Genomic DNA, 142,699 nt, shown 5'->3' with positions numbered 1-142,699 from the left:
CAAAATTATTTGGAGAAGAAGTTAAGACAGAGGTTGGAAGAGAGATTAATTGAAGACATCCTTTTCTTTCCTTGGAGAAGGAAAAAGGTTTCAATGTTAAGCAAGTGTGCTTTATCTTATACTTATCTTTTAATGGCAACTAATTTTTAAAGTTGTCACTACATACCTCTTTCCTTTCCTTATTGCTCTTCTTTATAACATTCTCTCTAGAAAACTCTCTCTCTCTTTCTTTCTCTCTCTCTCTCTAAAATCCTTCCCTGTTTTCATAGGTGTATTTTTCTAGTCACAAAATTCTGGTGAAAAGGTTCAAAACAGGACTTATGTGGCAGAAGCAGCCCAGCAAATCTTCTTACAGAGAATCAATCAAAGCTCTTGAAGCTGATATTCAGCATGCCAATAATCTGTAAGCTTTTCAATCTTCTGTTTTTATAAGTTGAGTTTCTAATACATGAACATAATGGGATATTTCATATTTGTAAGCATATCTCTAATTTGTAAATTATATATATATATTTTTTGAAGTTCTTCTCACTTTCTGTTTTTTTCATTTATATTTTTGGGTGTTGTATACCATGCAAATGGTAAACTTCAAAATTGGTGTATGCAAGTATATATATCATGGAAATGGTAAAGTTAATTTGTTGAGGGGCTTGTTTATTGTATAATTTTATAATATTTTTTAGGTGACAATTTATATTCTTTTTGCATTTGTGTAGCATCCCCCTTTTTCTGGGGTTTATCAAATTCTGTTTTTGATTTGATTCTTAGAGTGTTTCATACTGATTTATGAATTAAATTTGTATTTTTAAATTTCCAGGGCAGCTTCTCTTCCAAGGGACTACTGTGGAGATAGTGTTCAGATGAGACTATCTTACAGTCCTTTGGCACCCTTTTTCATATATTTGATAGAATTGATGGATTATAGTTGTACAGATGCCCTCCCTAATTTTTTGGGACTGCATCAAATTTTAGTATACAAGGTGCGCCTGCCTAATACCCTATGTTGTTGTACATGTTCTTCGTTACTATATCTATCTCATTTTATTTGGGTCAAATGGGGCAAATAGAATAAGACGGAGAGAGTAATTTCCTTTTTCTTATTACTTCCTTGACAACAAACTTACATTTTGGAAATAAATGCTTTTGATTAGGTTTATGTTGATGGAATGCCAACAATGTCTTCCCAAGAAAAGAAGGCGTCTTTAAGGGAATTCTATGGTATAATAAAATGAGTCTTTTGATGGTTTTTTTTTTCTTACTGTATATGTTCACATTTGAAGCATAATTTGAAGAATTTTAGGAAATGTTTGCTTGCAGCTGTGATATACCCGTCACTTAGGCTGCTAGAAGGTAATCTGATTGAATTGGAAGAAGGTAGCAAAAAATCTAGGAGCTCGGATAATATGAGCCGAAAGAGATTGGATGACAAGTGGAAACTTCCTGATATTGATTCGGAGAGGGATGATGAATGCGGGATTTGTATGGAACCTGGCACTAAGATGGTGCTGCCCACTTGCGGTCATTCCTTGTGCATCAGTTGCTTTCATGATTGGTATGCTTGTATCCCTCTTTTACTGCTTAAGTCTCGGAATTCTTTGGCATTGTTTTCAATGGAAGGTTATTCAGTTGGGGGAAGTGAAGAGGGTATAGCAAATGAGGGTTTTCAATTCTTTGTTTTGGTTGATTAACAGGTAGGACAGGAATAGGTTCATGTCATGGTTGATCATATTAATATCTTACATTTGAGAGGATGTGCTTTCCGGATAAGGGGGTAAGTAACATGGATCACATGACATTGATATTGGCAATTGAAACCTTAATTTAGGATCCGAAATATATTACTCCGTAACAATTTGGTGATCATCCCTTTCCGAGCCAGTTAGAAAAGAATTAAGGGAAGGAGAATAGGCAAGGCAATGTATGCTTCTGAAAATTCTCCTTCAGAATGAATTTCCTTGGATGGTAGGATGTGAATAGTCCTAGGCATCCTTACCCTCTTCTGTTTCATCATTTGTTTCCCTTATTTGCATCCTATTTTCTCACTGAATTGAAGCCAAAATGGGATTCTGTTATTTACAAGGGTATATTTCTTTTTAATTTACTGTGTATTGACAGGAGTTCAAGATCAAGGTCCTGCCCATTTTGCCGGGGAAGCCTAAAGAGGGTAACCTCTAAAGATTTGTGGGTTCTCACAAACAACCATGAGGTTGTTGACTCGATCACCATTGCAAGAGAAAACCTGACCCGTTTCTACTTGTACATTGATAGCCTTCCACTTGCAACACCTGATACCCATTTCTTTGTGTATGATTACATGATATGAGCTAGAGAAAGAGGAACATAACCTAAGAAAGTACTTTGTTTTAAAGAAGCCAACCACTGATTGTATATAGTGTCTGGTATTATGTTCACCTTGCGAATCTGCGATGGTGGATTAACAACTGTAAACGTTGTCATCGGATGTTCTTGACCTGCTAGATATTCTACTGCTGTTTGTGTTCAGACATCAGAGGAAGCTTTAGATGTTCAGGTTGTGGAAGATTGCCTGCTGCAAAAAATAAGAACGCTTCCTGGTCGAGGCATCTGTAACCTAGTGTAGAAGTAAGTAAAAGTATGCTTGACATCCAACTCTGGCCTTTTAGAATCTGAGAAGGAATTGTCAAGTTACTCTATTATGTATCTTCTGGGTTTCCCCCCTCAATAATTTGATGAATTTGTGCAGGGGTTACCCTCATATCTTTTTATGATTAATACAACAGTAATATTCCGTTCCATCCAGTATTGACCTTCAGATCGCCCCAACTTCTCATAAATTCTAATAATATGACGCGATTTTACTAATATTGGTCATGGTAGTAGGTTATTGTCACCAAGGACACCAACCATAATTTTTTTTGACAAACACACTAACCATAATGTGTGATTATGTGTGTGAAACATAGAGCTAATTAATGATAAAGATCAGTGACAAATTTATGTGGTCCTTAATTAAAAAGTGTGAAGGACATACACAAGTAGAGGAGAACAATCTAGTAAGAATTTGAAGAAATCAGTACAAAATTCAAGGTTCTCCTATTGTGAGGATACTCAAGTGTTGAATCCAAAGCATTTTAATTCACAAAAAGATTCATAAATTGTACGTACAATAATAGCTACTTTTGTTATAATTGATCAGGAGCATGAATTTGGACCGATTTCTATTATAGACCGATTGGGTAATTAACATAAGACTACTTAATTGTTACTCTGTGGTTTTAGTTAGTTAATGACTAATTGACTACACTTTAACTATTTTCTCTCAGAAAAAGATGCCAAACGTAATCAACAAATAACAATGAAGGGGGGATTATTGTTCTTAAGGATATTTGGTATGTTCAATCAAGTCGGTTACAACAATCGATTTGCATAGCGAGTTAATGACCAACTTTTGTGCTTATCAATCGCTTAATATGTGAAAATGTAGCAACTATTAAAAACATGTTTGTTTAATCATCGTGTTAATACTGGTTAATGAAAAGCTGGTTTTAAATAATTTAAAATATATTTTTTATGATTTGACCATATAATAAGGTCAAAGTCAAAAGTCAACAAAGTCAAAAGTCATTTATCAAATAAGACCTTAGGGTCAAAATTTGTAAAGTTTGACTTTTTAAAGCTAAAATGAGATGTGATTCAAGAGATGAACCATTAACCCTTATTACAGTGAAAGGATAAGGAAGAAGTAAACCAACTTGTCATAACTCATAACTTAATCTTACCTTCTTCTAATGACAGAAGATTTTGAGCAAGATATTTTTCACGTCTCTTTAGTATTAATTAATATTATAATTATCTTCCTTTGTAATATTATAATTTATAAAGCTTTGTGAATTTATTCTGGCCAAAAATTATAAATGAAGCTTTACTCTATTTTATTGTAAGTTTTTATTCTAAGCTAAGGTTGAATACGTAACTTTATACCCTTTTAAACCAAAATCATGAACAGTAATATCTCAGCAACCAAATCAACCTATTATCTTTGTTGATTTTGACTGTTAACTGCCCCTAGATTCCAAATTTCACTTGTGATTTTTAAGTTGTAGTTGGTGTACTTATTTTGGACCATCAAAGTGTTTTCACTTTCTACTTAACAGTTCCTTTCAAGATTCTTGTTAATTACCAATAATAATCATATTGCTTAAGCAAAAACAAATTTCGTTAATGACATATTAGTTCTATGGGAAGACGACATGACATTGAAAGATATCTTCGTGAAAACTAAAATGAAATCTCTTTCCAAAAAAAAAAAAAAAAAAACAATTAACTGTTTTAATTTTACAATAAATTATTATAAGACCGTCTTATAAGTTTTCTATAACTCCAATTTTATCCCTTAAATATATACGGAGTACCAAACATATATTGGGGACAATTGGTTGATTGGTTCTGTTGTTCTGCTTTGGTTATATGGGCCTTTTGCTTTGATGAATGGGCTAGCCCATCTAGATCCAGAGTTTAAGTTTGGACCTACAAATTATATTTGTTACATGAAATCTTGATTGGGCCTGGGTTTTCCAAATGAATGTCATTGACCATTTGGATAAAGGATAACTTATCTGAAGAGTGAGGACTGATGCCAAGAAAAGTCAAAATTAAATGGGATTTTCTTCTCAAGCCTCACATAATCATACCAATTAAATAGCAAATTTGAATGAGACCGTCTTATACTAATTTATAATATAACATAAAAAGTTACATATTATTTGTTTGCAACCTTACATTACATTTAACTTGTTTGACATTTAATTGTTAGTTAATAACTCACTTGACTTATTAACTGAAAATCCATTATATATATTAATAGGGTTAATTGTTTAAGTTTTACCAAGTACTTATGTAGAGGTCGTATCTAATTTAAGTTAGATGTTCTTTGCTCAATAGAATACTCTACTTCTCATACTTCATAATTAAGTTCACACTATTACCTTTTTAATATGTCCTAAAATACATATTCCTTTCCATTTTAAGTAAAAGTTAACTACTATTAAAATATTATATCTTCATTTTCTCCTTCTAATCACATCAACCATTGATTTCTTTCCCTCATCCAATCACTTCAACTCTTCTCTATTTTAACTCCACTTGCAATTTGTAATAACATTATTCAACAACTAATTTTAAAGGTCTTTGCAAAGTCAACTAAGTCCATAACTTTAGATTGGAGGGAGTATATAAATTACTTGGACATCCTTAAAAGATGCACAATATAAGTATCATGTTGCAATAATTGTATTGTTGGTATCATGCATGTCTAAGTAATACATATTTCCAGCATCTTCTATTAAGCTAATTAACAAATTGTAAATACTAGCTAGTTGTCTAAGTAATATAGGTTGTTAAAGAATTAAAATTGCACAAATATATATAGGTATGTAGGGAATACAACACCTGAGGCATCAAATTTGTGAGCATAAACCATCAAGGTAAATGGGTGAAAATTCTTTTGCTTTTCATTAAATTAAGCAAAAGAATTTTCCACCTTCTAGGAAGTTGGATGGAGCTCATCCTCATTTTGTTTGACACCAATTAGTCCCTTTTTTTTTCCTTCCTTTTATTATTAAAAAAAAAAATTAAGTTTTTTCTTTTAAAGTGTACAATAAATAGATATTATAATATATAGTTTTTGGATTAATAAAGAAACATTTTTAGTGGGCATTTGTCCTTTTAGAGCCAATTGAGTTTCTTTTGAAAACTCTCTTTCTCTCTAAAACACTCCCTACCCCACTCTCTAAAGAGTACTATAAAAAACAACAACCAAAAAAAAAAAAAAAAAAAATCAACTTTTTTATATTATATATTCTCAAAAGTTGAAGCTAAGCTTGATTAAAAAAAAAGTAATTTTTTTAAGTATATATTATATTTCATGCATTTGAGTTAAAGAGGAGTTATTAATTGACACTTGTCCAATCAAAAAGTTGATTAACAAAGTTTTGGATCCACTAATGATGCTTTTTTATGTGTACTTGACCTCAATTACAATCACATCAAACAAAAATGTAATGTTTGTGAACATGAGTGCAATATTATGTGGAGTAATTAAGAATTACTAGTTAATTCTTGTTGGTCAATAAGGAAAAGATAAGTCCCATAATTAAGTGCAAAGAGATCTTTTCTAAAGGAAAATTGTCATTTTTAATACTATTTAATGTTATAGTTGTCACTAATCTAAGGCAATACTACATTCATGTCAATTAATTAAAAATTTAATTTAACTAATTAGTAGAACATATGCGGCCCTTCTTAGTGACAAAGATTTTAAATACGCATATATTCTTTGAAGTAATAACATCCAATAATCACTCTCAACTAAAACAAAATTCTTGTAATTAGGGAATCAACACTTATAAAATTATCACTTAATTAGAGAGTTACTAATTTTATCATTACTCGTAGATCATTCTTGATGTCATCATCAGCCGTCTTTCCCATTTAGGTGTGTTAGCATTAAAGCCTAAGGATTTAACTAATAATTACTTAACAAGAACTTAATTAGTGGTGCTTATATTAATAATAGTAGAAAACACTCAATCATAGAGTGATGATGGTGATGATAATTAAATTATGTACCATTGAAACCCTTATATAAATCAAACCTAAAAAAAATTAACAAGAATTTTTTTTCCCCTTACAATTTATTGGTTATTAGGGTTTAGGAATTAGGAATCACCTTTTTATCTCCACTTACATTTTTTTCATATAAATTAATGATTGGAAAGGCTTGAAATTCACACTCTATTACATTATATAATTATCAAAATCAAATTAAATAAATATTGACAGCATTGCGTTGTCAGGTCACTACTCCTACCTGAAAGGGATGCTTTAATTTGTCCTAATTCTATGTTGATAGGATGTGTCACTTGCACTTGCTTTTATTTTTTCTAAGGGTTCATTTTTATCTCATCATATTATTCATGTACTAAGTGAACGTACACTTGTTGCCTCATGAATTCATGATCATTTACCAAAAACTAGAAAAAAAAAAAGAGAGAGGATATTTTGCATGGAGTGGAATGAAACCCTAGTTAGGCCCCCTGTAGGGAATATTTCAAGTGTTAATCCCCTAGCTTGAACCCCACTGTGATCATACACTAAAGTACGGTGGCGTCTAAAAGGGAAGAAGATAGAGCAAAAGAGTCGCCAACAAGTTTTTTTAAGAACTTGTAAACCGTTCACGAGGTGAAGGTTACACCCCTTAACGATCCAAGAGATCGTCAACTCCATAAGGTCTTGAACCAAATAAGGGTTCGGGGATGAAGGTACAAATCCAACCTAAAAGAGATTGAACCTGCCCTAATAATAGGTCTCTACTTTATTCTAATCGTATTCATGTGCGCTTTCTGACTAACATGCAATCAATAGGATGAACGTACCCTAAACCTATTTATCTATGTTGGTTGAATTTTAATGCACAAATAAAACTATTATTGGCGATCACTTGAATTATAATCAAATTAACCCTAACAAGATTATTAATTATCTTATTAAGCGTGATTACAAGTACAAATTCCCTTTAAACATGCATAAAAGGCGTGATCAAGAAATAAAAATAAATATCAAGCAACATAATAATCAAAACAACAATAATTATAAAAATAATCATCATAACAATAATCATCATAATAACAATAATTATAATAATCATAATAATATAATCATCATAAATTATAACAATTATAGTCATGCTTAAAATAATCATATCAACGTTAAAACATATTAATAGCAAGATCCTAGGCATGATACTAACAAGATTAATAACAAACCCTAGCATGTCACTAAACAATAAAAATCAAAGCTTTAACCCTAACATGATACTAACAATAATAAATATTAGGAAGAACATAAGAGGCATCATAACAGTCATATTTGATATTAAAATTACCCTAGACATGATACTAGAAAAATCAAAACACCCTAAGCATGATTTCTACAACATAACATCAATTAAAACCATTAAAGTACTTACTTTGATGCCTCGTACCTCTTTCTAATAACAAAATACACACGTTAGTAACTTCAAGGAAAATAATAAATCAAACAACTAAATTAAATAATGAAAAAAGAGATTTGGGACCAAACCCTCAGAAATTAAACCTTTCACGTCTAGGGCGAAGGCAACTTCGAATATGGCTAGGTGTATCTAGATCTAATGAATGCGGAATTTTGTATTTGAGAGAAGCTAGTTTAGAAAAGAGAGAGAGAGAGAGAGAGTAATCAAGAGAATCTTGATGAGAGTTGGTGAATGAAAACGGAGTTTTTACGACGTTATTTATAAAGAAAATCAGCCAAAAAGATAAAATATCAAAACAGAGTTCTGGCGCACCTAAAATTGAATTAGCGCCAACGCTGGCTATTGGCACCAGGCGCCAATGCTAGCGCCAGGCGCTACAGCTGGCGTTTGGCGCTGATTCAGAAAATCACGCGTTTTCTTAAATCAGATAGAAATTGCCGTACAAGAGGATAAAATCGTATTTCCCTCAAAAATGCTCTTTGATTTTAATTAAAACTCTGAAAAGTCAACAAAAGTCAATTTATCAATGCTAATTGAATTAGGAATGAAAAGAACCTTCTAGAAGAATCTAGAAGACTAAAACCATTCCTAATTGCATTAGGAATGATAAATCTATATTAGACCCTCCTCTAGATCATTGGGCCGCATATAAGGCTGAAACCAGGCCCAGTTCAGTAATTTGGCCATAACTTCCTCAATATTCATCGGAATTGGGCTTATAATATATCGTTAGAAAGCTCTTGTCAAGCCCCATCCAACTACACCACTATTGGACCCATATCATGGACCCACCAAACTGGATTGGTTGTTTTCTTAAAATAAGTTTTCAAAAACAGAGAGAAGAGAAAAGAAATTAAAACTTTCCACAACACTAAACTTTCCACACTTTCACTTCATTCGATTATGATTCGACGCGAAAGGTACTCATCACTGGGTTTGGTTTTGGGGAGACACAAATGGGTGTCTACACCCCCCAATGTAATATGAAGTATTATTGGTCAATTGATCAGATTGGTAAATAAAAAAGAGTTAATCATATACGACAATTTGGTAAAAAAACTTAATCCGATGATATTTTGGAAAAAAAAAGTTAACCATATATGACAATTTGGTAAAAATAATAAACATAGACGACATTAGACTTGAAAAAGGGGTTTGTTAGTTTAAAACGGGTTTTGGTCAAAACATATCGGGTCCTAATCGGGTTCGGGTTGTAACTGGTTCAGGTCATAATCGGTTCGAGTTGACTCAGTCAGTTTGACAACTGGTTTTGCGAATTTCAAACGGGTTCCGTTAACATATATCTTCTAGTATATTCTCAACATTCTTTAATTAGTTCTTTAAATTTTTTTCCCCGACGACCTCTTCAAAAACCTTAATACTTTTGTTTTTAGTGTTTTAAAATTTATTTTTTTCATTTATAATTTTGAATTAATATGTCATCCCTTTTTTATTTTGCTAAATCACGATACCAAATTTATTTCCAACCTTTTCTGAAAAAAAATCATTAATAAGGGGTAGGAAATTAAGTGAAAATTTAACATCTAAACTTTTTTTTTTCCTTCAAATTGTTATTTCCTTAAAAAGGGTTGTAAACTAGGTGGGAATGTTTTTTAAAAAAAACAACCACAAAAAAACGAACTAAATTAAGCATTCACGAGTAGTTTGTCAGATTTTTTTTGCATTTTTAGGTTAAATGTCGTGTGAGATTCTTATTATTTTTTATATTTTTACCAATTTCTCACTTGAGATTGGCCTAACTAGGTTAGCTCATGTGCCATGCACGATAATTTTTAAAAACCATATATTATCAAACTATCATTATAATTAGTTTTTTATAAACAAATATAATCTAAAAATACATGTAGTTGACAAATTATGATCAAAATAAAGGATTACGAAAGATATGTTAGACCTAAAATGATGTAGAAATTTAATAAAATTATGTTTAGAATGTTTTTTAAAGCTATACAAATATTTGTGCTAAATATATATATGTCAAATCTTTTATATTTTAAGTAACCATATTGTATATAAGAATAATGAATTATTTTTGTATAAGATGTGCTTTATTATAATATAATTTTATTTGGAAAAAATACAAAAACTAAGGACACACCAGGAGATGACACATTTCATTGCTGGTGTGTGTTTTAGTATATAGTTATTGATTGATTGTTTGATTGTCGCTAGAGTTATACTTCATATGTTTTACCAAATTATATATCGCTGAGGGTCTTTTTTATTTACTATTCTTGTCAATTGACCAGTATTATTCATGTTTTGATTGTCATAATTAATATTTGTGTTTAAATTAGAAAAACTAGTCCTTATATCAAATGAAAAGAACATATAGACCTGTAATTAATTGGTAAAACAATTACTTCATTCATTTTTTAATACTTACAACAATCCCCTAAAATGAAAATGTTACGATACCTACAACACACTATAATTTGGAATGTTTCTTTTAGTGAATGTTGTACTATTATCCTTATTTAAAGTTAATGGCCCACTTTATTATACTATTAACAATCTTTCAACTCTATCTTAAGTGTTTTAAATTATATAAAACCCTCTTTTTTAAAATAATACCGGGAAAAAGCTTATTAAGCGTGTGTTGTAAGTATTATAAATGGAGGAAGTAAATTTTATTCTAGTGCTCAATCATTTGAGTTGTTTAGAGCTTATCAAATGCAAATCAACATGTGGAAAAAATTGCATAGGCTCTTTCTAATAAGCTATTTATTTACTTAAGAATGGCATTAAAAAAAAATTATCCCAGAAAATAAATAAAAAGTAAAGCATAAAAATTAAAGGATAAATTTATACAGTACATGCATGTGTTGGAGGAATGGAGGCCAGGGTATGTTACAATGTTTACCAATAAATAAGAATTACTACTTGGAGAGTAGGTAAAATAATATTATTTTTTTCTAATCCATTGAGTTTATAAAGCAGAAAGCTCATGCATGGCACTAATCACAGATCTAGTAATACATATAACTTTAAATGGAGGTAATTTATTATATACATTATTTCACTTATATTAGCTTAAATTAGTACTATATTATTACCTTTAAAAAAAAAAAAATAATACAAATCTAATTTTGTTAAAATAGGACAAACTCTCAAAACTAATGCTCAAAAGTATTGGACCTAAACCAGTGATTTTGCTGTTAAAAAGATGCTTTTTGATTATACAAAGTAATTTATATGAATAATTGGGCATCTTAAACATAATTAACTTTCATAAAAAATTTCTTAATTAACTATATTAATTACTATTTGGAATAATAATGGATTAACTTTATAGATGTGTAGGGGTTTCTCCCAAAAAAGTGTTGCTATAAAAAGCACAAGTCAAAACATAGGTACGGATGATAATTAGCCAAATCATAGATCTATTTGTAATTAGAGTACTATTAATTATATTAATTCCTAGTCTAAGGCATGCACATAACATTATTATTGTAGAGAATTGTATTGTGGCGCACCAACATTATCTTTAGCTACCTTAATTATTGATATATTATATTTGCTTTGAAAAAAAAAAAAAAAATTGATTCATTAAGTACATACTTTATTATTATGTTGTACTAACTAGCTTACCTAAGGGGAGTTACTATACTGTATATAGCATGTAACAGTTGATCAGTCACCAGTCATGAATGAAACTTTAGCACTGCAGGTGCCTAGTTAACTAGTGAGCATATAATTAAAGAAGAGGGGTGATAAATGATCGAAGTTTGATACACACATCTTTAGAAAGTGGACAAAGATTTTTTTAGTAGTCATTAAATACATTTTCTAAAATGATACAAATGCATGAAAAGTTTACGCATAGATTATTGTTATTAATGTTTGATTATTTAAACAAAAAAAAAAGTCCCTTTTAATTTTTTTTAAAAAAACCAAAATCCCTTTTAAATTAATTAATATGAACTAAAATGTCATTAGAAATGATTATTTCATTTGTCGATTAATGTCCAGAATAATTCTTGTATATAGGAAGAGAAACAAAACTGATGACTGATTTAACCATATTTCAGTCTTAAATGGACCCAAACCGTACTGAACTCAAATTGAATGGAAATTTCGAGCCCAAACATAGTTATAGTGGTCTAGTTGAAATTAACCAACTAGCTCGACCCTAATATAAACCCCTATTTGTTTTTAACTAAGAGATCAGTATGAATCGTGATCAACAAACCCCAAACTGTATTGAAAACATATCGAATGGAACAAATATCATTCCCAAACATATAGTTATAGTGGTCTAGTTGAAATTAACTAGCCCGACCCTAATCTAAACCCCTATTCGGTTTTAACTAAGAGATCAATATGAATTACGAACAACACAACCCAAATAAAATGTGTGAAGAATAATGACGTGGTAATCCCGAACCATCTAATTGGAGCATTTTTGCGGGGCGGGACCGTTATGTAGCAACCTAGGACAGGACTAGAGGGAACAGCTTATATTAGAGTTTATAGTAATAGCCGGCGCCAAATATTCGTTATATTCTGCGTTTCATCTCAAAAAAGCTTCCTTCATTTCTCCCCCCAAAAGATTAAAACTTCCAGATTGAAAGAGATTGATAGCTCTTTCTGTTAAAGCTTTTTCTTTGGAATTTGATATTAAATATACCTTCCAACATAAATTCCCATCTTATATATATCCCACTTTCTGTTGCTTCTTCTCTGAATTTTTTTGAATTTGCTGAATTTCCCCAACTAACTTATTGAGAGACTCTACAACTGTTTTTTTACACCATTTTTTAGTTACAGTTCTATTAGAAAATGGGTATGGAACACGGGTTTTCAACACCGAGAACTGAAACATTTCCTGCTGGATTGAGGGTGCTGGTTGTTGATGATGATCCTACTTGGTTGAAAATTCTGGAAAAGATGCTCAAGAAATGTTGCTATGAAGGTATAATATGATATTTGATTTTGATTGATCAATTCCCAGATTTTGCAGTCTAATTGTTTGATGAAAAGCTTGAATGAGTGTTTTTTGAGCATGTGCCCAGATGATTAATCTGTTTCTTTGTGGGTTATTTTGATGATTTTGGTGTTTTGATGCTTTGAATTGAAAAGGGTTCTTTCAGATTTTATTATGCTTATGTAATTTGTTATGATCATGGGTTTACTTTATGATTCAATTAAGTGAGTTAGTTTTAGCAAAAAGGGTGTTCTGAGATATGATCATGTTGGGCTTTTGTTGATTTTAAGGAGTTTTGATGATTTATGCTACAAAGGCTTTCTAAACTTTGATTACTATATGCCATTTTCGGATCATGATTCTTACATATTACGATTCGAAAACGATGGAATTAGTGCCAGGAGGGTCCAATATGCATAAGAACTTTGGATGATCCTTTTTGTTGTTAGTTCATTAAGTGTGGTGCTGTGGTACCTCAGTTGAATCTTATCTTATCTGTGTGAGGAACTAATTTCAAGGAAATTTGAGAAGGAGAAATTGGAATTATGTTTATCTGAAAGTTAAGTTCTGGAGTTATGTTGACAGAACTAATGATATATGGTGGTTGCATAATCAAGAATATTGTGACTTAGAAACACTAGATTTGCTAGCCGATTACCTTGATGTGAGGCTGTCAAATACTCAAATTGATCACCAAATTGAATCATACTATATTCTTATCATGTTGGTTATGTTGTTTCATGTGATGTGTGGAATTGAACCTAAACTCCTGAATGAGTTTCAGCCAAGATAATCCTGTTCTAGAATTAGATTCTCAATCAATTTGTTAGAATTTTGTGAAAGGTATCTGCTTTACTACTAAAGAATAGTGGAGCTTTCCAGGTTGAAAGAGATGGTGGTTCATATCTAGTGACTAGTTCTATCTGCTCCTAGTTTTAGAAGACAATTTCTCTAGGAAGAGTTGCTTTTTGGTCCACGAAGAATCGCCTTTTTTCTCAGCAACAATGACTAACTAGATTGAGTTATGTTTTTTTTTTTTTTAAAAAAAAAAAAAAATCCAATGTATTCACTGCTAGTTTTTGTACTTCGTTTTCAATCAATCAATCAATCAATCAAAGCCTTAATCCCAAAAGTGGGGTCGGCTAACATGAACCAAATTTGATTATTCCGTGTAGTCATCAACATAAATCTTTCTCCTCCATCCCTTACGATCCAAAACTTCATCCTCACGTAAATCCATGCACTTCATATCCTTCCTCACTCCTTCCAACCAAGTCATCTTTGGTCTCCCTCTTCCTCGTTTAATCCCTCCATGGTCCCACTCTTCCACTCTTCGCACCGGTGCACCCTCGGGTCTCCGTCTTACATGTCCAAACCAACGCAGACGATTTTCCCTTAGTTTATCTACAATGCCCGCCACACCTACTTTCTTGCGAATAACCTCATTTCTGATTCTATCTCTTAAAGTGTTTCCACACATCCACCTTAACATGCGCATTTCCGTAACCTCCATCTTTTTAATATGCTCTTTCTTAGAAGCCCAACATTCTGTACCATAGAGCAACACTGGTCGTATGGCAGTCCTGTAGAATTTTCCCTTCAACTTTAAGGGAATGCTGCGGTCGCATAACACTCCCGTGGCCGCTCTCCATTTAAGCCACCCTGACTTAATCCTGTGGGTCACGTCTTGATCAATGTCACCATTCTTCTGGATGATCGACCCTAGGTACTTAAAACATTCACTCATGGTCAAATCCTTTCCATCCAAACTCACCACTTCATTGCGTGTCCCCCTCTGAGTGCCAAAACGACATACCAAATATTCAGTCTTACTCCGACTTAGCTTAAACCCTCTAGATTCCAACCTTTGCCTCCATTGCTCCAACTTGACATTAACCCCATCCTTAGTCTCATCCACCAAAACGATATCATCTGCGAACAGCATACACCATGGAACCTCATCTTGAATTGGTCTAGTTAATTCATCTAGAACCGTTGCAAAAAGAAAAGGGCTTAATGCAGACCCTTGATGCAATCCGATTGTAATAGGGAAATCTTTTGTCAACCCTCCGCATGTCCTCACATTTGTTGACACATCCCGATACATATCCTTAACTAGGTCTACATACCTTCGTGGGATACCTTTCTTCAACATTGCCCACCAAAGTATCTCTCTTGGCACCTTGTCATATGCCTTCTCTAAATCAATAAAGACCATATGAAGATCTTTCTTCTTTACCCTATAAAACTCCATCATTTGTCTTATCAAATGGATTGCCTCCATAGTAGATCTCCCAGGCATAAAACCAAATTGGTTATCTGAAATGCTTGTGCATGCCCTCAACCTTTGTTCAATCACCCTTTCCCACAACTTCATAGTATGGCTCATAAGCTTAATTCCTCGATAGTTAGAACAATCTTGAGCGTCTCCTTTGTTTTTATAAACCGGGACCAAGGTGCTCTTCCTCCAATCTTGTGGGATCCTTGTAGCCGTCCATATCTTGTTGAAAAGGTTTGTTAACCAATCAATACCAATCTTACCCAAACACCTCCACACCTCTATCGGTACCCCATCAGGGCCAACCGCCTTCTTAGGTTTCATCTTCCTCAGTGCAATCTCCACCTCTACTCTCCTAATCCTTCGCACATACTCCATGTTGATTTCTTCATCACTCATAGAGGTATCTCCTATCACAACTCCATTACTTCCATTAAATAATTCATCGAAGTACCCCTTCCACCTGTCCTTGATGCCCTCCTCTTGCACTAGGACCATTTGGTTCTTATCTTTGACACACTTCACCATGCCAATATCCTTCCTTGCCTCTTGTCTTCTCTTTGCCATCTTATAAATGATCCTTTCTCCCTCCTTGGAATCAAGCTTTTCATAAACCTCCTGATATGCCTTTTCTTTTGCTTGGCGAACAGCTGCCTTTGCCTTGCTCTTAGCCTCCTTATACGCTGCAAAGGTTTCATCACTCCTACATTTTCCTAAGGCTTGATAGCATTCCCTTTTTTGCTTAATTACTGCTTTCACCTCTTCATTCCACCACGAAGTATCTCTCTGTACCGAAGTTCTTCCCCTTACTTCCCCTAAGACCTCTTTGGCCACTCTTAGGAAACAGTTCTTCATTCGTAACCAAGTCATGTCCGGATCCACCTCTCCATCCCAATCCGCTTCTTCAATTACCTTTTCTGTAAAAACCTTAGCTTTTGCATCCCTTAGGGTCCACCATCTTATCCTTGGTTCTTCTTGTCTAACTTTTTTCTTCGCCTTCTCTTTCAGACGAATAGTCATTACCAATAGCCGGTGTTGGGTGACCACACTCTCCCCTGGGATAACCTTACAGTTTATGCAACTTTGTCTATCTATGCTCCTTGTGAGCAGGAAGTCTATTTGAGTTGCATTTGCTCCATTCCGAAAAGTTATCAAGTGTGAATCCCTCTTCTTAAACCAAGTATTAGCCAAAATTAAATCATATGATTGGGCAAAATCCATAATAGCTTCACCACCGGCGTCCCTCTGCCCATACCCAAAGCCTCCATGGACACTCTCATAGCCATCTCGGCTCGCCCCAACGTGCCCATTTAGATCCCCTCCAATATATAACTTCTCTGAGTGGTGGACACCCTGCACCACCTCGTCTAGGTCCTCCCAAAATTGTCGTTTCTCTTCTGCAGCTAAACCCACTTGGGGAGCATAAGCACTGATAACATTCACAATCTCCTTGCCACATAGCAACTTCAGCCTTATCAACCTATCGTTCTTCCGATAGACCTCGATCACCTCTTTTGCCAACCTCTCATCGAGAACCACACCAACTCCGTTCCTAGCTCCACCATTCCTTGTTCTGTGGCTCGTTTCTTGCCCAACATACCATACCTTATACCCCAAAACCAAGCCTCGAGCTCCTTCTCCTGTCCATCTTGTCTCTTGGAGGCACATGATGTTCACGCGTCGTCTTTTCATTACTTCTACCAATTCTGCTGATTTTCCCGTAAGAGACCCCACATTCCAAGAACCAATCCGCAAACTAAATTCTTTTCTCCCACGCTCCCTCCTGATCCCAACTCCAAGCCCTTGATTATTTGACACCACAATTGGGCAATATGGCGCGTCGCTTCTGGGCGACGACCTAGCAACCCTTACATACTTATCACTGCACCCGGGTCTGGGAAGTGCAGCGCGTCGCTCAGTAGGGAACGCCCCAATGGCACGCCCTTGCTCATTTGACACCACACTCGGGCAATGTGGCGCGTCGCTTCTGGGCGACGACCTAGCAACCCTTGCATACTTATCACTACACCCGGGTCTAGGAAGTGCAGCGCGTCGCTGAGTAGGGAACGCCCCCACGAAAATATCTGTTTGGCTCATGTCATGGGATGTGACGAAGTTTTATACTGGCTGTCACTGGCCTACCGTAACCCTCCTCCTTTATCCAGGCTTGGGACTGGCAGCGGGAAACCCACTGGCGGAGTTTTTTTGTACTTCGTTTTATTTTTCCAAAATAGTTCTTTAGGCTGAGTTGTATATATGGATTATTTGATTCATCTTCTTTACTTAGCATATTGATATTCAAAATGTATAGTGATATAAAGACTTCATGTTATTCATTCAATTAAAGAAATCTCTTTGTTAAAGAAATCTATATGTTATATATGACTCCATATTTCGTGCAACTGAACTCTTTTAACATTCCTTTTATATCATGGATGTTCAGTAACTACTTGTGGGCTAGCTCGTGAGGCTTTGAAATTGCTCCGTGATAGAAAGGATGGATTTGACATCGTCATCAGTGATGTCAACATGCCTGACATGGATGGCTTCAGACTTCTCGAGCATGTTGGACTTGAGATGGACCTGCCAGTTATAAGTCAGTTAACCTTCATTGATTTCAAGTTTTGTCTTAAATTTTATCATGTTTTTGTATTTTTGAAAATCAAGAATCGCATTACTCTCTTTCCATTTTAAAATTTGTTGACCTTGGAATTTTTTTTACATCCTGACAAGTTACATAATATTTACCTCATGCAGTGATGTCTGTGGATGGGGAAACCAGCAGAGTCATGAAAGGGGTTCAGCATGGTGCATGTGATTATCTCCTCAAACCAATTAGAATGAAGGAGCTTAAGAACATATGGCAGCATGTTGTGAGGAAGAGAATGCATGACGTGAGAGACATTGAGTGCTTTGAAGATAGAAGCGGAACAGACCATTCTTATGATGGACTCTATGGAGGTGAACAAAATTTTTTAAAGAAAAGAAAGGATGTAGACATTGAAAAAGATTCAAGTGATCCTTCTACCACAAAGAAAGCTAGAGTTGTTTGGACTGTGGATCTCCACCAAAAATTTGTGAAAGCTGTAAATCAGTTAGGCATTGACAGTGATAGTGAGTAAACTTTTTCGCTCAAAATCTTAAACTGATTGTCTATGATGGCACCATATGTACAGTTCTTGCAGTATCTTTTTTGTGCTTCTAGTCATTGATGCTTTGCTATTGTTGCTCATTGTTTACATTAATTAGCATCAATGTTATTTGAGAGTAAAATACTTGCCAGTATTATGTTAATTATGGATTCTTGAAACTGCTGTCTGTTGTCTAACCCTGAAATTGTTTATTTTGCAGAAATAGGTCCGAAAAAGATATTGGACCTCATGAGTGTTCCTTGGCTAACAAGGGAGAATGTTGCTAGCCATTTGCAGGTCAGTAAATTTCTGAATTATTGTTTTGCTTATATCTGCTAAAGTCCATTTATCATTTTCATATACAGCTAACATCAAATTTACCCCATTGCCTCTGAACTTGAAGAGGCTCCCGCCCTTGTTGTAAAGTGTTGTTGATGTGCTACAGCATTAAGCCGTTGGTAGTAAAGAGACTATATCTCTTATTGATCCATAATCCAATACACAGTAATATCTGCTATTACTCCATAAATAAATAAAAAAGATTGTTTGAAGAACGATTTTAATTGTAAAAAAGATGGATAATAGGTCAGTGAGATATGTGATATCAGTTACAGATTCAGCTTTTAGAATCTACAACATAAACTCTTCCAAAATAATATTGTTCTATCCCATATTTTTCGCTTGTAATTCCTTTTTAAAATTTCTCAGTACATTTGCTTACTTTCAAGCTTGATACCATCAGATCTATCATAGAAAAAACAGGGGGAAGAAAAGAGATTCAAATTTTATTTTGAAGAGCCATTAAGGTCTAGAGTAAAAACGTACTCTTTTATTTTGACTAGTTTTCTTAATAGACTTATTTTGTCATGAACACTTTGGGAAAGAGTAAGTATGTAAAAAGACTCAGCATCATGAAAGTATTTTTTAACACAAATACTTCGCACAAGAATAATATATATGTGCCTTTTAACATTATTTTAACAGAAGTATTTAAAAGTTTTACAAGAAAGTGAACATAACACGTATCTGCAAACAGGAAGAGCATTTCCTAAAATTTTGCATCTTAGTTTTGGTTAGCTGCCAAACTTATCTGAACGATTGTTTCTGGTAACTATTCTCTTCTCTAGTATGGTATCTAAATGCTGTAGAATAACTTTCTTTTGGAAACTGTCTTAATTATGCAGAAATATCGGCTTTATCTAAGCAGGCTGCGTAAAGAAGAAAAAATGGAAAACTCTTTTGGTGGAATGAAGAATCCAGATCATTCCGCCAAAGAATCCAGTGGAAGTTTTATTAGTATCCAGAACTCCAATTTTGGGAAACATGACACTACTAGCAAGCATGTATATCAGGGAAATCAGTTGCCCGTTCAGACTGTTGATTCTAAACCTCCTGACAATGATCCAGAAAGCAGCAAATTGTTGCCACTAACAGAACATATAATACCTTTCAGTTCTGAAGATTGTGATTCTCACCCTAGGAACTCACAGTTAGGCCTCAATCATACTTATGAGTCTTTGGATATGAGTGTAAAGCAAGCATCATTTGATTCTCCTGTTTCTGGTCAGTACCCTTGGAGCGGAGAAGTACCAGATCACCTGCAGTTTGAACCTGAGTTAAAGGCACATCCAAATCTGGAGAGTTGTACTTTCAACCAGCCGACTGTGCCTATTTTGCACCAGCATATCAGTCCTGAAATCCTTGAGCCTGCTCCACACATTAGTCCTGGTACTTCAATTAGCAAAAGCAACAACATAGGCCTCGCTGATATCAAACCCTTGAATGCTAACGAGTGTGGCAATGATACAGGGAAACTATCCCCTATGGAAAGCCCACTTGGGTCATATTCTGTGCCAAATTCTGATGCTCTTGGATGTGTTTTTGACATGAAAGGTCAGAACTTTAGTCAGGGAGTCAGTTTCAAGGAACAGCCTGTATTTGAAAGACCGCTTCAGTCATTTCCTATACAACCCGCGAGTCATCTAGTAGATGCACAAGGTTTAGATCCCTGCTTTGATGTGACATTGGAAATGAAGAAGCAGATTTCTTGTCAGAATCGTAGCATAATTGATCCAAGTAGTGTAATCAGTTCTGAATCTGAGCTGAGAAACCAAGTGTTCGGGAGTGAATTGGCTTCTGGACTCCTAAGTGAGGACATGATGTTTCGGTGGCTTCAATATGGTGATGTAACCTCAAAAGATTTTGGGTTGGATTACATAGGATTCACAGGGTGCAATTTTCCAGATTTTGACTCTGAAACTCCTTTACCACCTTACATGCCGAAGTTGGATCATGAGTATCTTCTTGATTGGGCATAATATCATCTTGATCACATCTGTTCTCGATCAGATCTAGATGAATGAGCTTGTAAAGGAGACCTTCCATGAAATACTTGTTCGGTACCACCAGAAACTGGATTATAACTATAATCATCCTAGTATAGACTCTTGAGCCATGTATAACACTGAGTGTCAACAATTTAGAATAATATCAACTTTTTTTTTTGAAACTTTTGTGTGCATTTCATACCGAGAACAAAAGGTTTCTTCCCTATTCCTATGGCGCAATTGATTACTTCATAACCCAACTTGTAGCATGGTTTATAGCAATTGAATTCTGCGTTTCTCCGAATCTCCGATCATACACTGGTGAGGGCAGGAGATAGTTGCTCATTCAACTGACTAGCTGAGTACATCTGGTGAGGGCTGTATCATGTTTCATAGGGGTTAATGATTTAGGTAACCTTGAGCTGAATTTACACTAACTGAAATTCAAGGAATGACGGAATGTACATCAACATTACATATAGAGAGATTATTCCTGCCATGGCCGTGGAAAGAGAGGGACAAAATTTCCATTGAATCAAAAGAATTAACATGAAAAAGGTCGTACAACAGATAAACTTCTTTTATTTTATAGGAGCTTAGTTAGTTAGTCGGTTATGCTGAGTCAATGGGTTTGTTATAAAGTTGTTACAGTTTTTTTATAAAGGGCGAACGAACAGGGGACCGGTGGAGGCCCGGCCCCCCGGTCCAGGTTTGCAGCCCATGTTTTTTTATTTTTTATTTTTTTGGTGTTTAGAGAGCCAGGGCGGGGGTGAGTATCGATCCCTAGATATTTTTAAACCGGCAGAGATTATTGTATTAGAGATAATGATAGTGTCGGGAAAAGGCCTAAAACCCCGAACCAAGGTTGGAGCCGGGTGATGAGCCTTGGTGGTGTGACGCGAACCTATGCAGCAGTGTGGATTAATAACCCGGCTGTGGAAAAATCCGGCACGCCAGCTTGATCAACTTCTATACCAATGTGAGGATCCCCTACACGGAACACCAGTTGGAGAGGGTAAAACTAGTGACTAAGAATTGCACCGAATGCGCGATTTGCTTGGAGAAATTCAACATTATATCCAAACATACTACGTTTAGGTTGTGGGTCAATGTGGTCACAGATTTCATGAGGTTTGCATGGATTCTTGGTATAACAAGCAGGGCAACCGCACTTGTCCTACTTATCCTAAGTATATAATTAAATAATCATGAAATTAGTCTACATTCTCTAAATTATTCAACAGTTTTTGCCCAAATACAAGAGATGATAACTACCTCAAATGATCATGGGGTTTAATCTTTAATATCATATGTTCAATAAGAAATGAAATTAGTCTACCAGTACTATGTAGCAGGTTCTTGGACTCTTGGTACCTTTTCTTTACTTTGATTAAATCTTTGTACTTTTTCTAATTGTAAATTTTTTGCACCTATTTGTAACTGTAAAATCTTTGCACTTTGAATTATGTTTGAATATAAGTCAGAATGCGATATGTTATGGTGCTTGGAACATGTTCGGATGTTCCTACCTAGTGTTGTTAAATTAGTCCAAAATTACACTATACACTACGCATCAGCTCACACACCTGAGTACATCTAGATCGTGTTTCACAGGGATTTGTGATTTAGGTAAACCTGTGTTAATTTTACTATATCTGAGTGAAATTCAATGAATAACAAAATGTAATGTCAACATTACATTTAAAGTCATATCTACCATTGGCGTGGTAAGAGTGGGACAAAATTTCCATTAAATCAAAAGAACAACATGAAATAACTCGTACGAGAGATAAACTCTCATAAACAGCTGAATAGGCTGTAAATTACTTGCTTTTATTTTCAGCACAAAGTGGTACAACTTTAGAGACTGACAGACAATGATTCATTGATTCTATAACTTCAGTCTTCCTTCTATACACAAGCACCGTGATCTTAAAAAAATGGACTGCAAAACTTGTACACTCACAAGAGAATGAATACAATACACAGCATAAGGTGGATTGGTGGAATGTGGAAAGCTAACAGTAGTTTCCATTTGGGAGATCTTACTGTCAAAGGATGTTAGGAGAGGCATTTTCATGTCTCTTCTTCTTGGTCGGCATGACTGGAATTGGCTTGTTTCCTGAAGCAGGTTTAGAACCAGCGTTACTTCGAGGAGGCTGAGAGCTTCTTCCTCCCACCAGGTTGGTTGAAGTTTTACTTTCACACTTTGGTGGCAGTGGTCGTGCAACAGAAATCTGCAAGTGAAAGCAAAAATAAGCACGAGACTAGAGAGAAATGGGACAAGCAGGATTGGATCCCATCAAAGTTATAAAAGAATTGAATAACATGCAAGGATGGCTATGTTTCCCTGCAAGATTATCTGGTGAAAGTTGAAAGGAGATAGGAGAACAATGGTAATAAACAACCCTTTATCATGTAAATTACTAGTAATAAACAAAAATCGAACATAAAAGGTGCAAGATGCAAGTAACAGTATACAAGATGGAAGACCTTTGTTTTATCACTTAAAATTTCTCTTCTGTCTGCTGCAGCACTGGATAAATTCACACTCTGTGATGTTTTCCTGAAATCAGCTTTTGATTTTACCTGCATGCAGGTTTACAAATGTCAATTATGAGTATATGTACTGGAAAGAAGGCAAGTTTATCAAGCTGACTACATGAGAAGATATGAAGAAACTAAGTAAAACCAGTGATATTCATTCAGCAATTGCGCAATCAATGGATTATTTGAGTGATTTAGTTATCAGTTTTTGTCATAAGACAGATTGTGAGCCACAGAGGTGTTGGTGATAGCACAGGTGTCCAGAATTTTACAAATACTCCTTTTCCTAGATTAGGTCCTTGGCTCCTTCCCACAGTTATTAGAAAGTTCTTTCTTTTATGTTTGAGTTTCAGAAAATTATGATATCATAAGCACCTTAGCTTTATCAAGCATCTTCTGATTTTCTGCTTCCTTCTCCAACCTTTCAAAAAACTGGCAGATATAAAACAAAAGATTAGGAGAAGTTAATTCACAGTAAAATCAAGGAATCATAAAAATCTGGGGCTTACCTCTCTACGTTTTACTGCTCTTTCTTCAGTCCTAAAACTGAAAGGAGAGAATGTGATTGGAGATTGTGCTGCAGACTTCTTAGTACTGTCAAGTGACATGTGCTCGTCAGTCAAAGTTTCAATGAGAAATAATGTTAGCTGTACTATTTTTTTTCCTCGTCAAGGAAGATGACAGAAATGAAGTCACACTTAGCTTTGCACAACATATGCTGGAGAAACTTATCAGATCTGGAATAGGGAATCAAAACAGGGCAAACAAATCCCAAGAAATACATCGAAAGTAAACACAAGAATAGCTCCCGCAGACTGAGAGATCAGTATCTTGTATAATTCAATTATCTAATTGTTACAAACCACATCACTTAAGACTTTATATTTTATATCGTGGTTTTACTAATTACATTTCCACAGACATACATATACTGCATGATATGAGATCCAACTACATTAACTTGCTCCTTATTCCTAACTGCATATATAATACATGAGTTTAACGTATGGTATAGATAATTAAGCTGAGGAAACTATTGCAAAGTTGAGTCACATGATAACATTCAGTTAGAAGTTAACTGTTGGCTTTATGAACAAAAGTCTCATGGACAAGACCTTCAACTTTTTATAAGGCTGGATGAGTTATTGTTATTCTTACCTGACAGAGGGCGACTGCAATTTCTGGTCCAGTGATCTATTCCTCGCAAATGACTTCTCAAGAGCTATTCTGCTTCTGTAGACAGACATGAAAGCTTAAGTTTCATAAAGTTGAGCACATCACAATAAGAAACACTTCAATGGAATAATTGAATAAAGCATACCTCCTATTTTCTGTTTGCGGAGTTCCGGATGGATGCCGTGAAACACTGTTGACAGATGCCTACAATACGAAACGTATCTCATTACTTCTTAGAATAATGTTCAGAACAACACTAAAACCGTTTAGCTTTTAAACAGTTAGCACATCAATAAACTATTTGTTCAAAGTCTGCAACAAGTGTTTAGTGGTTTCTTTCTAATACTAAGAAAATATTGGTCTAAGTGTGAAATTAGAAGATTATATCTATAAACATACTTGGTCTTTGTTTAAATCATGAAATGAAATTTCACCTTATCATTAGAGAGAGAAACGACAACAATAATCTCTAATTACCACTCACTTCATTCGATTCTATCAAGTGCAATATGCACCACTAAATCCATTTCTTCAAATCAATTTCAATTCCCTCCATCTAGGTTCTTCTATTGCAATAATAGAATTTTTTTATTTTTTTTATTTAGTTATGCAATTACATAGCAGATAATAAATTCCATTGAGAGGATCAAACGGGTTGCAAATATTGTGAAGAAATCCACTATTGATGGAGACAGCATTCATCAATTAATATCAACAAGCTCACAACAGAGATGAAAAATACATACCCTACTAGTACTTGGAGCTGGTGTGTGGACAAAGCTTTGTCTTATCATCTTGGCCAGAGGAGTGAAGGCCTTTTCTATTCCAGTTTTGTGGGAAACTGAAGAAGATTTATTCATTAGTTTAACATCAGAATTAACATTGATTGACATTTGAACCAATTTTGAAGTTGATTTTTTCATCTCAATAGACTCCTTTGCCAACTTAGGAGTGCTAAGCGTGCCACTACAATCCTTTTTAGGCCGAACTGGAGTTGCAAGTCTAGCAAGAGAGGATGATAACTTGGACACATTGCTTTTTTTTGAACTTTTCAATGATGAATCTGTTGGTTTCTGCTTGCTTCTTAAGTCCAACTTGTCCGTCTTTGCTTCCTTCTGGAGCATCAATAGTAACTAGTATTAAACACAGAAAATAAAATATATACATAAACCACTGATAAGAAAAGAGAGGTATAAGTGATGCTATACCTCTATAGTCACAGTCACCTCCCTTTCTGGGGTGATCAGAATGGTATCACTTTCCAATGCATCTGTAGACAAGTCAATCTTGATCTCAACAGAGTTCTCGGTGATGCTAGCATTTACTTCTGCATCCTCACATTGGTCTACTTGAACCTCAGGACACTCCTTGTAATCAATGTTTGAACTTGGTTCCACAATTATGTCTTCCTCATTTTGTAGTTCTTTGGTTTTGGACGAGTCACAGGAACTGACAATGACACTCAGAGGCTCCACATTGGGGGTATCATTCCTTGGAAATTCATCAGCGGTTGAATAACTATTAAGAAGGGCTGTTTCTGGATTCAGTGCAGGGGAGCTCAAGCTCCTTCGAAGTTCATTAACAGTTGAATGACTGCTGGGAACTGTCATATCTAGATTCAATGCAGGTGAGCTCGAGCTCGAGAAAATTTCTGATTCAACAAAACTAGAATCATCACTTGCTTGCTCTAGGGCTGCCTGTTTCTTTGCACCAATCCTCCCATAATGGGCCTCAAAATAAGCTTTCATCTTGGCAACAGATCCAGGTTTGGAAGACTTTTCTGCTTCTTCTAGATAACGATTGTGAGAAAAAGTTGACCATTTCTCCCAAGCCAAGGACTCTGACATATATCTCCCAAAAGATATAGAGTCTCCAAGTGCACGAACCGGATCTCCCTATTAGATAAAATGTTCTGATCAATATTCCAGCTGAACTCCTCACATTCAATACTAATATTTAACATTTGACAGTAAGATGCTCAGAGATGTATAGAAATCATATTACTCAACAAATTTCATTTATCAAGTCCTACAGAATTAAATTGAACTGTCCAGATATAATACTTACCATACTGCTTGTCGAAACCATCACAGTTAAAGCTTATAATGAGAAACCTCAACTTCAATCTTGTCCAAACAAAGCAACATTGGTGCAATATGAATATGAACCAGCAAATAGACAAACTCAAAGACAGTCAGATGAGCTACAAGTTGCATACCCAAGTAACTATAGAAACTGTCCTCAACAAGCGCGAATTTTGAAAAACCTCTCCTTTGATTTACACAGAATAATTGATCAAACAATACTAACTAACAACAACAGCAATAACAATACCAAAGCCTTAATCCCAAAAGTATGGGGTCGGCTACATGAACCAAGAATTTATCTCCCGGGATCATCCACAAAGATTGTTATCCTCCATTCACTTCGATCTAATGCTATATGCTCTTGCAAACCCATCTTCGTACACTTAAATCACCTTAAATTCTCTTATTGCATACCCAACTAATTTTGTACCATACTATAAATTTGGATCATTTAGTGTATGTACATACTTCATACTAAAGCATACGCAACACGGATCTCCTTCAGAATTCAAGCATTATATTATACTTCTAAGCTAATTAAATACTATTACAACAAATTACTACCCACTTTCAACCAATTGAAAACATAATAATTTTAGCTTCTAAGTACAAATTCAAGCAATTACATTGAAAATACAATAATAAATTGAAACACCCATATAAATATATAATGCAGCAAGTGAATATTGAAAGCCAAAATTAGAAATTATGCAACAACAACAAATTTGAGCATAAATACAAAACCCCAGTTCATAAATGGGCAAAATTAAGCAGAAAAACAAAACCCAGTTAAGAATTCAAGAAAAAATTATAAGAATCAGCTGAAATATAATTAAAATTAAAAATGTAGATTATCTGGGATAGAAATGAACAAACAAACCTCTGAAAAATCATGGGAAGTTTCAGAAGGATTAGAAAATGAACGTCTTAAACAAGCTGATTCCGCCATTGATTTTGCTCTGTGTTTTAGAGAGAGAAAATTGGAGAGTGGGTGAAGAAAACGGTTTAAAATGTTAAATTTTCTGGGAAATAAAATAAAATTCAGGGGATGTAAAATTGTGTATAGTTTTAAATTTGAATTTGCTGAAGGAGCAGGGTAGAGCCCAGATGAGCAACTTTTTTTTGGGAAAAAGTGCCCTTTTTAGTATTTTTGGTTGCTTATTGATTTTTCAATTTATAGTAGGAGCTCTTTTTCTTTTGATTTTTTTAATTGATCTATTTCTTTAAATAAATCAACAACTTTTATCAATTACGGGTACATAAATGTTAGATTTATTTACGAAAATATTTTGTTGAATAATTTACATAAATACCATTAGATAAACGATTATTATTTAACATGAAGATAAACCGAGTCTCCCTCAAAACGAGTGTTGTTAGGGTTTGATTCCATTTATTCATCTCATTTTTATGATATAATCTTATTTAATTTATAGCAGGAAAAAAAAATGAGTTTTAACTTTTACTAGTGAGTAACCTGGGCGTTGCCCCGAGTTGCTATTTTTATAATCGTGCAATTGGGGCTTTTTTTTTTTTTTTTTTTTAATGATTTTGAAATATGAAATCGATATTATTCAATGTGTTTTTATTTTTTAATAATTAAATCACGTGGTTTACATTTATGTACATTGTTTTCATATTTATAATACGCTTGATAATGGGCTAAGATGGTTAATTGGCCAACTTTGTTATAAGTGGTTGTGATGTGGCGTAATGTCAAAGGATCTACGTGGCACATAGACGTTTTTATAGTGCCTTTTAATATATTAGTATAGATTTTGTTAGGAAAAATAGAAGATTTATCTTGTTTGATATTTTATTTACAAGATTATAGAATTATACATTCGTGATTTTAGAAAAAAAAAAAAATATATATATATATATATATCTAATTGCGATTCTATTCGATTATAATACTTTGTATTTCGTAATGAAATTAAGATGGATTCTCTCACATATTAATGAGAAAATAAAGAAATAAAATGGTGGGATATTGGTTTATTTAAATTGAAAATTCAAGAATATTCTCAATGGTATCCTATACTTGTTGTTTTCTAAGAAAATTTTGGATAAAAGTTTATGAACTTTGGCCATTGGACCATTGGTAATTGGTCATAATAAAAAAAAATTGATATACATGGGGCCTGTTCACATTTACTTAATTTCAGTTCAGTTCAGTTCAGCTCTAATCAGTTCAATTCATTTCAGTTCAGCTCCAATCAGTTCAGTTCAATTCAGTTCAGTTCAGCTCTTAATTTTCCTCTCATAAAATATTCATTTCAGCTCAATTCAGCTCCAATTAATTCAGTTCAGTTCAGTAAATATGAACAGGTCCATAGTTTGGTATGATACCATTACTATTTTGTCAAATTAATAAATAAATAAATAAATAATGATACTATTACTAAAAAGTGTAATACATCTTCTGTAATTAAAGGTCAATTGTTGAGCACTAAATACATAGCTCAAAATGTGTGCATGTTAACTTGACGAATTATGAGTTAAGAGCAAGTTTAAGACTTGGATGTGACATCATTTTTGGTGGTCCCCATTGAAAATGATGTCATCAAAATCTTGTTAAGACTCACTAAGACTTACACAAATTTATCACTTTAGCCCTAAGACTTAAATAATTGACATATTATATGTAAAAAAGTGTAAGAAAAAAAAAGGATAATAAAAATAAAAGTGAGGTGGAAGTAGTGGGTCCCAATCTCAAGTCTTAAGTTGAGTCTTGAAATTTCAAGACTCAATTTGAAACTTGCTTGAGATTTTTGAAGAAAAATGGGAAAAGTCTTAAGCAAAAGTCTTAAGACTTAAAATGATGATGTCACTAAACTTGCTCTAAGTTAGTTGTTTGATTTTTTGTAACTTGTAAAAATAATTTAATTCATATTATCAAAGATGCACCTCAACTTGTTAGCTGTGATTTTTGGATGAATATAGTGCTAATTAACTGATGTGTTTATTGTTGTTGATCAGTACTAATTTTGCTATCAATTTCCTCGATACAGGTGTCATTAGAGATAATATCGTATATCTTTAAATTTGAAAAGTATTTTGCATTATTGAGAAAATCTACAATTAAAATAATAACTGGATGGAGTAAATCATAAAAAGATAAATGTGATTGATACCGAGTGTATAGATAAGCAAATTATAAGTTCCACTTAGAGTAACTATTATACACCCGGGTATATCTATCTTTTGGTATTTTTTCACATTTAACTAGTCATATACTCTTACCAATTGGTTGTTGGTGTAGTGGTGATTGAGACTACACTTGGTAGGGAGGACTCGTGTTCGATCCCCCGCAACAACAATCGGGAGGGGACTGGAACCTAACCACCCAGAACTGATCCCCGAATCCGGATTAGCCCAAAGGGTGAACCGTTTGGAACACCAAAAAAAAAAAATAAAAAAAAAATAAAAAAAAAATAAAACTACTCATATACTCGATCTACACATTAATATATGACTTTTTTTTTTAATGCAATTATAAGCAAACAAGAAAAAAAATAATAAAAAAATAATTATAACTTTTTGGTCATTTAGACAACCTTTTTCCTAATGCATAATTCTATTTTGTTTAAGGTGAATTATCCAGGCGCCAAATTCAGTCTATAACAGTTCTTTCCAACGGCTAATACATTTTTTAATTGATAGTCAAGTTTTTGGACCTTTCTGATGTTGAGGTCACCTCAATCCAAAAAAGACCGTTGTTGCTATTTAATTTCATATTAAAAAAAAATGTAATCATAGTGTATATTTTACATGACTTGGCCAAGCGATTTTGAGTTAGATTTGGTGATTTCTTTACGTTTAATTAATGTTTAAATCTTTAATAATAGAGAAATTATGTACGGCTAATATCCAACAAATTCATGCTTACATCTTAAATGATCCTTATAAATTATTGACGTTTTATGATTCATAGCCAATTCAACATGTCCCTTTGAACTTATTAGAGGAAGATTATATCCAAATTATTCTAATTACAAATAAATTTCAGTCAGAACTTCCTTATTACTTTACCTTTTTATTTTATTTTTTTTTATTATTTTTTTTTTTTTATTTTTTATAAATGCAACTCCTTCATTTTCCTCAGTTTTGATTTTTTTAAAAAAAAAAAAATCCAAAATTGTTCTGAATTCAAGTATTGAAATTTTTTTTTTAGTTTTCAAACCTCGTATGATACAACTACTAAAAAATAAAAAGTACATCATCTAATTCATTAGAGGACACAACAATTGGCCGATTGCATATTTGCATCCATCTACTTCAATTCTTAACTACTGATTTTGCAAGTTACAAACACGTAATCCATCATTGACTCTAATAGCCATAAATGGTTCCAAACAATTTTTTTGTAGTCTTAAAAATGTATCCTCTATTATTTCTCCGGTTTTAACATCGAACCCCAAAGTTTACAAATATACAATCCTATTATGGCTATATTATACTTAACATTCAATTTAGAGAATTAACCCTCCCTTCTAAAAGTAGTAGTGAATACATTACTAGTGCTAATTTGATACAAAAACTGCTACTAGTACATAGAATTACTTGCACCACTTGCTTAACAGTTAACACTAGCATAGACAAGCAGGGAGGATCATATCATGTTAACCCAACATTATTCCACATTGATGCTTAGCACCTTGCTACTAATACTAGCTTTCGGAATGGTTATATACAACACACCATCTCTAACTTCAGCTTTGATCTTCTCAAAATCGATATTCTCAGGCAACACAATCCGGCTGCTATACTTACCAAAGCTCTTAGCAGGCCAATCTCCTTCATTTTCCACTGCACCATTCTCTTGACCATCCTTACTTTTCGACACCTTTTCGGCCTTGATAACTAGCATTTTCTCCTCCACCCAAAGCTTGACATCTTCTTTAGTCATTCCTGGCATGTCAAACCTCAGCTTATATGCACCCTCAGTTTCTTTAATCTCCCATGGTGTTCGCCCACGCACGTACTCGCCTCCGTTGTTGGGCAGTGGCGATTGCCAACTGCTGTTGTATGCAACCGGCTCTTCCATCACCCTGTCCATTGTATCCAACATTTGTTGCACTGTTCTTGCAGATGGAAACCTGTCCCATAACCCTGAAATTGGTAACTCATTCACTGTAAGATTGCATCATACATAAAGTTCTAGCTCAAAATTATTTCATTAGTTTGGGCACATAGAATAAAAAATCATTAGTCTAGCACATTTTATGGGGATGAAATTGAAATCTAGAAACTTTGGCATGACACCATCCAACATACAAGCATATGGCTAACCACCCACATATATGCATACTCAATCCGTCTCAAATTAATTGTCACATTAAACCGAACTTTCAAGACCTTAATTTAATTTAAAATAGTGCACTACCCCTAAACCCCTTCACCTATAAGTGATGGACTAATGGTCGTGTTAAGAAATTCAACCGTGCTATGCAACAATATTTTCCGGACATCTAGATTAGTATGAAATAGTGAAATACTTTGTAAGTGAACATAAATTTTAAACAAAGAAATTGCTAAAAGGAAATTAATCCTAAAATTTTCATCAATTTCAATTACAACACAAAAGCATAAACAATGTACCTACAAATTAATTTTTACAGTGAGCTACTCTGTTTTATAGTGTTCTCATCAAACAAATATATTTATAATTAACTAAAGTTTACTTCAATTTAATTCAATAGTTTGATATGATCTCTCTAACACTTAATTCTAAACTTTATATGACAAACCCAAGAAAAGTATGATCAAATAAATTTAAAAAAAAAATGACCAATCTATAAATTTAATAAAAAACAAGAACAGAAAAAAATAACCAAGGATTTAATGAAATTACCAATAGGAGCAGCAGAAGGTTCTCTCCTCCTCAATCCAGATTTCTGCAAATATTCAGGATTTTCCCTTCGATCAGCTTTCATGGCTTTAATTCCTCCATTAAAGCTGGATTTTTTTTGCTGAAATTTTTTTGGGTAAAAATAAGAATGCCCACAAAAAGTGTTAGATGATTTTGTAAAGGGGATTGTGTTGCTAAATTGGGAAAGTGATTGAGCCATGTTTGATTGATGAATTAAAAGTTGATTTGGGAAATTGGATAATGTTAGATTTTGCTGATATAATAATGTTACAGTACTTTTGAATTTATGAGATGCTATATATAGAAGTTGTTTTAGTGGGGTTTCTAGTGGACATTTCTGGAAGCAAAGATTTTTCTGGGTTTTGGATTTTTGGAATTGTTGTAAAAATCATGTGCATATCAAGCTTCTAGACTTCTCATGAATGTTTACAGTATTTTCTTCTCACTGGACCAAGAGTTATAGTAATTCGTGTAAGTATTTTCCCCACAATAACAATTGAAAGGGGCCTAGAATCTAACCATCCAAAATTGATCATCGAAATCGAATTCGGATTAGCTCAAAGAATAAATCGGGTGGAACACACACACAAAAAAAAAAAAAAAAAAAAAAAAGAAAAAAAGTTGTCTTGCTCGTGAAGTTTATAGGATACTGTCTTGTTCATGTGGCTCAATTTTTAAAAAGTGAGTTATTTGATTGAGCACAGTACTTTGTGTAAAATCATTGTTCCCAGTTGTTTTGACGATTAAGCGAAAATCTTTTAATTATTGACCAAACGACTATACAATGTTCTTGACTTTTATGTAATTTGAAGATGTTGCCCTTATATGTTAAATTTATAGTGCAATGCAAGTATGCAACCGTGATACAAGTATACAAGATGCGTTAATATATTGATGCATATAATTTATTTATTTTATTTTTTACTGGTAGTTTTTAATGATGGTGGTAATTTTATCAAACTCCTCTCAAAGCTGAGGAATCAGAGTTTATCATTGAAGTGGCCAAAACTTTCTGGGTTCATATTTTTATTTTTTAAAAGGAACATTAAAGTATGACAGTCATTCTCTAAAGATTAAGCAATTATTGTAAAACCTATCTAATCCATATTCATAATCACAATTCTTTGTCCAACTAGTAGAAAAATGAAATATAAACAGAGCAATCTCAGCATGCTTCATCAATAACAGAAAGAATAAACCAAGTCTGCATGTACATAAAAGGAAATTTTTGTAGTATGAAAAATTCTGTAATTTTCTACAAGATTAGTACAATGAGATCATTTGCCTGTTGATGCAATTACAAGGACAAAGCGTCGAAAACCAAAAACCGTATAATGCTGCTCTCCTTTATCATACATGGAGGACATTGTGCCTCCTCATATCATGGTGTTACACCTTTACATGGGACTCATAGCATCGATTTCAACCTTTCGACCAAACAACATGGAAAAATGCACATGAACATAATACGATGTCCCTCAACTTCCCAAACAAATTACACTCACTTGGATTTTTCTGCTGAAGCTTCCTCTGCCCCTTCTTCAGAGGTTGTGTTTAATGTTGTCAGCTTACCAAAGGATTCCTTCGCATCTCCAAAGAAGTCTTTAACCTTATCAACCACCGTCTTGAGCTGATCTTGAGTCGGCAGCTGAACAGAAAAGTGAAATTCCATCAGCAGCAGTAACAGATCAAAAATGAATGAGCTACTGGACATCAGCATCAATGTTCTCAGACCTATTTATCTTCTATTATTTGTTGTTCAAAATATGGAAGTACAGAGTAAATAATAACAAAGCAATAAGTTACCTCAATAACATTTTTAGGAGTAAGAGCCGTTTTTATATCACAATTTTCCTGCATTTATAAACAATGATCAGAAATTTAACTCTAACGCACTGATGTAAAAAGGTTTAGAAAGTTGCATCAACCAATATAAGGAAAAAGGAAGATTTGAGTAGGAAATATCAAGCTAGCTAAGTGATGGCTGCAGAAACATTACAACAAGCTTGTAGCCATATCTGAATTCAGTTGCGTTCCTCAAAATACGGAATTGCTTCTGTGCAATCTTTATTAACTCCTTCTCATCCTGAACAAGCACATATAACAAGTATTAGGGAGGCATATCTGAATAAATGCGCCTCAGATGTATAAAGAGTGAGTGTTGCAATCCTGCTGACTATAAGGAAAATCTAATTTGAAAGAATGTAGATACTAAAAGATACAGAACAAGTTTCAGCTTCCAATTTTATAGGCAAAACCGCAATACTAGGATAACACGATAACAACTAGAAAAGCAAGAAGGAAAAGAGAAGCAGGTTCTTCACCGATCAATAAAAACCTAAATAGATACAGAGTAAGGAGTAACAAATAAAAAAATACGAGAGCATAATCTCTGAATAAACACAAGATACAACAAAGAGTATGAAGAGCAAATTTAGATGGAACCGCACAATATGAGTTCGTTTAGCCCTTTCAAGTGGAACATTTCAGTTTGGCAGTATGTTTAATATCTTCTAATCTTTATATGACAGATAACTTACTTCCTGACTAACTTTTAAGAATCTGATTATATCTTTGCCAGCTTAGAATAACTGAACATCATTAGCTTTACTTCAGGTCTGTAGTAATAAAGATTCAATGTGGCAATAAAAAAGGAATATAGAGTAAATTAATACGAAGATTAAGCCACAACCCAGTCGTCCACTGCTCTTTTCAATAATCTTTAAGTGCCTCAGTGACCAGCAACTTGAGACTTGCAATTTTTAACATCTAAACTTACTACATCATGCTTTTAGGTACTATTTGCTATGAAGAACCAATTATTCTTTATAAATGTATATTTAGACCAGCGGACTGCTTACAACCTCTATGGAATTTTTCACTTAGGGTTCATGTATAGGTAGTGTAAATTTGGACCTGCTCAGACTTTGCCTCGACATGAATCACATGAGAAGGATGTTATTATTGTTTGTTCTTGCAAAGTTCACACATCCAAGGCAAATTGTACAGGAATAGTGCTAATTTCAAGATCAAAGACAATGATCAGAGAACTTACTCGATAAACCACTGCTGCAAGATTTCTAGCAATTGTATCCTTGTAAATGTATTTCCCGAGGATATTATCTTTTGCAGCAACCATAATCTTTGCAGTTGTACCACCAGTAACTAGATTAAGAGGGTACCATAGGTATACCTGCCCAATATATGATGCCTATTATTTGATGAAAAGGTAACCAAAATGAACAAGTACAATATACTAGGTAAAAGACACTAATGGGCAAACAATGATAACAATTACCACAACTCTAAACAACCTAAAATAAACATTTGAAATAAACAACCTAAAATGCCCTCCGCGACAACACTTGATTGTTACTTCAACTCTTCATTTTACCTCTAGTACCAATGTCAAATGCAAGTAACTTCAATTTAGGCCAAAATCCGGCAAAATAGTCATAAAATAGCCGTGTCCTACACTTGAATTATGAGTAACATAGACCCTTGATCACTAGGTAAGAAGTCAATACATAGACACTACTTAAAACTCTACACATTAATTTTAACAAAACTGAAAACTCGCAACGATTCCATCAAGCCTGTCCAATAAGTCTAATAAAATCATCATCTCTACTTCAACCACAAAGTATCATGGCTACCAAAATTTCAAAATATCCAATCAACCACTTGGGATTTGTGAACTTTGATGGTTAAAGAAAATTTCAAGTACCCACTTACAAAAGAATATAAGTCTATATCTTCAGCACAAAATAATCAAATATGCAACAATTAGATCCTACACTCAATAGCATGATATGACATCATGCCCAATCAATAACATACTGCTCAAAATAAAAGGAAATTTCAAGTACCCACCTAACAAAAACAGTGAAAGTCGACATCTTTAACACACAAAACTCAAATTCGCAACGCCAAGATCATAAACTCGAGAGCATGATATGACATACATACAGTTGGAAACAAAAGAACATATAAAGTAAAATTTAAAACAGAGATGAGAGAAAGAGCAGACATTGGCCATACGAATGAAGATGACAAAACGAGGATTGCCATCATCTTCAATCTTGGGCAAAGGAGGAGGAGGTTGGCGTTGAAGAAGGCGAGAACTCATTCCCTTTTTACCCTTGGCTTCAACCACAAATTGCAGATTTCGCCCTTTCTGTAAATTTGGGTTTTTTGTTCTTGTAGAAATGAAAGAGTGCCTGATAATTGATGAAGATTCATCAAATGTTCTTGAGCTTGACTTCATTGGTAGTCTAATTAGAGGGTTTAAAGACATACCCACCTCCATTTTTAAGCAAAATTCTCTCTTTTTCCTTAGAAATTGGTCTTCTTCTGTGCTAAAACTCTACTGTGTTGGTTTTGCTGTTGTAATTTTGGAGGTTGAAAGTTTGACAAATCAGCCAACTTTTGCTTATCCATAGACCATAGCTTTACATTTAGTTAAAGGGGAATTTTCATTTCTTTCCAAATTTTTGTAACATATCCATTAAACACGTGGCATGATAATTGTAGCCCACAAACAATATTAATATATTTTTTTAAAAAAATATTAATTAGTCTATAAACTTTGAACCACTATCAACTCAATTTCATAGGTTCTATCCAATAACTCTACTTATGTAGGAGTTGTGATTTAAGATCACTACAAAAAGTACTCTCTTCGTCCCTTAATACAAAACCTCATATCCTTTGTGAGTAAACCAAAATACAATGGTCTTGTTTGGTAGTAAGCTTATTGGGGGTATATTAGCTTATTTGACTAACTTTAGCTGATTGACTAGTCAAACAAGCTAATATAAGTGTTTGGTAGAAAACTTATTGAAAGAGTTTATTCCACTAAATAAGCTCTTTTTGAAAAAGCTCATTTTAGGAGCTTTTTCAATTAGCTTATTCATTGATTATTGTGAAATGACACTTATAACCTCATTTAATTTAAAATCATATCTAAACTACCTACCCCACAATTAGCTTATTGGTCATTTTACATACTCAATCACCTTTAAGCTATCAGCTATTTACCAAACACTTTTATATAACCAGTTAATACAATAAGTTAGTCAAATCAGTTAATAAAATCAGCTAGTCAAAATCAGCTAACTCAATCAGCTTCAGCTTTCAGCTTTCTCCCAAACAGGGCCAATGACTCTTTTTATTTAAAGGTTGTATTTTTTGACATTATTACCCTCTTTTGATGAGTTGTCATTTTTTTTTCTTTAGTTTTTTGTACTTTTAACATCAATTTCCAACACTTTCTCTCCCTACCACTTTAATTATTTTTAACTACTTTTTCTTTCTCTCTATCTCTCTCTAACCACACATGCACTTATCTACTTTTAATCATTACTTTTCAACAATTTACAACTTTCTTAATTCCCACACAAAAACCAAAAGAGGCATTGTATTAAGGGGCGGAGGGAATAGTTCAAAACATTACACTTGCAAAAAAAAACGGAGAGAGTATATAAATAAACTAGTCAATCAATCAATATCATCAATATCAATTCAATAGATATATTAAAACTCAATGGCAAGGAATGTAATCTTGCCATGTGTCACCAATCTCGCCACGTGTTGCCATGTCACCTATTATTAACAATTATACATCAATGTTTTTTCCATAAAAACTAGCCTTCTGGGCCGTGCAATGCACGGCTTGTTCATAGAAATTGCATTGAGAGATGAGTGAGGAAATACCAATAAATAATTATAAGTGTAATATGTAACTAAAACCATAATTAAAGAAATAAAAATTTTGAGACTTTAATTTGAAATGCGACTTAATAGAAGGAAGATAGAGGGACTAAAATCAAAGAGAGAAAATAAAACAGGTTAAATTTAAGAGGGGAGATGAAGATGAAGTGTTTAATGAAAGAGTTAAGAAAAATTGTATGATTAAAAACAAAAAATGTAAGACGACATATGACACATTGAGTTGAAGAAGAAGATAGGGAAGTGTAATAGAATGATGACATATGTCTTTTTTGGTTTGCTTTTTAAAATACTAAGTATAGATTTATAATTTACTAGCATTAATATTTGAACCCATAACATCATATTCATTAAAATTAAACTTTAACTAACCACCGCTCCAATGACATCTTATGATGATAAAATAGTATTAAAAAGAGTTATTCATGTTCATAAATTCTAAAATTTTAATTGTGAACTGATATGTGTATATTTTTTGCAAAATTAATTTCATTTCTTTGATTAGTTACTCAACCATAATTCATATAGGCTATAGTTCATTAAAAAATATAACCCAAAATTGCAAAATAATTTTAAATAATTTTTCGTTTTAACCACAAAATATGTTTATTAGAAGGAATTTATTATGATAGTTGAATAATTAAAAAAATCTCTTTAACAAATAAAACAAACTGATACAATATAGTATTTAGGTTGCTGCACATTAAATTATGAATTTTGATGTTCAATTTTATTTAAAATATTTAACAAATGATATTATTTTTATAAAGCCACCAATTTATATTTCACTTGCTTTATTTTGTTATAATAATTTACATACAAACAATGATTTGGGGCATCGTCCGGACCAAAAACTAGTTAAGTTACTAATGGACAGCGTTAGATAACTAGTCATACAATTCCAATCATATCTACAAATAAGCTATTAGGTCTACAATAACCTCGCTCAGTCTGGTCATCAAACAATTAGCCCCATTTATAGAAGGAAAATTTTGCTTTTTCCTTTTGTTTATCAATTCAAACACTTTAGGTCTCAAGCTTGAGTGAAGATGAGCTTAATAAAATTCATGGTACAATGTCTTAATCATTTTTACTCTATACTGTATGTGATACGATTATTCTAATGTGCAAAACAGTATTGTCAAACACCACGGAGTACTACGTATTCCCTCCTTTTTAAAATATTTGTTCCACTTTCCTTTTTCGACCGTTTTTAAATACTTGCTCCATTTCCTTTTTTGGAAAGTTTTTACAATATTTAATTCATTTCTCACACTTAGTGGACCCAACATAATACTCTATCTCCTCCTATTCTTCCACTACTTTTGTTTTTTTACAATTATTTATTTTCTCAACTATCCCACTACTTCCATATTTTATTACTTGCTCCAATTTCTCCTAAAACTCCGCGCATAGAGAAATGGAGCAAGTATTTAAAAATGGAGGGAGTATTTTATAACAAAATACATACCAAAAAAAAAAAAATCACCATTGACTCCCAAATCAATTGACCAATTGTCTTCTCAAAACTTATTTTTCAGAGTTCCACCTTGTTAAACCATGGCAGTTGCACCACCACATCTCCGCCACCTTCTCCGCCGTCTCTCCTCTTCTCACCCATCAATCTCCCTCTCTTCTTTCTCTCTCCTCATTAAACCTGTCTCTTCCACCTCCAAATCCCCACTATTTTCCCCTTTTAACCTCATCACCCGCCAATTCACTTCCTCCGAACCCGAACCCGAACCCGCCCAAAACAACCCATTTAGCAACAAACCCACCATTCCCGAATCTAAAGATCCCATGAACTTACAGCAAGTTTTCCAGAAAATGAGAACAGAGGGGTTAATCAGTAATGCAGTCAAGATGTTCGACGAAATGTCTAACAATGGTTTAACCCATGAAACGTTGGAAATGTTTAAGGAGATTAAAGAGAAAGGGAAATTGCCTGATGTGGTGGCCCACACTGCTGTTATTGAGGCTTATGCTAATGCTGGACAATGCAAGGAAGCTGAAAAGGTGTTTTTGAGGATGTTGTCATCTGGGGTTCTTCCTAATGTTTATACTTATATTGTGTTGATCAAGGCGCTTGCCGCGGGCGGGATGCTTGATGAGGCTAAGGAGTATGTGTTGGAGATGTTGGTGAAGGGGATGAGGCCGAATGCCGGGGTTTGTGTGGCGGTTTTCGAGGCGTTTGTGAGGGAGGGGAAGGAGTTGGAGGGAAAAGAGTTTTTCAAAGAGATGAAAGGGTTGGGTTTTGTAGGGGATGAGAAGGGTGTTAGGGAGTTTCTTAAGGGCAAGAAAGGATATCTTGTTAAGAATGTGATCAATATTCTTTGTGCTAAATGATTTTTAAGTTTTTTTAATCAAGTTTTTGTCACATATTATAGGGTAAATCTTTGTTTCCTATATTATGTATGGAATTTGTAATTGCTTATCATGCATTTGCCAATCAAGATGACCGGCAATTACTCCCTCCGTTCTTTCATAGCTCAAATAAGAATTCTAAAAGCTTATTGAAGCTAGAGCTAGGACGAAAACACTCATAATTCTTATCAAGCTTAGCTCAAACCAACTAAAACTTGCTCTGACTCGAATCACTTACTACCCTATTTAAAATCAATAACTTCACCATTTATACAAACCCAAATTCTCAATTTTGCATATTGTCGTAAATGCTTGGATTCAAGGATGCAAACTTGAGAAGTTCCTCATCACTTTGAAATACATACATAACTTCTTCATCCAAGGTCACCCATGCTTCAATCCCCTCTCCGTCTTTGCTATCCATCATAATAACACTATTCTTGTAAGGATACTCGGCAGTGCTAACCCATATAGGGCTTCCCCACCCGAAATCCACTTCGTATATAGGGTACCTGCACCAGCTGCTAAATTTGTAAGCATTGTCCAGGCTATGCTCAGCGTCGTTTACTAACTTGCCCTCTATCAAAAGCCACCCTTTCCCTTCAACATTTTTAGCAACGTCGCATAATTTCATAAACGATTCCCTCATTTGGGTTGCCAATGTTTCTAGACTTATGTCATCATTGTCTATGATCATAACCGGAAAGTACCAAACTATGTTACCAATAGTATTTCTTGGCAATGATGGAACCATTCTAGGTCGCATGTTTACCGTTTGAGCTAGCATAAATGTCTTTACCAAGCCAAGAGATCGAATTTTATTTGCTTGAATTATGGATTTATACATGAGTGATGTTACAACCTCAACACGAGTTGGGTTTTCTAGGATTTTCGAGTTGGACACTATGTTAGCTTTGAGCTCTGATATCTTTGTTGAATGGAAAACATATCTCCTTGTGACGACATTGGCTATCGTAAATTCAATCTCTGTTACGACAATTTGATCACTAGGAGGGAATAATATCGATAATGATGTGTTGAACAAAGGGCAAATTGATGGAAGGCCACTATTTCCTGTTACAGTAACAACACGTGATAATGTTATCCTCTCACATCGATCCTCTATAACATTATGGTATTGTTACTAATTAAAATATCGACTCACCAGTTTTTCGAGCATACGTAGCCCAATCGTTGAGGAAGGTAACTATGGTACAAGCATCTGCAATTTTGCTTGAAATGCAAATGCCAATGGACAAACCTCCACAGTCAAAGTAGCAAACTTGGACAGCCAAAACCCTTGAATTTTTCGAGCTCTTCCACTGCAAATCATCAGGGAAGAGCATGCTTAAGGCCTCGAGTTTTGGCAATGTAAGGATATCAACAAGGTTGTTCTTAGCCCGGGCCTCTAAGAAAAGAGCTCCCATATCATCACAGTCGATATGTACACCGTCTTTGATCATCTTTCCTGCAAATGGGTAGTAATGAGTTAATGTCTCCGAAAGTGAGCTCTTTAGTTGTGAAGATAGGCTAACACGATCGTGAGGTGTCGAAGGGGCACGGTAGAACAAGAGGACGGGAACATAGATGCTAGGTGAGAGTTGGTCTAGGCTTGAGAGATTGTGTAATTTAATGTGACATGGGGTTGGTTTAGAAGGTTTAATAGCTTCTATGGAATTGATCTCTACTTCCATTTTCGCGAACTTTGATCCTTCTACTCTTATAATTTTGAGGAATTTAACGTTAGATTTTGTGATTTCAAGATCATTGAGCGTTTGGATATGACTAGTGGCTATATGCTTACATGAGCTTTTTGCTAACTAGCAAAAATGATGCAAAAAAGTTGTCAGAATTTTGGGAAAATGGGGTTTGAATTGATCACAAGCTTTTGTTTTTCTACGGTTATGCAGCTGAAATTTCTGGTTGCATATATGTAGCGTGAATCATCTAAGCAAAAGATTGAGAAAAAAGAAGTAACGAAGCTATGAATAATCTTGTATGAGTAATGTGTAATTTGATTGTGTATGGGTAATGAGTTACTTGGTTTGTCTTTGTTAGTTTGGGGTTTTTAGATTGGGTGCAAACTTGATTTCACTTCAAATTATGTCTTGCAATTTGAGTTAATTTTAAGTTTGAGTCGTGTAATTCAGACAGGTATTGCTAATCGGATATGAGTCAGTTTTGTCATGTCTAGTAATAATTTAAGTAAAATATAAAAATCATAACATGAATCGGGACCACGGATTACCAATTTGGCATAATGACTATAGCTCGTGAAAATCAACCACTTGGTACAGTAAGAAAGATAAAAACTTTCTTTTGCATGCTAGAATTAGCAATAAAAAGAATAAGCAAGCAATAGCTTAGAAAACTTGAATTACAACACTACAATGCATTAAATTTAGTGCTATACTTCACCATGTTAGTAATGTCTGGTTGTGGCTTGGATCATCAAATATCAATCTTCTTTCTACTTGTTTCAACAACTGAGATTCTTCATCCATTACTAAGACACTTGGATTCGGCGAGGCAAACGCAAGGAGTTCTAAATTGCGTTCAAATAAGGCCATATCATCGTCTTTCAAGGTCACCCAAGCTTCAATTCCACCACCTTCTTTGGTCTCACTTAAGGCAAAAGTATTCTTGTAACCTAAACTAACCAAGCTTAGCCATGTTGGCTTCCCCCACCCAAAATCGGCATCATATAACCCATCTCCACATGTACTAAGACACTTGAAGAAATCAACATCTTCCCTTCTTAGTAGGCTTCCTGCCTCTTTGAATAGCTCACGGATCACTACATATGCATCTTTCCCCTGCAGCTTCTTCGCGTAGTTGTTAATTGCCTCTGTTTTCCCCTGCCTTTGCTTTGCCACCAAATCTCTCAAGTGTGTTATGTGGTCACCATTATTTTCTTCCATCTTTGCTACGTAGTAGCCAACAAGATTGCCTATACTAGTGTCTGGCAAGGGTGGTGAGGTCCTTCGACGTATGTTCATGGATTGGGACATCACTGATAATGTCTGAGACCCCGAGTTTGCTCTTGATGCCTTTCATAAGATGAGAAAAACTTGGTTACATTCATGCTAGAAGAGTATGTACAACAGATTTTGGCATGCATGTGTATACATATAATTTCCATGTCTATATTATTAGTTTCTAAACATACCATTTTGGGTTGAGGAATTCGATTTTTTGTTATAACTTGATCTAAGTGGCTTCGTTATACATCTTTTACATTTGTAGTAAGACAAACACTACATAACGATAAGGTCTGGGCACAATGATTAAGAACTATAACTATATCTTTTACATTAGGCTCTATATTCGGATACTCCAACATTTTTCTATGTATCTTTACAAATGAAATGAACGAAAAACATATCTTACCTTTGTTGCACATTTCCAAAGAAGGGACGAGACAGCCTCAACTCGAGTAGGCTTAGGCACACCCTCACTCGCAGCCCTAGCCTTGAGCTTCGCAATCTTTGATCCATCAAACACAAACCTCTTTGTAGAAGTTCTATCCGTGTCTAGCTTAAGTGCATGTTGCGTGATTGAGGAGTCTAATGGAGGGAACAAAGAAGAAGCACCATACTCCGGAATCACCTCATTGCCTGACCTAGAGGCCATAGAAGACCATCCACGCATGAACGCGGAAACTGTCCCACCATCTGTGATCTTATGTGACCAACATATGCCTAGCGCCATTCCTCCACACTCAAACGTATTAGTTTGTACATGAACCAAATTATTAGTCCCCGTTTTCTTAGACTCAATATCAACGGGGAGGAAGTGTTTGAGAGCACTCGCATCAGGTTGTTTTAAGAAGTCTCCTAACCGGGTGTTTACCTTAGCCTCCAAAAACTCAACACCGGCATCATTACAATCAATTGAGACATGATCTTTAATCCTTCCAGCAAAGGGGTAGAAACGGTTGAGGAAAGGGGAGAGTGTTTGTTTTAGGTGTTTCACTGGCTCATTTTTAAGGTTTCGAGTATTTTGCATAGGGTAGAAGAACACCATAGGGGCGTACAACGAAGGAGCAAGCTGATCCAAGAGGGAAAGTTTGAAGTTTCTAAGATGAGGAGGGGTAGTAGAGGATGGTTTAACGTATTGTTTAGCTGTTCTTGCAACCCTCATCATTGTGGCCATTGTTATACTCTTTGTCGTAAACTCGTTGCTAGTATTAATGGTTGTTATTTGCAACATACAATTCATGCTTAAGCCTCTTTATATAGAGCATGATTTATGTTTACTGCTAAGAAATTTGACATCCAAGAGAAAAAGAAATTTATTTGTAATAAAGAATGAAAAAACCAAATGAATTTTCTATATTTGGTCCAGACAAAGATTTGGTGTATATTGGATTCACCAGATTTGGTTCACACAATAAATTCCTTAGATTTACTGAGACATAAATTGGTGTATATTCTTTAGATGCATAAATTGGCAAAGCATACTTTAGCCATCCGGGATTAAATGTCACGTTGTTATGATGTGAGATAGTAATGTGAAAACTAAATTTAAACGGAGACAGTGGCTAATAATAATAAAGCAAGCATAAAAGATGATATTCTGAAAGCCGAGTGCATGATTTTGCATGATGAAAATCAATAAGGCTTTGTGTGAATTAAATCAATAATAAGTATTGTTAAAGAGATTCATGATTACAATTAAATGAATGATAGTAGATTTGCATTGCTGTATAAAAGATCGTGAAAATGATAACCCTTGGTAAATATTTTTAGAAGCTATGAAAATCTGATATAAGTGAATAAAGAGTCAACATTTGAATCAGATATCAATTGAATTAAAATAATTTGTCTTCAACAAAGTCAAAACAGGTACTATTTAATGGTTTTTTTTTTTTTTTATTTATTTTTTTTTTATTTTTTTTTTTTATATATCAGCTTTACAGATTTGCATGTTTGAACGAATCATAACATTATTACCACCCTTCTGTTTTTCCAAAGGGTAGTTCGTAACTTAACCCAAAAGACGGTAGACCTCAAATGGCTCAGCGATGGGCTCGAAGATCTGAGCTTTTGCAGGCTCGATCATGTCATCAGCGTATAGTGGTTCAAGCATGCACTTAGTCAGTTTCAAAGGTGCTAAACAAAGGCCAGATTTGAATCCTGCCCGGTTTACAGAAAAATTAGCCAAGGCCACAAGCAACCAAATACCTAACAGCGCACCAGGAGACTAGTCATCTTACGCATTTGCTCGTATCTTCCCGATGTCCAACAAGATTACCTAAGCTTTCATTTAGACTTCTTGGCAACCATAAGTTGATCTTCTTTCGATAATTCTAAGGCCAAGAAATAAGTATAACTAACTATGATAACAAGACCTCAAGACTCTTAAGCCTTAACCTTGAACATTAAGCTTAGCTCTTAGCCAATTGTTGTTCATTAAAGTGGCCAAAACCAAAACTAGGTTCTTGGAACATACACTGCTTTAATCATTTGACTTGCTGATAAGAGGAATAATAGGTCCATCTCAAAGATAAGCAACAATTATCAAATTGGGTGTGTTTTGGACGAAAAAAGAAAAAAAAAATCTTGGCACTGGATTATGGTATTACCATTTCTGAGATCAGGACCATGACATCCACAGTTCCATTGACATCAGCTCCTATTGACAACTGAGTCCTCTGCTAAATAAGACTGTTAACAGTGATCTAAAATTCCCTAAATGAGAACCTTTCTTCGAGAAGAGAGAAAAAAAAAATGGTTCACTAAATGAGAAAGCAGTGAATGGTCCTTAATTTAAAGAAAGGATACTTGAGCCATGCAAACCAGGTAACTAGGTGGTTTTGGGAAATATGAAAAAATTACTATACTTATTCAGCTAATGAGCATTACCCACCTTAAAACATTGAAAACGACCTCCACTGCTCTAATAAGTAATTGTCTGGTTGGTAAATGATAATTAACCAAATGACTGGTTTCAATCCACCAACAACCCTAAATCATATCATAATAAAAAAAGTCCTGACCACAAAACAGTACTTATCCATAATAAGTCATGCATCTCAAAAGATTCCAAAATTTACATACCAACAAACTCACAATCCCTGTCTAAGTGGTCACTAACACATTAAGACTAGAAATCCAGTGAAAGGATAAATTTCGAAAAGGATGCATAAATCCAAATAACAACAATCTCTTCAAAGCCAAGACTTGCTAACTTAGCTGATAAGGTTTTTGAGAATGTAGTATCGACCTAACACAAGGCGATACAGCTTACAGCAGGTCATTTGGTAGCACAAGGCATAAGTAACAATTCAATACATCATTACCCTGAAGGAGAGGATATCAATGCCTGAAAAATGAGTCAAAGGTTAAAGTGAACAAAATATTCTACGAAAGTCAATTTAAAGTTCTACAACCAACAAAAATAATTTGCAAGTTCTAAGACTCACATATATAGATAAAAATCAAACCAAATGACATTCTAAAAATAGTCAAGAAGATACACATATGTATACTGCATACTAGCTAGGTAGGTGGAGAAACCCTCAACTAGCACAAAATAATAAAAGATATTACAACCCCCCAACAAAGAAAAGTACCTGGAATCTATAGCTCCTCTGTGTATAACATAGTACCTGGAATCTATAGCTCCTCTGTGTATAACATGGTAACAACCAGTAAATCACCATCAGAAAAATCCGTAGCTTGATTTGTCTCCTCAACACTTCTGGTCCAGACAGCTGCTAACTCATATTGCATCTTTCAGCCCAGCATATGGGGTGATCTGTCCCCAAGATCCTCACACCAGAAATTAAAAGGAGGGGACTGGCATTAATCAGCGTTTTTCAACAGGGACTTACCATATAAACCAAAACCTCCAAATCATCAATGATTGAACTACAAGCCAGCATGTCCTAAATGCTAGCTTGCGACTGTTTGAGCAGCTGTACTTTGAGGAGCTAAGGGCATTTCACTAGTTTTAGATTGGGTTAAAATTATCTCTTCTAAGCGCCTCCATATGGCTTCTTGTTTTTCTTTTCGCTCTTTCTCTTTAGCTTCATCTTCCTCAAACTTTCGCATACACTCCTCGAAAAGCTCTGGATCTACGTCAGAGAAAATCTTCCGCACATTCTGGGTCAAGCTCTGAACAGCCTGGTTCCAGTGGGTTCGACAATTTTTCTCCAGAGCAGGAAAGATAATGGGAAGAATAGTTTTACGATTTTGCTTAATCAGGTTTTCTACATGATCATTACTCCATAGGTACAAAGCCCGCTCTGCCACCTACCATAACAACAAACACATATTTATTCAAAGGATAGATCTAAAGAAGCAAATCTAAAACATGCAGCTAAGTCTTGAAGATTCAATCAAAGGCAGTGTGAACTATCAGATAAACTTTAACTATGATCTCATTTCAGTAAATAACCAAATAATAACTAACAGAAGTCACATCTGACAAGATAAGTGGTAGAGTTGTCAATATTGGCAAAATCACCAAGCGGCAAGCGCAACCTTATACAGATATAACTTTGTTCTTAACCAGTTGGGGCTAGTACCAGTCGCCAAACTACTACAAATTATGATCATGACAATGACATATGGAATCTATTATTTTGTCTCCGGCTTCAGCCATAACCCTATGCATTTTTATGACATTTCATGAGATATTTGAAACTATATCTACTCTCTAGCCAAAGTTTGTGGCTATGCCAATATGATGCCTTAAGTTGTCAACCCTTCACATTAAACAATTTACCATGAGACTCACATAGAAGATTTGACTAAAGCTCCTCAAAATATATATTTTCTCCACCAATAACAAACAGCAAGCACTTCTTGATCATACTATTCAATGGCAGGTGACTGCAGCTTTAAAATACCATACCCCACAGATATCAGGATGATCACATATAGCTACTCTGATCAAATAGCTTTGCATTCCTAGGCATCGTACAATCACAAAAGTCATCTTTAGGAAATTCGTCTAGAAGGCAAAAAAAAAAAAAAAAAAAGAGAGATGCTAGTGAGTGGAAATTAGCCAGCTGGGCCCTAAAGGATTTTTTTATGGAAAAGGGCAAAAGAAATTAAGATTTTGGAAACATGACATAAATACCAAAAATGCTACTGTTGGATACTTAGATCAATGTGCCACAAAAACCTCGTTGAAACTGAAGCACAACACCCATAGGACAATAAAGGCCAAAGGTACGCAAAAAATTTGATGGCATACTTGCCTCTAAACAAAGAAAAAACCAAGCTCCAAATCTCTAATCCCAAAATCGTGTTATCATCACCTATCATTGTTATCAGTATATTCCCCTTTCAATATATATACTTTTAAAATCATCCCAAACTTCCTTCCGCTTTCCATTCAAATTAGAGGGAGTGGGAGATCAAATGCAAAACAATTCAACCTTCAGAATTTACAGGCTAAAAAATACTTAAGAGTTGACAGGGAAGAAATTAGCCGACCCCACTTTTGGGATTAAGGCTTTGATTGATTGATTGATTGATTGAGTTGACAGGGAAGAAATGTGCACACCACTTGTTGAATAATAAACACCCGGAGGTCTAAAGGCAAATGAATGGATTGACAAGAAGATAAATACTGGAAATAGCAATAACCTGAAAGTGGGAGCTGCTCAAGCAACGAGCAATGCGCCGAAATAATGGCACCATGCAACGCTGGAATTCAGGCAATTGGGTTGCCTCCAAAACCTCCTCCAGCTCACTGAGGAACATAACTTCCTTTGTACTGTTGGTAATTGGCCAGTACTTCAATAAACCCCTAATTACAGCATCTGCAAGCTTACTGTCCTTCTCCACAAACTGAGTGATGCAATAAGATAACTGTTGGTGGTATGTTGACAAGCATTTTGGTTTGTGGAGGGGAATCAGGACGCGGACAAGGAACAACTTGTGCTCCTCCTTTAAAGGTAAAGCAAACCCATTAATGATGCTGCCCAAAACTTCCAAAAGCTCCGCAATCCCATTAAACTTCTCAGTTTCAAAGATAAAACGATAAAAAATGTTGTTTATTGATTTCCTAATGAATGGGCGATGCACCATAAACTTGCCATAGATGCGATGAAGAATTGTTTTCAAATACTCCCTCTCTCTCGGGTCTTCAGAATCGAAATTATCTAACAACTTAAGAATAAAACCGTGATCAATATACCTCTTGGCCAGCTTTGTATCAGTCTCAGGTGATGCTATAAACCTTAAAAAGAGCTCGTAAACAATCTGCAAATGAGGCCATGCAGGATCCATTGAAGGCTCCTCCTCTTCCAAATCATAAGCCTCTAAAGCCTTATTCTCACGAGGCTGAGTAGCGGGTGACCTAAATAAATTTGCAGACACCATCTTAATGAGCTCTTGCATCGCATTTTCTGTAAACTTACCATTGGCGGAGCTTACATATTCCACAAGCTCCAGCAATGTATGTCTCTTAATCTCCTTTTCTTTCAGGTTCTTTGTGGGGTCAGTGAAATCAAAAATATGACAACACAAGTGAACCTTCCTTATGAACAAATTCTGCTTCTCAGAGCTCGGAACATCTCTAAAACTAGGCAATGCCTCAAACGGGTTGGCAGTGTAGCTTTCATTAGCAATTAAATCATCTACCTGCGCGGTTTTATTCCCATTACCCACACCCGAATTTGAAGATGGATGGAAACCTTGGTGAGACACATCCTTTCCATTTCCTGGTCTATGGCCAGCTGCATCACCAGTCCTAGCACCAGCTAAAGCACCCGAAGAGAGAGGATCGCGGGCATCAGCAGACTTAGATGGCTTCTTAGGAAGCCTACCCAATATTTGCTTTATCATATCTTAGCAGATAATGTAAAGATAAGAATATTATTCCACTTCAACCTAAGGGATACCCAAACAGAACCTTCTCCAAGGCACAGAATCAAAGATCATCAGCCAAAATCGAATCAAAAACCTTAAACAGTTCAATCAAATAAGAAAACCCCAATTCCAAAAACTCTCATCTGTACTAAATTCAAATAGCTGCCCCTTGCACTGATGAGCTAGAACACAAGCCCTCCTACAGAGAACTTTTTGATCAAAAGTTCATCAATTTTTCAATATTAGATTCCTCAAAAAATAAAAACAACCCAACAAAATTTAGCATTATAATAACTTGGATCAGAAAATTAGATTCTAAATTGGAAGATATAAACACTGCACAAAAAGCCCAGATCAATAATTATCAAATTTTAATTATTAATGTTCACATGATAACAATATAAATTGACAACCTTTTGACTTCTAAATTAAAACCCAGAAATTTAATTAAATTCCCTTTCCAATAAAGATGGAAAATAATCAAATTCATCACCAAACAAAACCCAAAATTAAAAATAAAAAATAAAAAGGAGGCCCAAAAGTTGACATTTCACCCATAAAATAAAAATATGTAAATGCGCAATAAAAATTTGAAAAAATTACCTCTTTGTGAGTCGAATGAAGGCGTCAGTTCAACTGGTGGAGAAGTAACTGACAAGATCTGGGTATGATCTGAAACATCAAAGAAAACATTTTTCTGTCAGAATTTTTATGAAAAAGTAAATGGGAAAAGAATTTCTAAAAAAAAAGTTGAATTTTAGACAGAAGAATAAATAAATTTTCTTTAAAAAAACAGGAGAAAATTTATAGGTGACAAAGAAAAAAAAAACAAAAAGGGGAAATTTGAAGAAGCTTACTGAAGCAAGACAAGAAGTAAGGTGATCTAGAAGAATTGAGGAGTTGAAATTCAAATTGGGGTTTTTATTTCTGATTCTGAAAGAAAAGAGGAGAGAGAAAGACAGAAAATGATGAGCAGAACAGCCCCCAGATATGGACTCACTTGTGGATTATACATTACTCTAATCCAATCCAAACTTCCAAACCCCTTTTTTACTTTTTTTTTTTTCCTTTTTTTTTTTTTTTTTTGAAAGAATTTTTTTTCCTTGTTTGAGAGAATGTAATTACAAATATGAAATATATATAAAATAATTAATTAGGTAAGTAATAAGTATGTGTAAAAAGTTTGTTTCCAAAAAAAAAAAATGTGTAAAAAGTTACTCCATATTCCATTTTTTTAGCGCATACAACTATACAAGTAATTTGTATTCCCTCCGTTTTTTTATTATTATGCAAATATACTTTCTCCGTTTTTTTATACAATTTGTAACTGTTTGACTTTTACACCATTTGTGTGTTTTACTTTGACGAGTTTTGATGATTTATACTCCATAGTTAAGTAAAAATATAGTCACGTGGAATCTTATTAGATTCATCTCGATTCTATACAATTTTAATATAAAATGTTTATAACTTTTACATATTGGTAATCTATACTGTATACTAAAGTAATCACCAGAGTTATCCCTTAAGTACACATGTCACATTCACAACAAAAATTTTCCCGCCGAAATATTTTTTAGCTTTTTTTTTAAATTTCTTTTTTTCCCTTAAAAAATAACATGATAAAAAAATTTAATGAAAAAAACTTACAATAATTTATAAAATATTTTAAATAATGTATCTAACATGAGAATTTTAAGGATAGACATGATATGAATTCAAATTCAAAAATAAAAAATGTTACATATAAGCCATTTCATTTAAACTAACTCCATTTTAATTGAATTTTATTAATTTATTTATTTATTTTTATTTTCAAGTCTTATTATTATAAATCCGTGCATTTGCACGGGGATAAAACTAGTTAAATATATTTACGATTAAAAACACGCATCAATATGCATGATAAAAGAAGTGTTGTAACTAAAAAAACAGTTGGTAAATTAACACTTTATCAAACATGCACATTCAAAAGATGTTGAATTACTTTTAAAACTAGTATGTACTTTCATGGTATCAACTATTTATACATTTTTTTTGTTTAATAATATATAAGTATAATTAATTATATATATTGGTTTTTAAAAAAAATCAATTACACATGGAGTATATTAATAGTCAAATTGGTGCAATGGCAAATTTAAGAGGATGAGAAGTATTATTTGTATTGCCGTAAATAAGTACTCCGTACTCCATAAATTTTGATGTTATTTTTAATACTCATAGTAATATAGTAAAACTTATAAAGGGTATATTTGAAATTTCACAAAAACAAGTTACATATTGTAAAGTTTTTTGAAATTATTTTTTTTTTTTTTTTGGTGAAGAGTTTTCATTGAAATTATATGAAGGATATTTTCATGTTTAATAAAAATTAAGTTATATTTTCAAAAAAATAAAAATAAAAAAATAAAAATAAAAAATAAAAATAAAAAATAAAAATAAAAATTAAGTTACATATTGTGGAGTTTTCATTGAAATTATATGAAGGATATTTTCATGTTTATTTTTTTTTTTTTTTTTTGACAACGATATTTTCATGTTTATAGGAGTGGGTGATTATATATATATTTTTTTAAAAAGAATTACACAAAAAAAATTACATCCTTATATGTGTTTCTTTTTGCCATTCTCATAAAGAAAAAGTAACTATTTAGAAACTTGTTTGATTTATCGCCATACGCAATTTCACATTATTAATTTTTTAAATCAAGAAAGTATAAATTTATCAATTTAACTTTAAGACATGTTTTTTTTTATGCAAAGAATTACTCCAAATAAGTAGGGGCAGTATTTTTTAAAACAAAAAAGCAAGGGCCAAGGGAAAAAATATTCTGCTCATATAGAAATATATGAGGGGCTAAAATTAGTGTGTACCTTTCAAAACATTTCCCAAAATTCTTTTTTGACATATTAGACTTTAGATAGTGTTGATTCTATGGTGATTAGTTCACCCTAAATTTGGTACTCGCATTTTTTTTTTTTTTCCACCTTATCCAATTGAACCTTTGATAACACACTTACCTTCTCAGAAAATGATACATGATATGGAATACATCCAAAAAAGTTTGTCAATTTTGCATAAATAGAGAATGTTGGCCTTTATCTATAGAATATATGTATGGTATTCTCTTGTTGGTGTATGTATCATACAAATACGCAATAAAACTTAGTTCATGATTCTTTTAAAATCTCAAAATTATGGATAAGTGTCAAATCGCAATTATAGTTAAACATAAAATTATATATAAGTCAAAAGGATCTAGTCTATCAATTTGCTTGATAAACCAAACATTTAAAATAAAATGAATTAATAATGTTGAATTTAAAAGTTTAATTAGTTTTATAAACAACAATCCAACTTTAAATGAATGAATCTAGCTCGTTAATAAATACTCAGTATAAACAAACCCACATTCATGAACAAAATTAAAACAAGTAATTCATGAACAAAAGTAAACATGAACAAATATGAATGATTAGATCCTTGATTCATATTCTGACTCATTAATTAAACGAGCGTAAATACTTGTTCAAACTCAACTCATTTATCATATTCAAATAAACAACATTAACAAATGAGTTTTAAGCGAAATTTCAAAAAGATATGTTTACAGATAGTCTCAATTGATTTACACCCCTAAAACTGTCAATCCGTCGTATTCAAGACATGTAAAATACATCCAATCATCTAAAACTCTAAAAGGTGTTTGCAAAGCCAGCCTTTTTCATGAGAATTATGGGTCCATGACAATTATAGGGCTACCCTTTGAGCCTACTATAATGGTCATTAGTATGTCTGAGAAAAAGTGGTGCACCAAGTCCCCTCAACAACTATGCAGCACTCCCACCTTAATTAGTAAAGCAATTTGACAGTAATAAACAACTTAAGGAATGTTTGGTTAATTTGAATTTATCAGACAAACCAACTTTAAAAGCAGCCATTAATTATATAATAAAGCCAAACCAGGAATATCACAACTGTACAAAGTTTCCAACTGCTGCAAATTGCAGAAAATCCTAATCTTATGCCAATTCTCCTTACTCTCTTCAATTAATATATCTACCCATACTTTTAAGCCCTAAGTAAATCTAAACTAAAGAGTTTTAGAAATTTAAACATAAGCTACAAATATTGGCTAACGCGTTTTCTTTGCTTTTTTTTTTTTTTTGGACATTCGGCCAAAAATACATGGAGGATAGTAACGAATTGAATCAATGACCATACACGAAACTCCATCACCAGAACCCTGTCAGTTAATGATATTGGCATCAAAAAAAAGATCGATCTTTGGATCAAAGACCGGAAGTGGTACGGGCTGGTAAAATGAGGGGGACGAGGACAGGTTCACTACTTTTTGCTTTTTCAGCAGCTATTTCTTCTAACCTTTTCCACGTTGCTTCGCGTTTTGCTCTCATTTCCTCTTCCTGTGATTCATCTTCCTGAAACTTGAGTGAACATTCCTCAAAAAGCTCAGGATCAAGGTCGGAGAAAATCTTACGCACATTGAGAGTTAAGCTGTGAACAGCCTGGTTCCAATGATTTCTTGCATTCTTTTCCAGTGCAGGGAAGACAATAGGTAGAATAACCTTGCAGTTTTGTTTGATCAAGTTTTCAATGTGGTCATTGTTCCAGAGGAACAATGCCCTCTCTGCAACCTGAAAAAAAGTTCAGAAGAGTTATTTTGACTACTACATGTTTTAAAAAAAAACCAACTGCTCAATGTGTTTCCTTTTAATCCATCCATATTAATGAGGTATAAATAATGTTTATAATTGCAATGAATCTACTTCATATTGCCCAGATACCCCCAATTTTATTATGAAAACTAGTACAAAGTCTCCATAACTTTTCCAACTTTATTTTTGATCCTGATATGAATCAGTGATTATCCACTTTTAAGATCAGTGGATCCTAATTTCAGAATATACACACAAGTGACACAACCATACCTCAAGCGAGTTAAAGCCTTAGAACTAGTAGAAAGGCTGTTTTCCAAAAACTGCAGAGAAAAAATTTACATACTTTGCATAAAACTTGTACAAACCAATCCTCAAGAACTTAAAAACACTTTCCGCTGTAGGCAAATCACAACATGAACCATGGTGCAGCACTGGTAGCTTCAACTTTTCAATAGATAGTGGCCTTGAGAGTTGTGCTACTAATTATGCATCAGAAGTTCAGAACAAGAATGTACCCTGGAATGGGGTATTATTACTCATTTAATATGTAAGACACGTCAAAAGATCAAAGTACCCAAGATATCAGAGTAAGACATGTCCAATCGCCCTCCTACAAAAGAAAAGTACTAAGCAAAAGGATCGATCCTCTTCAATTAGCACAGTGAACCCATATTATTGTTTGATACCACCCCCAACAAGTAAAAAAATATAGAAAGAGATATGCCAATAACTAACTTATTCTTCACTGCTTCACAAGAAGTACCCTTCTCCCTCCTGGAAATAAACCCTTCTCCCTTTTGGAGAAAAACAAGAAAAACAAAAACAAACAAAACAAAACAAAAAACAAAACAAAAAACAATGACACTTAACTGACTTCTACTCTACAGATTATCACTTCATCCTCAGCAACCATATTTGCATCAGTATTTTTATAATTCCATGCTCACCATTAACCAAAGTCGATAACCATATAGAGATCTCATTAATAACAAGTATCTGATACTCCATCCAATCCCAAATGTTCTTACCATTTTAAATGTGTACGTTTCACAATGCATTACTATGACCATAAAAGGCATAAATATCTATACTTTCATACACGTATTAGTTAAAAAATGCAACGGTTGAATATTAAAAAACTACTCATTGAGATGAATTAAGATAAGATCTAACATGACATTCATGTTATTAAGAGAAATTTAGAAGTTTTTCTCAACTTACGAATAGTACTAAGTTCCCAGTGGGAAGAATAAAAATAATCAGAGGGATTAGTATACTAGCAGCAAAAGTGCATCAACGTCTTCTAAAAGCAAAGTAATCAATCTCAAAACTCCACAAAGAAAATAAATCTAATGACAATACATAAGGATGTTTCTAACCAACTCTTCTTGACACTTACAGAAATTGGACTTCTAGATAGCATTAGTTGGGAAGTCGAACTATCTGCTGCTGAAATCATGGGGGTGTTGGGCAATTGGCTTTTTGCCTAGCTTTTGGCTTTTTAATTTGGTCAAACAGCCAAAAAAAATATGCTTGGTAGTTGGCTTCTTTGTTGGCTTTTAAGCTGGATTTTCCGCCAAAATCCAAAAGCTAATAGGAGTAGCTTTTTCTATTGGTTTTTGACTTATTGGCCCACTTTATCACTAATTAACAGCCAACAACCATTAATAATTTTACCAAACACTTTTGTAAACAGCCAGCTTAAACAACAAACTTAAAAAGCCAATTCATACCGCTAATACTTCCAGCTATTGCCAAACAACCCCATACCTAAGATTACATCATATAACAAGATTCCATTGACACAGGATTAGTATAAAATGATTATGATGCTTTTACGTCATACCTACCTGAATCAGGTCACAAGAAAGAAATAAAGCCTAGGACAGCAGGCTAGAGAAGACAGTTTCAAACAAAAAGAGAATACACTTCAAATAAAGGCATTGCAAAGATGCAAGTCCAACATGTTTCAAATGTACGAACCCTTTCTTCGCCTCAGTCTGATACTCTGATGACAATCAAAATGACAGTTACAAATCATGGATTTCTAAAGCTCATCAGATAGTTTTGTCTTACTGTTGGCCAGAAGTTTAGCTTGTTCCAATTTCATTTCATTTTCTCTTCTCCTACCCTCATATCATCAAACTCACATAAGCTTTTAAAAAGTAAAGAAAAATAAAAAAACTACAAACATTTGCAATAATTATATATATCACCAATAGCAAATAAATATTCATACAAATACCATTGCTTCAATTAGCAGCAATTATTTTGTAAGCAGCTTTAGCAAATAAAAAAATAACTCCAAAGAGGTAGCAAGGGACAATTCTCAAGCTGATAATCAACAGCCAAAGAACACTCCTTAGAAAATCCGTCCTAACTCATGCCAAGTCCTTGTAACTCTAAGGCAGAATTTTGGAGCTTGACCAGCATCCAATGACTGATTCAAGCAATATTCAACCAGTCATTGCCTAACGCTATTGCTTTTTGATGTTAGCCCAAGAGTTAGAGCGTGAACTAAATGCTACAGAATTCTATCAAGAATGAAGTCTGCTTCAATAATTTGACTTATTACAAGCTGCTTGAGGAACATATTACACCCACATCTAATGCTCACATGCTTTCTCAAGGTAGAACACTCAATCCATAACATGTCAACCTCACAAACCAGCAAGCCTTTTATAGGAGCTAATTCATGTTTTCCTTGAGAAAATCCAGTTACATTTATTACCATATACCCAGCTAAAAGTTAGAAAGCCATAAGTACTAGTATTAGCATATGCATCCCTAAGGCAAACCAATATAGAAGTCTGAGACAATTAACAGAACAAAGAAAGAGACCAATTCAAACAACGCCTTCCAAGTCTCGCATATGAATTTTGATTACAACAAAAGCAACCCAATTGGGTCCAGCACATGCCAGAATAAAGAGGTCAACTTTATGCAAACAAGCAATCCAAACCTCCCTTTTTCCATAATTAGTATTTTCCTTGAATCAAATGTCTTATAGTGATCCTCCATAATAAAATAATGAGTACTACTCCCTCCGTTTTTAAATACTTGCTCCACTTTCCTTTTTCGGCCGTTTTTAAATACTTGCTCCATTTCCTTATTTGGAAAACTTTTACAATATTTAACTAATTTCACTCACCTAGTAGACCCACCATGATCATATTTTATTAATTTCATATTTTCTCTCCTCCAATCCTCTCCACTACTTTTGCTTTTTACAATTTTTTATTCTTCCACCGACCCCACTACTTCCATATATTATTACTTTCTCCAATTTCTCCTAAAACTCCGCGCATGGAGAAATGGAGCAAGTATTTAAAAACGGAGGGAGTATATAGAATTCATACATATTTCTATTACAAAAATATGATTAAATTCTTAAAATACTTCCAATTTCCATGTCAGATACTAAATAAAATGAGAGGGAAGGTCATACATGGAATTTAAAAAAACAATAGGCCACCAACTATATGGTATTGGCTATATGAAATATCCACAGACCTCAGGCAACATAATAAAAATAAAAGCAAATTGATAATCCAAACCAAGTTGCATCAACTAATACCCCAATATATATATATATATATATAGTTTTTTCCCCAGTTTTTAGAGAGTCACGTAGGATTTAATTTTCTTAGAGCGCCACTTAGGATTATAAATTTAAGTTGTAGCCAATTAAATAAGAGATCATTAATTTCTTTTACAATTAAATAATTCAAATGCCACATAAGCGAAATTGACGAGTTAGATTTTAAAGTTTAAATTAATTAAATACTCCCTCCGCCCACAATTATCTGCAACATTTGCCATAAATGGGTGCTTTCTATTATGTGCAACAATTTTTTATCTTTTCTCTTTTAGAAAATTTTAAAGTGTAAAAAGACTATCTTACCAAACTTAAACATATGGGACCACTTTCTCTCTCCTATTTCCCACTCACTTTAACCCACTAACCAACTAAAACATATGGGACCACTTTCTCTCTCTTATTTCCCTCCTTTTTACAACTTAATTAAACCCACCTAAACTTAATTAAACTACACTAAAAGTTTTGCGTAGGAGTCCGCAAAAAAAGGACGTTTGGTGCAGATAATCGTGGGCGGAGGGAGTACAAAATATTATCTTTTGAGATTAGGAAAATATCTAAATATATAACAAATTTTAGCATATATATATATATATATATATATATATATATATATATATATATATATATATATATATTTTAAAAAAAATTCAAACAAACCGTGCATCGCACGGGCTTCATCTAGTGCTTCTATAAGAGGCTCCACTGACGAAGCTTTTGGGGGGATGGAGGTAGATTTTGCAGCATTACTCCAATGGAAGTAGAAGTACTGCATTCATTAAAACTTTGGTCGACAATGGCAGATACATATTTTGAGATCAAAACTCATCAGCTTTCTGAGATCAGCACTAAGTGTTTGTTTGGTTCACATGGTACTACATAATTGATGGCACTTCCCAATTACAAATCCTAGAATATGGCAATGATATGTTTGGTTGACACCAAAGGTAATTCCAATTCCCAGAAACTTCAATTGACCAAGGGAAATTAGATTAATTCAATTCCCGTGTTTAGTGTCCTACGAAGTTTTAGTTCCTCCATTTCTTTTTTTGGTGCTAACCAAATGATTACCCAATATTGTAACTCCCATTTCCACATTATTTTGGCAAGTCAAACAAGCACTAAAATTTTGACACTTGATACACACAACTTGAACATATTTTATGAATTAACAAAGCAATAAGAAAAAGAAGGCATAGGATCACAATATACAAATATGATGGAGAAACTAAAAGAAGAGAGGATGGAGAAACCAGACTCAATACCTGAAAATGCGAACTGTTCAAGCAACGGGCAATTTGACGGAATAAGGGCACTACACTTCGTTGGAATTCTGGCAGTTGTGTTGCTTCTAAAACTTCTTCCAACTCACTTAAATACATCACTTCCTTAGAACTATTGGTGATTGGCCAATACTTCAATAGCCCTCTAATTACAGAATCAGCAAGCTTGCAGTCTTTCTCCACAAATTGTGTAATGCAGTAAGATAATTGTTGGTGATACATAGGCAAGCACCTCGGTTTATGCAGAGGTATTAGTGCCCTAACAAGAAAGAGCTTATGCTCTTCTTTCAGTGGCAGAGCAAATCCATTTATAATGCTTCCAAGTATCTCTAGAAGTTCAGCAATCCCATTGTGTTTCTCAGTCTCAAAGATAAATTGGTAAAATATGTGGTTAATTGCCTTCCTGATGTACGGACGATGCACCATAAACTTCCCGTATATGCGATGTAGAATTGTCTTCAGATATTCTCTTTCACGGGGATCTTCAGAATCAAAAAGATCTAACAGCTTCAACACAAAGGAATGATCAACATACCTCTTAGCTAATTTAGCATCAGTCTCAGGAGATGCCACAAATCTCAACAAGAACTCATACACTATCTGCAAATGAGGCCACGATGCATCCATCAAAGGCTCCTCGTCTTCAACATCAAACGCCTCTATAACTTTGTTCTCTCTAGGCTGAGCAGCAAGAGACCGAAACAAGTTTACTGACACCATCTTAATGATTTCCAGCATTACATTCTCTGAAAACTTCCCATTCGCCGATGAAAGATAATCTACCAGTTCCAACAATGTCTGTCTCTTTACCTCCTTTTCTCTCAGATTCTTTGTTGGATCATGGAAATCAAATAGAACACAGCACATATTAAGCTTTCTAATAAACAAGCTCTGCTTCTCCGAACTAGGCACATCCCTAAAGCTCGGCAACGCTTCATAAGAAGACAGCATAACACCATTCATCATTGTATCAACAGTTCTAGACACTTTCTTGCCTTGATTCTGCCCGGCACTCGAAGCACCATTTGCACCCATATTGTGCTGATTATTACTAGTCCTGTTAGACCCCACATCACTCTTCCTCACACTGCTGGATGCATTCAAACCAGCACTAGAAGCATTCTTATGCTCTCGATTCTCCGATGATTTTGACGATTTCCTTGGAATCTTACTAAGAATTTGCTTAAACATTGCTCTCAAACCCAGAAAGTAAAATAGCACCCCAGATGCCAACCTCTCAAAATCTCCAAAACTAACAAATTTCACTAAAAACTACCAACAACAATTACACAAGAAACATACATATAATCCTCCTTCCTTCTCAGAAGCAAATTTGTTCATCAAATTCAGAATCAATCAAACAAACCCTGATAAAAACTTCCCCCATTAAAACACAAATACATTGAAATTAACACTTAACTCAAAAATTACACTAACCCAAATGTTAAATCAAATTCAAAAATCACCCAGAAGCATGCAAAATCTCTTCTTTCCGCAGTAAAATTACACCCAGAAAATAAAAAAGGGGTAAAATCATGTACCACCTAATTACATGAAAGATGAACTTACCTTCACAAATTATAATCAAAACCCTAGTGCTTCAACTCTTGGTACTTCTTGCAAATTAATTTTCTGATTTTTCCCAGAAAAAATTATAATGCCCACTTCAAAATAAAATATTTTTGGGGGGTTTAGCAGAACAAAGATTCAATCTTTTGGGGGGCCTAATTCAAAAAACAAAAGAGAAAAAGAAACCCAGGACGTGTAAATCCACTATGAACAAGAGATGAGAAAATGACACTCCAATTTTATTAATTTTTTATATTTATAAAATTATTAAGAAAACACTTTTTTCAATTTAAAAAAGAAAAAGAATGAATTTTTCTTACACATAAATTTGTTATTTTATGGCCTGGGTATGGTGGTACAAAAGTACTTGAAAAATACTAACATAAAAAAGAAAAGGTAATATTTTTCAGAAAAACAAAATAACCCAATTGCACATGCTTGTGTATTTTGTAGGGCGAGTTCCAATAAAGGGAATAAATAATTGACAAAGGAAGTATATAAATAAATAAAGGGTTACCCACAAATAAAAGGAAAAAATATCAAAATAAAATAAAATAAAATTCAATGGGGCTTATTTGTTCTTTGTAGAATTCTTTTTTTCTACACCTAATATTTTTATTTAATACTCGTACTGGTTGTGATTCAGTAGAACTTCTACAAACTACTGAATCACAACTAGTACGAGTATTACCTCAAAAAAAATACTCGTACTAGTTGTGATTCAGTAGTTTGTAGAAGTTCTACTAGTATGAAGTATAAATTGATGTTGCTGAGTTTGGCAATTTGACTAAATCCAACATTTGGATTGACATATTTCAATCAAGGTGGGCTGATTTATCTATTCGGGTTAGGTCTCGGGTGTGGTCAATGGCATTAGTTATTCATACCTACACCCTGGAGCAGCTACAATTCCCTACATCCCCTTAAACGACACGCTTAGATAAAATTTTCACACCCCCACTATCCCATAGTAATTACCAAAAACTATAATCAAAAACTAAAAAAAAATAGACATCTCATTTTCTCACACCTAAAACTAATAATCTTTATCCATTTTCTCTCTCATCAAATTTGCTAAAACAAATACTCGAATTTGCTAAAACAAATACTCGAATTTGCTACAATAATAAACAATGATGTTAATATAAGAGAAAATTAGCATTGGCATTTGGCAGAGAGTTGTTAAAATGTTAAGGTCTTCCGCAGCCATTGCTTTGTTTTCTTTTGAATAATTTTAGTACTCATTCCCTTGTTACTCATTTTTACTTTTAGTTTTTTTTTTTAAAAAAAAATATTTATTTTAATTAGATTTTGGTGTTTGTTTTTTACAATTTATCTCTATATCCATACTTATATTTCAAGCTGCAATAATTAGAGAAGAGAAAAAATGAAGGGTTGTTGTCAAATTTTTTTAGAGGAGGAAAATCTAAAATGTTTTGGTTATATTATGATTTATTCAATAAATGGGTGGCATTAGTTTTTTATTTTTATTTTTATGTGATGTGCTCAACAGTTCAAGCATAACATACGGTTTTCTAAAAATATTTTTCTTTATTTTATAGATATTTTTACATAATACTTCAACTTGAATTTTAAATCGTATGAAATATGTATGTAGTATAATGTCATATTGAGATTAGCGTTTTTTTGAGGTAATTCGATGTACAAATAAATTAACTTAAGTTAATATGCTTATTTCAATACAATGACAATTATTTTCATAAACTTGATGTTCAAATCAAAGTTTTGCTTATCCACTTATAGATGCATGTTCAAGAGACTAGAGATGCTTATATTGATTGAATGTTTTGTATGTTAATAAATGTTCATTTTGAAATAAGTACATCTTCATTCCTATTTAAAAGCGTGGTGATGATTGATAGATGTTTATTTGAATTTGATGTTTACCAACGTTATTCAATTGTTGTTTTTCAATCCCGTTATTCAGATAAATTAGATTCCCTGTCATGATTTGAATTTGAATTCAAAAAATGTTCATTCTCATACTAAGAAATGTTCATTCTCATATTAAGATATGTTCATTCTAATATTAAATCATGTTCATTCTTGTATTAATAAAAAAGTAGTGTTAATAGAGTTGGTGGGAGAGAAAAAAATAATAAATTTCTCCGCAACACTATCCAACTTAAACTATTCATATGTAATATTGTGTCTTAATTTTAAAATGTGATGATCATTTTCAAATAATTAAATGTTCATTTATAATTGCACATTCGCACATGAACTATACTTTGAGCATTAACCTGCATCCTAAATTATTTTAATTTAATTTTTTTTGAAGATAGTGTTTTAAATGTCAATTTTTTCACATTTATCTTCCATACAACCGAGCAAAAAGATATCTTTAAAGAAAAAAAGAGTAAAGTAGCTTAGAGTCATGTTAGCTTGTTTCTTTTAGAATTCAATCTCACTTTTACAAAATGTTCATCTTCATATTAATAAATGTCCATTTTCAATCGAATACACACATACATACATACATAATCCTTTCATTTTTATTTTGAGTAAACATAATCCTTTCATTTTAATAGTTATCCACTGCGATTTTGATAAATAGTTATCACATATTAACATATGTTCGTTTTTTATTGATAGATATTCATTTTTGATACATAGCTTTTAATCAATAAAACTTTATCTTTAGTTCATTACCTTCAAATTTCGAGAATAATATACAAAAAAATATTATTCATTTTTCATCAATGATTACAGGAAAACGTCAATTGTAAAATCGCATGTTTCCACCAAATAAAATCTTTCAAAAACTTGTCCTTGAGTTCAAAGAAAAAATCCTTCAACAAGTCGTACATATTATATTTTCTTCATTTACAAAAAACAGAACGTTCATAAGTAAAAAATTAAATGTTCATATATAATATAAATAAACTACATGTTTATAAGAAACACATTGCACCAAAAACAAGCAAATAAACACCACAAAGTAGCTTTAAATGAAAGTATGTTCTTGAAGTAAGATGTTCCATTTGACAAAATTATTTAATTAAACACACTTTGTTTTTTTAATTAACGTTCATATTAGAATCATGTGTGTTCGTCTAAATATTATGTGCACTTTAGAAATCATAAGATACAAATACATAACAAAAGACCAATTTTGTTAATCAATTTGATGTATCAAAATGATGTATACCGTATTGAATAATAAACCAACGTTATGTACATTATATTATAAACTTGAGTGTTCAAATATTTTAAAATTAATTATTAAAAGCGATTTTTGTCATGTATAATTGTAGACTTTATGCACATTTGTAGAAAGTAAAATGTTCAGCTTCACCATAATTACTGAATTAAAGACAATCGGTCTTATAACATATGCATACATTAACCAATTAATAAGAAAATAGGAAAAAATTATATTATTATTATTATTATTATTATTATTATTATTATTATTATTATTATTATTATTATTATTATTATTATTATTATTATTATTATTATTATTATTATTATTATTATTATTATTATTGTCTAAACTTTTGAATTTTTGCAGTTAATCAACCATTAACCGAGCAACCTGTGCAAAATGTGTTAGTCCGTCTTTTCAGTGCTGTGCATACCGGGCTTGTCAGTTTTTTCACTTCTGTGCATACTGGACTTTTCAGTCTTTTCACTTCTATGCATACTTTACTTGTTAATATATTCACAGTTGTGTGGACTGAGCTTATCAGTCTTTTTCACTGGGCTTATTATTCAAATTAAATCCATCTAAAAGACAAAAATAAGCTAAAATGGCAAAATCACATAATATTGTAACGCAATAATTAAGTAGTCAAAGCAAACTGAAAATAAACAAATGAACAAATAAATAGTGATTCCATTCATTAAATATTGATCAATGGTATATCAAACAAATTTGTAAACACAATTACGATAAACTCATTTTACTTAAAAAGAATGATGATAAACCATACGTTTAAATCATAAAATTACTTCGGCGTACATAAATGTTTTATGTATTTATATAATTAATACGGTAACTCTAATATATTTTAATAATATTATATATATCTAATTCAAGCTGGTGTAATCCATTAGGATTATTGTTAAAATAAACTAATTAATATAATATGAAATATTAAAATAATATTAAATTTATTTATTCATTAACAAATAACGTGATATTATTGTCAAAATTAAAAATGAATAACTAAAAAATAGATACATTTACTTGAAGAATAGTTAAGGCTTCAAGAGTTAAGAGTTGAATAACAAATCCAATTATTTAATTAATCAAAATCACCACGGACGTCCACGGTATCAATTGCATTGAACCTAAAATGGTATAATTTATATTAATATTAATTTCACGTTTTAAATCTTTTAATAAAAAAAGCCAATTTAGACAACACGTAAATACCTTGCACAATCATCCTCTAAGGCAACAAAATAAGAATTGAATATCTAATTGTATAAGTGGACTAAAAACATTAACGAATCCATTGAAAAGACAATTATATTATATTAAGAAAAATCTTGAAATATGCTTGATATATATAGAGAGATTCTGCAACAATATACATATGGCGAATGAAGCAAAATATACATATAGAGGATAAAGAAAAAATATACATATAGAGGATGAAGCTAATATAAGAAATGAAAAATTAATTCTCTATTTAAAATTATGTATTTATGAATTAAACTATAATTTTGTAAATTTTGGCAAGTAAATTTATACTATTGTAAATGTACAATTCAAATAGAATTCATGCTCATTTGTAGAAGAAATATCATTTAAATAATAATTACGAAGTTACAGACAAATTATCAATTTAATTTATGTAATTCAAACATCGATTATCAATTATTATTATTATTATTATTATTATTATTATTATTATTATTATTATTATTATTATTATTATTATTAATATTATTATTATTATTATTATTTTTCTAATTAAAATGTTCTTTAGTGAATATATTGGTTTGTAATTTAATTTACCATAAATGTTCATTTTAGTTTGATTTCATGTACATTTTTAGAAGGATAAATATTCAAATTAAAATTTCTAAATTTTAAGACAAAATAATTTTTTTTTTTTTTATATATATAGCTCTAGTAATCACGATCTTAAAATATTATCGCATTCACATTTCATATAAAATATACGTTTACTTAAATTTGTTATGTGTTCATTATTCTCTTTACGTTAAATAACATATATGTTCAATTTTTTTTTTCTTTTTTTTTTTGAGAAAAACATATATGTTCATTTGAAATTTAATACTTGTTCATGCTCCTATATATTGAAAGATGTTCATTAATGTTAAATAATAGTAATTTATTACATCAAAAGTTGTTTGCTTGATTTAAACACTAGCACTTGTTCATTACCAATATTGAATATTATTCACTTTAAATTTAATTTGTTTGTCATCGTATTGCAAAATGTTTATTTGACTAATAATATTTGTTCATTTTCATATTCAGAGATGTTCATTTAGATTTTGATAGTTGTTCATTATCATATTGAGTTATGTTCATTTTCAACAATGTGTTCATATTTGTATTTGTAAATGCTCATTCAATTATCCAGTTTTGTTTATAGTGTTTGACTTTGCAAATAATTATTTTTTACAAAAATGTAATCGTTCACTACACAAATCAACCAAATAAGAAAGGTGAAAACGACGATGTACATATTGAAATATGTGTATCAAGAAAAGCACACAAACATCATAAGGCTATATATAAATTAAAGGGTATAAATGTAAAACAAGGAGAATGATTCTACATACCAAAATGTAACAGAAAATATTCATTTAACAAGACACATATGTACTATAGGATTTAACGGTTCACTTTCATATTTATAAAACAAAATTAAAAAAAATTCATATTGTTAACAACATTGTATTTAATAAATAGAATTCTAAGACGTGTGTTTTTGCATACATACATTTTACTATAATACTTACACATAACTCTTGAAATGAACATTATTTGATGATACAAAAATGAACATTTGTTGAAACATGAGTAAAACAAATGAACATTTAATGATGCAATACTTCTTATAATAAAAATGATTTGAATGCAATTATCCTTATAGTAAATGAATTTAATTGCTCCATTTTTATATGTTGAAAATTTTAAAATATAATTAAAAAAAATTAATTTTAACAAAAAAAAAAACTCCTTGTAATAAAAATAAAAATTTAGTGATACAAAAATGTTCATGTACTAATACAGAAATGAACATATTATAAAAACTTTCCGAAAATTCATAATTGAAAAGGGGAGGGAGCAGGACACGCGCGAAGAATGTGTGTGGATAGGGGGGTGCATGTAGTGTTCCCTGCCATGGGGTGTAGGTAAAAATTTGTATCAATGGCATTAGGAAAACTTTGTACATATGGACGATATGGTGCTTTTCCTAAGTATTTTGATAAGTAGGAGTACTGGAAATTAGGTTTGAAAGGTAATTGTATTTTTTTTCCTTTTTATTTATGGAAATTGTCTCTTAAACTGCAGGTTTTATATTTTTGGTCACATGGTGAATTTATTACCATTTTTCTCTCAATTTTTGAGCATTTTTGTAAATAAATGTCTACTACAAAGCATTTCATAAAATACTAGAAGTGGTATAATTTGATCAACAATGTTTTTGGAAGCGCTTCCCTTAATGATGCTAATATTATATCTTCTCAATCTATCACCCACGATAGCATGGAGGAAAATAAAAACCATTATTTTTAAGCCGGTTCAAAAGTAGTGGATTATGAGCCTTAAAACTGTTAAGATAAATACATAACAGTTAGTCTTTAAGAGGAATACCTCACACTAAGGGACTGTTCTCATACGAGTTCAGTTCAATTCAGCTCTAATAAGTTCAGTTCAGTTCAGCTCCTAATTTCCTTCTCTTATAAAATATTCATTTCAATCAATGAGAACATGCCCTAATTTGGGCATGTACTGTATAATAAAAACCAAAAGAACTGCCCCTTAGGAAAATGGAAAAGTGAGACCATGAGAGTTTCAGAAAATGTCAAACTGAGATGAATTGGATGAAATGAGTTACGTACAAATGGTGTACATAAATTAGGTATAAAGGAGCAAATATCACTTGAAAAAATAGCATGCTTGGGAGGATCATGGTTGCCGATCATTTGAAATGAACTAAACAAGGCCTTAATTTCACAGAAAATCCAGGAAGGGGAAATAAATACCCTGTCAACAAATGTTGTTTCAAAATTTCAGACCAATTGTATTAACACATATTCCTGACTAGAATGAAAAGTTAATTGATAAAACATTGATGCATTTTAGTGGAAGAATCTACTCGTACTAATACAAACGTATACTGATCAAAGAATAAAATAACAAGTGTAATTATATAATTAAAATAAAATACATTTGTGACTTGTACCAAAAATTTCCTCTCTAAACTAGAATGAAAGTCGTCGAATCATAAAAAAAACCAATTTGCATTGAAGTGCAACGAGCTATTAGCCTTGGCAAATGCAAAAGAGGCGGTCTAAATCTGAAAAAGATGATCCTCATATATCAAATCCCTGCGTTATTTGAGTTGTTTGTTCCCTCAGGCTCGTGAATCTTTATACTACGGAAAAAAATAAGAACCTGTCAATTCCGAGTACCAATCATAGATCTTCGGCACTTAATAAGGTCGACAAGTATGGAGGCAATCGAACCTTAACAATAATAAACAGAGATGATTTCTAGAGAATAATGATCATGAAGTAAGCAAATGTAAGCAAGGTTCTCGTAATCAATGATTGTCCGTACCCTAAGGGACTAGACTAAAAAAACTACTATGTAAAAGAGTTAGTGTACAGTGAAGATACAACCTGTTAGAGTACGGTGAAGAACTATTGGAATTTAGTTTAGCATATGAGAAGGGAAAGACAAGTGAAACACAGTAGAGAAGGATGTGCGAAAAAGAAATCTCAGGCTAGGACACTAATACAATTAGTGAACAATGTAAGTTGAGTAATAAATTTTAAAAATGAAAGCTTCAAAAATGCAAGTTTACCCTGAGATCTGATTCTTTTGGCAAATCCTCTTTATAAATCACCATTGCCCATTATAAGCCTCTCCTACTTCATTTGACATGGAGAACGCGTAACTCTAACAGGTTCAGTTTCAACATACACAATAATGGTGACAAGAAGATACTGTCCATAGTCAAAACTCATAACTGTGACTTGGACAAGCATCTGAATTCTTAACAATGTAAAATGCTAATGAATGAAGTTGTGACATGACAACAGACAATCATTCATCGAGTCATAGAAGAAATTAAGATAAGTGTCCCATCAATGACGCAATACATCTTGGGAGGTGTTGTAGACTATAAAATGGTGCGATACATCTTGGGAAAAGAACATTAAAGTTTTTAAGAATGGTTTAAAAGTTCTGAAGAGCTCTTACCCTGAAGTTAAAAAGTGAATGCAACTCACTAATATCTGCAGCTTCATCAGATACTTGAATAAGATATGCTATCTACAAATGCTTGAATTGACGGTTCTCTACCAATGAAATTTGTCAAACATTCATGCGGATCCTTTGCTCCCCCTGGAGCCAGTACCTGCAAGATATTGACGCAAGAAAACCACATTCAAAACAACCCGAATTTTTAGGGCATTAAGTTCCAAAGGCATGCTGAAACACAGAAGGGTGTATACACCACTTAAGGCGAATATTTGCAAAAATAAGAATGAATTATTTCATAGCATAATTTCTATACCATACAACACTTGGCTACACTAAAATAACAAATTAACAATTGACAGTTTCTTCTACTTCAATCAATAAGTTAATCTTTCTTAAAACAAAAAAAAATGATCATTCATATCTTTCTTGAGTCAATCAAACCTACCCACCCGCACCTCATCCCATGATGCAGAGAGGCAAGTGCCTCCATGCGAGGCTAATTAAATTAAAGTTCGCATGATGACAGGATTCACCTTCACATCAGCATAACCTGAAAGCGATACTTCATTCTACCAAAGCATGGGAAAATTAATGGCCCCTAATATATTAGTTCCAATGACTCCCATAATCCCATCCACTGATCAGGCTAATAGAATAGTGAATGCCTCAGATACAAAATAAGAGGCAAGTCAAACTTAAAACTATGTTTTATTTGACCTTTTAAATATGCAATGACAGAGACCAATAGAGGGCAGGAAGTTCTAGGGAATATTAATACAAGAACAAAACAATCACTCGTATAATCATAGCATTGCATCCTATTAAATCCTTTTAAGTAATGGAAATCTAGGACATTAAGGGGTACCATTGGCTAATGGCACAGTAAAGTTCAAGACATCACAAGTCATAATTTAACTATTCACCTTGTTGCGAAACTGCATGCCAGTATGATGGTTAAGACCATCATGAAATTTGGAAGTGAATATGTCGGCAGCAAAAACCTGAAAAACAATAAAACTTAAGCAGATGACACCTATTTTGTGGCACCAAAAGAAGACATTTTTCTTTTGGCAAATACAATTAGACGGATTTAAAATAGAGTAAAAGAAACATATATATTATGTAATAAAGGACATGATGATGATGCGCTAGTGGCTAAAACACTGCAAATATATAGTCCACTACTTAAATTTGATTATAGGGAAATTAGTAAATTACTAGACACCTTGCTCCAAATACGACTGTAACAACTAGCTTCATAACCAATTGCTGAATGTGGAAAACACGAAGCCGGGTTTGTGCCTTCCAAGATGGGTAATCCCAGCATCACCTGACAAAACAAAAATTGCTCAGACAAAACCCAACTTTAAAAGGTAATGCACTGAGCCATTTTCTTTACCTTGGGATGGAGAAACTTGAATAACTCAAGGAAGTCGACGTTGTCAGTAGAATGTATTATTTGATCAAATAGACCTAAAAAAGCAATGTCAGCTACCAAGAAAAACAAAATACAGAATGTGCCTGCATGAACAGATTCTTCATAAAACACATACATGAAACCACTCTTAACTTGCCAAATTCTACACTAGAAACAACAAATAACCTCATCTCCCCATATGCAAGCCAATAGCTAATAGTTCCATTATTTCAAAATGCTCTTACATATCAATAGTTTAGGAATTGATAATTCAGACAGTGAATCAATTCCATTTATACAAGCTCAAACTCTATAGCTTGAAAGAGCTCCAGTTTCTGTCTAGGGTCTTTCAAGGCTGGGGTCATTCTAAATTGCACAAGAGATTCCAAGTCAGATATTAAATACAAGAAAGTGAAAATCAACTGTTACAACAATCATAGCCAAACAACAACAAAGGAAAACGCAAACTCATGTTAATCAGCTTAATCATAGAACTTCACATAAAAGATGTACAATCTTCAAATAATTCACTTGATCACCATAATTATCTGTGTGCACATTACATTCTCTATAAAACTATCCACACCAAGACACCAGTGACAAACTTCAGATCAGCCAATCAAGCAGTAGCCACACATTTACAACACCCATTCCACTGGTGAGCATCACATCATTTAAAAGACCTAAACCAGAAATTGTTTACACAAGATCTGATACTACTTCGCATGACTATTATTGTACACCATATTAAAGCCCCCCTCCCATTAAAATCCAAAAGCTATACAGTTGGTCTTGCCTGAGAAAAGTTTCAAACGTTATTTTCATACACAACAAAATCATACAACAGCTATAGAATAAGGCAGACTGCTTACAGTAAAGAATTTCCTGCCTCAATTTAAGTGCAGCAAATGAATGCCTCCATCTTTGCAAAGACATAGATATATCATCTTTAATTTGCCTTGTGATATCCTGTGTAATAAATAAAAATTAGTTCAAAGAGTATAAAATATACTACACTAGTCCAACAACAAATTGTCTGAGATAAAGCAATTGACTGGACAATTGCAGGCAATCTAAAACTTAACTCAGTACGCAAAGAGCACGATATTCCTTTCTATGATGAACAGGAAGTGGTAGTTTGACTATGAATAAAAAAAGAAACTACCTGATAATAACCAGATATTAATTTCAAGATGTTGCTCTCATAGCACCTATAATAAATCAGAGCAAGGAAAGTAAGCATGGATTTATTTCCCACAAACAATAAAAATAAATAAATAAATAATTACCAGTTCTCAAGTAGATGACCAGGCATTTCTACAAAGTCATTATCAACACGCAAGCCAGAGAATCGAGCAAGTGGTGAACGGTTGCATAAATGATGGACCTGAATGATCATTATTACCCCAATGTTAATTACTGACAAGTACTCTAGCTAAGATAAAAGCATCATAATTCACTTCGTTATATCAACCAAAAATTCAAGGAGTTGACACAGCATGGCGTCACAGTGTAGCAGCAAGAATTTATTTTTTATTTTTCTTTTTTTGGGGCTTTCAACAATTATATTACAGCCATGGGTGGTTGTACAGGCACTTACGGACTTATGCTATAAAGTTATTATAGCATGTCAATCTGCTGGATTTAAAAAATTAATGTGTTTTAAGTGAGACATCTTGTCATCTGCAGTTGTAACCAGCTTTAAAGGGGTAGCAAGTAAGAAGACAAAATATGTCTTATGCTTAGTATTAATAAGATATTCAAAATTCAAATTCTCCAAGTTAGGGTATAAAAAAGCGAGTTATAGTTAACACCATTTTTAAAAGTTTAAATAAAATTGAAAAGAGGAACAATCAAGACTTCGATTGAGTGCCAGATTAACAAGGTTCAAGACATGTGATCATTTTCAAATATTGTAAGTAGCAGAAAGAAATCATTCAAACCAATCATAAAAAGGTGTATCTATTGGAAGAAAAGCACCCAATAGGGCATTACACATGCAGTCAAGGAAAAAAATTAATGTCGAGAATGAATAACATATGGAACTTACCACATGGCCAAATTCATGGAAAAGACTAACAACTTCAGAAAATCGCAGTAATGTAGGAGAATTATCATCCTCCTTTGACAACTCAGACATCAGTAGCACAACTGGAACCTGGATATATAAAAATGATAAACTATAAATCCAGTAATGAATGTTGAAATTAAGTATCACGCATATATCATAAAAATTAAATGCATTTCACAATTTCACCTGTCTAGCAGCATTTGCTGATAATGAACCATTTTGAAGAGGCAAAACACAAGTTTGACTATATTTTCCTTCCCTATATTTACAAAAAAAACGTTGTTAGACAGTTTGCTACAAAGAATTGGGTTAAGGTCAACAGAAAAAGAGATAATTGTTGAACCTGGAGTAGAGATCAAGGTATGCATAGCCCATAAGTTCACAAGAGCTTAAATCAAAAACAGAGAAAACACGTATATCCTCATGCCACACCTCAGCACCGAAAATTTCTTCAAATCTTAATCCTGCTCATAAATTATCATATATAGGACCATTAAGAGCAACATAAGACACAAATACATACTGGAACAACTGCAACACTTAAATTAAATTCTTTTGAATCTCTCCTAGTAAATACTACTAATAATAATCATTACCGAAAGCATCTTGGAGTATTTTGAAAATCCCCTGCAGAACTAAGCTAATAGGAAAATACTCTTTAAGTGCTCCAAAGTCTAGATGAAAATTTTCTTCTTCAAACTTTTTTACATAATAGAGCATGTCCTCGATTCCAAAAGGATTGTCCCCTTCCTCCTTTTCCTGAGTTTAAAAAAAGGAAAAACGAAAAGAAGAAAAAGGTAAATCAAACAGAAGACAACAGGAAATGAGTGCAAGGCACAGTTCAAACTCCAATCAGTACTAACTTTCAATTTTTTCAATATATCAAGTTCTTTGGTGGCCAAATCAGATAAACTCGTTGACAAGTCCTCCAAGAATTCGAAAACCTGAAAGAAAGAGCAAATAGCTCACTCAGACAGTGCATAAATACATAATTTACACACATGGTTACCAAACAAGATTTAAAACTCCAAGGATTATTTCACAAACCTTTGAGGAAGTTTTTGCCATCCTAGAACCAACAGCATATTCTGCATAATTATCATAACCAAGCAATCTTGCAAATTTATGGCGCAATTGAACCTGCAAAATATGTAAAACTTTTCAGTTAGAACGGTATAGACATAGCTACAGACCTACAGTAATGTATCAACAAGAGAATGAAAGTCATTTTAAACAAAGAATTGTCTCAGGTTTCATTCTCACTCACCAAATTCTCTAACACAGGCACATTGATTTCTTTACATCTTTGCCCATATCCCACAGCTACCTTCCTCCGAGTCGCTCCAATCTTCACAAGGTGGGTAGAGAAATAAGCACATGTACAATATAATATATCTCATTGACACCAGCATATATGTAAAGCAAGACCATCTGATGGTGAATAAGCCATCTAAACCAAAACTAATGGCTTAAGCCACATCACTAGCAAAAGGATCAAAGGTCCATTCCCGCAGTGCATGCCACCTCTGTTTCAATTTAGGCGGAGATGAGCAAAGACAGCAGATGCTACCTTAAAAGTTAAAACATCATAGCTACATCACTATGACTTTGTTTTTTATTTGAAATGAAATTTAGTCTATAAATAAAAAATAAATAAATAAATAAATAAAAAACTATCTAACCTTGTACAAGATTTTACATTCCATCCTATCTTAATAAAATCTTACCCTGTACAAGATTTTACCACTACCATTCTATCTTAATAAAATAATAATTACATAGGCATGATGGTCCTAGACTCATATTATAAGTTAGATTGCAATCACGTTTTACTATTCTTATTAGTCTTATATTTGCTTAAACAATCCAGACTTAGCAAAAAGTTTTGAGATGCACAGCTTTATTCCATAATCAAGAACTGCAGTAAATTCTCATCAGAAACAAAAATTAATTTCATAAAAAAAATAAAAAGTGCAAAAAAATCTGAGAGACAACATTTATAAAATAATAGTATTTACTCAGTTGATTAGAATTAGAATCAAATGAAGAAAATAATAATAGCATAATGAATAAGGTTGTTTATTCATACACAAGAATCTGTGAGGAAAAAAAAAAATTGAGGCATGGCTTAAGTATCGTGTAGTCGCCTAATCTAGATTATAAATATAAACCCATTCCAACCAGGGGTGTGTAAGTGGTCTACTACTACTGTATCCCTTGAAGCCTTAGAGCTTAAGGCCAACTTCTAAACTATAGACATATACACTGGCATACTACCATTACAGGACCAAATCTCCCTAACAGAGAAATGGAAGTGAAAACAAATTGATTTACAGCAGGCCATACACGTGAAACTTCCCTGTGAAGCATAAGAACATTGTTTAGCGAATTGAAAGCAAATTCTTCATACTAATCTTCAAGGTAACTGAATACAAGCCTAGAAAAAAGCTTTCAATTAATTTTGTATGTTTCAAGATGTTTAAAAGGAAGACAATTTATACGAGACTGCCTACTAGCTTTGGTTAAAATGAATACATACTATTTGGAGCTAAGTAGCTTCAATTTTCACCTACCCTAGATCCTTCATCGTTCAATGACAATCCCACAGAAGTAAAGATGTTAGAAATGTATTGCAATGTTTCAAAAAAAAAAAAAAAAAAAAAAAAGATGTGAACAAAAGCACAGATGAAAAGACATTAACATAAAAACAAATCTAATCATGGCAATCAAAACGAACAAAAGCATACTTTACAGAGCTCCAGTATTGGCAGCACATGATTACTTTTCATGGTAACCTTGAATTTATCATCATCAGCTTTGTCAAAGATCTGTACATTTCAAATCAAAGTTGATGTAAAGGACAAAGAATAACAAGAAACCATACTTTCTAGAAACATCATTGATTCTGTAAGGATATGATTTACATAACATTAAAAATTACAGCAAACTAAAGATAGACTATCAGAAAAAGCTTGTAAATATCCATTAGTTACAACCTTACTACCCCCAACATACAAGCTTAGCAGAACATATGTAATAGAATTGGAGTGAATCCTTAAGAGAGTTGTGACCTCAAGTCACTAAATGGAGAGTTGTGAACTCAAATCACTATAGAGCTTGATAAGCTAAACCTAACGATTGTGTGGACTGCTATCTTCTCTTTTTATATAAATACACAAATCAGATTATCTAGCTTAATAAAAGAACCAATATTTTCTCTTTATTTTACTGTTATTAGTGTGAGTAATATCAGTCTATAACAACATACATAACATGGAACTAAAATTACAATAAACAAAAATACATCCTCTTATTTATTTTTATTTTTTACTTGCAACACTTTCATTTCACACTTGTCAATGCATTATTTCAATTACTTTTATCTCCTATAGTCAATAAGAAAAATTATAATTTTGTAAAGAAAAAGTTGATATTTTGAAAGTAAATGTCAAGACGACACTAAAAAGAGCCCACATGACTATATTTTTATTCTAAGTATAAATCATCAAAGATGGTCAAATAGCATATGCGAACAGTGCTGACGTCAAAGCATTGCATGTAAAAAACACACGGAGAAAGTATCAAGACCTAGCAGGGAGGGAGACAGAGAAACACTCAAAAATTAGAAGAGATCTCCAATACTTCTTAAAGCAGGGATTTGGATAAAATAGCAACTTAATTCACATACAAGTGACAGAGACATGCATATAGCTCAAAAATTCTTCAGTAAGGCCATTCCTTCCTCACTAATTAATGATATTGGAGATGAATGCTTGAATTATGAATTATCACTTTAGGAACAATAACTCCCAGAAATTGCAGAATCGATAATAATTGTTTACTAAAAACACCTAACATTTTCATCATTCACCAACAAGAACAAATCAGACACAGAATCTGTTGTAAGGAAGATATAGGTTAGTACATCAACCTGAAGGAGTTCAGAGGGCAATCCTTCTAGCTCTGATTCAGTGAAGAGAAGGAGAGTACAATCATCATTGATATTCTGAACATATTGCATGCTTAAATCATCAATTTGAACCTGCAAACGCTGAACTTCCTCTTTCTTTGATGAAGTAAGGTTCAATCCATTTTGCTCAAAATCTCTAACCTGTCACTGGAAAAGCAACCATCAATATTCACAGGGAATCAGAAGGAAATAAATAGCGATCCATTTAAAACATGCAACAATATGTTACTGCGGTACTGCCCAAATGATCACCAGTTGAGATAGTTAAGTATACAAAAGAACTTAAGAACAAAAAAGAAATAAAGTAAGTATGAAGAAGCATATATGAGTTCCTTCAAGGTCAATATACACTAGTCATTACCATTTTAACATCAAGCAACGTGATGGAGACAAAATGGGTTCAGCGGAATTCCTGTCTGGTGAACTAAACATATTACAAAAGAGTGTTGGTTGTTAAATCATCTTAAAACTAAGACAAACTTTTAAATAAAACGGATGTTCAGTAAATTACTGAACATCCGTTATAAAGTGACAATAAAATGTGCAAAAGTTACACTAAAACGCCCAAAAGTTACCCTGCCATATATAAAAGTTATTTATGCTTCATTGATAAATTTGACAAAAGTGACACTAAATCTGACAAAAGTGACACTAAATCTGACAAAAGTGTACTCGATGTACAGTAAATTACTGAAAACCGGGTGTATACAAAAGTTTTCCTAAAACTAATAATCAATCTTTTCTACCTTCTTGAATTATCTAGAAACTTTTTCCTTGACGATAACTTTGACTTCCGTATAACATAATAAACAATTAGTGGCCTAAAAATCTCTCTTCAATGTTTTCCTCCTTCAAATCAAAAACTACACAGGAAAGTGGGACTAAATGCAATTCAAAATTAAAAATAAAAAGTAAAGGAGATCCTGAAATACATCTTAATTACTTGACACAACTGAAAATCATTTGCTGTACAACAATGATGAATAATGGCCTAAAACATGCAAGGCTCGTGCAAAACTAGCAAGTCTTCAGATAGTAAAATTGAAACTGCAGGCACAATAAAAATCCATAAAATTCTGATCATTCTAATGTCAAAAAAGCAATGAATCAGAAGTCACACACTGACAAGCAAGTTAAAAAACAAACCACATCACCAAAGATCACATAGTTACAAAAAGCATACTTTGAAACACAATTCACATGAATACAACTACTAACTACTAAATAATAACCACAATACCATGAGAACAATATGAACCAACTATTAACTACTGAACACTAATCACACTACCATGAGAATAATACGAACCATATTAACTATTGAACACTAATCACACTCCTATAAGAACAACACACACCAATTAAGACTCCCCTCACACATACTGATATGCAATCAGGACTCAAAAGCCAACAAAGCAATACACATGTACGCTGTGGTTATGCAGTTTCTAAATAATTGTGCCTACTTGAAATATAAGAGCATAAACCCAGTACAATTTAGCAAAACCTGACAAAAGCTTCCATATATCCATGTCAAATTAATATAAAACCCTACCACACTACCTGCCTTAAGAATAACAACGACCCAGGATCAATCCCGATAGGCAGGGTTTGGGCTTCTCGGGATAGCCTTATCCATAATAGTCCAAAAATAAAGTCAATTAAAGGAGAGGGGGGAAAACACGAGAGAAGCTAAATAAACTTTTATACATACCAGAGATTGAACATATGATTTTGCTTCAGCATTATTCCATTCTCCTCTGGCAGCAAAAGCTTTTACAACACTATACACATCCTCACGCTTTCTGTAGAATACACATGAGATAAAATGTCAGTTGCTAATCCAATAATAAAATAAGAAGTACACAGGCAAGAGTATATAGAATTATAGACTATAAATTAAAATTCTAAAATATATTTTTGTTGTGTACTAGCTCACCTAATCCAAACCAAAAGTCATATTCAGAGGTAATGGTAATGAAAATGCGGGTCACTTTGGATAAAGTAATGTCCAGAGTTACAATTCTCCACTACCAAGTATGAGTTTCACTTCATTGAAGCATATGACCTTTTGTTAACATTTATAGTGTGTTTGGATAAAGAAAGAGGAAGCAAAAGAAGGGGAGGGAAGGGAGGGAAGAATAAAGAGTTTTCCTTCCAAATCTCTCCATTGTTGGCAAGATCAAATTCTTACAACTTAAACCCTCCATTTCTCTCCCCTCCAATTCTCTTCCTTCCTCATTTGTTATCCAAATAAAAGATATTCCATCCCTCCATTTCTATTCCCTTCCTTTCCTCCATTTCCTTCAAACCAAACAAGTGTTAGAGATGTGTGTAGGATTGATAACCTATATAAAATAACACACAAAATACTTATTCACTTAATTTATGACCTAACATCAAACAGATTATAAGCTGTACTTATACACAAAATCTGAAGAGCAATACTACATGAAGCAAAAATTTTCTGTCCAGAAATTCACATACATCTAATTCCCAAAATTCCCTATAAGTGATCTCTCTAGCCATAGCTTATACTTAATTGAATAGACTCAGCATGGCATAAAAGTGGTCTGCTTTCTTCGGCAATTAAAATTGTATGCTTCATCAACTTAATAAGAGTTCTAAAGCTAAATTCCATAATCTAAACCTGAGTACCTGGAGCACAGTTTTCCTAGTACTAGAAAGAGGTATGGGAACAGGTTCTCTAGTCAATTGTGTTAAATTAGTAAACCAGGAGTACAAGCTCACTACATACCAATTTGTACTTTCCAGAATGTGATTAACAGGAGGGTATATGTAAATAGGTATAACTGCACCAGAAAACTGAATGCAAGAGCTAGTTATCTATGGCCCCATATCAAGTAATCAACCAAACCTCACAAATTTGTCCTTTCAAAACCTTGGCCAATTCTGTCCTCATGCAATAACACAAATCAGACTTAATAAAACTTACTCTATCGATCTGTCCCTAGATTCTCTACCTACTTGACATGAAGGGGAGAATTGATAAGAAAATCAACAGTGTAAAAACTATTCATTGAAAGAAGACATCCTCTACTTCAGGGTTCACGCTGGAAAATTCTGGCATGGTTTAGACATGAGGCAACACCGGCCTTTCCTAAAATCATCAAAGAGTATATCGTGCAAACAATGCATGACCAACTCATGATGTAGTAATCTTTTTTTTTTCCCCATAAGCTCTCAAGAACATCCAAATAAATTGCCTGCATTCAGAACTGTGTTACCAAATCCCCCCCCCCCCCCCCTCTCCCAAGTATTTAAACATTGAACTAACAACAATTGAAAGCAAGTTACTTCCCATACCAATTCTACATACCAAATATAAGGCAGCACTGACTCATCAAATTTTCTTTATAATTTTTTACTTGACATTTATTTCAAGAATGCCACTAGCCCAAGGTGTAAATAGCCTTGAAAATAATAACCATGTGTCTAGTCCATAACTACGTATTCTTAGGTCAATTAGCAACTCACGGGAACACCAAGGACGTATGCAACCTAACCCACAAAAATCAAAATATAAACATAAATATTTTTTTTTTCCAGCAAAGAACTGCAGCCATTATAAGAGCATAAAATGTGGACATGCACAAGCACCATTGCAGTTCAAAATTTCTTTTATTAGCAACAAAGGAAAATAGGTAGTGAATCAATGTAAGAGAAACAGAGGAAAGCACCTGCAAGATCCATTATGTGTATTTATTTTCTGCTCTGCTTCAGCACTTGCTTTGCGTACATCCTCTGATGTCGATACTAGCCTTGGGAAAACACAAGACTGGACCAATGGAAAATGACGTGCCTCTAGTTCTGCTAGCACCATGATATCTTGATATCTAACCTAACAATGGGCAGAGCAGATAGCAAAATATACTTAGCAATCGAATCACTACAATCATATGCAAACTTTCTACTATTTCCCCTCCCTTTAAAAAAAAAAAAAAGAAAAAAAAAAGGAAAACCCTTTCTCTGCAATATCCCAGTGAAACTCCGAAAAATCAAGATTTCTACTGCATCTAGGCCAATAACCACTGTCATGAGCATTTATTTACCAAAAAACCAGAGGTAACCCCAATAGGCACACCATTCACAGTCACCAACCGATTGGTGCTGTTTTCATTTAGATAAATAACTCTAGATTGAACCTTAAATTCTTAGTGTGACCGCATATATGCATGATTACTAGTTTATAATTTGCCAACCTCCTCGTTTAGTAGGAATTAATAGGTTAACATCAACCCCATCCTACAAAGAATGGTCACATTGCTCCAAAGCCACTTATAATTAGAACATGATTACATGACAAAAAAAAAAACCCTTTATAATGTAACATATTTCATTCCCATATTAGCCTCATTACTCATTCTAAGGAGCAACTTGGGAAGTCGGGAAAATTTTAGAAACTCGTGAATAATTTATATTTTACGGGAGAAAGCAATTTTTGCCTTGATTGCAACATACAAAGCTATACTTGAACAAAAGACATAATCATAATCCTCAACATACAATTTTCCCGTCAAACGACACAACATTCACAATTACCAACAAAATAATCATAATCATGATAAAAACAAACAAATGTAATATTACAAATGATTTCTCGGTAAAAAACAAGAACAAACCCTAATCAATAATTCAATATTATACTACATTACCTTATCAACCGGCACAGAAGCAAGAGCATCATAAACAGCTTTCGATTCCGCAATTATTCGATCAGCCAATTTCCGAATTTCATTTACTGACAAATTCACTCTCACATTCGACCCAAAAAGATCTATACAAGTCATAACAATCGAAAACAAAACAAACAAAAATGAGAAAGAAATCTTCCACAACATTCTACATCACAATTCATCAGAAATCCAACAAATGAAAAAAATCAGAAGAGAAAATTCAGAAACCTTTAGCTTTGCGACGATGATTGAAGGATTTGAAGGCATGAAATGCAAAATTAAGAGCGACAGCGAGAACTGCAGCGGTTCCAGTTAAGACGATAATCTTGTTTTGTTTGCCGCCATTGTTGCATCTTCTCAAGCTTTTCTCGGTCTGGCTATGGCGGTCATCTTCTCCGTCCATTGTTAATCTCTGTCCTCTTTCTCTTTGTTTCTCTCTCTTCGAATTGAATTTAAGAGGAAATAAAAAAAGTTTGGAAGAGAGAGAAAATTTAGGAGGGAAATGAGGTTTGTTTAACGTTTCAATGGGCCCAAATTTGTGATTATGGGCTACTCATCTTAAATTTTAAGCCCGCCAAATTTTTTTATTACTTCGTAGTATTTTTATTATTTTTTCAATAGTTATTAGGTGCACCATAATGCACCTAAAAATAAATGCGTCATGAGTACACTTTTGAACATTTATTTTTTAAAAAAAAAATTAAACACTTTACAAAAAAAATGAACATTTAGTATAAAAAAAGAACACATCACAAAAATTGAACACAAATTTGCAATTTTATATGTTCATATTTTATAAAGAAATGTTCATTTTAGATGCAGTAAATGTTCAATTTCTATTAAAAAACTATTGAATTATTATAAGTCAGAAAAATTTCATTAAAAAAATTTATGTTTATTATATAGTGTTATATTAATTAATATACTATTTGTTTAAAATTTGCGATTGTTCAGATTTTTTTTACTAAATGTTCAAAATTTGCGATTATTCAGATTTTTTAACATAATGTTCAAAAGTATAGATGGGTGCATTACAATTGTTCAAAATTTTTTTACTATATGTTCCAAATTTGCGACGTTCAGATTTTTTTTTTATAATGTTCAAAACTTTCGATCATTCAGAATTTTTACACTAAATGTTCAAAAGTATAGGCGTGATGCATTGTGATTGTTCAGATTTTTTTACTAAATGTTCAAAATTTGTGATGTTAAGTTTTTTTACTAAATGTTCAAAATTTTCGATGTTCAGATTTTTTTTTACTAAATGTTCAAATTTGCAATTGTTCATAATTTTTTAATAAATGTTCAAAAGTATAGACGTAGTACATATAAAAATTTGTAGTATTTTACTCCATATCTTAGAATCTGTTCTGATTTACTGAACTAAACTGTTTATGAGAGAAGAAAATTAGAAACTGAATTGATTGAACTGAACTGAAATTAAACTGAAAAGAAAATACCCTTATTATGTGTAGGGAATAATTTCAAGCCTTTAAAATCCCACTAGCTTGAACCCCACTGTGATCATACACTAAAGTACGGTGGCGTCCAAAAGGGAAGAAGATAGAGCAAAAGAGTCGCCAACAAGTTTTTAAGGAACTTGTAAACCGTTCACGAGGTGAAGGTTACACCCCTTAACGATCCAAGAGATCGTCAACTCCATAAGGTCATGAACCAAATAAGGGTTCGGGGATGATGGTACAAATCCAACCTAAAAGAGATTGAACATGCCCTAATAATAGGCCTCTACTTTATTCTGCTCGTATTCATGTGCGCTTTCTGATTAACATACAATCATTAGGATTAACTCTAAACCTGTTTAATCTATGTTGGTTGAATATTAATGCACAAATAAACTATTATTGGCGATCACTTGAATTTATAATCACAATTAACCTAACAAGATTATTAATTATCTTATTAAGCGTGATTACAAGTACAAATTCCCTTTAACATGCATAAAAGGTGTGATCAAGCAATAACAATAATATAAAATAATATGCATATCAAGCAACATAATAAATAATCAATATCATTAATAATAATAATATCAATCATAATTAATAATAATCATGTTAAAGCGTAGCAAGATCCTAGGCATGATACTAACAAGATTAATAACAAACCCTATCATGTCACTAAACAATAAAAATCAAATCTTTAGCCCTAACATGATAATAACATGAATTAATATTAGGAAGAGAATAGGAAGTATTGTACTCTTAATCATACTTGATATTAAATTTACCCTAGGAATACTAGGAATTATAATAACAATCTAAACATGATTTCTACATCATAACATTAATTAAACCATTAAAGTACTTACTTGGATGCCTCGTACCTCTTTCTAATAACAAAATACACGCGTTAGTAACTTTAAGGAAAATAATAAACAAAACAATTAAATTAAATAATTAAAATAGAGATTTGGGACCAAACCCTCAGAAATTAAAACCTTTCACGTCTAGGGCGAAGGCAACTTCGAATATGGCTAAGTGTATCAAGATCTTGTGAATGCGGAATTTTGTATTAAAAAGCAAGAAAGAATTGAAGAAAAGAATTCTAAAGAATGAATATTATTGATGAATTGAAGATGAATGAATGAATGAAAAGAATGAAAGAGTTGATGAAAGATGATGCTTCTTAATGAATTTTGATGAATGGTTGATGCTTGTTGATGAATGAAAACGGAGTTTTAGATACGATATTTATAGAGAAAATCATCCAAAAAAAAGATAATTTAACAAAATAGAGTCTGAAGATCGAAAAACAACCTTGGCGCCAGCCTTGGCTAGTTGGCGCCAACTCTAGTGGCTAGCGCCTGGCGCCAATCCTGGTTCCAGGCGCCAAGGCCTGGGGTTGGACGCCAAAACGGTTTTCAACGCGTTTTTGAAAATCTGATAAATTTCCCGTACTGGAAGATAAAATAATATAATTCCCATCGAAAATGCTATTTGATCTTGATTAAAACTCTGAAGAGTCCTAATTGAATCAGGAATGATAAAGACCTTCTAGAATGTTCTAAAATACTAAAACCATTCCTAATTGCATTAGGAATGATAAATTATATTAGGCCCTCTCCTAGATCATTAGGCCGTACTTAAAGCTCAAACCGGGCCCATTTTAGTAAATTGGCCATAACTTCCTCAATATTCATCGGAGATGGGCTTATAATATATCGTTGGAAAGGTATTTGCAAGCCTCATCCAACTACACCACTATTGGACCCATATCATGGACCAACCAAACTGGATTGGTTGTTTTCTTAAAATAAAGTTTTCAAAAACAGGGAGAAGAGAAAAAGAAATAAAACTTTCTGCTACACTAGACCTTTCCACACTTTCGTTTCATTCGATTATGATTCGACGTGAAAGGCACTCATCACCGGGTTTGGCTTTGGGGAGACACAAATGGGTGTCTACATTATGATTCACAAAGGAATCAAAATCATTCCATAGAGAATTTCTAATGAGTTTTCTTCAAAAAAAAATTTAAATAATTTCTAATGAGTTGAGTTTGGTTGCAAACCACTTGATGTTCGATTCGTTTAAAGTTTGGTTTGAGTACAAATTTTTACCTACACCCCATGCCATGGAACACTACATGCACCCCCTATCCACACACACATCCTTCGCGCGTGTCCTGCTCCCTCCCCTTTTCAATTATGAATTTTCGAAAAGTTTTTATAGTATGTTCATGTCTGTATTAATACATGATCATTTTTGTATCACTAAATGTTTATTTTTATTACAAGGAGTTTTTTTTGTTAAAATTAATATTTTATTTTTATATTTTTAAAATTTTCGATATATAAAAATGGAGCAATTAATAATTGCATTCAAATCATTTTTATTATAAGAAGTATTGCATCATTAAATGTTCATTTGTTTTATTCATGTTTCAACAAATGTTCATTTTTGTATCATCAAATAATGTTCATTTCAAGCGTTATGTGTAAGTATTATAGTAAGATGTATGTATGCAAAAACATACGTCTTAAAATTCTGTTTATTAAATACAACGTTGTTAACAATATGAATTTTATTTAATTTTGTTTTATAAATATGAAAGTGAACCGTTAAATCTTATAGTACATATACGTGTTCATTATTCTCTTTACGTTAAATAACATATATGTTCATATTTTTTTTTATTTTTTTTTTTTGAGAAAAACATATTTGTTCATTTGAAATTTAATACTTGTTCATTCTCCTATATATTGAAAGGTGTTCATTAATGTTAAATAATAGTAATTTATCACATCAAAAGTTGTTTTCTTGATTTAAACACTAGCACTTGTTCATTACCAATGTTGAATATTGTTCAATTTAAATTTAATTTGTTTGTCATTGTATTGCAAAATGTTTATTTGACTAATAATACTTGTTCATTTTCATATTCAGAGATGTTCATTTAGATTTTGATAGTTGTTCATTATCATATTGAGCTATGTTCATTTTCAACAATGTGTTCATATTTGTATTTGTAAATGCTCATTCAATTATCCAGTTTTGTTTATAGTGTTTGATTTTGCAAATAATTATTTTTTACAAAAATGTAATCGTTCACTACATAAATCAACCAAATAAGAAATGTGAAAACGACGATGTACATAATGAGAAAAGATGTGTATCAAGAAAACCACACAAAAATCATAAGTCTATATATAAATTTAAGGGTATAAATGTAAAACAAGTAGAATGATTCTACATATCAAAATGTAATAGAAAATGTTCATTTAACAAGAGACTTATATTTGTTTCATCCTCTATATGTATATTTTTAATTCATTCTCTATATGTATATTTTTGCATACTTTTTATCAATTGAGAATTCACTAATATTAGATTCATTCGCTATATGTATATTTTTGCAAAATCTCTATATATATCAAACATATTTCAAGGTTTTTTTGAAAATAGTTGCATTTATATGCAATGGATTCATTAATGTTTTTAGTCGACTTCTACAATTAAATATTCAATTCTCCTTTTGTTGCCTTAGAGGATGATGGAGCAAGGTATTTACGTGTTGTCTAAATTACTTTTTTTTATTAAAAGATTTAAAACGTGATATTAATATTAATATAAATTATATCATTTTAGTGTCAATGCAATTGATACCGGGGACGTCCATAGTGATTTTGATTAATTAGATAATTGATTTTTATTCTAGTAAATGTATCTATTTTTTAGTTATTCATTTTTAGTTTTGACATTAATATCACGTTATTTGTTAATAAATAAATAATTTTAATATTATTTTAATATTTCATATTTTATTAATTAGTTTATTTTAACAATAATCCTGATGGATTACACCAGCTTGAATTAGATATATATAATATAATATTATTAAAATATATTAGAGTTACCGTATTAATTATATAAATATATAAAATATTTATTTACGCCGAAATAATTATATGATTTGAACGTACGGTTTATCATCATTCTTTTTAAGTAAAATGATTTAATCGTAATTGTGTTTACAAATTTGTTTGATATACCATTGATCAATATTTAGATGAGGGGAATCACTATTTATTTGTTCATTTGTTGATTTTCAATTTGATTTGACTACTTAATTATTGCGGTACAATATTATGTGATTTTGCCATTTTAGCTTGTTTTTGTCTTTTAGATGGATTTGTCAAACTATTTAGATGAATTTGTCACACAGAAACACAGTTGTCACAGTTTTTGTGATTACATAACTCTTTGCACTGGCACTTGTCCAAATCTGAAAATAAAACCCAAATTATTAATTATAATAATCAAAACATAAAATTGAATAATAAAAATAAAATAGAAAAAGTTACCAAATCAATGTCAGGTGCCTTAAATTTCAGTAACTGTATTATAAATACAGTTAATCTCACGTCGAGTACAATTAAAGTGATAACAACGTTTAGACGATTATTGTCGTATTCGGTTGAATTCACATCCAGAAGCCCCCCAACAAAAGTCACAAGAATGATAAGCTCAGTCCATACAACAGTGAAAAAGACTGATAAGCCCAGTCCACACAACAGTGAAAAGATTGACAAGCCCAGTATGCACAAAAGTGAAAAGACTGAAAATTCCAGAATGCACAGAGTATATGAATTGGAACAGAGGATATGAAATCAATAAAATATGATTAACGGTGGGTCTCTAGGGGAAAGAAATGTATTAAATATTGTATAAGCTTTCCTAATAATGAAATGAAACAAGTATTTAAAAACAACCGAATATAAAAGGAAAATTTACAAATTGCATCAATTTAAAGTTTGTATCATGCAAATTGCAGCCATTTAAATTTTTTTTGCAAATTACAGCTGATTTAACTTTTTTATCGATTTACGTGTCGAGAAATATTCAATTTAAGGTTCTAAGAGTCATTTTATTTCTTAAGAACCTTATTGAGGTCGGAATTATAAAAAAATACTCCGTAATATAAATGCCTCGTGAAAGTTTCAAGTAATAAAAATGTATCAATTTGTGGGTAAAGTAAAAAAAAAAGAAGAAGAGGCAATGCATTGAGCACTCCCGCCACATCAAAGAAACAGCACAACCCCTTAACCTCCCTTTCCCAACACGTGCCCTTTTCTCTCCCTCTCTTTCTCTCTCGTCATATTTACATTTCCACACTTTCCAATTTTTCTCCCTCTTTCTCTTTCCTCTTTCACCAATCCCCTACATTTCTCTACTTTCTCTCTCCTCTTCAACCCTCCGATTTTCCATTTCGTTTTTTCATTTTTCATTTTTCCTTTTTTTTTTTTTCTTCTTCTACTTTGGATCGTATTAGATTTTCCCAGGTACATTGATTTTTCCTTAATTTTCTCTCCCTTTTCTGCTAGATTTTTTAGGGTTTTAATCGAAATGGGAAATTTTTTTGGTGGTTAGGTGGGAGGTTAGATTCTTTCTTCTTTATCATTGTAATTTTCCGATTCAATTTGATTCCGATTCGGGAAATTTCATTCTAGTTGTAGTATTACTGTTTAGTAATTTGGAAGCTAACCCTAGTTTTAATTCAATTAGGTTTTTTGATATTATCCCCAATTCATACTTGAAAAATTCAAAAAAATTAAAAATTAAAATAAAAAAAAGTAGAAATTGCCTGTTTTTGTTTATCATCTTGCTTATTTTGTATAGAAGAATTCACATCTATCGTTTTACTTGGTGTTTTTAGGGTTTTGTTTTGTTTATTATTCTATGTATAGCCAGCTGTTGTCTATACAAGAAACTCCGTGATATTTTTGGTGCAGTTTTTTTTGGTTTGCTATCTGAAAATTGAGGGTTTTCTTGTTCAATTTTTCCACTAATTAGGGTTTATTTCCATAATTGCATTATTGCGTTTTTCTTTCCTTTTTCCCTTTAATTTCGTTTTGTTGTTCTTGGTATAAATTATGCAAATAAGAAAATAGAAGAGAAATCTAGGGTTTTTAAGTTGAAGGGGTTGATTGGTAGGAGAGAGAATCTGTTGTTTTGTGGGATAATCTAGTTGAAGGATAGGATGGCTTTGAACTTTTCACATCGGCCGATCTTTCCAGCTCATCTTGCTGAGGAAAATATAGGTCAGGGTGGTTCACAGGACAAGGACATTCGTGAATTGTTGCCTGCTGATCCTTTTGGGATGGATATAAGCTCCACGGTTACCGCCATCACGGGGTGGCTTGAGGATCTAGGAGCTGATTACGGTGGTTATGGCGGGGCCGAGGGTGGTAGTTGTAAAGGGGATTACCCTCTTTTTGCCGGATGGAATTTTTGGTGGAATTCGGCGGCTATGGAATTCCAGACGTTTCCTGAAAAAGATACATGGGCTGATAGCTTTTTCCCGGAGCAGGGATTACAAAGGCGGTCGGACTATGAAGGCAATGCTGGCATTGCTTGTACCAGTACCTTGGATGGTGCTAAGTTTGGTACTACTGATGATGCTAGTTTTGACAGGTTTGATAATCATTGGAAGATTACCGCAGTTGATGGGTATCTTCCAAAGGCGTATGATCAAGGTGTCCATTTTGCTTGTACCTTGGACTGTGTTAAGTTTGGTGCTGCTAATGATGGCAAGGGTGATTTTAATCATGGGAAGGGTACTGAGGCAGTTGCTGATATATCTGAGGCTCCTTGTACCTTAAAGGTTGCTAAGTTTGGTACTATTGATAATGCTAGCTTTGAGGGTGCTAAGTTTGGTACTACTGGTGATGCTAGCTTTGACAGGATTGATAACCACTGGAAGATTACCGGGGTTGATGGGTATCTTCCGAATGGGGAATTAGAGCATCTGGTGTATAATCAAGGTGTTATTTTTGGTTGTACCTTGGATCGTGTTAAGTTTGATAGCTTTGACAGGGTTGATGATAATTATGTGCAGAGTACTGAGACGGCTGCTGATATTGGTGATATATCTGAAGCTCCTTGTACCTTGGAGGATTCTAAGTTGGGTACATCTAATGATATCTTGGACCGAGATGATGATAATCATGGGAACAGTACTGAGGCAACCTTTGATACTGATGATATTTCTGAGGCTCCTCATCCAGCCTTGAGCTATGCTCTTGCCTATCTGGGTGTGCGTGATCTGCTCTCTGTTGAAAGAGTATGCAAGTCATTGTGCCACACAGTTCGAAATGACCCCCTTCTTTGGAGAAGTATTCATATTGATGGTCCACTCAATGAGAAGATCACTGATGACATTCTTCTGCAATTAACCCACAGGGCTCAAGGTAGCCTTCACTGCTTGAACCTAGTGAACTGCCAACGGATCTCAGATGATGGTTTGATGCGTGTCCTCCTTAGCAACCTGAGGTTGATCAAGGTAAGCACTATGCTAATATACATGTTTTTTTTTCTTGCATTCTCTTATTGTTCTTGCAGTCTGGTAATGCTTGTTAACACTTCTATGGCTCCCTGTTTTGACTGTAAAGATAGTGGAATAAAAACCTTATACTGAATCTAATATGAGTGATTTAGAATATATAAGATCAAGTGAAACGTTATAGGGTTATCTTTGAATGCTGGGACTTGAATGCTGGGACTCTGATTCTCATATTTTGATTCCTCATTGTGGGAGATATAGATTGCTTGATTATGGATTGTGATCTCCCCATGGAGTAAGATAGGTGTGTAAATGAGCCGAGCCTAGCCGAGTATTAGCTTGTTCATGTTCAAGTTCATTTAACTTAGGCGAGTATCCAAGTTAATAATCCTGTCAGAATTACTCTTTTTTTGCTTCGCATCTAATTATAGTGACCTATCTTTTATAATTTTGGTGCTAGTAGAAGAGAGATGAGGGATTGACAAGAGAAACTACTACTATAAGAAGCAAATTATGCCTGTGTATCCAAAGATCAATGTGCATTGTCTTCCATTTCTTCCTCTGTGTTCTTCCCACCGTTCCTTACTTAGATTATTTCCACCCCTCCTCCCCTTGTTTCCAAAAGGTTTTTTTCTTCATAAATTCTCAAGTTGTCAAAGAAGCCATATAAATCAATAGAGTTGATGTGTGCTATTTCTGGGCACCCTCTTGACTAGGTGATAATCACCATTGTGGGTATTATCATATTAAGGAGGAAGGAGACACTTGTAGGTTGTAACTGATTTATGGCATTGGCTATGTTCATTTTGTGTAGACAAAAATGGTTTCTTGAATGTGTGTGTTTGACTCTTATGATATCCTATAGTGCATCATGAATTGCTATGTGAACAAGGATTTTTGGGAAAATTATTCATCATCATTCGCCAGGATTTGTTTTTTAAAAGAATGATTGGAGCCTTTGAGGTGATGTACAAGTGTTTTTGTTGAAGGGAGGGCAATATGAGGCAAAGTGGCTTTATGGGTTCTCTAAGGGCAGCCATTTAATAATGTAATTCTGTCGAGAACATAATCAACACTGTTGATATAACAGTTTTCTAGCTTTTATGCTGCGCATTTAGATAATTTGTAACTTACCTTGATTTCCTGCTCAATATCATTCTATGAATTATTCTGTTGTTCGTATGTATCTTCTTCATTATATCAGAATTAATTGAAGTTGAAATTAAGTAGCTTGACTGTTATTTGTGTTTCATTGCTAAACATTTTTTCCTTTTTTTACAGTTGGGTGTTCCAGGATGTACAAGACTAAGTAATGATGGTGTAGTGAATTGCTTAAGGGCTTTCAAAACAGTGGCTGTCAATGGGATAAAATATCTCCGATTTGGTGGGCGTCTTGGTGTGACGCAGAAGCACTTTGAAGAGCTGATGTCATTATTAGACATTCATAATCAAGTACAAAATAATCGTCCCAAGCCACACTTCTATCACAGAGGAAACTTTTATATTTCTTATGAAGATGATCGCCCCATTGACTTAGAGTTGTGTCCAAGGTGCCAAAATATGAGGCTGGTCTATGATTGCCCTGCTGATGGCTGTCAAGGCAAAAACCATGCCGCTGAGCTGTGCCGGGCTTGCACCCTCTGTATAGCACGGTGTTATGAGTGTGGGAAGTGTATAAATGATGATTGTGTGTATGAGGAGACCTTTAGTCTTGACTCACTTTGCGCTGATTGTTGGAACCAAGTACCGCATTGTCCTGAGAGGCCAGATGTGGGGGTCAGCCCTCTTCAGCATGTCATTGATCAGGAGCCATCTGCTTCATTTCATGGCTAGGGGTATATTGGGTATGTGTATCGTGGTTTTTTTTTGTGTTGGTGGTTTTTTTGCTTGGAGTTCTATGACCAAAGGCTAGCATTTTTGATGTAGTACATAATGAAGGCATTCAGTAAGTAAACTTTAGTTGTACAGATTTTGGTCTGCCTCGTACATTGCTGTTGTCATCATGATGGACGCTGATCTTGCTTGGGTTGCATGTGGATCCTTATTGTTTCTGGATGAACTCTGCAGTTCAAGTTTTTCCGAGTTATGGAGCTGCTGTTGTATCATACTCCTATATGCAGTAAAAAGAAAATTTTAAAAATTTGTTGACATTTCACTATCTTGTTGGTGGTTCTCTTGGTGGTTGACATTGATTTGCTTTGCTGTTGCTGCTGAAAGTACGACATTCGGTTGGCCTGGAAGCAGATATCACCACACAAGGCTAGAAATTGATGTGTGATAGAGGGGGGGGGGGGGGGTATTGATTGGCCTCCCTAAGTAGTTACCTCAATACTACATAGTTATGATCTCATTTAATTTGCTTTATTGTAGCTGGTTAAAGAAAAAGGCAGTTCAGTGTACTTGGTACACGCTAGATTGATTGCGCTGAGATGGAAGGTCGATGACATCTCTGTTGTTGCTGGAGATACTTTCCTTAAGATGAAACTTTTAAGGAACAGTCAGTTGCCTTTCCACATGACAGTTAGGCTGTTTGTTGATGCTTTAAAGCAGTTCAGATGCTGATACTGTCTAGAGATGTATCAAAGTGGCTGATGTCGCAGGGCTCCTACCCTAGCCTCCATTTCATGCGTGCTCTTCTTGTCTATGCCATTATCAGAGCACTGTATTGTTATGCTTCTCTCCGCTCGTGTCAGGTACTCCAGGCGGATTGACTTTTGTTTGTAATAATAAGCCAAAAACTCAAGATTTATATTGTCATGAATAATTTTGTCTTGCTCAGACTTGAGGGCAGGAACCCACATACATTAGTTCTTTTTTTTTTTTTTGGCCGAGTGTTGTGGGTTTGAAATCTCAAAGTCTGATCAATTATGGTATGTATATGTGGATAATTGTATCTTATCCTGTACTAGCTGTACTTCCCTGGCCGAGTTTGCTGGGTAAAACATTGATCATTTGGTTGTTTATGAAAATAAATATTTAAATATTTTGGATTTTAGTTTCTGAGAAATGATTTTGGCACACCAAAACTCGATTTTGGTTCATCCGTTGAGTCTTAGTATGCTAGATTCAAGTATTCAGTTTTTCATCCTTTAGCTAGTCAATATAATCAGCTGCAAGTCCCTTTGGTTTTGAACTTTTGATAGTCGCCTAAATATTGACTATCAAAATTGACCTTTGAATGTTCGATTGCTGGTACAGGAAGTCTATATAAAATATCAATTTTTTTTGTATGTTTGTTAATTGTAGTTAACTGCAAACTTGTAAAGTTCATTTTATGATCTCACTCTGTTTATAAGTATAGAAATAATAATCATGTAACTACTTCGTAGAAGATTTTGAAAATGTCAAAGTTCATAGGATATTTATTGCCGCGTTTTGAAATAACAAATTAATTTCTCTATTTTGTTTGTCCTAATTTCCGATTTAGCGTGCCAAAAGGGACATAATATTGTGAATTTGTAATGTTTGTAAATTTGTAGACCGTAGAATAAATTATAATGTATAACTGTATACCAATATTAATTTGACTTAATACGGAGTAATTTTATATTTGTTTTTTTTTTAAAAAAAACTTCAATAAAATTCCATATATTCTGGACACCTAGTTGGCACTTGGCAATGCATTGGGGATAAGGGGTGGGGAATAGGTCATGCCAAGGCTCGCACCTTGAGGATACAAAGCGACCTGTGGACCACTGCACCGGGGTATAAAAATTATATATTGTGATATCAAAATATCTAATTTTTATAGATATATAAATTTGCAATACACAATTTTACTCCTCTATATCTTCATTATAGGTATGTAAAAAAAAAAAAAAAATAGATATTGTGAAAAAAATCATTTAAGACGGTTCTAACGAAATCTCACATGACAATAATTTGTCAAGATATAAATCAATAAATAAGGCAAGTGTAAGAATGTAATTAGTGTAAATTTTATAGTGTTGTAAGTAAAAATGAACCGGAAGTAGTAAAACTATGGTTTGGTTGACATTCAGTTAAAGGTGAGATTCTATATTTCTAAATTCTAAGTTCTAACCTAATTATCTATGTTTGTTGGCGTAAGAGGAAGGACAAAACCAATTGGAAAGGTTTAGCTTGTACGTTTTTCTTGCCTTGATGCTCTTGAATTCCAAGGTATCAAGATTGTACAGCTTCAATTCACATGCATCTAAATTAATACGGAGTATCAAAATTAAGACTCTTAAATACAAGAATATATCAAAAATTTATAAATTTATTAATTTTTTTAATTATTATATTTACAGTATTAAATTGAAAGGGGAGAACACTACTTTATCTTTATACTCCTTTCACACCACATAATGTTTTTGAACTATCTTCTATTAGCAATTAGCCAATTATAAAAGGGGTCTTAACACTATTAAATAAGAGGTAGCCCCAGGTAATCTCTGGGATAAACAAAATTTGTTAATCACATTTTGGTAATTAAATTAACAACTTTATCCCGTCATCGTCACGTTGGGACCGCTTTTATCAAAAAAGTTGTTGATTTATTTACAAAATTGTCATGTGATAAACAAATTTTGTGTATCTAAGAATTGTCTATGAATCCTTTAAATGAATCTTATTTTAACAAAGTGTATAGAAACTCAAAATTAATACGAGGTTAAAAAGCGAACAAGATTTAACCCATTATAAAGGCAAAGCAAACTTGTTAATGAGATAAACGAAAAAACGAGAACGTATTATTAATTTAGTACAGTAAGATTAATGTACAAAACATGGGATTATGCAAAAATTACTGCCCAAAACATAGTCAAGATGGCATGATTATGAGCTACTTCTGAGGTTTTTTGCCAAATATTTTCAAGATTTTTTCTTGCAGTCTCTTCCTACCAGATTTGCTGTCATCTTTCTTCTTGTTATCTTCCTTCGACGAAGACGATGGCGGGTCTGGGTTGCTGTCCCATTGATCAGCCCAGGATGGTCCAGAATCCATCTTCCCTCGTCTCCTTTCTTTGTTTTTGGAAAAATCTTCTTTGATTTTAGGATTAAGAACTAGATTTCATCTGACCAAATTTAGGTGATGCAGTTTAACCTTTATTATGCAGCTATAAATTGCATGATTCTGTCTATACAAATCTTTGATTAGCTGGTAGATTCTCTGCATCAATAAGATTATTTTTAAAAGAGGATTTGTTATTTATAGACTTCTGTCTAATTTTATCTCATACTACAATTTTGACCAGGTCCTGTTTTACAAGCCATATGTTTTAGAGTAGATAATCTGATATTTCCACAAGAATTGGCAATTACAATTGTACACAGTTTAGTTGCCTAAGGGGTTGTTTAAATCGATTTAGTTTAGGTCCTATTTAGGTACTTAGTCATCTGGTATGATTTCAGGTTTGATGGAATGATCGGGTCAAATTCAGGTTGGTTCAAATTTGGGTCTACCTGTAAATTTAACAAAATTATGATGCTCAAGAGTTCAGTTCCATATCAGGTGCAGGCTAAACATTGAACATGATTTCTATAGATATACTTTAAATTGAAGAGAATACAAATTTGCACCAAAAGCTTGTAATTGGAAAATATAACCCATGGTGGAATTATCAAATTGTTATCTTAATTGGAGATCTATTGTGTAAAGAATTCGACATGACCTGCTATCTCCTTGCACAACAGTTTGGCCCCGGCTGCTAAACTAATGCTCTTGCTAATCACCAGACCAGTTTGTTTGTGAACGGGTGCAGGTTTATAGTAGTTTGCTGCTTCTTCCCCACCTACCAATAAAGCTTCTCTTGCAGGAATTACATTTTCCCACCAAAACTCGCGCAGAATTCCATGTATAAGCTCCCAATATCCTCGTTCTCTGCATACTCTGAATATTGTGCTCCCATTTGGGGTCCAACAATACAGATCCACCCATTCTCGATCCATTATCTCCATTTGACCTTGGATTTGGGGCATGTAATAGAAAGGCATTGTTGACCAAGGCAATGCCAAGTCAGGCTTCCCTTTGTTATATGGACATTTCACTTCAAGGATACCTGCCTCGGGAGTGCAGCTAAGAAGGCCATCAGGAGAAGCGCCCATCCAATCAAATCTTCGCTCAGAATGAATTGCAAAGCCCATGTAACCAACATCATGCCCAGTAATGCTTTTATACCTCTCAATAGCGGGTGCTTCATTGAGAACACCCCACTCCATGGCCCGCTTTGCAGAATCTGCTACAGTTGTGGCATCGGAAGCAAAAACCTTCTCACTCCAGAGCTCAGCTCGGCGGGTCCCCTTCCAGAAACCCAAAGCAGTGCTGAAGGTGCTAGTAGTTAGCCTGTCCTTGCGGAGCGCAAACCACTCTTCAGAACGCTGTGTTGTATCAGATGCGGAGATTTGAGCAGTCAACGCTTGGGAGTTTCTGATGATGAAAGGATTAGAAGGAACAACAACCAATGGACTACAGGTAGAGAAGCTTCTAAATAGTTCAAGAACAACACTTCCTCTTGAGGGCAGCGGAATGGCAGCAGTGTGAGAGATGCTGCAGAATCTTGACATGTAGGCATTGTTCATTGTTGGAAGTGTCAGGCACTCAATAGCAATTGCCCTGAAATTAAATTGACACACCATTTTGATGGTTCAGTTCTACTTCAAAGTAACATGATAAGGAGTAATAACATATGGACATTGGTTCTGACTTCGAATCTCAGCCTCTACCTAGAATTTGAAAATAAATTGAAAATGTTAGAACAAAGTCCAAAAACTCTTGCATTTTTGTTTAGCCTTTTGGTGACTATGTTGTTTTACTGGGTAAAGCACAACAAGTCAACCAACTGATGGCCTAAAGTTCAGCACCAAAGTAGAGTACAGGGGAAAATGAAAAAAAACATGAGCAGCAAATATACTAACAACACATTCATAAATTTCAGGATACTAATAATTGATATAAGTATACAGGAATTCATTCATAGCTAGCTCTTTATTGCTTCCCTACTATCCTCAAGTACCCGTGATAAATCCTGGACACTTGGACATGGGTAAGATATTTTGACCCATCATTTTAGGGTAAAGTTATGGAAATTTTTCACAAAGAGTTGAGTGCCTGAGTCAAACACTTGAACACATACTCTTGATGGAAGTATCTAAAACTAGCATATTTTCATAGCCTTAAAACATGAAAACAACATTGTAGATTCTGTTACTCCCCTCCTAATGTTATAGAGTACTCCGTATATAACAATACCAAGATGCCATTACTTATGATAAGTTTATAGTGGCACATGATGTTAGATTTTAGTTTTTACCCAATCAGACTCTTCCTTTCGCTCAAATTACTCAAACATGGGTATAAGCATTTCGTTTTGGGCTAATACCATGGAAAAAGTATCAGTACCCGTGTCTGACACAAGTAAATAGTGTCAGAGACAGTACATGTACCTCGGATAAATTTGCTTAAGACTGTTAGTTCACTATATAAAGCTTAGGCAGCTTAGTGACTGTTAATGAGCAATAATGTGAATTGTGATGAGAGCATCTATGATTTACAAGGGTCCATATCTTCAATGAGTTGTTTTGTTCTAGGACTAGGAGTCCTATGAGGCGGTTGAGTCTGATCATATACTTTCCCGAATTATACTACATTATCAAATCCCCAATATTGAACAAAAAATAATCAGTCCCTTATGAGTTCCGCGTATACACAATCAATAACCAACTAATTTTCCATCCGTGAGCAGATTCGACCTATATGAAGACTGAATTATTTCATCTTCTCACTCAAGGATGAAAGTCTAACTACAATATAGAACTCCACACTTATCAATGACCGTCATCGATACGAACCACACTCTTGACCTAATATCAAAATGTTGTTTGTCTTAAAAATAATTGAAATCAAGCAACTAATACACAGGTAGCTCAAAATGCATCATGCAATGTGTAAAATCAGACAAACAGGAAAATTCACAATTACGCAAATGTAGCAACCAAAGTACGAAGAAATTAATTTCCAACTCCAACTTTCCCATACTCATTTAGTTTGACATAATTAATTAATCTAATTCCATGCTAATTAAACAAACCCCTTTAATGAATTATTCATCATGGACATTTTCACCTCTATAAAACTAAAATTAAGCTCAATTATAATCACACCCAGAAAGTAATTATGCAACCAATAGATTCCAGAAATATGTAAAACTACATTAAAAAACGCAGCATCAAGTAATTACAAAGAGCTAAAAAGTTCTGATTTTTTTTTAAGAATGAAGATAAGGTGTTCGAGAAATTACCTAAGAGAAGAGATGAAATATAATTTGCAGGAGTTGCAGAAAAATTTCTGGGGTATACTCTAAATTTGAGTAATTTCAAAGGGTAATTAAAAGATTGAGCTTTAAGCCATTTTCTGAAATTCTCTTTCTTCTTGTAGACAGCGAAAATGGGGGGTTTTTGGCCCTTTTGGGGTTTCTAACAAAACTCAAGTAGTTTCAGCTGTTTGATTTTTTTATCGATATTTTTTTTCAAGTTGTACTTCTTCCGTTCTTCGGGTTGATTATATGAGCTAGAGATTTTATCTGGAGCAATAATTTTTGATGGTTAATTCACTATTGTGTAAATGCATGAGATATTGGACTTATCGTATTATATACAGAGTATCTAGTTTATTGAGTACTCGTATGTGTAAAAAAAAAAATATCTTTATACATACTTCCGCCGTCCTCAATTATTTGCCATATAAAAATATTATAATTACCTAAGTTTTGTTAAATGGAATTAATGAGAGAGAAAAGTGATGAGATCTAAAGTCTTTTTGTGAGAGTAAAATAATGGTCTCAAACTCTCATTAAAAACACATAGCAATATCTCAGGACGATTTAAATAGATATCGTGACAAACAAAAAGGAATAAAGATAGTACTATAAAGTTACTTAAATAGGATAGACATTTGTTTGACTTTTATCAATATGATTTTTGATCCTTCTTTCGCTTTCAATCAAGGTGAAAAAATTACTATCCAACCGTGGCTAATATGCTAAGTCTAATCCATTGGTAGGATTTTGAATTTGGATAACTCGAAAACGAGAGGGAAGCTCTAATCACTTGAGCTATCCCTCACTCTCATGATATTGAAAATTTGATTGTAGATAAAATTTTGAAAATTCTAAGTACTTCCATAGTGCATCAAATTGATTGTAATAATTTGATTTTTGAGTTAGCCTATACATATCTTAATATATAACTAATATCATCTATGTTTAGTAGAAAAGTATCAACTCTTAAACTCGTGATCTTAAACTCATAAGGTGAGTTTTTCAGATCACCTCCCTTATCATACGGTGAGATACTTCATAAATAAAAGTAAGGAAATTTTGTCAGATAACACCTTTTAAGAGTGATTTGTTGTGATAAAACACCTTATAAATTTTTGTTTTTTTTGTGAAAACACACCTAATACTACTTATTTTTTGTATGATAACACCTAAGGTTGGTTTTAGGCGTGTTGACTTGGTTTAACGACGTCGACCACCACATGTGAGTCACATGCGCCGATTTACCCCCTCCCTTCTAATTTTTTTTACCTTTTCTTTCTCTCAAATTCTATTTTCTCTCTCCTCTCAATTTTCTCTATACTCTCAATTACTCCCTCCCCTAGTCCCCCTGATGCTTCTCATCATATACCCCACCATTTGCACCACTTACACACACCATCCTCTGCTCCCCCTAGCTGCTGTTCAAACCAGCCACCAACTCTATCCATCACCAAATGAACACATAGCCATCAACCACCAATCACATCCTCATCACCTTCCATTTCTCCACCCATTCACAGCAGCAACTCACCAACTCGCAACCCGTCACTACCGTCGGACCATCGCAGCCAACGTACCATCGGCAGCAATCGTAATCAGTTGCCCCACCTGCAATGCTCCTACCACGGTCAGCAGCAAAATTGTAGCTAACTGCCGCAACCATATCGACATTACTGCTAGCTTCATTCTATATTAACCCCCAAATCAAAAACCCTAATTCGAATTAAAAAAACCCTAATTAACTATAATTCGCAAAATCAACAAAATTAATGAAATAAGTCTTTAATTAAATCTACTTAAATGCTTCATAATTATGCCAATTGAGTAAATTTGCAGAAATTGGAGCTCAAAATTGGAGTTCACCTTCTTTAAAGGGAAGCAATGGAGTTTGGGTGGAGGAACAGGGGAAATAAAAGGGTTTAATTGGGGAAGAAATTGAGAGGAGAGAGAAAATAAAGTTGGAAGGAGAGAAAGGGTAAAGAGTTGGAAGGAGAGAAAGGGTAAAGAGTTAGAAGGGAGGGGTAAATCGACGCACGTGACTCCCACGTGGTAGTCAATGCCGTTAAACCAAGTCAACAGGTTGGAAACCGCCTTAAAGTGTTATTTGACAAATAATTTCTAGGAATAGGTGTATTTTCATAAAAAAAAATTTATAAGCTATTTTTTCACAACAAATTACTCTTAAAGGTGTTAAATTTCCTAAAAGTATTCTGTAATTCAATTTGTTTACAAAATGGTACTCTTAAGTACGGAGTAGTAAAAAATTAAGCCGAAGACAACACAGCCTTTAACTCCGAGTCTCCGACTCCAGTGTCTCACTCACCTCCCCGGAATCCCACCTCCCTCCAATGCCAAATTCTTCAAGATTCTCAATCTTTCCTCAATTTCAACCCAAATTTCCAAATCCATTTAAACCCTAATTCCCAAATTCTCCCCTAAAATTCCTCAATTTCTCTCTTCCCCAAAAAACCCCATTAAAAATCATGTACATTTCCGATTCCAATCACAACCCCACCCCAATTAACACAACCTCCAAACCCCCTTCATCTCTCGACTTCTCCGACGACGACCACCACAACGACATGCTCATCGAAGTGGGTCCCACCCACCACCACCACCCCCACCACCCCCAAATCCATGAACCCCACCGTTTACCCGCTTCGGCGACAACACCGTCATCTTCGGGCCCGAAGAAGCGGGCCGAAACTTGGGTTCAAGACGAAACCCGGAATCTAATTAGCTTGAGGAGAGAGATGGATTCTCTGTTCAACACTTCTAAATCAAATAAGCATTTGTGGGAGCAGATTTCGGCCAAAATGAGGGATAGAGGGTTTGATAGGAGTCCTACTATGTGTACTGATAAGTGGAGGAATTTGCTTAAAGAATTTAAGAAAGCCAAGCAGCAAATGGGTAATGCTGCAAATGGGAATGCTAAGATGTTGTGTTATAAGGAAATTGAAGAGATTTTGAGGGATAGAAATCGTTGCGGTTCCAATTCTGCTGGGTATAAAAGCCCTAATCATAATAGTAATGATGGGGTTAATAATCATTCTTCTAAGGTTGATTCTTTCTTGCAATTCTCTGATAAAGGTTTGTGCTTTTTATTTTTGTGGAATTTTCTGTCATTATTAGTTGGGTTTGTTGAGGTGTTAGTTGTTTAGTATATGTGGGTATTGCACTATTTTTAGCTTTGATAATTGTTAAATTTAGTATATTGTTTAGTTCCTGGTGAGAATTTTGCTATTTTGTTGGGTCTTGAATGGTTTTGTTCCATTTGGGGAGTATTTGAATTTTGGGGTTGTTTGTGGCATTGGGTGTTTGGAAATCTTGAAACAGTATATGTGTATCCATGTTTTATTGGTAATTTCACCAAATTGTTGCTTGACTCTTCATGGTGATATTTGCCGATCTTGGCTTCTTGGGTATGGGTGGCTCGAGGAGCTGTTGAAAGCTGATATAAGTCCATAGTGCTATCATAATTTCTTTGACCTTCTCATTCAAAGGATTAGAGACGGTAGATTGTAAAGAAAATGATTTTTGCATTTATCAGGGTGTTGTTTGGTGAGGCGGCTTCAATCTGGATAGGGAATTACATTCTTAGATTGTTCCAATAAAATGAGTATGAAAAATGCTGCTTTTATTTTGCAGAGTTCTTCTATCTTGAAATTTTGTGTGGAGAAAGTCTAAATGGGACATGTAAACTGATAAGAGTTATAGCTCTGAGCCTTCACTTGAACTAGAAGTTTTTTGTGACTACTGAATTGATTGGATTAAATGTGATTATTATGTGGAGAGGGCCTGTGACCAAGAAGACATCAACAGTCAACACTTATAATTCAGTATTATTATTTGTCTATAGAATCAAGATCCTTTAACAACTATTTGTTCAAATGATTATCACATCATTCACATGTTTATCTTTGATCATACATGTTTTTTAGAACCAAGTACTTAGTTTGGCTGATGGAGGTTGATAGCTATTATGCTGAGTACTCTGCCATTTATCCCTCTTCTTGGAGTATAAAGATTAATGAACTGAAACATATGCTATCTGGGTCTTTTATGAATTTGCCGGGGAGCTATTTTAGCGCGCTTGTGTGTGGTGGGATCTGGGATGCATATTTTGATATCAGTGTCATATTTTGAAATCAGTGTTTGTATGCTTTTGCTAGTAACTCCCTAAAAATGTGTATAAAGACCTCTGTAGTATGACCTTGTTCGAAGTTTTCCTGTTGTTTCTACTGTTGCTTTGCTATTCCTTGGCTCCTTGCGCTTCTCAGAAGTCAGTGATGATGGTTCTGAAAAGCAAAGATTATGAAATAGTGTATTTCCTAATGATGCTTTTTATTTATTGTCTTTGTTCAGGTATTGATGATGCTTCTATTCCTTTTGGACCCATTGAAGGTATAACACGTCAAACCCATTTATGGAAATAAGATCGGTATCTTGAATTGTTTTTGGAACATTGTAAGAGCTGAAAACCAATAAAGTATGATAATTATGGTTGGTGAGTAGCACTACTCAAAAAGTGCAGTGTAGATGTTGTAGTTGATTAAAATCCCCTGCTAGGGTTCTACTAAAGTGAGGTGAAAGAGAGATAGTTGATTATAATGTCAAGGTTAAGGGAATAGAAGTGAAACTGCAAGATGTTGATCCATGAAGCAAGATTGCCATGGCTAATACTTTTTGCTTGTCTCACCTTCATATTTCTATTACTTGATCTTCTGATGCAATCATCTATGGCATTTAAGCACATTTTTTTAGTTTCTTTCATCTCTATCATTTGGTAGCTTGTCTAGATCAAGCACGCCGTCTATTTTTTATTAGCTTGCTATCTGATGTATATGCAATTAATTTGTGATAATATCGAGCTCATTTTTAGAGGAAAGGGGACTATGGCACAAGCAACTTGCTACTCCTCCTAGAGGGTTAATTGTGCTCTCTGGTCTCTTCTAAGTTCTAACTGTGAGAAGCATCATCACTAACAGGGGCGGACCCATGAAGGAACAAGGGGGGACCATTGTCCCCCCACTTTCGGGAAAAAAAAACAGAGGACAAAAAAATTTAGGAAAAAAAATAAAATTGGAAAAATAGTTATATAAAATTGAGTGTAAGAATAAACAAGTTGTTTGCCTTAGCTAAGTTGGTAGTGGGCTAAAAATAGTCAAGGGGCCCAATTTCAGGTTTACCTAGATCAGGGTTCGAATCCCCCTTGTAACATCATTCATTTTTTTTTTTTAGTGTTTTATTTTAAGTTATTTTGACTTTTACCACCCGCAAAAACGAAAAATTTGGTATTACCACCTCCATAAAAAAAAGTTTTATTTTACGACCACATAAAATAAAATTTGGCTTTTACCACCAATCACCTCTAACTAACGAATTTCGTCCATAAATCCGATAGGGGCGTACCATGTCTACGTGTCACCATATTATTGGGTTTTGTTTTTTTTATTTATTAATTTATATATTTTATTACCCAATAATATGGTGACACGTGGACATGATAGGCCCCACTAACGAATTTATGGACAGAATCCGTTAGTTGGCGGTAGACCTGGCAATCTTGACCTGACCTGATTGACCCGACCCGAATGACCCGACCCGTAACCCGAAAGTTGACCCGAAATCATTGACCCGAAAATGACCCGAACCTGAACTAACTCGACTCGACCCGAACCCGACCCGAAATAGAGTTGACCCGAACATGACCCGATGACCTGAAGTGACCCGACCCGAATGACCTGACCCGAAATCGACCCGAAACCCGAACTTGACCTGACCCGAAATGACCCGAAACCCGAAGTGACCTGACCCAATTTTAACCCAAATTGATTGACCCGTAGTGACCCGACCCGAATCCTAAGTGAATAGGGTGAAATAGTGAATTACCTAGTTTAGGGCCTCTTTATTTCCTACTTTATAGGCACTCATGTTTTTTTTTTTTTTTAACGATTTTACTTAATTTTTCAAACTATTTTTTAAAAATGAATTTATTTTGGTGACCCGGCACAAACTTGACCTGAATAGACCCGACCCGAATTGACTCTATCCGAATTTGACTCGACCCAAAATTGACCCAAAAATTGATTTTAAAAATTGACCCGATCCGAACAGACCTGACCCGAATTGACACGGCCCGAACTTGACCCGACCTGAACTTGACCCGAAGTGTTGACCCGATTTGACCCAAAACCCGAATCGACCCGACTCGACTCGAACCCGACCCGAACATTTGCTGACCCGAACTAGACCCGACCTGAATTGACCCGACTCGAACCCGACCTGAATGACCTGTTTGCCAGGTCTAGTTGGCGGTGATTGGTGGTAAAACTCAATTTTCATTTTTTTTATGTGGTGATGAAATAAAACTTTTTTTTTTTATGGAGGTGGTAAAAACAATTAAGTTGTTTTTTAGAGGTGGTAAAAATATAATTCCTTTATTTTAACCAAACCACTCGACTACTCCATTATTCCTATTTCCCAACCACGAGGCACGAACCACCACCCACGCAACCACGAGTCATGGACTACAGCGAACATCTTCGGCAAATGTTTGTTAAGAAATTAACATCACAAGATAATATGGCATTCGAATCCCCCTTGTAACATCACTCCTTTTTTTTGGGGGGTGTTTTATTTCAACCATACCACTCGACTACTCCCTTATTTCTATTTCCCAACCAAACCCAAATTACTTGTATTGTGTACCTGTTTTAATTTTTTTAAATAGGTTGATGTTAGTTGAATTATCGAAATTGTCCCCCCATTGTCAAATTTCTAGGTCCGCTATTGCTGAAAGAAAAGAACCATAAAATAATATTTCAAAATTCAATATGATAATATGGCATAAACACTATGTCATAGTGTTTGTAGGCAATAATGCAAACAGAGTGTTGTTCAATTCGCTAGTTAGTTTCGTAAATTTGACCAAATTGTACTACTTTCATTTATTAATTCACCTTTTCCAGTTACACAAGGGGGTTTATGAATTAAGTAGCACTGGTTATAGCATTTAATCCTTCATACAGGAATGTAGGATGTATTAGAATGATTCATTAGTCTTTGTTTATAGCTTCATTGGCTAGAGCGTCAACTACTTTGTTCAGCTTCCTTGTTCCTATACAGTATCCTGTTGATTGGCTTTGTTCTTTAATGTCTTGCATACCATTTTCAATTTATGGTTATTAACATAGTACTCCCTCCGTTCTAAATTAAAAGCCTCTTTCTCTTTATTATGTGAGTAATAAATGCTAGAAAGAGGCTTTGTATTAAGGGATGGAGGGATTAGTAATCTAAATTCAGAGATGTTACTACATCAAGGTCATTTGAATGGTAGATAGATTTTATCCAAACTATTTGACTAGCCTGTTGTAGCTAATGCCGGTGACCATTTCCTTTTAATTGTCGTTAGCCTGCCTTTATCAATCTTCCTGTCTTTTATGACAAGTCTTCATTGGATGTGCACATACAAAAGCATGGTCTGTCAATATTCTGAAAGTGACTTTTGTAGTTGCATCTCTGCATTGAACAATGGGATTTTGAAATGCCTTTTCAATCTGACTTTAAGGTTAAGACATGTCAAAAACTATTTATCCTTTGTATTCCATCAAATGTTACTTCTCATATAAAAACCCCTTTGTTGTTGTGCCCCTCAATGGTTGTCGTATTGACATTCTTCCTTTTTCACATACCTTCATAGTATGTAGCGGCTTCAGATTGCGTGTGGAATACCATACCAGTGTATCTGAGCTGCCATGATGTGATGCAGTGTCCACTGTTTGGCCTTACTTTTCTTTGATAGTTTTATAGAGATAAATATGGTTTTCTGTACAGCTAAAGTGATGATTTTAGTTATTGGAGTTGTTTAAGCTATTTATTTAGGGGCCATTTGGGCTGCAATGTTGAGTTAGGGCTGAAACCTATCTTGCAAGGTAGACAGAGAAATAATTGAGGTGGTTATCAAGCAAGCTTCTCATGCAGCTGACTAGATTCCAGAGCTAGTTGGTTTCCTACACTAGGATAGATTTCTTATAGGCATATAACTATTTTAAGGCTTAGGGGCCTTTGGCATTGAATTTTTCTACTTTCTTTTTGTTTCCTTATACACTTGAAAATAATTTTTGTAAGTATGACTGCTTTTGTGTGAATTCTGCAACACTTAGACTTAGTAAGAATTTTCTCACTCACTTGTTTCTTGCTTGGTTTTGTTTCATAATCTCACTTGATGAGAAATGTTTAAAAAAAAAATAAAAATCTCTACAGAGCACCAAGTCAATAAGGATCCTAGAGTCTATGTGCAAAGCTAATGCATGGCTCATGTAATGATATAAAATTGTTTTCGTGTATAAGATGTTGTCTACCTCACTGTGCTTATGTGGACCTTTTGTGCCTCGCTACTCCTCTTTGAAATTGCCTTGATTGGATCAGAAAGAGTGCTTCACCCCTTTCATCTCAAGACTCACGTGTAGATCCACCTTTTTATACACAGTAGGAGAGTTAAGGAAAGCTGTAAGGTTAATTTGTTTCCTAAAAACTATCCACGTGTTTTCTAGTCATATGAGAGGCTTTATTTTGTTTCCTTTAGTTAATAGGACAGATGGACAATTTTGTGAGGCTATTTATAGCTTTATTGTTGCTAATAATTCATGAGATTTGTTAAGATTGATTTGTTTCCTAAAACTTTTCTTGTGTTTTCCAGTCATATTAGGAGACAATATCATGAGGCTATATGTTGCTTTATTTTTGTTTGTTATACATGAAATTGTTTGATTGATAAAATTGGAGTGTCCAGAAACTTGTGTGCTTGTCTTGGAGTGTGACTCTAAGCTGAGAGAAATTTTAATGTGATGAGTGAAATCAAATAAAAAAACCTTTAGATTAGGCGAGTGTCACCTGACTTATACTTGGTTTAATTGTTCTATTGAGAAAAGCCTACTCAAGAGATTTCAAAACCCTCATAGTAGTAAAGCCTCAATTAATGATTTTGAACCCATAAATTCTGAAAATTGAGCGAAGATTGTTTTGAAATTTTAATGATGAAGCTCGGTACACTTGATGTGTAGGGATCTTGGATCTGATTCTCCGGAGTATTATAATTCCTGCTATATTCTTGTCAGCGTTTGTGACATTGCATCTCTCTGGTCTTTGAGTTTTGGCCTTCTATATCTTCTGCTCTATCTTAGAAATGCACAAACCAAAGAAAATTAAGATTGAGGGACCAATGGGGATTAAGATTGAGGAACAAATGATTGTGGAACCGATGATTGAGGAACAAATGATTGTGGAACCGATGATTGAGGAACCATTGGAGATTAAGATTGAGTAACCAATGAAGATTAAGATTGAGGAAGAAGAAATTGGTTAGTTGGCACCCGCCCTTGTCCTATTTGATGGGAAAATTGTAATGCCTTCACATGCATCCACGTTCAAATGCTAAAATCTATTAGTTGTGAAGCATACTGACATTATTCTTTTGTCCTTCTCCTTTTTCCTTTCCCAGTCGTCTTTTGCTCCTGCTTTTCTTGTGAATGGCTTATTGTATTTACAATTGATTTTTTTTTTTGAATTGACATTTTGTCTGTTCAAACTTCAAAGTTTGTACTCATTGGATTTATGTACTAACTATGATATTATTTCTTTTTGGTACAGCTAACGGGAGGCCAACTCTGAACTTGGAGAGGCGTTTGGATCACGAGGGACATCCTCTTGCCATTACTGCAGCTGATGCCGTAACAGACGGGGGTTGTCCCCCATCATTTTGGCGTGAGACTCCTGGAAATGGTAATCTTGTTTACATGGAGGCTATGTTTTCTTCACTTTATATTTGGCGTGTTGGTCTTAATTCTTATTTTTTAAAGTTCTTGTCTGACTGTTTGATGTGGACTAGTCTGGTATCTTCTGGTGCAGTCTGGTTTGAATGTATTGTTTGGTGTGAATTGTTATCGACTTATCGTTATAACTATGTTTGGTATTGTTTTGAGTTTTTTATGGTCCACTTTGGTCTGATTTTAACATAAATCAGCTGTAAGAATAAGGTAAAGAGAAAAGGCTTGAATCATATGAGCTTCAAAATAAATTCACAATTTGTGTAATTTAAGAAAAAGAACTTGTCTCAAAGGAACATCAAAAGTTATAATGATCGTGAGGTTCACACTTCACACTTCACATTATCATTTATCTGTCTCTATTTACTGTAAACTTCATCTTTTCTGTTGAAAAATTGCTGTAACAAATATAAGTTGCATGTTTGAGGTTAGGAGATTCAATGGGTTGATTAGCTACAATGTAGGTCTTGTTCTATTTTTATTTTATTTTATTTTTTTTATTTTTTATTTTTTTTATTACATAAGATCACTTTAATACAACGAGGATGGAAAATATTGATTGTACATGACTGCCTGTTTGAAAAAGTATCTAAAGCTAAGAGCAACTCCAACAGTGGAAAATTAGGACTAGCTTGCAATTTATGAAACTAATAAATAATTAGCTTAACCATTGGAATTGCATTACCAAATTAGCTGGGCAAAGCTATTCGCTTAGCTAAGCTAATTAGCTTCTTAGCAAATTGTGGGAATTAAAAAAAATTAAATAAAAAAAAAAATTTATTGAAAATTAGCTTAACCATTGTGGGATTAATTAGCTACAAGGTAGATTAGCTTTGCAATCCTAGGTGGCATGGCAAGCTAATTTCACAATTAGCTTACCATTGGAGTTGCTCTAAGCGCCTCAGACTCAAGTGAAGTGATTGGTACAATTGAATATGAACACAGTCAAGGGTTTGACTATTGAGTATTAATACTTCAGGGGGAATTATGTGGATGTGTTTCGGTGCCTTATATCTTATTAGGCTTCCATTAGTTTATGCAATCTAAAAGTTTGGATGTGGGTGCTCGAACATGCCTTGTAAGTTTTAAGTCTTGTGACATATTACTTCCATAATTTCAACTAAATATCTTTGAATTTGTTACTTAATAAAAACCTCAAACTAGCTCTATCACATTCCCGTATGAAAATTCAGGGCATTTTATGGCTACAACTTTATTTAGAGGTAGGAGGGATTTAAAGCTTTATTAAAAAAGAAACAGCCAAACAGGGTCATTTGGAGTGGTTTCGTGTTTGATTTTTTGAGAATTAATTGACGGTTCTCTTATAGCTGATCAGGATTCTTGTAAAGTAAACTGAAATAGGTAATATAGATTCAGGAGGATTTAATGACTGGATTTGTGCTTCTCAAGCTATTATGAAATTATCTTCGGACTTGAAGATAAAAAAGAGAGGGTTTGTATAGTTCTCTCGGTCTCACTCAGAGCTTTTTTTTGAGTTTGAAAAGGTTCATAATACTTTGATTTGAGTGGCTTCTAGTGGCCCAGAGTATGTAGGAAGGTCAATTTCTTACTTCGTGACTTCTATTTTGTTCCTTCAGGAATTTGTGACTTCTAAGTAATAAATTTAGATGGGGCGTTTTTGTAAGTGCAATGTTGTACCATTCATTCTTATTTCTGAATATTGTCTCCAGTTTCTTCTGTCTTATATTCCTATGATTTATGATGTGAGAACTGAGAACAATACATGAGAAAACTTTAGAACAGAATTACTACTGCCTGAAGGGAAATCCAAATCTTGACTTAGAAGGTGGGGATAAAGAGTTGAGTGACTAATGAGTAACCCGGCTGTTTCTCTTCTTATTCTTTCCTTTTTGTTTGTGTCTGAAGAGTGGGATGGGGCTGTAGATGGTTATATGGATAGTTTGCTGTTTTTATGTGATGTGACAAATGATGTCTAGGTTTGTGATCTAAAATCATGGTTGAATCATGTGTTAGTTATAGACTTAGTTTTAAAAACTCAGGCCTCAAATGTACATGTGCGCAACTAGGCACATGTCATGCACTTCACTGGATTGGAGAGGCTGAGATGCCTGGGTGCCACAAGGTTCACTATATGTAACTACATAAGCTGGTGCATGCCTCGAATGGCCTTTGCCAAGGCTTGGTGTGAGCGTCTTACTGATTCTGCTTAGAGGCAGTTTAACAGAAAGTCTGAATATAGTTCCCTTAACTTGTCTGTAATGCGCGTGAACTGTGAACTGCTGACTGTGGACTTTAGCCTGGCAGACAACTCACCTGAACCTGGTCTCTGTATATTCCAAAATCCTAATATCTGGAAGCTTTTCCATAAAGCTCAACATTTTCATCATCATTTTTTTTTCCCATTTTATTATTTATTTTTTATAATCGTTATTTCTTCTTGCCTTCTTGGTGCTGGTTTTACCAGTATTTTTTTCTTTTCCTCCCTCTGATTTTCCTTTGATTTCTTCTTTTAGTTTCTTTTCTTTTAATTTTCCGTCTTGGGAGGAGAGGCCCTACTCTCTCTCTCTCTCTCTCTCTCTCTCTCTCTCTCTTCAGCAGGCATGTTTTGTTTTATTTCTTGAGTTTTGATACTAATTTTTACCTTGCTTTTGCAGGTGATGATACTCATCCTTTTGGTGGGAGGGTGATAATTGTCAAATGGGGTGATTACACTAAGAGGATTGGTGTAGAGGGAACTGCTGAGGCCATCAAAGATGTGATCCGATCTGCATTTGGTTTAAGGACAAAGCGTGCATTTTGGTTGGAGGATGAGGAACAGGTTGCTCGATCCCTTGACCGGGACATGCCTCTGGGAACCTACACTCTTCACCTTGATGAAGGTATATGTTGAATTAGCTTGTTGCGCCCCTCCCCTCATGAATTCCATTGTACATTTAATTACCATGTGAATGGTGTTGAAGCATGTGACATCCTTCCTTGTCCCTTATTCTTCCCCTGCAATTGACCTGTTGAAGTTGCAACAATTTCTTTGTTTCAGGTATGACGATTAAGCTGTGCTATGAGGAGTCAGACCACATTTCATATCCCGGTCAGACGATATCCCACACTGTAGAAAAAACTTTTTATACCGAGGATGATTTCCGTGAGTTAATGCATCGCCGGGGATGGTCATGTCTTAGGGAGTTGAATGGCTACAGAAATATCGATAATTTGGATGATCTTCGCCCAGATGCAGTGTATCGTGGTGTGACTTGAGAAGAAGCTGAGGGCAGTTGGTTTGCTTGGTGGGTGGTGCCTTACTTTTTGTTCGCCGCCAGATATCTTCATAGAGCACATTTTAGCTTAAGTGATTTGCGGACAGAAAATATCCATTTTCTGACCTTTTTGTACAGAACTACAGATAGATTGCCTTATTATAAAACTTCTAATTGTATATAGTTGCCTTGTGTAATGCTATAGTTGCCTTATTATAGTCAGCGCCTTTTACTTTAAACATGGCTGTGGAATCTCCTTACATACTCAACTTCTTATATTTCGACTGTGGAATCTCGTATTATTAGCTTAACAATATAATACCACAAGGTTAGCAACAGACTAGTTTCTTAATGACAGTTATAAACATATGCAGTCTTATACAATGAGCATTTCTATTTCAAACATGAATAAAATTTCAGCAAATTTAGTACATCTGCAATGATCGTGCATCTGTATTTAACATTCAGGGAAAGACTGGTGAATTCTAGCTAAACGAAACTTGCAATTATCTTCTTAGTGGTTTAACATTCAGGGAAAGACTGATGAATGCAGTTTTCTGTATTCTCACAAGTCACAATCACAGCTAACATTGGATCAACTTCAATCCAACACTTTTAGATACATAGTACTCCATATAACACTGGTAATAGTTTTGGAAGGGCAGTGACTGATAGTAATACAAAATTACAAACTTCAAATCCCAGATACAAAATTGTGAATCAATGATTCACATTACCACATTGACACATACTAGAAAACAAACATAATACTTCGTAGTTCATTCGATTTTTCTCCAAAATCACAGACTGTCAGCGATTATTGTTCATCCAATTCATCATCATCATCATTCTTGTAAGATACTAAAGTGTTAACCTTGTGAATCTGCATCAAAAGTTTATTTTGTGTGTTAAAACTCTCAGAAGACAACATTTTACATCTAATGAAGAAGTTAGGAAAATATTAATGTAAGAAACTAACTGCTTCTGTTTCAATTTATTTTTTACCTTGGTATCAAAAGAATGTAATTTCACCATTTGGGGGTTGGAAATCAATTTGGGATCACTCTCAATCCAAGTGAGAGGAGCAGCTACATCCTTGTCAGTGTACGCCAACACGTCGAAAACACCTGTGTAACATAACAAAGACATTACACTCTTTCTATTACTCGATCTTAGTAAGGGTAAAACCGGTAAATCACACAATAAATTACGATAACTTTTTCCGAACATCCTAATATAATAAATGCGCGACTACTATATTTTCTAAAAGAAAAAAATAGAAACATTTCAATCTTACACAATAACAATAGAAGAAAATCATAGCAATAATAATTACATGGTTCATCAAGGCAAGGTAAGTAAGTGATGCTAGAAGCAATCTGCCTCATAATTGCTTGTATTTCCCTCATTATTTCTTTGTCACTCTTTTCCCTTGATACCCTGAAATTAAATCATACCCAATATTAAAATTAATAACAAAATTTATAATTTTTATAGGAAAATAACTATATATATTTTAAATTTTTTATTTTTATACCCAGTTTCTACAACTTCATTATCAGTCTCAATACTGAAATTCCATCTTTCAAGAACTTCATTTGTAGATTTACTCATTATCACCAGAACAATCCTCTGTAATTTCCCTGCTTCAAGCCATTCTGCAATCCAAATTCAACAAATATATATATAAAAAACAATCCCAGAACATTAAATTTAAAAAATTCCCAGTAATTTAATTAAATTTATTGAGTAGAAAATTGGGGTTTTATTAAAAAAACCCAAAAATTTCAAAAAATAATAAATTACCTGAAAGTTGAGCAGTAAGATTAGCAATGAAAGATTTAACACCTTCATCTTGAGTAAGAAGCAATGGCAATCCATATTTCTTCACTTTCCCAAAACTTTCTTCTGGGTATACCCCTCGATTATACAATATACTAATAATAACAAAATTAACAATAATTATAAGATAAATCAATCAACAATTTGTAAAAATAAAGAAAAAATTCAAACTTTTATTGACCCAAATGATGAATTTCTCACCTATTTGCTGCGTACCCTGAAAATTCAAACAAAAAGGGTTTAAGAAAATGGAAAAAAAAAAAAAGGGGAATTTTCTTTTTTGGAAGAAAATAACTCAAAGAAGGAAAAAAATCAAGAAATTGATTACCAAAGAACTCGCTTACGATTGCGGCCGAGCCACGAAGAGTGATGATATCCTTAGCAACAGTTTTAGAAGCCATTGAAGATTGTGGGTGTTGTTGATGTTTGACTGATTTGGTTTTGTGGGTGTAAATGAAACTGATGAATGAAAAAATTTGAAGGGTTTTAGTTATTGAAGTGAATTGAATTGAATATGAAAGGGTTTGTAAAATTGGGGATTAAAAGTTGATCGATTGATGAATTAAAATAAAATTCTACCAAAAAAGGGGAGAGAAAAAGAGGTAACGGCTAGTTTTTCTGGGTTTTTGGCTCCACTATTACAAGTCTCAAGTGGAAATCCAAAAGCAACGGTCGGTTTGTAATTTGAAAATTGTCTGATCCAACGGTTGAGAGAGACTCACACATGTGGTTGTAGCTTTACACGTACTACTATTACAATGTGTGAAGTTTTTATTTTTTCTTATTAAATTAAATCCCTTTTTCTTTATAATTGTATTGGGTCCGATATTTGACTTGAGGGTAAAAAAAAGTTTTTGGTTTGTTTTATAGGTTTTTGGTAATTGTTAATGGATATACCATTCAATAATAATGTCAATGGGGGTAACCATGGATATATATTAATCACAATATATATTAATCACATATCTTTACTGATGACTTGTTACTCGTTTTAATTTATTTTCATCATGGTCAATTTTGTGACAAGAATTGGCCCTATTGGGGGTATATGAATGTGAGAATCTCTTTTTCTATTGATCTTTTATCATGGCATTAGCTTAGCTAGAGAGTTTAGCCTCAACCTTTGGGTGTAGGAGCCAGGTGACTATCAACTGCTAGGCATTAGCAAGTTCGCAGATTGAGTTGAATTTTAAGGATTTCAATTCCATCCACTTTGAGGGAAGTGAAATCCATACTTAGTTTGTTGTTCAAGTAAGCAAGTAATCTACCATTAGATCTAGCTGATAAAAATCTATATTTATAGGAATTATATAGCCCATGTGATAATATTTCAAGTCTTATCCCTAAATGACTCAAACCAAGTTGAGCGACCAAAATGCAATTTGGTGAAAGTTGAGGATCTCATTTTGGCTATACTCATTAACAATGATTCAAGAATATTAATTCACTGCTAAATACTCCCTCCGTTTCATAATGTTAGTCCCATATAGAATCAGTCACATAAAATAAGAAAAGAAATATATTTGAAATCTTACATTAAAGTACAACACAATTCATAATTAGTTTACCTTATTTAAATTTTTTGATTTTTTATTAGGAAAACACAGGTCATAATTGCATAATTTAAGGTAAATATTTCCTTACTTAGAGTCATGTTATCAATTTACAATCAATTAATTCCAAAAAAATCAAGTTATAAATGAAATATATTCAATATGGGTAGATCTTTTTTAAACGTCCAAAATAATATATGGGACTAATATTATGAAACGGAAGGAGTACTAATTAATATTAATGTTGGTCAATAAACATGCCTCTGAATAAAATTGGAATCTAGACTTATCTTAACCTACAAAGAGATTCTAAATTCCTTACCCTTATATGATTGGAGGGGTATCATTGCTCTTTTCTAACTGTATACTTCATATTTAAAATATGGAGTAATAATTATTAAAATGTTTAAAGGGTAGCCTAATATTTTTTTTATTTTTTTTTTGGCCTGGGTAATTGTAGATAGTGTTTGTATGCACCGTTGAGGCCGATCTAATCATCTAAATTATCTATGTATCACCAAGTAAATAGCATTGTAGGTGCATATAGCTCCATTGAAATTAAAGAGACCAACTTGTATATAAAATTGAGATTCCAAATACCTAAAATTGTACTTATTATTAGTTTAATACTACTAATTATTAATTAATTAGCTATCGTTAAGATTGGTATAAGTTTGGTTTGTAGGATTATTAATTCATTTATCCTTTTGTGTATAAATCCACATATTGATAGCAATACTAGAAAACTGAATGTAATCCATTATACCACATCTTTACATTGTATAGACTACTAGTAGTGAATGTATATGATTCATATACATTTCACCAATAATTTAATACAAGTATAATTAGTTTTAAAACTTATACTCACAACTTTTCATAACATCTATCTGTCCAACTAATTACGTAATAAAATTATTTTCTCTGTAAAATATATCCAATGTATTAACACGGGTACATTCTAATACCAGAAGATTATGAGATGATAATCAAAGGAATGGCCAAAGGTAATCGGAAAGCGGTAGGGCTTGCTTCTTCCTTCCCATGAAAATTCCCAAAATAAAAGATGAATATTAATTGTAAATGGCAAACACGTCCAAAAAAGAGCACGTGAGGGGCACACATGAAAAGTGGGTTGGCTTTGAGCATGCACACGCCTACTTTTATCTTCCACGTACTCTCTTTAATCTTTAGTCTTTGAGAAGATGCTTCACCACTATTCTCTTAGTTTTTATTTTTATTTTTTATTTTTTTTATTTACATGAGAAGAAAAGTAAAAGTTGAATAGGACAATAGAAGATATTAAGAAACTATGAAACAACTAGTTAAGAGAGAGAGACTGATTAATGATAGATGATAAATTGTAAAAAAGAATTTGATGTATTTTTTTCAACGAAATAATTTGATGTAATTTGATCTAAGTCAGTAGTCACAGATTGCTTAAAATACTCGCTAAAATTTGATGTAATTTAACCTTTTTTTTTTTTATTGACATTAATTGTGCAAAATAATACTTCCTCCGTTTTTTTATTACACCACTTGCCTTTTTATGAATTTTCACAAATATTGCACCATTTTCTCTGTAGGAAAAAAAATTATTTGTGTTCACACTACAAATACCCAACATACCTTTACCTTTTCACACTACTTTTTAATTTATCAATATGTCACATGAGCAATTTTGTATTTTTACCTTCTCTCTCTTACTTTTTTCACTCTCAAAATATTTGTACCTAGCCCTTATGATGAATAATAAAAAAAACGGAGGAAGTATGTGACTTTATTATGAAGTTTTGATTTTAATGTCCATAAACATTATCACTCTATTGAGGTGATATGTCATGTTCTTTTATGTATTGTCCGATGTGTTTGATATTCATAGATCATCATTATAAGCCCTTTTTTAAAAAAAAAAAAAAAAAAAAATCTTTCATCCAAATAAAATGCTCTAATCAACAATTGACAGGGCTGGTGATAATAACTACTTCCTCCATTTTTTTTACTTGACCCGCTTTGACTTTTACACTACTCATCACCCCTCATTTGACCGTGTTTTGTGAATAATATGTAAGAAAAAACATATTTATATTGGATCATTGAATTCGTCTCAACAACTACTATCATAATATATAACTTTTATATTTTTTTAATTATGGAGAATTGAAGTTATTAACCGTTAAAGTTTTGTATTGGCAAGCGTAATAAAAAAACAGATCAAGTAAAAAAAACAGAGGAAGTAGATTTTAATTTGTAAAGATCCCTTGAATATTGAAATGAATTGATAGGACAATTGAAGATACACGAACCTGGAGTAGCACTTGGTGAAGTGTTAGCTTCAAGTACTAGTGAATAATAGGAGTGTGTATAATTTGATTCAACTACATTTGACAAAAAAAAATTGTTCAAAAACAAATAAATTAGTGGACCTGAAATTAAAGAAATGACATTATATTATTCTCTTCCCATGTGTACAAAGGATCAAATGACCAACCAACGTTCCACTAGTTCGGTAGGAAAGATATTAGATTGGAAATTGGATATGATTATTGGGTTATCCAAACAATAGTAGGAGAAAATTTATAAATTATACAAAATATACCAGGAAAAATTTGATTATTAATGTCTTCATTAATTTACAAAATAATATTTTATGAATAAAATAATGTTTTTAAACCTAATTCAATAACATTTAAACTAGCAACATTTGTTTTTAGAGCTTATAATAAGAAATAAAAAAGTCTAATGATATAATAAAATAAAAATAACAAATAAATTAATAAAAAATGAAGTATGTAATATACTAGTATATAGCTAAAATCATAAGGTAAATATTTTATCTACATTAGATCTAGCTAACACACTAAAAAGTTTGTCTTTTACTTCTTTGTTGTTATTTTGATGCACCTTAAAAGTTAAGCACAAATCAATCAAACAATTCTTACAAAAAAGACTAGTTGAACAACTCTCAACTTTCAATACATGTTACACACCTCACTCATCCTTAATTTGTCATTTTGTCTACTTCAAGATAACTATTAAATATTATCTATTTTTTTTCGTCTTAAGATTAACATCTTGAACATAAATAGTACTTTATAAACAAAATGCGATCTCAAAATATTTAATATTAACTCCATAAACTCATCGACTGAACTAGATAGGCCTGTGCGATATTTATCTTTATCCGTAATCAATGTCACCAAAATGAAGACATATGTGAAGTCACACGTAATAATGTTATAAATATGGACATGTAACACATGTTTAGTCACATAGAGAGCAAAACTCAGAAAGAAAGTACACTATACTGCAGTATATTAGTCAATTGTATTTTCATAAATATAAATATGGTCCCCTTTTTGTTTTTATGTTACACAAAAATTCATTTTCTAGGATAAATTTAAAATTATTAGGTGTTGAATAAATAAAAAAAAATATAAAGGTGACCAAACCAAAACACAAGCCATCTTGTGTAAAGCATAGATCAGTTTGTTCACTACTGCTCAAAGCCACGTGCTAGTGAAAAATTCTCCTCCTATAATCTTTGAACTGATTCAAATTCCAAAGTTTTCATATCTGAATTAGTCAGGTAATCATAACATAATCATTTTTGATACATATATAATTTTACTATATAGTTTTTATTTCATTTTCAAGTCTTATTATATATTCACAAAGTTGTTAGGCCTTGTAATCTGAACTGGGTTTTTTTGTTAGTTCCAATATTAATTAACTAAGCCTGATTCCAATGGCTTTTTTGCAGGTTTCTAAAAATGGGTTTTGATTTTCATAGAGTTTTAGAGTGTTTATCAATGGAGGTTGTTCTTGAGGTAGCTAATGTAGTGTTCTGTACATTGTTCTTGTCATGGGTTTTCGTCGAGTTATTGCAAAAGTCGATTAGAAGGAGATATAATGCAGTAGAATCCACAGAAATGTTAGCAAGTTATGGTAGAAATGATTCAAATTTGTACAATAGATTAGTAACACCATTTTGCAGTTCAATATTGTCTATCTTATATTTGTGTTATGGTCTGTATGAGTTGTTTTGGTGCCATAAAACTATCTCATATAGTTCAATTTCTACTGCATTTACTTGGGTTTTGTCTACCTTAATTCTTGTTTATTCTAGAGAAAAAATTCTCAAAGAAGACAAGAAATGGCCTTTGGTTCTTATTGTATGGTGGGTCTATTCCTTGGTTTTTTATATGGTTTTGGTCACACATTATATTATAACCCATTTAACATCTATAGATATGAACATTATAGATTTCCCAGAAGCCGAATTTGTTGATTTCTTGGGTTTTCCATTGACACTTCTTTTATGCTTCAATGGGTTGTATGGTTGTTGTATGAGAAGTTATGTACATGAACTCGAGCAGCCATTGTTGCATCCTGAGCAAGAGAGTAGTACTAAAGAGTTTTCTGCTTTCAGCAACTGTAATTTTTGGAGTAAAATCGCGTTTTTGTGGCTTAATCCACTTTTTAGACTTGGTAGGAATCAGCTGCTGGTGTTAGCTGATATCCCATCAGTACCTCAGTCAGAAACTGCAGAAAATGCCTCATCTTTGCTGGAAGAATCGCTTCGAAAGCAGAAGATCAATGTGTTCTCCTTGTCAAATGCTGTGTTTTGTAGCATGTGGAGATCTTTGCTCACCAATGCCTTCTTTGCTGGTATGTTTCTCTGTTTAATGAACTACATTATTGAATTCTAAGAATCTTCGGCTTTAATTTGTTGTGCTGATCTTGCTGTTTGTAAATTCATGCTGTTCTGTTTTAAGATTGTACTTAATTATTTATATTCCAGGTGCCAATACTATTGCTTCATATATGGGTCCTCTGCTCATCACCCACTTTGTTGACTACCTTTCGACAAAGGCTGATGACTCAAGCTACCACGATGGCATGACCCTTCCTGCAGTGTTCTTCATTGCTAAGTGCATTGAGTCAATATCACAGAGGCAATGGTATTTTGGTGCTTCTCGAATTGGTATTCGGGTTAGAGCAGCTATCATTGCCTTGGTGTACAAGAAGTCTCTTAACATTAAACTGTATGCTGTTGGTCAAGGCAATGGGAAAATCATCAACTTGATTAACGTCGATGCTGAGAGACTTGGAGACTTCTTCTTGTACATTCATCGCATTTGGCTACTTCCCTTGCAGGTGTCCCTTGCACTAGTTATTCTGTACATAAATCTTGGTGCCACGCCTGCCATTGCTGCTCTAGCTTCTACGATCTTGGTGATGGTTTGCAACACACCGTTGGCTAGTAGGCAAGAGATGCTACATTCCAAGATCATGGAAGCTAAAGACTCGAGAATCAAAGCTACTATGGAAACTTTGAAGAGCATGAGAGTACTTAAATTGCATTCTTGGGAATCTTCTTTTATGGAGAAAATCTTGAAATTGAGAGAGACCGAGAAGTCTTGGTTGAGTAAGTATCTCTACACATGTTCTGCGGTTGCTTTCTTGTTTTGGGCTTCGCCAACATTAGTGTCAGTGGTTACCTTTGGTGTTTGCATTTTGGTGAAGACACCATTGACCTCTGGAACTGTTCTTTCTGCTCTTGCTACGTTTAGGATTCTGCAAGAGCCTATATATAATCTGCCAGAACTGATATCAATGATAGCTCAAACAAGGGTCTCAGTTGCTCGACTTGAGAACTTCTTAAGGGATGAAGATCAGATGAAGTTGTTGACATACCGTAAATTTAGAGCATCTACACTTGCACTAGATATTGAAAGTGGTGAATATACTTGGGATACTAGCAATCATTATGCAAGAAAACCTACAATCAGAATAAGTGAGCAGTTGAAAATAGATAAGGGTTGCAAGGTTGCTGTTTGTGGGTCAGTTGGTTCAGGGAAATCGAGCTTGCTTTGTAGCATACTCGGAGAAATTCCAAGAATCTCTGGCAGGGAGATTAAGGTGTATGGAACAAAAGCCTATGTTCCACAGAATTCATGGATACAAACTGGTACAGTAAGGGATAACATATTGTTTGGGAAGGACATGAATAAGGCATTTTATGAGGAGGTTTTGGAAGCATGTGCCTTAACCAAAGACCTTCAGATGTGGACTGATGCTGATATGTGTGTAGTCGGAGAGAGAGGTATCAATCTAAGCGGAGGTCAGAAACAACGAATTCAGCTTGCTAGAGCAATCTATAGTGATGCAGATGTCTATTTCCTTGATGATCCATTCAGCGCCGTTGATGCACTCACTGGTGCACACCTGTTCAAGGCAAGTATTACAGCTTTCTTTTTCTGTTTCCTTTGACAGTGTTATGCACAAAATAGAATGATTTATTTATCACTGAAATTCTTGAGTTCTATATTTTTTTTCCCTTAACATATATACTTTGCTTACATATATACTGATATAGTTAGTTGGAAATGTAATGCAGAAGGCTCTGATGCAAATGTTGTCTGAGAAGACTGTGGTATACATAACCCATCAGCTGGAATTCTTGGATGCAGCGGACGTCGTTCTGGTAATTGTGTTGTCAGATTAGTACGCAACTCAACCTTTTTTTTATCGATATTAAAGCTTATGTTTAATTACAATTCTGTAGGTGATGAAAGACGGAAGAATTGTTCAATCAGGAAGATACGAAGATTTGATTACAGATTCAGATGGTGAACTTGTCAGACAAATGGATGCTCACCAAAAATCACTAGAACAAGTAAATACCAATGATGGTGTATTTCATAATTCAACTGCAAAGTCATCTTCAGTTCCTCTGGCAGAACTTATTGAAGAAAACTCTTCATGCTCGATTCAGTATGATAAGCTAGCACAAAGCAATGAAGAGGAAGCTGTAAGAGGACGAGTTAATTGGCATGTATATTCGACTTTCATCACTGCTGCATATAGAGGAGGTCTTGTTCCAGTCATCCTGCTATGTCAGATTCTTTTTCAGGGATTACAGATGGGTAGCAGCTACTGGCTTGCTTGGGCGACAGAGGAAGAGGGTCGAGTCAGTCATAAACAACTGATGGCTATTTTTGTTCTGCTTTCGGGTGGTAGTTGTGTCTTTATATTAGGGAGGACTATATTTCTCTCCACGATTTCCATCGAGACTGCACAGCAGATGTTCCTCAGTATGATCAAATCAGTGTTCCGTGCTCCTATATCTTTTTTCGACTTCACACCAACCAGTAGAATACTCAGCAGGGTAACAAATCTACTAAATAAAACTAGTTATCATAGTGTTATACAAATCTTGTGTATTTTTCTGACTCCTTATTTCGGTTTCTTCTCCCTTGCAGTCTTCTACAGACCAAAGTACCGTGGATATGGACATCCCTTACAGATTAGCTGGACTAGTATTTGCTCTAATTCAACTACTTAGTATAATTATTCTCATGTCCCAAGTTGCTTGGCAAATTATTCTTGTCTTTGTTGCTGTTATTGCCATCTCCTGTTGGTATCAGGTAAGCAAACAATGTGATATTGTGAACTTCTATGCTTATCTTTGTAAGTGCATTACAAAGCTGATGGTTTCTCCAATCTGCTGATGCAGGCGTATTATATAACAACAGCGAGGGAGTTGGCCAGGATGGTTGGTATTCGAAAATCTCCTATACTCCACCATTACTCTGAGAGCATGGTGGGTTCTCCAACTATCCGGTGCTTCAATCAAGAGGGCCGTTTTTATGAGAAAATTCTTAGTTTGGTGAATGATTATTCACGAGTTACCTTCCACAACATCGCTGCTATGGAATGGCTTTCTGTTAGGATAAACTTTTTGTTCAATTTGGTGTTCTTCGTTGTTCTAGTCATCTTAGTGATGTTGCCAAGATCAGCCATTGATCCAAGTAAGCTTCTTCACCAGATTCCCTTGTCTATGTTTTTATATGTAGCGCTTTTGATGGTTTCTTATGCTACTTTTGGATTAACTGTTTGTTTTTCTGATATTAGGCTTGTCGGGACTAGCTGCCACATATGGACTAAATATGAATGTCCTGCAAGCTTGGATAATATGGAACTTGTGTAATGTGGAGAACAAAATGATCTCAGTCGAAAGGATTCTTGACTTTGCACGACTACCAAGTGAAGCTCCATCGATTATAGAAGACTGCAGGCCTGAATCAGATTGGCCTACTGAAGGATTTATTCAATTTGAGAACCTACATGTCCGGTATTCCCCTGCTCTTCCCATGGTGCTCAAAGGGATCACCTGCACTATACCAGCAAAGATGAAAGTTGGAGTTGTTGGAAGAACAGGCAGTGGAAAATCAACTCTTATACAAGCCCTTTTTCGGGTGGTTGATCCTTCACAGGGACGTATTCTCATTGATGGACTCGATATTTGTATGTTAGGGCTGAAAGATTTAAGATCTAGGCTAAGTATTATACCCCAAGACCCTACTCTCTTCCAAGGAAATGTGAGGGCTAATCTGGATCCACTCGAGGAGCATTCTGATCAACAGATATGGGAGGTACATAACAGCTTAACTGCATTCCCTAAATTGTTCATTTCATCTTAAAGAAGAGAACAGTAATAACCTGTATGATGTCCAACTTGTGCAGGTACTCAACAAGTGCCACGGTCTTGCTAGTATTATAAGGCAGGATGCGCGACTTCTTGATGCCCCTGGTATTAGAACTTTTTGATTCATGATATTATATATGTATAAAACTTTCTTCATATTTCTCACGAAATCTTTGCTGATTGTGGCAGTTGCTGAAGACGGAGAAAACTGGAGTGTAGGGCAAAGACAGTTGGTTTGTCTAGGGAGAGTGCTTCTACAGAGGAGAAGAATACTAGTCTTGGATGAAGCTACTGCATCTGTTGATACTGCAACTGATAATCTGATTCAGAAGACTGTCAGAGAGGAAACAAGCGGATGTACTGTAATTACTGTCGCGCACAGGATACCTACAGTCATTGACAATGATCTTGTCTTGGTTCTTGATCAAGGTAAGTTTAATACGAAGTACAAGATTATTTCCTGCTTAAAGTTTAAAAATCCCACTGACAACACTGATATTGATAAATGCTGTAACCTGTTGTTGTGTACTTCTGGTTGTGTTGTCTGAGTAAAATGTTGCAAATTTGATTGATAAATGCAGGCAGGATCGTCGAGTATGACTCTCCATCTGAATTGTTGAAGGACAGTTCAGCTGCATTCTCAAAGTTGGTGAAGGAATTTCTCTGTAGATCATCCAAGCATTTCGACGAGATATAGAAACATTGTATAAAATTTTTGTAGAGAATTATGACAGATTATAACTCAAATTGTGATTCCTTTCGCGCTAAAGTGAACAGAAGCCTCAAGGTTCTGTTGTTGAAGAGCAGAAGAGCGAGCAAGTAGGCAAGTAGCTTAGAATCCGATGTGTGACATATATGTATGTACGACTGTACAAGTAGTTCTTAACCTTGAGCATATAGAAAAATAGGAATGACAAATTTTTTTAGTCTAACTTGAGTAGATCAAACATGATATGGATGTCATGAATTAATGATGTATGTTACTACAAATTTTATAATGTAAATAAGAAAAATAAGAGATTGTTGCAAGTTTCAAATTTCTGAAAATATTTGCCTTCTTCAAACCATGAATCTAACAGTTTTCTTTGTAGCTTAGCTTAACTTAGCTAGAGTAGAGCGGCCATCAAAAGGTTACAAGATACGATAATACAACACACACACACACGCACCAAAAAAAAAAGAGTAGATTAGTGTGAAAGGGATTACGAACGTGCTAGCTAAGTTTGCGATTAACAACAATTAACAACCATGAAGACGGAAAAACAAGTAATAAACAAGACAAGGAGAATTTACCGTGGGAAACCTGAGAACCAGGAGAAAAACCCACCAATCCACTATGGAGTAACAATTTGATGAAAAACAATGTAGATTACAAGCTTCAATCACCATTAAAGCTCCCACCCCAAACTCACCCTCTCAAACACTCAAACCCTAAGTGTTTGGGTTTACATGAGGCTCTCTCTATCTCTACATCTTTCCATTCATCTCATTCTCACTCTACAATGACAATACAAGAGTATATATAGTGCTAGAAGATCAACGGCTAAAATTACATCCCGAGCGAAATAAAAGAAATCGCGTCGCTGAACAGGGGCTCGATGGTTCGACCGAACCTTCCCAGAGTTCGGTCGAACATGAGGTGGTTCGGTCGAACATCTTCCTTGGTTCGACCGAACCTGCTCTAGAAATCGAAAGGCTACACATTCTGCCTCAAATACTCAGAAGTAATTAGGTTCGACCGAACCTTTCATGAGTTCGGTCGAACTCCCGCACTGCACAGACAACTCTTCTTAAAACAGCCATAACTCCCTCGATTCTTAACCAAATCGAGCTTATGACCAGGCGTTGGAAAGATCTTGAGACGAGCTATCACCTCCATCTTGAATCATCTCAATATCAATTATAGATCTTGAGATATGCCCATTTAAAGTCAGCCCTTTGATATCCATCATTGCTTTACACCAAGCAATAGCCCATAGCTTAATCTCCTAAGCTATGCACCCCCTTAGCCTTCTTGAAACCGTTCTCCACACTCTCAAAACCAACATAGTGTTAAGTGTTTACAACCAATTTAATTTAATGGTTCAATTTAATTTAATTTAAGGTTACAAGATACGACGAGCAAGCCCCAGTTACTCAGCCTGAGTAACGAAATTTGTTACTCAAGTGGCATATATTGTAATTTTACACATTTTTTTATTATTATTATTTTTTTTTAAAAAAAAAAACCTTCGTCTTCTTGGAGAACGTTGAGTGCGCTTCAGGGCTTCACCACCACCACCAGTTTGCGCTTCACCACCATTACCCTTCGTCTTCTCCGTTTCCCGTCTTCGTTACAGACACCAACACCATCGTCGTTATTCGTCTTTCGTCACAACCACCACCACCACCACCATTCTTCGTTTGAGCCACCGTCCACCGACGATCTCTGATCTTCTTCCCCGTTGTCCCCCTTTTCTTCTTCCTTCTTCGATAACAATGGCTTCAAGCCCTAAACGCCATTTCGCGGCGGAACAAAACGAAACCCTAGGAACAAATAGTTTTAATTAGGGCCATATCAACCCCTTAGGGCTAACATCTTGTTCCAGCGGAGGTGTTACTCTTGCAGAGGGAAGGAGGAAAAACGGTGGAGAAGAAGAAGGGTACTGCTAGGGCCAAGGATTACTGGTTGGAGAATGGAGGAAGAAGGAGGGTGTTGTTGAGGATGGAAGGAACTCATCCATTGCTATGAAATATGTTGTGGACGTTTTTACCCCCAACTTAAAAGCACGAAATTACATCTGTACCCTTTGAGTTACATTTGTTGTTACTCAGGATGAGTAACTTGTATTTCCCGGATACGATAATACAACACAATATGCTCAATTAAAAAGGTTGGAACATGACAATGTTGAGAATAACATTTTTTTTTTTTTTGGTGTTCCATCCGGTTCACCCTTTGGGCTAATCCGGATTCGGGGATCAGTTCTGGGTGGTTAGGTTCCAGTCCCCTCCCGATTGTTGTTGCGGGGGATCGAACACGGGTCCTCCCTACCAAGTGTAGTCCCAATCACCACTACACCAACAACCAATGGATATGTTGAGAATAACATTAAACTGACATGAGTTAACTTGTCTATGAAAAATAATCAATGTCTTAATAAAATTGGTAGATATTTGATACTAATTAAATCTTTAGTATGAGGCCAACTTGATCTATCGTACGTGATATGACAATACAATACGAACTAGATCTGAAAAAAAAAAAAAACTTAACACGTAATGTTTGATAAAATGGGTTAGGTTAGTGTTTAGGTTTCACAATCCCTTTATCTATGACACAAACACGAAAACAAATTGACACTGACACATTTACGTTTCTAATTTAGCTTAGCAGCCATGGGCATATTCTTAGGTGTAACCTCTTGCACCTAATGTAGGTGCAACAACATGAAACACAGGAATTTATGGATGAAACGCAGCCCAAACTCAAATCATACAAAATGTTTTTCCCGCATTAGTTTGTTTCTTTTTTAAAAATTTTTAGTTTCCTTCTTCCCAATTCTATCTTTTCTCTTTTCTTTCTTAATTCTCATCAAAATTTTCGATCATAAATTCCATTATAATTTTCTTTAACTCTGTTTTTTCTCCTTCCTTTTTTTATTTATTTCAAATGATTCATCAAATCCAACCACGAATGTTGTTGAAGATTGTTCTTGATCAAAAATTTGCAATAATGATGATATAATTACAATGATCTTCATCCCTTCGTCATTTTGTGAAATGATTTTGAGTTTCAGAGAACTAATGGAGAAGAAGGTGGGTTTTATTTTATTTTCTCTCTCCTCCTTTTCCTTTTATATTCGATTGTTTTTAAATACTTGTTTCATTTCTTTATTTGAAAAGCTTATACAATATTTAATACATTTCTCTCACCTAGAGACCCACCGTTAATCATATTTTATTGATTTCATATACTCTGTTCCAATTCATATACTCTGTGCATATTTGACTTTTCAGTTTTTTCACTTCTGTGCATACTGGTCTTGTCAATCTTTTCATTGTTGTGTGGACTGGGCTTATCAGTCTTTTTACTGTTGTGTGTACTGAGCTTATCAGTTTTGTGACTTTTGTTGGGGGGCTTCTGGATGTGAATTCAACCGAAGACGACAGCAATCGCCTGAACGTCGTTATCACTTTAATTGTCCTCAACGTGAGATTAACTGCATTTATAATGCAGTTACTGAAATTTAAGTCACCTGACATTGATTTGGTAACTTTTTCTATTTTATTTTTATTATTCAATTTTATGTTTTGATTATTATAATTAATAATTTGGGTTTTATTTTCAGATTTAGACAAGTGTCAGTGCAGAGAGTTATGTAATCACAAAAAGTGTGACAACTCTGTTTCTGTGTGACAAATCCATCTAAATAGTGTGACAAATTCATCTAAAAGACAAAAACAAGCTAAAATAGCAAAATCACATAATATTGTACCGCAATAATTAAATAGTCACAAATGAAACAAATAATAGTGATTCCACTCATCCAGATCAATAGTATATCAAACAAATTTGTAAACACAATTACTATCAACTCATTTAACTTAAAAAAATTGATGATAAACCGTACGTTCAAATCATATAATTAATTCGGCGTACACAAATGTTTTATATATTTATATAATTAATACGGTAACTCTAATATATTTTAATAATATTATATATATCTAATTCAAGCTGGTGTAATCCATAAGGATTATTGTTAAAATAAACTAATTAATAAAATATGAAATATTAAAATAATATTAAAATTATTTATTTATTAACAAATAACGTGATATTATTGTCAAAACTAAAAATGAATAACTAAAAAATAGATACATTTAGTAGAATAATAGTTAAGACTTCAAAAGTTAAGAATTGAATAACAAGTCCAATTATCTAATTAATCAAAATCACTATGGACGTCCACGATATCAATTGCATTGAGACTAAAATGATATAATTTATATTAATATTAATATCACGTTTTAAATCTTTTAATCGATGTTTGAATTACATAAATTAAATTGATAATTTGTCTATAACTTCGTAATTATTATTTAAATGATATTTCTTCTACAAATGAGCATGAATTCTATTTGAATTGTACATTTACAATAGTATAAATTTACTTACCAAAATTCACAAAATTATAGTTTAATTCATAAATAAGAATTAATTTTTCATTTCTTATATTAGCTTCATCCTCTATATGTATATTTTTTTTATCCTCTATATGTATATTTTTGCTTTATTCTCTATATACTATTCATTAATTGAGAATTCACCAAATATTAGCTTCATTCGCCATATGTATATTTTTGCAGAATCTCTATATATATATATCAAACATATTTCAAGATTTTTCTTAATATAATATAATTGTCTTTTCAATGGATTCGTTAATGCTTTTAGTCCACTTATACAATTAGGTATTCAATTCTTATTTTGTTGCCTTAGAGAATGATTGTGCAAGGTATTTACGTGTTGTCTAAATTGGCTTTTTTTATTAAAAGATTTAAAACGTGAAATTAATATTAATGTAAATTATACCATTTTAGGTTCAATGCAATTGATACCGTGGACGTCCGTGGTGATTTTGATTAATTAAATAATTGGATTTGTTATTCAATTCTTAACTCTTGAAGCCTTAACTATTCTTCAAGTAAATGTATCTATTTTTTAGTTATTCATTTTTAATTTTGACAATAATATCACGTTATTTATTAATGAATAAATAAATTTAATATTATTTTAATATTTCATATTATATTAATTAGTTTATTTTAACAATAATCCTAATGGATTACACCAGCTTGAATTAGATATATATAATATTATTAAAATATATTAGAGTTACCGTATTAATTATATAAATACATAAAACATTTATGTACGACGAAGTAATTTTATGATTTAAACGTACGATTTATCATCATTCTTTTTAAGTAAAATGAGTTGATCGTAATTGTGTTTACAAATTTGTTTGATATACCATTGATCAATATTTAATGAGTGGAATCACTATTTATTTGTTCATTTGTTTATTTTCAATTTGCTTTGACTACTTAATTATTGCGTTACAGTATTATTATTTTAACAATAATCCAACCACGAATGTTGTTGAAGATTGTTCTTGATCAAAAATTTGCAATAATGATGATATAATTACAATGATCTTCATCCCTTCGTCATTTTGTGAAATGATTTTGAGTTTCAAAGAACTAATGGAGAAGAAGGTGGGTTTTATTTTATTTTCTCTCTCCTCCTTTTCCTTTTATATTCGATTGTTTTTAAATACTTGTTTCATTTCTTTATTTGAAAAGCTTATACAATATTTAATACATTTCTCTCACCTAGAGACCCACCGTTAATCATATTTTATTGATTTCATATACTCTGTTCCAATTCATATACTCTGTTTATATTTGACTTTTCAGTCTTTTCACTTCTGTGCATAGACTTTTGTTGGAGGGCTTCTGGATGTGAATTCAACCGAAGACGACAGCAATCGCCTGAACGTCGTTATCACTTTAATTGTCCTCAACGTGAGATTAACTGCATTTATAATGCAGTTACTGAAATTTAAGTCACCTGACATTGATTTGGTAACTTTTTCTATTTTATTTTTATTATTCAATTTTATGTTTTGATTATTATAATTAATAATTTGGGTTTTATTTTCAGATTTAGACAAGTGTCAGTGCAGAGAGTTATGTAATCACAAAAAGTGTGACAACTCTGTTTCTGTGTGACAAATCCATCTAAATAGTGTGACAAATTCATCTAAAAGACAAAAACAAGCTAAAATAGCAAAATCACATAATATTGTACCGCAATAATTAAATAGTCACAAATGAAACAAATAATAGTGATTCCACTCATCTAGATCAATATTATGTCAAACAAATTTGTAAACACAATTACTATCAACTCATTTTACTTAAAAAATTGATGATAAACCGTACGTTCAAATCATATAATTAATTCGGCGTACACAAATGTTTTATATATTTATATAATTAATACGGTAACTCTAATATATTTTAATAATATTATATATATCTAATTCAAGCTGGTGTAATCCATAAGGATTATTGTTAAAATAAACTAATTAATAAAATATGAAATATTAAAATAATATTAAAATTATTTATTTATTAACAAATAACGTGATATTATTGTCAAAACTAAAAATGAATAACTAAAAAATAGATACATTTAGTAGAATAATAGTTAAGACTTCAAAAGTTAAGAATTGAATAACAAGTCCAATTATCTAATTAATCAAAATCACTATGGACGTCCACGGTATCAATTGCATTGAGACTAAAATGATATAATTTATATTAATATTAATATCACGTTTTAAATCTTTTAATAAAAAAAAGTAATTTAGACAACACGTAAATACCTTGCTCCATCATCCTCTAAGGCAACAAAAGGAGAATTGAATATTTAATTGTAGAAGTAGACTAAAAACATTAACGAATCCATTGAAAATATATAAATGCAACTATTTTCAGAAAAAACCTTGAAATATGCTTGATATATATAGAGAGATTTTGCAAAAATATACATATAGCGAATGAATCTAATATTAGTGAATTCTCAATTGATAAAGAGTATGCAAAAATATACATATAGAGAATAAAGCAAAAATTGTTAAATATGGAAGAGAAATAAAGAGAGATGAGGGAAGATTGTTACGTTGTATTTCATATTCCATGTAGTACTGGATATATATAATGTACATTTCCTAGGGTTCCATCAATGGATAAGATCAAATACCCAACTCTAGAATATTCTAGGTTGTACATGGATAATAGTCATCCATATTTAGATATTATCATAACACTCCCCCTTGGATGACTATATATTGAATAAAACAATAACTAACATTTACTACAAAACCCGTACAAAATAATACACTATAATGCGCATAATATGCTGCCTCGTTAAAAACCTTAGCAGGAAAACCCAGTGGGAAAAAACCATGGTTAAGAAAAAAGAGTGCAGCGCGCATTAACTCCCCCTCATGACTACATCACTTGATATCTTTAAGACGACGCAATCCAATGCTGTAAGCTAACTTTTTGAATGTTGCTGTCGGAAGAGCTTTAGTAAATAAGTCTGCTAAATTCTCACTTGAACGAATCTGCAATACATTTATATCTCCATTCTTCTGAAGATCATGAGTGAAGAAAAATTTGGGTAAGATGTGCTTTGTTCTGTCGCCTTTGATGTATCCTTCCTTAAGTTGAGCAATACAAGCAGCGTTATCCTCTATAAAGTTGTTGGTGCCTCTTTCCCAGATGATAAACCACAAACTTCTTTTATATGTTGAACTACCGACCTTAACCATACACATTCACGACTAGCCTCGTGAATTGCTAAAATCTCATAATGATTGGAAGAAGTAGCTGCAATGGTTTGTTTCATGGAACGCCAAGAAATGGCAGTACCACCATATGTGAACACATATCCAGTTTGTGATCGACCATTATGAGGATCAGATAAATAACCTGCATCTGCAAAACCAATCAAATTTTCTTTGGACAACTTTGGGAAAAATAAACCCATATCCTTCGTACCTTGAAGGTAACGAAGTAAATGTTTAATCCCATTCCAATGCCTTCAGGTTGGACATGAACTAAACCTTGCTAATAAATTAACTGAAAATGATATATCAGGTCGTGTATGACTTGCAAGGTACATTAGTGCTCCAATTGCACTAAGATACGGTACTTCAGGACCAAGAATTTCTTCATCATTTTCCCGAGGTCGGAATGGATCTTTCTCTACTTCAAGTGATCTTACAACCATAGGGCTGCTCAATGGATGTGCTGTATCCAAAGAAAATCTTGTAAGAACCTTTTCTATGTATGTTGATTGATGCACAAGGATTCCATTCTCTAGGTGCTCTATTTGTAACCCCAAGCAGAATTTTGTCTTTCCTAGATCTTTCATTTCAAACTCTTTCTTTAAATAATTGACAGTCACTGAAATCTCTTCAGGAGTTCCAATAATATTTAAATCATCAACATACACTGCAATTATAACAAATCCTGATCCAAATTTCTTTATAAAAATACATGGGCTGATAGGATCATTCTTATAACCTTCTTTCAACAAATACTCACTTAGACGGTTATACCACATACGCCCAGATTGTTTCAATCCATAAAGAGATTTGTTTAATTTAATACAGAAATGTTCTCGAGAACTAGATTTTGCTGCTTCCGGCAGCTTGAATCCTTCTGGGAGCTTCATGTAAATGTCATTATCCAGTGGGCCATATAAATAAGCTGTGACAACATCCATCAAACGTAAGTCAAGTCCTTCTCTTATTGCCAGACTAATCAAAAATCTAAAAGTAGTTGCATCCACCTCAGGAGAATATGTCTCCTCATAATCAATACCAGGTCTTTGTGAGAATCCTTGTGCAACTAAGCGTGCCTTATATCTTACAACTTCACCTTTTTCATTTCTCTTTCGCGAAAAGACCCATTTATATCCCATTGGCTTTACACCTTCAAGTGTACGGACTACTGGTCCAAATACTTCTCTTTTTCCAAGAGATTTTAATTCTGCTTCAATTGCTTCTTTCCATTTTGGCCAATCATTTCTTTGTCTACATTCTTCAATGGATTTTGGTTCATGATCCTCATTATTATCCATAACATCTAATGCTACATTGCATGCAAAAACATCATCGACGTCGATTTGATTTCGGTTCCATGTAATTCCAGACATGATATAATTTATTGAAATTTCTTCATTATCAGATACCTGAATTTCTTCTTGTATCATGTCTAAAGTCTCTTCTGGGGATCCTTCGGAAATTGTTTCTTCAATTTGACCATCATCAATCAATGCTCCTTTTCTTTTCCGAGGATTCTTATCTTTGGAACCTATTGGTCTTCCACGTTTCTGGCGTGGTTTAGACTCATTAGCAATTTTATTTTGTCCTTCCGGGACATCTATTTTAAATGGAGCATTAACAGCTGGAATATGTGACTTGGTCACTCTTTTTGGGTCAGCAAACGAGTCTGGCAATTGATTCGCTAAACTTTGTAAATGAATTATCTTTTGAACTTCCAGTTCACATTGTTTAGTTCGAGGATCAAGATAGGATAATGATAATTCATTCCATTTAATTTCATTTTCCAGCTCTCTCTTTTCTCCCCCTAATGTTGGGAAAAGTGACTCGTTAAAATGACAATCTGCAAAACGAGCCGTAAATAAATCCCCTGTTGTAGGCTCAAGATATTTAATTATTGACGGGGATTCAAACCCAACATATATCCCCAACCTCCTTTGAGGACCCATCTTAGTGCGTTGTGGTGGAGCTATTGGAACATAAACCGCACATCCAAAAATTCTTAGATGGGAAATATTTGGTTCTTGACCATAAACCAATTGTAATGGGGAGAACTTGTGATAACTTGTTGGCCTAATGCGAATTAGTGTTGTTGCATGTAATATAGCATGTCCCCAAGCAGAAATTGGGAGATTGGATTTCATAAGCAATGGTCTAGCAATTAACTGAATACGTTTTATTAATGACTCTGCTAGACCGTTTTGTGTATGAACATGTGCTACAGGATGTTCAACATTTATCCCAATGGACATGCAATAATCATTAAAAGCTTGAGATGTAAATTCACCAGCATTGTCAAGCCGAATAGTCTTAATGGGAGTATCTGGAAAATGTGCCCGTAACTTAATCAATTGGGCAAGTAATCTCGCAAACGCCAGGTTACGAGTTGATAACAAAGACACACGTGACCATCTAGTTGATGCATCAATTAAAACCATAAAATATCTAAATGGTCCACATGGGGGATGTATGGGCCCACAAATATCTCCTTGTATACGTTCCAGAAAACTAATTGATTCAAAATTAATTTTAGCTGGTGATGGGCGAATAATCAACTTGCCTTCCGAGCAAGCAGCACATGAAAAATTATTATGAAGAATCTGCTGGCTCTTCAAAGAATGTCCACATGAATTCGTAATTATTTTTCGCATCATTATTGAACCGGGATGGCCTAACCGGTCATGCCAAACAACAAAATCGTCAGTAAACTTCTGGTTTACTATAGCATGAGCTTCAATAGCATTGATTTTTGTGTAGTACAAACCACTAGAGAATGTAGGTAGTTTCTCCAAAACATGTTTTGAGCCTTGAGTTATATTTGTGATTTGAAGGAATTCATTATTTTCTTCATTGATTGTCTCAATATGATAACCATTGTTGCGAATATCCTTAAAACTTAATAAAATTCTTTGAGACAATGGGGAGTATAAAGCATCAATTATTTTAATTTCAGTTCCCCAAGGCAACTTTATAGCGGCTCTTCCGGAGCCCTCAATGATATTTGTACTACCCGATATGGTACTTACATTAATCCTTTTCATCATCAAATGAGAGAAATATTTTTTATTTTTAAGTATTGTATGTGTAGTTGCACTGTCAGCAAGACATAATTATTCACCATTCATAGCAAATTGAACTTGAGTAATATCCATGTTCTTCATGAAATAAAATACATGTCAAAATATTAAGCATAAAAATAAAGATGATAAAACAAATAAATCAATAAAAACACTCAAATAGTTCATAAATTTATAAAGCAAAAATCCTTATTACAACGAAAGAAATAAACTTAAATAATTCACTAGAATAAGAAAACATAAGTCTAATACTTGAAACTAACATAAAACAATATAATTTTAATTATTCCCTTCTGGGGCAGTGAAGAAATCGGCAACTTCTAAATGAGTTGTACTGCCAAAATCAAAATTATTCCCTTCCGGGGAAGTAAGGAAATCACCAACATCAAATTGATTGGCATTGCCAAAATCAAAATCACCTTCACCATCTTCAAGAACAAGGTTTGCCTCAACTTTCTTTCCTTTCTTCAATGATTCTTGGTAAAGTTCAATAAGATGCTTTGGAGTTCTACAAACCCGAGACCAATGACCTTTTCCTCCACAACGGTAACATATATTGTTATCACTTTTCTCTTTTTCATCCCTACGTTCCCACTTCTGGTGGGAATGTGAGTTTGTGAAATGACCTCCACGACCTCTACCATATCCACGTCCACGACTCTGGCCGCGCCATTGGCCACGACCACGACCTCTACCTCTACCACTACTGCTGGAATGATCTCTGTTTTTAGTTTCTTTCCCGTTATGGGTTGTCACATTCGCTTCAGGGAATGGAGTAGAGCCAGTAGGACGTGATTCATGATTTTTCATTAATAGCTCGTTATTTTGCTCAGCCACAAGAAGACAAGATATTAATTCAGAATATTTTTTAAAACATTTTTCTCTATATTGTGTCTGCAGGACAATATTATTAGCATGGAAAGTGGAGTATGTCTTTTCAAGCATTTCTGCATCAGTAATGTTTTCTCCACATAATTTCAATTGAGAAGTTATTTTAAACATAGCTGAGTTATATTCACTAACAGATTTAAAATCTTGCAATTTCAAATTCAACCATTCATAACGAGCTCTAGGGAGTATCACTGTTTTTTGGTGGTCATACCTTTCCTTTAGATTACTCCAAAGGATTTGTGGGTCTTTCACAGTTAAATATTCATTTTTGAGCCCTTCATGGAGGTGATGGCGAAGAAAAATCATGGCTTTAGCCTTATCTTGAGGTGTTGCCTTATTAGCCTCTTTTATTGTTTCACCAAGCCCTTTAGCATCTAGGTGTATTTCAGCATCTAACACCCATGATAAATAATTCTTTCCGGTAATATCAAGGGCCACAAATTCGAGCTTGGCAAGGTTCGACATTTTCAATGATAATAATAATTTGGGATTCTAGAAAAATGTTTGGTAATCCTACTCAGTTGACTAGCAATGGTGCTGATAACGTGTTAAATATGGAAGAGAAATAAAGAGAGATGAGGGAAGATTGTTACGTTGTATTTCATATTCTATGTAGTACTGGATATATATAATGTACATTTCCTAGGGTTCCATCAATGGATAAGACCAAATACCCAACTCTAGAATATTCTAGGTTGTACATGGATAATAGTCATCCATATTTAGATATTATCATAACAAAAATATACATATAGAGGATGAAACAAATATATGTGTCTGGTTAAATGAACATTTTGTGTTACATTTTGGTATGTAGAATCATTCTCCTTGTTTTACATTTATACCCTTAAATTTATATATAGACTTATGATGTTTGTGTGCTTTTCTTGATACACATCTTTTCTCATTATGTACATCGTCGTTTTCACATTTCTTATTTGGTTGATTTATGTAGTGAACGATTACATTTTTGTAAAAAATAATTATTTGCAAATTCAAACACTATAAACAAAACTGGATAATTGAATGAGCATTTACAAATACAATTATGAACACATTGTTGAAAATGAACATAGCTCGATATGATAATGAACAACTATCAAAATCTAAATAAACATCTCTGAATATGAAAATGAACAGATATTATTAGTCAAATAAACATTTTGCAATACGATGACAAACAAATTAAATTTAAATTAAACAATATTCAACATTGGTAATGAACAAGTGCTAGTGTTTAAATCAAGCAAACAACTTTTGATGTGATAAATTACTATTATTTAACATTAATGAACATCTTTCAATATATAGGAGAATGAACAAGTATTAAATTTCAAATGAACATATATGTTTTTCTCAAAAAAAAAAAAAAAAAAAAAATATGAACATATGTGTTATTTAACGTAAAGAGAATAATGAACACGTATATGTACTATAGGATTTAACGGTTCACTTTCATATTTATAAAACAAAATTAAATAAAATTCATATTGTTAACAACGTTGTATTTGATAAACAGAATTCTAAGACGCATGTTTTTGCATACATACATCTTACTATAATACTTACACATAACGCTTGAAATTAACATTATTTGATGATACAAAAATGAACATTTGTTGAAACATGAATAAAACAAATGAACATTTAATGATGCAATACTTCTTATAATAAAAATGATTTGAATGCAATTATCCTTATAGTAAATGAATTTAATTGCTCCATTTTTATATATCGAAAATTTTAAAAATATAATAATAAGAAAATATTAATTTTAACAAAAAAAAAAACTCCTTGTAATAAAAATAAACATTTAGTGATACAAAAATGATCATGTATTAATACAGAAATGAACGTATTATAAAAACTTTCCGAAAATTCATAATTGAAAAGGGGAGGGAGCAGGACACGCGCGAAGGATGTGTGTGTTTGGATAGGGGGTGCATGTAGTGTTCCCTGCCATGGGGTGTAGGTAAAAATTTTTACTCAAACCAAACTTTAAACGAATCGAACATCAAGTGGTTTGCAACCAAACTCAACTCATTAGAAATTATTTTAATTTTTTTTTTGAAGAAAACTCATTAGAAATTCTCTACGGAATGATTTTGATTCCTTTTTGAATCATAATAAGGGTATTTTCTTTTTAGTTTAATTTCAGTTCAGTTGAATCAATTCAGTTTCTAATTTTCTTCTCTCATAAACAGTTTAGTTCAATAAATCAGAACAGATCCTAAGATATGGATTAAAATACCACAAATTTTTATATGTACTACGTCTATACTTTTGAACATTTATTAAAAAATTATGAACAATTGCAAATTTGAACATTTAGTAAAAAAAAATCTGAACATCGAAAATTTTGAACATTTAGTAAAAAAAAACTTAACATCGCAAATTTTGAACATTTAGTAAAAAAATCTGAACAATCACAATGCATCACGCCTAAATTTTTGAATATTTAGTATAAAAATTCTGAATGATCGAAAGTTTTGAACATTATTAAAAAAATCTGAACGTCGCAAATTTGGAACATTTAGTAAAATTTTTTTGAACAATCGTAATGCACCCATCTATACTTTTGAACATTCAGTTAAAAAATCTGAATAATCGCAAATTTTGAACATTTAGTAAAAAAATCTGAACAATCGCAAATTTTAAACAAGTAGTATATTAATTAATATAACACTATATAATAAACATAAATTTTTTTAATGAAATTTTTCTGACTCGTAATAATTCAATAGTTTTGTAATAGAAATTGAACATTTACTGCATCTAAAATGAACATTTCTTTATAAAATATGAACTTATAAAATTGCAAATTTGTGTTAATTTTTGTGACGTGTTATTTTTTTATACTAAATGTTCATTTTTTTTGTAAAGTGTTTAATTTTTTTTTAAAAAAATAAATGTTCAAAAGTGTACTCATGATGCATTTGTTTTTAGGTGCAGTATAGTGCACATAATAACTATTGCCATGGGCATATTCTTAGGTGTAACCTCTTGCACCTAATGTAGGTGCAACAGCATGAAACACAGGAATTTATGGATGAAACGCAGCCCAAACTCAAATCATACAAAATGTTTTTCCCGCATTAGTTTGTTTCTTTTTTTAAAATTTTTAGTTTCCTTCTTCCCAATTCTATCTTTTCTCTTTTCTTTCTTAATTCTCATCAAAATTTTCGATCATAAATTCCATTATAATTTTCTTTAACTCTGTTTTTTCTCCTTCCTTTTTTTTTTTTTTTTATTTCAAATGATTCATCAAATCCAACCACGAATGTTGTTGAAGATTGTTCTTGATAAAAAATTTGCAATAATGATGATATAATTACAATGATCTTCATCCCTTCGTCATTTTGTGAAATGATTTTGAGTTTCAGAGAGCTAATGGAGAAGAAGGTGGGTTTTATTTTATTTTCTCTCTCCTCCTTTTTTTTTTTTTTTTTATATATATTTTTTGTTTTTATTCTTAATCAATCATAGATCAGTAATTATTTTATCTATGATGAGTCAGGATTAGATTTAAGATATATAATCAATTTTTTGAGTTGGAATAATTATAATCGAATATTTGTATAATTTATGTAAGAAAATGAACATGTAATAATTTAAAATGAACATTTATTACAAAATGAACATTAGTACATGAAACATGAACATTTTACTACAAAAAAATGAACATTTTTATTATAAACAATGAATTTGAACTATTTGAATATGAAAATCATGTTCATTTTTAATATACTAATTGTTTATAACTTTGTTTATCATGTTCATTTTTGTACGTGTTCATTTTAGTTATTTTTAAAGGTTTTATTCAATTATTGCAATCGTGTTTTGTTAAATTTATATCAATTTGATCTATGTATGAATTTCGATTTATTATGTGGTGATTTTGTAATGAATTTTGATCAATTCGATTAGGTTTGTGAACATGTAATTCATTTGAATTGAATTTAAGACCTTTAATTATGAACATAAGAAAATTGAAGAAATAAAAAATAAAATGATTATGAAAGATACACATTATAAGTATTAAAAAAAATATGAACATGCATTAAAAATATGTATATACACATATTAGAAATTGAATATACATATTCAAAATATGAACATATGCATTATTGGTTCATTTTTGAATGCGCATGAACATAAGCATTTCAGAAGGTGAACGTATACATAAAAATTATGAATATATGGATTTCAGAATGTTTACATAAGCATTCAAATATATGAACATATGCATTGGTTCATTTTTGAATGCGTATGAACATAATTAAGCATTTCAGAAGGTGAACATATACGTAAAAAAATATGAACATATGGATTTAGAAAGTGAATATATACATTTCAGAAAGTTTATAAATGGATTCAAAATCTGAACATATGAACTTTAAAATGTGAACATAAGTATCCGTTTGGTTTCACTATTTTTTTTGACAATTCTAATAAAAAATTTCGAACAATTTCAAACAAAATTAAGTGATAATCATATAATTCAAACAAACTTAAGTGAAATTTACATAAAATTGTCTTTTTTTAGGGAAGATCCTTTTGATTTTGCATCTCTTCTTTAATGTCCATTGATGTTTTTGCAGTTTTTTAGTGAGAGAAAATGAAATAGAGGAGAGAGAAAGTGAAAAAGAGGGGAGAGAGAAAATCATATAGAAGAAGAGTTTTGAGTTTGAAAGTGACGTTACATGTATTGGGTGTGAGTGTGTGTATTGGGTGTGAGTGAGTATATTGTAATTACCGTGTTTTTTTTTTTTTTAGTTTTAGGGCCTTTTTTAATTGGGTTGTGTGTAATTGGGCTTCTGGGCTGCTGTTACACCTATCTAATGTGCACAAGGGTGCACCTTAGACCAATTGGCAGCCATGATCACCTAAATACTGTTGGGCCGGGCTCACCAAAACAATGTGATCAATTTATACCGTTTTATCTTTAGGTATAATTATATTAGCTGCCATTATCTTGAGCCATTTCCCTAAATAATGTTGGAAAATTATTTAATTTCCTCAAATTACAGCTAATCTTTTTTTAATTCCCACCATACCGTCCACGTCATCGGTTTATGGGATTTTTTTTTAAAAAAAAAACGAGTTCATTAGAAAATACTAAAAACCGCTACTTCAAGTAGCGATGTGCTACTAAAAACCGCTACTTCAAGTAGCGGTGTGCTACTAAAAACCGCTACTTCAAATAGCGGTTTACTTATTAGAAACCGCTACTTGAAGTGGCGATTTGTATTTACTAAGTATTTTTTTAACAAAATCACTTTCCCCCTTTCCCTTGTAAAATAATTCAACAAAATCATAACCGCTACTTCAAGTAGCGGTGTTTTGAGGAAAACCGCCACTTCAAGTAGAGGTGTATGAAATTAAAACCGCTACTTCAAGTAGCGGTTTCCTTAGCTGATGTGGACGGTACAGTGGAAATTAAAAAAAGATCGGCTGTATTTTGAGAGTTGCGTATTTTCCTAACATTATTTAGGAAAAGGGCTCCATTATCTTCATATACTTAACAAGAATTAAATTATACCGCACACATATTAGATTATCTTCATATACTTAACAACATATAATTATTTAATCTTTAATACGGAGTATTTTTTTTTAAAAAAATATTATCTTCATATACTTAACAAGAATCACACACAAAAAATCTTACATTAATTGTATCTTCTTTTAATATTTTTTTAAAACAAACTTCTTCTACTGAGTATTATATATCTACTATACAATCTTGTAATAAAAAAAAAAAAAAAAAAATAAAATCTACTATACAACAGAAAAAGGAAATTTTTGCATCAAAAAACAAAAGATGGAAATTTAATCTCAAAGATGAAAGATATTCAATCTTATATGACTACCCAGCTACTCTTCTTAAAAAAAAGGAGTTAAGCATAAGGTTGGTGATTATGTTTTATATTTTTTCACCATTTGGTGATTGTGTTATTTTTTTTCACCGTTTGGTGATTATGTTATTTTTTTTCACCGTTTGGTGATTAGAGGGGTAATTCTGGCAAAAAAATAAATAAAAAGGAAGCAAAAACTTAATCACTTGTCAGATATGGTTAAAAACTTAGTCACTTGTGGTTAACCAATAGGAAAAAAGCAGGTATTTAATTTTTTTTATTCACACGAGGCACGTCAAATTTGTGAAAATGACGCCTCTTATGAACTTTTCCCAAAATTTCCCCCTTTGGTGCACTT

General features: G+C 33.3%; 16 protein-coding genes across 25 annotated transcripts; 6 read left to right on the top strand and 10 right to left on the bottom strand.

Moving 5' to 3' along the window:
• The first annotated feature begins 122 nt into the window (after positions 1-122).
• On the top strand, positions 123-2,772 carry LOC145635952 (E3 ubiquitin-protein ligase AIRP2-like). The gene is made up of 5 exons (XM_081687398.1): positions 123-403; positions 818-980; positions 1,152-1,218; positions 1,318-1,552; positions 2,116-2,772. The coding sequence occupies exons 1-5, from the start codon at positions 321-323 to the stop codon at positions 2,321-2,323; spliced, it is 756 nt and encodes a 251-aa protein (XP_081543524.1). The 5' UTR covers positions 123-320; the 3' UTR covers positions 2,324-2,772.
• A 9,820-nt stretch (positions 2,773-12,592) lies between these two features.
• On the top strand, positions 12,593-20,912 carry LOC145635893 (two-component response regulator ARR11-like). The gene is made up of 5 exons (XM_081687294.1): positions 12,593-12,986; positions 17,720-17,872; positions 18,034-18,390; positions 18,628-18,704; positions 19,592-20,912. Exons 1-5 carry the CDS (start codon positions 12,854-12,856, stop codon positions 20,723-20,725), a joined length of 1,854 nt encoding a protein of 617 aa, XP_081543420.1. The 5' UTR covers positions 12,593-12,853; the 3' UTR covers positions 20,726-20,912.
• A 1,605-nt stretch (positions 20,913-22,517) lies between these two features.
• On the bottom strand, positions 22,518-27,629 carry LOC145635696 (uncharacterized). Of its 3 annotated transcripts, none has more exons than XM_081687060.1 (9): positions 27,425-27,629; positions 25,666-26,352; positions 25,204-25,572; positions 24,603-24,661; positions 24,440-24,514; positions 23,791-23,875; positions 23,657-23,713; positions 23,228-23,323; positions 22,518-22,971 (listed from the first exon to the last, which is right to left on the bottom strand). In XM_081687060.1, the coding sequence occupies exons 1-9, from the start codon at positions 27,491-27,493 to the stop codon at positions 22,786-22,788; spliced, it is 1,683 nt and encodes a 560-aa protein (XP_081543186.1). In that variant the 5' UTR covers positions 27,494-27,629; the 3' UTR covers positions 22,518-22,785. The 3 variants fall into 3 exon arrangements, with proteins under 3 accessions (XP_081543186.1, XP_081543261.1, XP_081543332.1); XM_081687135.1 differs by having other exon boundaries at positions 25,204-25,569; XM_081687206.1 differs by lacking the exon at positions 27,425-27,629 and adding an exon at positions 26,525-27,109.
• A 3,149-nt stretch (positions 27,630-30,778) lies between these two features.
• Positions 30,779-32,894, bottom strand: LOC145640497 (small heat shock protein, chloroplastic-like). Its single transcript, XM_081691770.1, has 2 exons — positions 32,402-32,894; positions 30,779-31,659 (listed from the first exon to the last, which is right to left on the bottom strand). Exons 1-2 carry the CDS (start codon positions 32,616-32,618, stop codon positions 31,181-31,183), a joined length of 696 nt encoding a protein of 231 aa, XP_081547896.1. The 5' UTR covers positions 32,619-32,894; the 3' UTR covers positions 30,779-31,180.
• Positions 32,895-33,630: 736 nt separating this feature from the next.
• On the bottom strand, positions 33,631-36,866 carry LOC145640493 (protein HHL1, chloroplastic-like). The gene is made up of 5 exons (XM_081691765.1): positions 36,450-36,866; positions 35,475-35,612; positions 34,419-34,505; positions 34,226-34,273; positions 33,631-34,067 (listed from the first exon to the last, which is right to left on the bottom strand). Exons 1-5 carry the CDS (start codon positions 36,726-36,728, stop codon positions 33,921-33,923), a joined length of 699 nt encoding a protein of 232 aa, XP_081547891.1. The 5' UTR covers positions 36,729-36,866; the 3' UTR covers positions 33,631-33,920.
• A 2,843-nt stretch (positions 36,867-39,709) lies between these two features.
• Positions 39,710-40,599, top strand: LOC145571135 (uncharacterized). Its single transcript, XM_081630397.1, has one exon. It carries the CDS (start codon positions 39,710-39,712, stop codon positions 40,493-40,495), a length of 786 nt encoding a protein of 261 aa, XP_081486523.1. The 3' UTR covers positions 40,496-40,599.
• Positions 40,600-40,799: 200 nt separating this feature from the next.
• Positions 40,800-42,207, bottom strand: LOC145570413 (akuammiline synthase 1-like). The gene is made up of 2 exons (XM_081629828.1): positions 41,675-42,207; positions 40,800-41,580 (listed from the first exon to the last, which is right to left on the bottom strand). The coding sequence occupies exons 1-2, from the start codon at positions 42,205-42,207 to the stop codon at positions 40,800-40,802; spliced, it is 1,314 nt and encodes a 437-aa protein (XP_081485954.1).
• Positions 42,208-42,927: 720 nt separating this feature from the next.
• Positions 42,928-44,945, bottom strand: LOC145635612 (akuammiline synthase 2-like). Its single transcript, XM_081686953.1, has 2 exons — positions 43,904-44,945; positions 42,928-43,563 (listed from the first exon to the last, which is right to left on the bottom strand). The coding sequence occupies exons 1-2, from the start codon at positions 44,732-44,734 to the stop codon at positions 42,928-42,930; spliced, it is 1,467 nt and encodes a 488-aa protein (XP_081543079.1). The 5' UTR covers positions 44,735-44,945.
• Positions 44,946-45,862: 917 nt separating this feature from the next.
• On the bottom strand, positions 45,863-51,412 carry LOC145640477 (serine/threonine protein phosphatase 2A 57 kDa regulatory subunit B' theta isoform-like). 4 transcript variants are annotated; one of them, XR_014114956.1, is made up of 5 exons: positions 51,201-51,412; positions 50,947-51,015; positions 49,117-50,552; positions 47,091-47,772; positions 45,863-46,840 (listed from the first exon to the last, which is right to left on the bottom strand). XR_014114956.1 is itself a non-coding variant. In XM_081691750.1 (4 exons), exons 3-4 carry the CDS (start codon positions 50,317-50,319, stop codon positions 47,413-47,415), a joined length of 1,563 nt encoding a protein of 520 aa, XP_081547876.1. In that variant the 5' UTR covers positions 50,320-50,552; positions 50,947-51,015; positions 51,201-51,412; the 3' UTR covers positions 46,917-47,412. The 4 variants fall into 4 exon arrangements, 2 of the variants coding, with proteins under 2 accessions (XP_081547876.1, XP_081547882.1); XR_014114955.1 differs by lacking the exon at positions 45,863-46,840 and adding an exon at positions 46,917-47,090 and having other exon boundaries at positions 47,127-47,772; XM_081691750.1 differs by lacking the exon at positions 45,863-46,840 and having other exon boundaries at positions 46,917-47,772.
• A 2,861-nt stretch (positions 51,413-54,273) lies between these two features.
• On the bottom strand, positions 54,274-61,742 carry LOC145640463 (serine/threonine protein phosphatase 2A 57 kDa regulatory subunit B' theta isoform-like). 2 transcript variants are annotated; one of them, XM_081691744.1, is made up of 3 exons: positions 61,477-61,742; positions 59,890-61,274; positions 54,274-55,002 (listed from the first exon to the last, which is right to left on the bottom strand). In XM_081691744.1, the coding sequence occupies exons 2-3, from the start codon at positions 61,096-61,098 to the stop codon at positions 54,640-54,642; spliced, it is 1,572 nt and encodes a 523-aa protein (XP_081547870.1). In that variant the 5' UTR covers positions 61,099-61,274; positions 61,477-61,742; the 3' UTR covers positions 54,274-54,639. The 2 variants fall into 2 exon arrangements, with proteins under 2 accessions (XP_081547870.1, XP_081547865.1); XM_081691739.1 differs by having other exon boundaries at positions 59,890-61,742.
• Positions 61,743-68,810: 7,068 nt separating this feature from the next.
• On the bottom strand, positions 68,811-82,535 carry LOC145640446 (putative thimet oligopeptidase). 2 transcript variants are annotated; one of them, XM_081691726.1, is made up of 21 exons: positions 82,306-82,535; positions 82,057-82,178; positions 81,082-81,242; positions 79,095-79,185; positions 77,342-77,521; positions 76,158-76,238; positions 74,678-74,758; positions 74,458-74,550; positions 74,274-74,354; positions 74,007-74,169; positions 73,754-73,874; positions 73,597-73,669; positions 73,390-73,497; positions 72,629-72,726; positions 72,505-72,550; positions 72,212-72,308; positions 71,322-71,395; positions 71,148-71,252; positions 70,846-70,923; positions 69,920-70,076; positions 68,811-69,089 (listed from the first exon to the last, which is right to left on the bottom strand). In XM_081691726.1, the coding sequence occupies exons 1-20, from the start codon at positions 82,478-82,480 to the stop codon at positions 69,966-69,968; spliced, it is 2,139 nt and encodes a 712-aa protein (XP_081547852.1). In that variant the 5' UTR covers positions 82,481-82,535; the 3' UTR covers positions 68,811-69,089; positions 69,920-69,965. The 2 variants fall into 2 exon arrangements, with proteins under 2 accessions (XP_081547852.1, XP_081547854.1); XM_081691728.1 differs by having other exon boundaries at positions 81,082-81,237; positions 82,306-82,444.
• Positions 82,536-88,526: 5,991 nt separating this feature from the next.
• Positions 88,527-93,869, top strand: LOC145640457 (F-box protein SKIP14-like). The gene is made up of 2 exons (XM_081691736.1): positions 88,527-90,879; positions 92,161-93,869. The coding sequence occupies exons 1-2, from the start codon at positions 89,578-89,580 to the stop codon at positions 92,710-92,712; spliced, it is 1,854 nt and encodes a 617-aa protein (XP_081547862.1). The 5' UTR covers positions 88,527-89,577; the 3' UTR covers positions 92,713-93,869.
• Positions 93,870-96,353: 2,484 nt separating this feature from the next.
• On the bottom strand, positions 96,354-99,378 carry LOC145635465 (uncharacterized). Of its 2 annotated transcripts, none has more exons than XM_081686786.1 (2): positions 99,138-99,378; positions 96,354-97,563 (listed from the first exon to the last, which is right to left on the bottom strand). In XM_081686786.1, the coding sequence occupies exon 2, from the start codon at positions 97,474-97,476 to the stop codon at positions 96,487-96,489; it is 990 nt and encodes a 329-aa protein (XP_081542912.1). In that variant the 5' UTR covers positions 97,477-97,563; positions 99,138-99,378; the 3' UTR covers positions 96,354-96,486. The 2 variants fall into 2 exon arrangements, with proteins under 2 accessions (XP_081542912.1, XP_081542985.1); XM_081686859.1 differs by having other exon boundaries at positions 96,354-97,453; positions 99,138-99,377.
• Positions 99,379-101,434: 2,056 nt separating this feature from the next.
• Positions 101,435-112,457, top strand: LOC145640439 (trihelix transcription factor GT-4-like). Its single transcript, XM_081691722.1, has 5 exons — positions 101,435-102,245; positions 103,521-103,559; positions 108,807-108,938; positions 111,619-111,843; positions 112,002-112,457. The coding sequence occupies exons 1-5, from the start codon at positions 101,639-101,641 to the stop codon at positions 112,217-112,219; spliced, it is 1,221 nt and encodes a 406-aa protein (XP_081547848.1). The 5' UTR covers positions 101,435-101,638; the 3' UTR covers positions 112,220-112,457.
• A 276-nt stretch (positions 112,458-112,733) lies between these two features.
• On the bottom strand, positions 112,734-114,625 carry LOC145635372 (mitotic spindle checkpoint protein MAD2-like). The gene is made up of 7 exons (XM_081686682.1): positions 114,389-114,625; positions 114,262-114,277; positions 114,025-114,155; positions 113,756-113,876; positions 113,555-113,658; positions 113,224-113,345; positions 112,734-113,101 (listed from the first exon to the last, which is right to left on the bottom strand). The coding sequence occupies exons 1-7, from the start codon at positions 114,459-114,461 to the stop codon at positions 113,036-113,038; spliced, it is 633 nt and encodes a 210-aa protein (XP_081542808.1). The 5' UTR covers positions 114,462-114,625; the 3' UTR covers positions 112,734-113,035.
• Positions 114,626-119,065: 4,440 nt separating this feature from the next.
• LOC145640429 (putative ABC transporter C family member 15) lies at positions 119,066-125,136 on the top strand. 2 transcript variants are annotated; one of them, XM_081691715.1, is made up of 11 exons: positions 119,066-119,202; positions 119,377-120,284; positions 120,418-121,853; positions 122,017-122,103; positions 122,185-122,787; positions 122,882-123,046; positions 123,136-123,430; positions 123,534-124,054; positions 124,146-124,212; positions 124,297-124,536; positions 124,689-125,136. In XM_081691715.1, exons 2-11 carry the CDS (start codon positions 119,387-119,389, stop codon positions 124,802-124,804), a joined length of 4,428 nt encoding a protein of 1,475 aa, XP_081547841.1. In that variant the 5' UTR covers positions 119,066-119,202; positions 119,377-119,386; the 3' UTR covers positions 124,805-125,136. The 2 variants fall into 2 exon arrangements, with proteins under 2 accessions (XP_081547841.1, XP_081547840.1); XM_081691714.1 differs by lacking the exon at positions 119,066-119,202 and having other exon boundaries at positions 119,210-120,284.
• The last annotated feature ends 17,563 nt before the right edge of the window (positions 125,137-142,699 follow it).

This window comes from Chenopodium album, chromosome 1 (assembly GCF_948465745.1).
Source record: "Chenopodium album chromosome 1, dcCheAlbu1.1, whole genome shotgun sequence".
In the NCBI taxonomy this organism is placed as follows: domain Eukaryota; kingdom Viridiplantae; phylum Streptophyta; class Magnoliopsida; order Caryophyllales; family Amaranthaceae; genus Chenopodium; species Chenopodium album.
This window is presented reverse-complemented; position numbering and strand designations above follow the sequence as displayed.

Bases quoted from the DNA above. Each gene is read 5' to 3' on its own strand.
- LOC145640497 (XM_081691770.1), bottom strand. From the start codon at position 32,618: ATGGCTCAATCACTTTCCCAATTTAGCAACACAATCCCCTTTACAAAA. The intron at 31,660-32,401 runs GTAATTTCATTA...TACCAATTTCAG, and splicing joins ACCTTCTGCTGCTCCTATTG to GGTTATGGGACAGGTTTCCA.
- LOC145640463 (XM_081691739.1), bottom strand. From the start codon at position 61,098: ATGTTTAAGCAAATTCTTAGTAAGATTCCAAGGAAATCGTCAAAATCA. The intron at 55,003-59,889 runs GTATTGAGTCTG...ACTTTTTTTCAG, and splicing joins TGAACAGTTCGCATTTTCAG to GTTGCAGAGAGGGCATTGTT.
- LOC145635372 (XM_081686682.1), bottom strand. From the start codon at position 114,461: ATGGCTTCTAAAACTGTTGCTAAGGATATCATCACTCTTCGTGGCTCG. The intron at 113,659-113,755 runs GTATAAAAATAA...ATTTAATTTCAG, and splicing joins AATGAAGTTGTAGAAACTGG to GGTATCAAGGGAAAAGAGTG. The intron at 113,346-113,554 runs GTAATTATTATT...TATGTTACACAG, and splicing joins ACCTTGCCTTGATGAACCAT to GTGTTTTCGACGTGTTGGCG.
- LOC145635696 (XM_081687060.1), bottom strand. From the start codon at position 27,493: ATGGCGGAATCAGCTTGTTTAAGACGTTCATTTTCTAATCCTTCTGAA. The intron at 24,662-25,203 runs GTATGTATTTTT...TTCGTATTGTAG, and splicing joins CAGCTCCAAGTACTAGTAGG to GCATCTGTCAACAGTGTTTC. The intron at 23,324-23,656 runs GTGCTTATGATA...ACCTGCATGCAG, and splicing joins AGATGCTTGATAAAGCTAAG to GTAAAATCAAAAGCTGATTT.
- LOC145570413 (XM_081629828.1), bottom strand. From the start codon at position 42,207: ATGGAAGTAGAGATCAATTCCATAGAAGCTATTAAACCTTCTAAACCA. The intron at 41,581-41,674 runs GTCGATATTTTA...AACAGGAAATAG, and splicing joins TATGCTCGAAAAACTGGTGA to TGGCCTTCCATCAATTTGCC.
- LOC145640429 (XM_081691715.1), top strand. From the start codon at position 119,387: ATGGGTTTTGATTTTCATAGAGTTTTAGAGTGTTTATCAATGGAGGTT. The intron at 120,285-120,417 runs GTATGTTTCTCT...TTTATATTCCAG, and splicing joins CACCAATGCCTTCTTTGCTG to GTGCCAATACTATTGCTTCA. The intron at 123,431-123,533 runs GTAAGCTTCTTC...TTCTGATATTAG, and splicing joins AAGATCAGCCATTGATCCAA to GCTTGTCGGGACTAGCTGCC.
- LOC145635952 (XM_081687398.1), top strand. From the start codon at position 321: ATGTGGCAGAAGCAGCCCAGCAAATCTTCTTACAGAGAATCAATCAAA. The intron at 981-1,151 runs GTGCGCCTGCCT...GCTTTTGATTAG, and splicing joins ATCAAATTTTAGTATACAAG to GTTTATGTTGATGGAATGCC. The intron at 1,219-1,317 runs GTATAATAAAAT...GTTTGCTTGCAG, and splicing joins GTCTTTAAGGGAATTCTATG to CTGTGATATACCCGTCACTT.
- LOC145571135 (XM_081630397.1), top strand. From the start codon at position 39,710: ATGGCAGTTGCACCACCACATCTCCGCCACCTTCTCCGCCGTCTCTCC.
- LOC145635612 (XM_081686953.1), bottom strand. From the start codon at position 44,734: ATGAATTGTATGTTGCAAATAACAACCATTAATACTAGCAACGAGTTT. The intron at 43,564-43,903 runs GTAAGATATGTT...ATCTTATGAAAG, and splicing joins TTTGGAAATGTGCAACAAAG to GCATCAAGAGCAAACTCGGG.
- LOC145640446 (XM_081691726.1), bottom strand. From the start codon at position 82,480: ATGGACGGAGAAGATGACCGCCATAGCCAGACCGAGAAAAGCTTGAGA. The intron at 81,243-82,056 runs GTAATGTAGTAT...GCCCATTGTTAG, and splicing joins CTTCTGTGCCGGTTGATAAG to GTTAGATATCAAGATATCAT. The intron at 72,551-72,628 runs GTAATTATTTAT...GATTTATTATAG, and splicing joins GGTCATCTACTTGAGAACTG to GTGCTATGAGAGCAACATCT.
- LOC145640457 (XM_081691736.1), top strand. From the start codon at position 89,578: ATGGCTTTGAACTTTTCACATCGGCCGATCTTTCCAGCTCATCTTGCT. The intron at 90,880-92,160 runs GTAAGCACTATG...CTTTTTTTACAG, and splicing joins GCAACCTGAGGTTGATCAAG to TTGGGTGTTCCAGGATGTAC.
- LOC145635893 (XM_081687294.1), top strand. From the start codon at position 12,854: ATGGGTATGGAACACGGGTTTTCAACACCGAGAACTGAAACATTTCCT. The intron at 12,987-17,719 runs GTATAATATGAT...ATGGATGTTCAG, and splicing joins CAAGAAATGTTGCTATGAAG to TAACTACTTGTGGGCTAGCT. The intron at 17,873-18,033 runs GTCAGTTAACCT...TACCTCATGCAG, and splicing joins GATGGACCTGCCAGTTATAA to TGATGTCTGTGGATGGGGAA.
- LOC145635465 (XM_081686786.1), bottom strand. From the start codon at position 97,476: ATGGTGTGTCAATTTAATTTCAGGGCAATTGCTATTGAGTGCCTGACA.
- LOC145640477 (XM_081691750.1), bottom strand. From the start codon at position 50,319: ATGATAAAGCAAATATTGGGTAGGCTTCCTAAGAAGCCATCTAAGTCT. The intron at 47,773-49,116 runs GTTATTGCTATT...TTGTTATGGTAG, and splicing joins TGAGCAGCTCCCACTTTCAG to GTGGCAGAGCGGGCTTTGTA.
- LOC145640493 (XM_081691765.1), bottom strand. From the start codon at position 36,728: ATGGAGGTGGGTATGTCTTTAAACCCTCTAATTAGACTACCAATGAAG. The intron at 35,613-36,449 runs GTCTGCTCTTTC...TATATTGGGCAG, and splicing joins TCTTCATTCGTATGGCCAAT to GTATACCTATGGTACCCTCT. The intron at 34,274-34,418 runs GTAATGTTTCTG...TTATAAATGCAG, and splicing joins GATATGGCTACAAGCTTGTT to GAAAATTGTGATATAAAAAC.
- LOC145640439 (XM_081691722.1), top strand. From the start codon at position 101,639: ATGTACATTTCCGATTCCAATCACAACCCCACCCCAATTAACACAACC. The intron at 102,246-103,520 runs GTTTGTGCTTTT...GTCTTTGTTCAG, and splicing joins CTTGCAATTCTCTGATAAAG to GTATTGATGATGCTTCTATT. The intron at 111,844-112,001 runs GTATATGTTGAA...TCTTTGTTTCAG, and splicing joins CACTCTTCACCTTGATGAAG to GTATGACGATTAAGCTGTGC.